Below are 126,424 nucleotides of genomic sequence, written 5' to 3' on the forward strand. Positions count from 1 at the left end.
AGAGAGAGAGAGAGAGAGAGAGAGAGAGAGAGAGAGAACTGAAACAAAAATAATTTTCAGAAAATTCCCCAAATAATAGCTTGGGTTTGCTACACACAGAATACTACTTAGAGTTCCCACGGGTAGATGGAGCTTCCATGGATAAAATGTAGCACGAACTTCTGTAGCTTTCTACAATGTCAAAGGTCCTAAGTGCCTTCCAGCAGTTGTACATGTAGTTATGTTACCAGACTTGGAGTTCACACAGTCTATATCCAAACAAGCTAGGCGTGGCTACCTTCTTTGATAGAAGAAAATTGAAATAGCAAATTAATAGTGAAAACCTGAACAAGGAGATATGACCACATTGGGAAAAGTGATTCCCTCAAGGCCATCTTTGGAGTCCTGAAGTGAAATTTAAAGTTTAAATCGAAGGACAGTTGTATGAGAATCTATTCTCCTCTAGCTAGCATGGGGCTTAGGCTTTCTCTTCTACCAGCATGAGATAATTCATGAGCGAATTCAGTTTCATGAGGTCCACTATTTCAACAGTCTGGTAATCAAAACAAGGGACACGAGTAAAATATTTTCATGCCTGACAGGCTGGATCCAGTTAGGCCCATTGGTAGCACTACTATTAACAGTGGTCAGATGCTAGCCACTGAACAATGTAGTATGGAGACAATTTGTATCATATTTACATTTTATCGGATACAACAAGCAATTGAGAAATGATTCAGAATATACATGAGGATGAGCTGGATACCTTTAATCTCAGCTCTTAGGAGACAGAGGCAGGTAGATCTCTCTAGGAGTTTGAGGCCAACCTGGTCTACAAAGTGAGTTCCAGGATAGCTAGGGCTGTTACACAGAGAAACCCTGTCTTGAAAAAACGTGTGTGTGTGTTATGTGCACAGATTTATTACATATTTATTACAAGTGAGGACTGATCTTCATCTTCAGCTCTGATACCCACAGGTTTCTGACAACAATCCCCTAATGGACAATAAAGAATAACTGTACATAAATTCAGTGTGTTACTGTCTTCATATCATCTATGACTTTTACTGGAGTTTAAACTATCCTTTATATAGCTAGAGAGATAGCTTAGTCAGTGTTTGCCACAGTAGGCCAAAGACAGGAATTTGATCCCCAGACCACACATTGAAAAGATAAGGCAAGCAGAGCATGGCACACATGCCTTTGATCCCAGCACTCCAGAGCCAGAGGCAGGTGGATCTCTGAGTTCCAGACCAGCCTGATCTACAGATGAAGTTGCAGGCAGCCAGTACTGACTACATAGAGAAACCTTGTATCAAAAAAAACAACAACAACAAAAAAAAAACAAAAAACAAAAACAAAGCAAAACAAAAGGCCAGGTAAGGTCATTGGCCAGGTCACTGGCCCACCAGTTTAACATAAAGCACTGGCTGCTCTTCTAGAGGATTCAGGCCACGTGGTGAATCACAACTGTCTTAAACTCCAGTTCTAGTAGATTCATTGTCCTCTTCCAGTCTCCACAGGTTGTCAGGCACACCCATGGTAAATAGACCCACACACAGCAAAACACCCATACATATAATATTTTTAAAATAAGTTAACTAGTTAAAATTTAAGTTTTTAAAAAATGACATTATGCCTACAGGAGATGGGCTGTGTGGCCCCATTAAGTTTTGTTTAAAGTTAGATTGAGGCAAAGGTGTTTTCTAGATTCTTTGTTTAAAGTGTTGGGGTTCAAAGTCCTTTGTTTTAAATCTGTTTCTTGCCCCAGGACACCAAAATTGTCTTTCTTGGATTTTATCTCAAAGACCCTTGAAATAAGTCATAGGAAACACCAGGGCAGGGAGAGAAAGCAAAGAGAAATTGTTTCCCAGGAGTACCCACCACAAATTTATCATTCATCTCAAACTTCTGGGAATAGAGGTTATTCAGGTCCTGTGTCATCATGATTGACAGGCAGCAAGAGATGATGAGTAGGCAGAATCCCACAAATGACTAGACTTTGACTCCTGGCAGAGGCCCAAGTGACAGAACAGAATCTGTAACAGTGGTGTCCAGTCTAAAAACCTCAGTAGGGAGTTGCTAAGGCTTCTGGGCCCACCATGAGCTGTGATTTAAACCACCTTTCCGAGTAAAGGCATACGAAACACTGAAACAAAATTTCTTTACCTGTTACAAAGCATCAAAAAAATTCTGATGCTTATCAGGCCAAGCCTAAATGAAGGCAGAAATTGCTGGATTCTAAACCCTTCTGCCCTGGAGGTGTTAACAGAACTTGGCACATCTGAGCTTCGATTTTCACAACCTCCTGGAGCATCTAGGCAAAAGACAGTGATGGCTAGGGACCACCCAACGTGAGAAACTTAACACAGGTATCAGCCAGAGGCTGCCCCACCCTCCACTCAGGGAACTGAAGGGGGAAAAAAAGCTACAACCAAACATCCCTGGAGGTGTGGCTTCAGTTCAAAGCATTCCAGGTGGAGAGTGGCCTCAGATGGCAGAGGTAAGGTAAGTGTAGATGCTCTCCTAAGAATGCTGGCCAGTTCCAACCCTCAACCAATTCCCTTCTTATGAAAAAGCTTCTAACTATAACTAGTGATACAATTATTGCAAAATATAGTGCCTGGGGGCAGGGGACCCCGTGTGGGGGCCGGAGCACTTTCCACACTAGTGAGAGGACCAGAGTTTGGGTCCCCGGAACCCATATGATTCCAGAGGGTCTAAAAGAGTGCCTGTAATCCTAGCCTCAGAAAGCAGAGACAAGGGAGTCAGCTAAGTGGCTGACAATTAGCCTCTACATCAGTGAGTTCTGGGTTTGACTAAGAGACCCTACCTCAAAGACCAATCAAAGAAGATTCTCAGTATCAACCCTGGGCCCCTGCACACACACACTTGAACATGAATACATATATACCTGTTGAGATTTGGTCTATTGCTATGTATTGTAATACTAATTCTATACTGGAAGGTCTGGGCCATTGACAAGTGACTTCTCAAGTTTACAACCTTTTGTTGTATAAACTTTGTTTCTTGATTTAAAACTATTGGTTAAATAAAATTGGCTACAGCCAATTACTGGAGTGATTAGAGGTAGGTGGGTTTGGAGTGACTTGGTTGGACAAGGAGAGACAGCGGTGGAGGAGAAGAACGAGGGGGGAGAGAGGAAGCTGCCTTAAGGGGAGATGGATGATGGGTACATGGCCAGGAGAGACAGCAAGTATCTGGGGCACACCTCTGGGGAGGTAGCCAGGCCAGCAGTTAGAAGAGTAGATTAGCGGTTACTGCCTCCCCCACCCCCAGTAATTGTCAAAGCCAAATAAAATAACCATTTTCTGAGACTCGTTTATTTGTAAGCTAGTCAGGGATAAGCTTAAATTGGTTGTACTATACATACCACACACACATACACATGAAAAGAAAAAAGGGGGAGAAAAAAGTACCCAAGGAAAAAAGATGAGTGGGAAGTGTTGTGTTTTATAAAGAAGATAGGAAGAAGGACTATGTTTGGTGGAGGTGTGGTATGGTGTGGGGGAAGGGGGTGCCTCTGTGGGCCCAAGCTGAGGCATAAGGATAAGTGAGCAAGGGGTAAGTGAGTGAGGATAAGGAGCAAGGGCAAGAGGAGAGAGCAAAAGCATAAGAGAGTGAGGAGGGGCAAGCAGCCCCATTTATAGTGAGCCAGGCACACCGGGCTATTGCCAGGTAACTGTGGGGCGGAGCCTAGACTAAATGCCAACACGAAGCCCTGCAAAGGATGAGCCCCGCCTGCAAGGCAGGTAGGCACATGACATAGTCATTGACCAAGGCTTCTCAACCTTCTTAATGCTACGACCCTTTAATGCATCATGTTGTGATGACCCCAACCATAAAGTTATTCTGTTGCTACTTCATAACTGTAGCTTTGCTGCCGTTATGAATCATAATATAAATAACTCTATTTCCCAGTGGTTTTAGGCAACCCCTGTAAAGGGGGTCTTTTGACCCCCAGGTTGAGAACAGCTGCTAGCTGCTATGGTTGGGTCAGGAGTGAAGGCATGGACAAGCTAGACCAATCACGGCCAAGCAGCATAGCCCTGTCTGTCCTGTGTTAACACTTGAAGAAGAGAGAAGCACAGGCTGCCTGTAAGGGTTCCCAAATGGCAAATGAAGTCAGAGACATTTTGTCACTACATTAAAAAAATAACTTTCAAAAAAAACCCTCAAAAAACAAAAACAAAAAAAAGCTAAGCCCCCCCCCAAAAAAAAAGATAGAGTCAATAATTTGGTAGAATAGAATATGCTTAGCAAGTATGAAGCTCTGGGTCCAAACCCCAGCTCCCACAAACAATAACAACAGTTAGACATAAACAATGAACGAACTAGGTAGAACTGGTTGTGGTCCAGGAGTCAACACAGGACCCTGAATTTGAACATAAAATGTTTGTTTAGGCTCAGGAGGCAGCTCAGCTGGTAGACCGCTTGCCTAGTAACTCAGAGCCCCGGGTTGAACTCGGCATTATTTATAGCAGGTATGGTGGCACGAACCTGTAACTCTATTACTTAGAGCAGAGAGGCAGGAAGATAAAAAGTTCAAGGTCACCCTCTGCAGCATAAGATGACTTCAAGCCAACTTTGGAAAACAAAAATGTCTGGAGAAACAGCACATTCCTGACTCCTGCGTTTGATTTCTCAGATCTAGCCCCGGCTGCATGGTTTCCAGTCACCTCTGCTGCAAAAGCCAGGTGACCCTTGCTCTTCACTCCCTGGGGCAGGGTGAATAGGATCTTCGAAGTGGCCCACAATGCTGGCTCCAACTCCTTTGCCTATCTTCTTTCCTGAATCGCACGTCCTGTGGCCCTGCCTCCAGACAAGTGAAGACGCCTGAAAATGTTCTCCCAACGATCGGGACCCACAACAGCTTCAGGGTGACCGCGGCTGTAGTCAACCTCCCTACTGTCTTCGTTCACGGGTGGTTGTTTGGATATGAACTGTCCTCCATAGGGTCATGTGTGTGAGAATTTGGCCCTCCACTGGCAGTGCTGTGTTGGAAAGCTGTGTGACCTTGTGGAGGTCGAGCCTTGCTGGAGGAAGTGATTGTGAAGAGATCAGCATTGACTTGAGTTTTCTAGCCCCAGTACACCTCCCCACGCTGACGATGGTATTCTCTCTAGCTGCTGGTTAAAATAAACCCCTCCTCCTTTAAGTTGATTCTTGCCAGGCACGTGGTCACAGAGAATGAGAGAAACAAAAGGAGTTAGTGAATACCATGATCCTCCTCGTACAAATGGCTTTTGAACCCTGGGAATCTGACAACTGAGAACATTCACACTGATGTCTCTTCCATCACAGCTGATCAAGGAGTAGGAGGATTGGGAGTAAAGAAATTGGCCAATGTGAGAACAAGAGTTTTTCAGAAAATGATTGAAACTATGAAAGAAATGGAGCCAGCTGTGAGGTAGGTAGGGCGAACCCAGTGCCTCCTGGGATGCCCAGGAAAAAGTGTTTTTCTAGGGTCGCTATGCTGTGAGCTGAGACCTGAATGACAAGTAGGGGCTGCCATGTGAATTTGGTGCAGGAGTGTTCCAGGTAAAATAATAAGCAGATACAAAGGCCCTGAGGTAGAAATGAGCAGGTCCCAGAAGTACACCGGAGGCCAGCACTCTTAGAAAGGGAAGATGGACAGAAGGGTAGTGGTATTCAGCAGATCTATGTGGGAGAGTGTTGCTCAAGTGTTGATGTCCAGCATATTCTCGGTGTGATTGTAATTTGTCTCCTTTGTTCAGTGATGTCCACACACTCCCAAGCTTCTTGCATTGAAGTCATAGGGGAGTTATGTAAGTCAGAAAGTCCATTCAGGTCACACAGGGATGAGAAGACCAGGGTAAAGCAGAGAATCTCATCTAGAACCCATAGAAAAGCTAGTAGAGTGTTCTAGTCAAGGGTGACTAGCCTGAACCTTGTTTATTCTTATTGAACATCATATATACATGAGCATGTATATTTACTCACAGAAGGCAGAGAGGATGTGGAATCCTCTGGAACTGAAGCTACAGGTAGTTAGTTGTGAGCCTCCAGACATAGGTTCTGGGAACAGAACCTGGATCTTTTAGAAGAGCAACAAGCACTCTTAGCCAATGAGACATCTCTCCAGTCCTCCCAAGATTTCTTTTTTAGAAAGAAAATGTGGCTATAGCCACAGCCCTGTTAACAGTTCATGGAATATTTCTGCCATTGTGCAGGGCCTCCTACAGCGAGAGGTCGGGGGTGGGAACAAGGGAAAAAGCATAGCTGCTTGCCCTCTAAGCTGTCAGAGTCCCAGACACCATGCTCAGCATCTCTGGGATTTTGCTGAAAGATAAACACTGATAAGGCCTGTAGGTCATCCCCAGCAGCCAAGGCCCCCAAGCTCGCTGGGAGGGGCTGGTGCTCCCAGAGCTGAGTCGACAGAAGCCAGAACTGCATGTGTTTCCCTTCAGAGGAAAGCTGCAGCTGGCCACCCACCCTGGGTCTGAGCTGCCCCTGGATGGATTCCCCCCAGAGGGAAAGCATTGTTTGTGTCCTTCTCTGAGAGGCCAAGAGGTCAGGGACAAAAAGTCTCCTGCAAACTGACAGGTTTGGGGTTGCATCTATGCAGAACTGTGACAGAATCTCAATCTCTATTAGAAACAAACAAACAAACAAACAAACAAAACTATGCTATGAAAACTACTAGTGGCCATACCATGTCTGGGGCAGAGTAAATTTAGAAGTCTGTCTAAATTTGCCAGAACTGAGCGGTGCCTGCTGGGATGGGTAAGCCTTTGAAGTTAGTGTCTTATAGAGAAACAAAGAGAAATAAAACAACAAAAACCCACAGACTCTTTAAAACTAAATTATTAGAATGATATGGGCATTGCTCCAATCTGACCATAAACACCCTCCATATCTATGGACTCCACTCTTCAGGCCTAACTAGCCAAGGGCCAAAAATCCTATGTTTGGGACTGCAGATGAAACTCAGTTGGTGGGGTGTGTGCTTAGTGGGCACCAGGCCTTGGAGTTTGACCCCAGCACCACTTAGACAGGGCATGGAGTGCAAACCTGCAGTACCAACACTCAGGGGGAAGAGTTAGGAAGATCATAAGTTCAAGGTCATCCTTAGATATACAGCAAGGTTGAGTCCAGCCTGGTCTTCATTGTCTAAAAAACAAAAAAACCCCAAACCTCGGAAATGGCATGTGGGGATGGAGAGATGGCTCAGTGGTTAAGAGCACTGACTGCTCTGCCAGAGATCCTGAATTTAATTCCCAGCAACCACACGATGTCTCATAGCTATCTGTAATGGGATCCAATGCCCTCTTCTAGTGTGTCTAAAGACAGCTGCAGTGTACTCATATAAATAATAATAAATAAATAAATCTTTAAAAACTGGCATGTGTACTGAATATGTACACTTTAGTCTCTGAAAATACAATGTAACAACTCTTAAGCAACATTTGGCTACAATGTAACAACTCTTTAAGCAACATTTGGCTATTATATTCATTCTGCGTTACCTAGAGATGGTGGGGTACATACCACATTTTTTTTATGAGGGACTAAGTATCCTCAGATTTTCGTTTGGGGCATGAGGTGGACTGAGAGCCCCTGGATGACTCTCTTGCCAGCACTTGGGGATGATTATAATATATGCTGAAACTGTCCACACAGGGCCTGTAACACACCCATCTAAAATCAGAGGGTGAAGGTTAGGCATCTTTGTCTGACCCTAGAGAGACTGACCTAACAATGATGCCCATAATCAAACTCACAGCTCTCCCAACAGTTTTTTATCTTGAGACAGAGTCTCAAGTAGTCCAGGTGGGCCTCAAATATGATTTGTAGCCACGGATAAATTTGAATTTCTAATCTTCTAGCTTATCCTTAGTGCATGATAGGCAAACATACGCACACGCACACGCACACCTCTATCATTGAATCCTACTCCCCCAAGCCTTGCAATCACCAGTGAACTAGAAGCTGAAACCTTGCGCGCAGTCTAGCAGTCGCACAGAGCAACACTGCCCTCTGGTGGTGAGTGGAAGACTTAACTGACTGACACTGCGCATGGATAGGTTCTCACCAGGGATCCTCACTCTACCACCTCCACTCTTATAACAATGTGGATATTAAACTATAAACTCTGCCTTTCTAGAATGCAGGTGGGAGGTAGAGTCTAGGCATCTGGTGATCCAGGCAGGCGATGTTCTGGTTGAGGAGCTCTAGGGTGTTTACGTCTTGGTGTTTAGATTTGGCAAGTCTAGTCTGCGATGCTGGGAGATCCTGAAAGTCTGTTCTAGTAGCAAAGAAGGCAAAGCATTAAAACCTGAGGTGTGCGGCGCCTACCACCCCGACCAGCATGGAAGAAAGACTCGCACACCAGTTCCTTCCAGCAGCAGTTTACTCAGGAGTTGCTAGTTACATGAAGCTTGAAGGTGTGCCCCCGAGCCAGCCCAGGAGCGAAGCTTTATACCCTGTGTAGGACTGCCCATGAGCCCATACCACGTCTCGCACTGTGATTGGTCAAGGACCCATGACACAAGATCAGGCCACCAGGAAGTACCGCCCCAGGACCAAACAAAGCTTGTTTACTCCAAGTCTGCAAGGGCAAGCAGGCACCATCTTTAAGGCGTGGCAGCAGCTCTCCACACTGAGGTGCCTGTGAGACGGGACTTTTGCAAAGGTTGCACACATGGTATTAATAACTACAACGAGCAGGACTGGAAGCAAGAGTGACTGCCTGGTTTCAGTGAGATTTTCTGGGCCTGTGAGATGGTTTGGTGGGTAAAGGTGCTTACACCAAGTCTGACCACCTAAATTCAGTTCCCAGGACCCACCCTCATGGTATAAAAAAAAAAGAATCAACTCCCAAAAGTTGTTTTTTGGCCTTCACATGTGTGTGCTTTCATATACATGCATACTAAATAAACAAATGTTAAGAAAATGGAAGGGAGTGTCTCCAAAACCCCCATCTTTTCTTCTGCACTTCACTTCAGCCCAGTCTGTCTCTGGAATCTTACCACTGCATTTTGGGTGTGACAGAGACATCCTAGTCCTGTCTGGGTGTAGCTCGAGGCCTGGGGCTAGACTAGACTGCTCTCTGCAGTGAGGACTGGGAGAAATCAAACCAGACTGTCCTTCAGCTGAGCCTAGGCCTGGCCTCTAGAGAATCCTTTCTCCTGGGTTCTGACTTGTTACTGTCTCCCATGAGCCGCCCCTCTCCATCACAGTATGCTCCTCCTGACGAATCCTGGCTTTGCTATGCTCCCAGTTTGCAGAGGCTCTTTTCTATTCAGTGTTCATTCACACTCCCGAGTTCTCTGGTCTCTCCATATTCCATCCTCACATCCTGAATAACACATCTATTCACCCCTGCTGATCTTCTGGAACTTCAGAAGTGTTTCCAAAGTGCCAGAGTTCAGAAACCAGGCCAGGCTTCCCTCTGGATCAAAGGTTTCCTCTCATTTAGAACCAAATCATAGAAACATCAAAAAGCATCTTGGGAATGTCAGCCTTTCAGAAATGCCGCATTCCTCACTTTTAGCTACCCAATAAATACACAATTTCCCCAAAAGGCCCATTTTAAGTCTGCTGCCACCCAGATTCTAAGCCTTAAGGTCATTTTTCTTTTTCAAAAGCAAGCCATCTCTTGGTCAGTGAGTGACACCTCCTGCCACTGTCACCACTTGGCTTGAGCCCTCTTCCTCTGGGCTGCTGGTCACATTCCTTCAGTCCTGCACTGGCTGCCAGCAGGAGAACATGGCTGGATCTTACAGGCTGTCCCAGATAGAGAAAATGACCCTTCTCCCCCATATTTCAATCCCCACACTGAATGCTTCTTGACTTGCCCCTACCTCTTAGGGCAAAATGGAGCAATCATGTTAATCTCACAGACTCCCGCTGACTCTCTATCGGATATTAGCATGTTTAGCTGGCTGCCTAAAGCACCTTTGCTTTGTCATAGCAAGACCCTCAGCCAGGTCTTCTACCTTCACACTCTCAATGTCAACTGCCATCTTTGAAGATCTCTTACCGGTTTCGTCTTATGGCTGTGGGAGGAGTCAGAAGCTGTGGGAGGAGTCAGAAGCTGTGGGAAGAGTCAGAAGCTGGAGAGCAGTCTAGGCAAGCCAAGCCTCGCCCAGATGCTAGCACCCTGTAAAGCACCAGATTTATAGTGAGTTCCGCATCACACTTGCTGTGCGGAGAGACAGACTTGACTGGGTATATTAGTTCAGACTTTTGTAACAAAATACCACAGATCAAGTGGCTTAAACAGTAACAATGTACACAGGTCATTTATAAAAATAACAGAAGAGGAAGTGGTCTGCGGGAAGAAATCTAGAGCAGAGAAAGTGGCGATTGTGAAGTAGTGGAGGGCAGACTGAAATGACAAGAGAGTCTAACAATACATATGTGTGAAAGTCCCATCTGACATCATCATACCGAATGCTAAAAAATTAATTTTAAAGATTTAATCTATTCTATGTATGTGTTTGCCTATCTGTATGTATGTGTACCGTGTCTATGTCTTGTGCCTGAAGAGGCCATTGAATCCCCTGGAATTTGAGTTAGGAAAGGTTGTGAGCCACTATGTGAGTTCTGGTAACTGAATGCAGGTCCTCTGCAAGAGCAGCAGATGTTCGGAAGTGCTGGGCTGTCTCCCCAGCCCTTTTTAAAAGGAAGTTTTATAAGAAATTAATTATTTTATAAGAAAGTTTCAGCACTCGTGGAACCTTTGGAGTATCCTTGGAGTCCTTGCTTCCTGACTGAGGTCAGTGGGGCAGGGTTAGTTCTTATCCTGGAACGCTCTTTGGGGATGGAGAGTTGGCTTGGAGGGTAAAGACACTTGTCACATAAGCCGGAAAACCTGAGTTTCATTCCTAGAACCCACCTACAGGTGGGAGGAGGGAACTGACTCCATAAAGTTGTTCTCCAGCTTCTACAAGTGGGCTGTGGTACATGTCAACACACACATTATGCTCGCTCTCTCTCTCTCTCTCTCTCTCTCTCTCTCTCTCTCTCTCGGAAAAAAAGTCCCTCACTACTAAAATGCATGGTGCTCATGCAAAGTAGGGCACCAGTGTCTTAATCATTTGTATTCAGCTGTGACCCCACTACAGTGACCAAGAGTAACAGCAATACTGTCTGTTAAGTATATAACGTGCACCGTCAAGAGACATGAACAGATTTTTTACAATCATTTTTCCATTTATGCTTATTCTTATTGAAATGTACTTCTCTATCTTTGTGTCTCTCTCTGTCTCTCTTCCTACCTGCCTACTCTCTGCCTCTCTCAATTTTATTGACAGAGTCTCATGTGCCCAGACTGGCTTGAAACTAGCTATGTAGTCATGATCCTTCTGCCTCTACCTCCCAAGTCCTGGGATAACCTGAAATAGAATTTTATCTATCAAATCTTAAACAAAAATTTCATCTAAAAACAAACAAGCAAGTACAGCTTTGTATTGTCTTGTGCTCTGGGGGCTGCAAGGCTGACTTCCGGGAGCCCCTCCTTTGGTTTGCAGCAGCACTTCTGTTCTCTCTGTGTGTGCATGGGGCCCTGGTGTCTCAGTGTAACAAGATACCCTCTTCTCATAAGGATGCAGCCAGACTGAGCCACATCTCCCCCAGTGCCTTCTTTCTTCACCTTTCTGAAGATGTTCATTCTGTTTGGCTCTTCTGAAGCACTGGAGGTCTGGAGGTTAGAGCTTCAATTTAGGATGACATAACGCTGCCCACAGTACTGTAGAAACCCAACCGGAAAGATCTGCAGGAGAGAGGCCTCCAGGAAGAAAAACTGGAGTCTATTTGCAGCCTAAGGGACTATCTCACGGAAAGCATCACAGAAGCCAGTTTACCTCAGTGACCGACACATCACTTAGGACCACAGTGGATTTGGGTTTCTGAAGTAAATTTGACGGACTCCTCTGGAAAAGCCCTATACCTAGAGATCTTGAGAAGTAGTCGTTCTTCCAGTCAGTGATTGTAGAGAGACAAGCGGTTCCTGGGGAGACTGATTTTAACACAGCACTGCCTTCTGGGAAAGACAGGATCCCCCTGACAACCCCCTCCAGTAGCTCATCATCCAAGCAAAGCAGAGTGGAGTCTCGTGTTCGTTTCCACAATTCCACAATATGTGGCAAGTGGGGAAGCAACAGTGAAAGACTCTTCTATACCCGTGTTGGAGTTCCTGTGATTAGAAGGGGGGATCAGAATCCTACGAGACTTTATATTGTTTTCCAGTGGAGATGGTATAAAACTGATTACAAGTGTTTGAATAGCTGATAACTGCTAATGAACTGAGCCCATAAAGAGTTTAGGAAAGAAATGTAGTGCGTGTGGGTAAAAGAGATATTCTCTGTCCACAAACCAGTGATGCTTAATTTCCTGGGAGGCCCTGGAAGCCCCTTGTGGCATGGCTCACCTATGGAAGACCTTACCTTGCAGGAAATGTAGGCAAATGGCAGACAGAGCAAGCAAGAAAATCTTTACAGGCAGCCGCCAGTGTTACTGTCTGAGCTGTGCTGTTGGCAACCGTGGCAAAGCAGTTCCCTGTTATTCCAGGAGGCTACGGAAGACTGGAGCCTCACCTCCACTAACTGCCCTAGGAAATCGTCACAATAAACAGGCCTTCAGAGACATCCTGAAAAATTCTTTCTCAAGTGCCTCCCAAACAATCGCCCTGCTTTCCCCGGAACTTTGAAAGTTCAGCATCTGTGGTTTGAATCATGATCCTGGGCTCATAGGCACGTTCCTGCGCACTTGTATATTTTAAAAGAAGGAAATTTCATTTGTACGTTATTTATACAAACACACTCGCAGCCTTGATGTTTTTAAAACTTGAGTCTTGGATTCTGGGTGAAAGTCCTTGGTGACAGAGGGAAGTTTTATTGCTGAAAAGGGAACCTGCTCATTTCCTCTAATCCCTCAGCCTGGGTGGGAGGAACAGAGTTACAAACATTGCCATTCCCCGAGCAGAACATCATTCTCCAGACTCACTGAAATATAAATTATAATGAGAAGGGTAGGGCCTGATAAATGTAAACAGCAGCCAAGCCAGGACTCCAGGCTTTACGTCACTGCCCAACAAGCAAGAACTCGGCAAAACAAAAAAGTGTCCAGTTAGTAAAAAACAAAAATCTGGATTTAAAAGCTGAATAAAACCATGACATTAGCCAAGTGCTGGCTCAGAAGCACACACTGACCACAGCCACTACAGAAACAAGCTCTTTCAAACCCCTAAGGAATACAAAATGTTTTTGCTTTAGGATTTTTTTGTTTGTTTGTTTCTCTTTTGAGATAAGATCTCAGGTAGCCCAGGCTGACCTCAAACTCTCCAAATAGCCAAGGATAACTTTTGGACTTCTGATGTTCTGCTTTATCCTCAGTGACGGCATTAGAGGTATGCATCACCATGCCTAGATTTACACAATGGTGAGAAGCTAACTCAGAGCTTTGTGTTTGGTAAGTAGCACTTTACTCACTGAACTGTAATCCTGCTGCCCTGTCTTTTGCTATTTAAACTATACTTAGGAGGTAGAACAAAATGGAAAATGCCTAAATTCATGGTATGACATGTCAGAGGCAAGGCTAGTGGCAAGAAATGAGCAGATATATTTCTTAGAAACCCAGAATGTGGTGTCCTGAAATCACAAGAAGAAATTGTTCCATCATAGTCAATAAGTAATAACTAAGATATGAACCAGAAAGTGGCCTCACATGATTCCTCTAACCTTGTCAGTCTTCATGGAGAAGTGAGACTTACTGGGGCTGAAAAAAGACCAGTGAAGTAAAGAAATGCAGAGTGACACAGGAAAACTCTAGAAGCTTCATGAAGGGCAAGAGAGGGGAGATATTGTGTAACCTCCAAGGAGAGTGGAGGCTCCAAGACTCAGGAAGTTAACAGCTTACAAGTTTCAGGAAGTTTCTAAAAGTAACAAGATTTGCGAGGCCCATCCCAATCTCCACCCCCACCCCCACCCTTATGAAAGCAGCAACAATTGATGGGGCAGACACTCTGGCCAGCCCTGCAGTCTTAAAAAGAGACTCTCTCGTATCTGTCAAGTTTACCTGCAGGTTGTGCAGAGAGTTCCAGGGCTGCAGCTCTCATGAGGTATCATTGACACTGAGATGGGCTTTGTTGTTGTTGCTGCTGCTGCTGTTGTTGTTGTTATTGTTGTTTTCTTTGTGTGATGTATCAGCCTTTGAGTTATCATTGCTCCTGTATGTAACCCCAACAGACTCATTTGTTCCCCAGCATGGGCTTTGGTTGACTCATTCATTTCTCTTGTCTGTTATTGGGCCTATGTTGGGTGAGTAGATATTTACTTATATCTCCCCAAGAAAAGACACATAACAGATTACAATAGAGATGGGGGATGGTGTAGAGATGTGTGGATGGAATCTCTTTACTAATGGCACATAGAGAGGGTAGTTAGATACTGACAAGAATGATCCAAAACAGCTGAGGATTGCCATGTGCATAGAGGGTTTGCTGCAAGGATGTCACTAAATCACTGTTTGTAATGACAAAAAATAGAAAGCAACTTGTGTCTGATGGGGGAATTTACTAAATATACTAGAAATATGTGTCCTTTAAGAGTGATATCACATACCAATGTCTATATCTACTTTCATAATTTATTATTTTTTTTTATTTTTACTTACATGTATGTTTGTATATATGTGTGTATGCCACACATATGTATGTGTCTGTGGAGGCCAGGAAAGGACATGAGGTCCCCTAGAGCTGGAGTTACAGGTGGTTGTGACCTGCTCAGTATGGGTGCTTGGAACAGAACTTGGGTCTTCTGCAATAGCAGCAAGGACTCTCAACTGTTGAGCCATCTCTTCAGCCCCAGATATAGATACTTAAAGACTGAATGTTTCCCCTAAGATGAGGCTGTGAAATGATTCATTATCACTACTCAACAAACTCGAAATCTAAAAAAGCCTAATAGGGAAGAGGAAGGAAGGAAGGAAAGAAGGAAGGAAAAAAGGAAGGAAGGAAGGAAGGAAGGAAAAAGGAAGAAGGAAAGAGAGAGAGAGAGAGAAAGAGAAGAAAGAAAGGATAAGCAGACCCTACCATGCGATCCATTGCATCCACAGACACCAAACCCCAATGCTATTGCTGATGCCAAGATGTGCTTGCAGACAGGAGCCTGGTATGGCTATCCTCTGAGAGGCTCTACCAGCACCTGACTAAGACAGATGCAGATACTTAACAGCCATCCATTGGACTGAACCCAGGGAAGAGTTAGGGGAAGGGCTGAAGGAGCTGAAGGGGTTTGCAACCCCATAGGAAGAACAACAATATCAACCAACCAGATCCCTCAGAGCACCCAGGGACTAAACCACCAACCAAAGAGTGTACATGGGCCAGTCCATGGCCCCAGCTACATATGTAGCAGCAGAGAACTGCCTCATCTGGTGTCAGTGGGAGGGGAGAAACTTGATCCTGCTTACTGAGACAAGCAATGATGCATTTGAAATCATACCTGGGCTTTATCCAGAACACTCTAGACTATGCAATAAGAAAACAGAATATCCTGCTGGAGAGATGGCTCACCCATTAAAGGCTAGGCTCACAACCCAAAATATAAGAAAACAGAATATCCAATTTAAAAATAGATTTAAAAGTTGACAAGGTATTTTATCAAAGATGTATGAATAGCAACAACAATAACAACAAAATCCCTTGAAAGGTTAATTATCTATTTATAATCAATAGAAGTCTCTATGCTAGGTCTAAAAAAAAAAAAAAAGGACAGTAGAATTACTACAAATTCACTCACAGTTACTATAGGTTCACTCTCTTTGGAGCTCACTATTGAAGCCCTGACTAGCCATGGAAGATCTCTATGCTGTGATGAGGCTCAGGCCCCTTGGAGAGACTTCACTGGCACCTCTGGTCTCAGCAGCTGCAGGATATGTGGACAGAGAAACCACCAGAGGATCCTAATTCCTGCTCAGGGTCACCCTTGTCCCTCACAGGCCTCTAGAGGAGGCAAATAGGAAACTTCCTCACCACTCCTTGTCTAAATTTATCACCTACAGAATCCACAAGTACAAGTACGATTTAAAAAAAAAAAAACAACAACTTTGCTTTCAGTTACTATGTTGGGAAATAATGTATCACCCAGCATGAGCAAACAAAAACAATTGGTATTCTTTGTTCTCTCTGAACCAAACTGAAAGTAGGTTGGTGAGTGTGGCGGTTGGAATATGTTTGGGCCAGGGAGTGGCACTATTTGGAGTAGGTGTGTCACTGAGGGTGTAGGCTTTAAGACCCTTTTCCTAGCTGCCTGGAAGCTAGTCTTTTTCTGTTAGCCTTCAGATGAAGATGTAGAACTCTCAGCTCCTCCTGCACCATGCTTGTCTGGATGCTGCCGTGCTCCCACCATGATGATAATGGACTGAACCTGTAAGTCAGCCCCAATTAAATGCTGTCCTTGTAAGAGTTGTCTTGGTCATGGTGTCTGTTCATAGCAGTAAAACCCAAACTAAGACAGTGAGCATGCTCAGCCCTCTGCTATGTGCCTTTACATTTCTTCCTGCTGACTGAGCTATGTATTTCTGAAGAGGCACTGTGTCCCCAGACCTGTCAATGTCAGTACTATTATATAATTATGATAATTATATAATTATATTATATAATTATACAATTTAATTAAAGTACCTAAAATAATGATGTCTGGGTATAAGAAAAAAGTAATTTTGGAAACTAGAGTTAATACCAAGAAGGAGTCGACAACGGTATTGTTGCTGCTGCTGTTGTCATTGCTGTTCTTCTTTTCTGTAGCTATAACGAATTCTCTGAGAAAAGGCATATATGGAGGATAGATGGTTATTGATTGCTGGCCTGAAGCATGGTGCCCACATCAGCTGGGCATCAGGTAAGAGCATTCACTTTTAGTGAGGCTATTCCCTTACTGATCCCTGAGTGGGTTCCAATGACCGTGAGAACAGAGTTCAGTTCTCATGTCCCAGTCACTGCTCAAAGGCCTCATTTCCAAATGTCAGTGTTGCTTCAGGGACTAATTTTTCAATAGATCAACTCAAAGATCACATCCAAGCCACAGCAAGGGCAACTAAATGGATGTTAGCATTATAAATGTTCAAATGAACATGACAACTGTAAGAAATTGCTGAAGGGATTTTTGAAAACTCAGAAGGATTCTGCATTTTGATGACTTTTAAACATCACTGGTTTCTCATTCTAACTTAAAGAATTCAAAGCTGTATGTTGCAGCTGACATAGTCTATGGGTGTGATTTAGGTAAGAAATCCAGGCAGTGGACCCAGAAGGAAAGGAAAGGATTTGGCCTTACATCAAAAGATTGGCAGAAGAATGTAATTTTGTATGTTTTAAGTTAAAATAAAATGTTTAATGTACCAACCCCTTGACCTAGTAAATCCACTTCCAAAGATAAACCTAAAAGAAATAGAAACATATGTCCATCAAATTCTTAGGCAAGTGTGTTCATAGCAGCTTGGGTACTGTTGCCCCACGCTGGGGAGCCAAACACTCATCAAAAGGAGAAAAAGAAAATGAATTAGAATATAGTATTGTATGAAATAGATTCAACAAGAAGGAAGAATGAACACAAATATATGGACAAATCTCACAGACATGGTACCAAGTAAGAGAAACCTTAAAAAAAAAAAAGAGCCCAGACTGCCTAATTTCAACTACTCTAGGGGAGACAGATCCAGGACATTCTTGGATAATAGTAGTGTCTGGTGTTTATATAGGCTTGGGGATGGCATACCTGTTTAGACATTCCCATCTAAGAAATCCTTATTCTAGGTGAAGAATGGGAAACAATGTTTAAATGTTCACCCGAGGATTTACCTAAAGCCTCTCTGATACAAGCTAACAACTGAATTGAACCTGATACAACACCTAATTTTCTCCAAGGCACCTCTATCTATAGCACTCACCAGCTGTGAACTAAAGCAATTGCTGGCTAGCTGGAGCTCTGTAACTTCCTTTGGGTCTAGGGTTATGCAAGACTGAAGTAAGTTCTGCAAAAATCAGAGAAGCAAATGGGATCTGTCATAGCTTCTAATGATAGAAGACAAGCAGCCTGCTGGGACAGACTTCTCAGTGCACAAGACTTGCTATACAAGTACAGGGGCCTGAATACAGATCCTAGTATATATGTATGTATACATATATATGTATACATACATATGTATGTATATATATATGGCATGGCCACATGTGTCTGTGACCCAATGATGTGGAGAATAGAAACAGGACAGGAAGATTTCTGGAGTTTGCAGTCTGTCAGTCTATCTCCAGGTTCAGTGAGCAACCCTGTCTCCAAGAAATAAGGTCAGAATAGCTAACATCTTCCTCTGACTACCTGCGTACTCCCCTTCTCCATCTGTTCTCTTGTTAAAGAGAGATAATAGGTGTTTGGTAAGAGATTGAAGAACTGACCCTTCATCTCCACATAGAAATGAACCCAGATCAGCCCATTTGGACAATGGTCTAGCAATGGTTTAAATATGGTGCTGTCATATGGCCCTAAAGTTCACAGATAGGAATATACCCAATAGGGTGAAAACCATACCTGTTAGTGTTCTGAGCAGCCTCATCCAGAGCACTGAAAGCACAAGCAGGCTGGATGTCTGTCAACTTACTAGCTAATAAGTAAAACAGGCTACATTTCAGCAGCAGAATATTCGACAGAAAATAGAAAGAGGTCTGGTGTGTGGTTCATTGTGGATGAGCCTTTATTTATTTATTTATTTATTTATTTATTTATTTTTCTAAATCAAATCATAATTTTTACTTATTCACACAGGGGTTATAACACAAAAAGGCAGGAGGTGGGGAAGGGGATGACACGGGAGCATGAGTGTTCAGGGGGAGTACAGATATCTTTCAGAACAGAGTATTGGCTGGGTAAAGGTTCAGGGGACAGGTCACTATGACTCTGCCTATGATTCACTTGTCCTTATCTAAGTTTGTATTATCTGCCAAGGCTACCTATTTACAAGCTCTATGACTACTCAGGCTGGTAAATTTCCACAAAAGCTGCCTGTTTACAATAGCTTATAGCCATCTATTTCAATGTTTTTCCACAGAGACCCAAGACTTGGTGTTAGTATACATGTATGACAGGCCTATTGCTGATTTTAGGCCTATGGCTGATTTTAGGCCTACAGTGTGTAAGCAGGGCTGCCCCTGACATCTCCTCCCTTCTCTAAAGATAGAAGGGCTGTGGCGATTCTAATCTTGCGAAGGCAGGGATAGAGGCCTGACCTCCAGTAATTGAAGGGGACTTTGTAATGGCTCCGGTCCCCCTGCCGTTGTCCAGTGAGACATGAGGGCCATACCCAGTGGATGAGCCTTTAAAACACTATGCTGGAATGTATGTATTAATAGAAGCCAGTTATATTAACTTTTCAGAAAAGCCATAGCACTCGGAAAGCTGAGGCAGAAGATGGAAAGTTTGGAGCCATTCTGGAATATAGAGCTTGACCCTGTATTTTTTTTAAAAGTGTGCTTAAATACATAAAGAAATGAAACACATTAGTGATTGTTTTGGTCAGGGTGTGTCAGACTGATACAGGGTAAAGAGTGACTGGTAATTGACGTGGTACTTCAGTGGGGGGGTCATGAAAAATGTTCTAGAACTAGCTGTGACAATGGTTAGACTCTGGAGGTACTATAAATACTGAATTGTATACTCTGTGTGTCTGCGTGTGTGTCTGTGCCTGTGTGCATCTGTGTGTATCTGTATGTGTGTGTGGCTTATGAATGTATACGTACCACTAGGTGTGTTCTTGGAGAAGTCAGTAGTCAACAGACATGTCTTCCTCAACCCCTCTCTATGAGCTCCAGGGACTCATCCCTCCCTGCCCCTCTGTACTATGGTTACTAATGCACATGACCAAGGCTTTACATGGACACTGGGGACCTGAACTTGGGTCTGTATGCCTTCACAGCTAGCAGTTGACCCCCAGAGCCAACTTCCCAGCGCATGAATCACACATTTTAGATAGTTAAAAAATGTAGCACATGAGGTTTTGTTTTGTTTTTTGTTGTTTTTGTTTTGGTTTGGTTTTTTGTTTTTTTCAAGACAGGGTTTCTCTGTGTAGCCCTGGCTGCCCTGGAACTCACTCTGTAAACCAGGCTGGCCTCGAACTCAGAAATCTGCCTGTCTCTGCCTCCCAAGTGCTGGGAGTTTTTAAAGTATAAACAACAACAAAGTAGAATGCATACAAGGACAGTTAATGTTATGTTATCTATAAAATTTCAAAGATAAAAATCCATCCATGTGCAAAACAAAAGAATAAATTGTGTTTAGTCACAAGAGCAGGTTTTTGATCATTGCAAAGCACCTCTTGCTTAGCTGTTTGTAATTAATTATCTGAGTCTACTGCAAACACATAAAGAAAAAGCAACCTACAGGCTGATGAGCTGGCTCAGCAGATAAAGATGCCTGCCGCTAACCTGATAACCCAAGCTCAAGCCCCATGACCCACGTGGTTAAAGGAAAGAATTGAATTCTGCAAGCCATTCTCTAATCTCCACATTGGGAGGGGGGGTAGGGACAGAGGGAGGGGAGGGAGAATAAATAAATGTAATAAGAAACTCAAAGAAAGAAAAAAAAGAAAAGAAAAAAGCCGGGCAGTGGTGGTGCACGCCTTTAATCCCAGCACTTGGGAGGCAGAGGCAGTCGGATTTCTGAGTTCGAGGCCAGCCTGGTCTACAGAGTGAGTTCCAGGACAGCCAGGGCTACACAGAGAAACCCTGTCTCGAAAAACCAAAAAAAAAAAAAAAAAGAAAAAAGAAAACAGAAAAAAGAAAAAGAAAGGCAACTTAGCATGAGTAAAGGATGACTGATTCTGAGAAGTGGCTCTTTTCCTCCTTTTGCCTTTTTCTATAGTTTCTGACCTAATCTACTTGTTTGTAACTAGGAAATTTTCCTTTTAAATACGGTTATAAAATCAGTTTATTTTTAAAACCTATTTGCAATCTAACCAGAAAAGGAAGATAATGAAACCAGCCTTCTTCTGAGTGATGTAGTAGGCTCCATCCAGAGAGACAAAGAGGCCATCCACTCTTACTGCTGTTGGGCTTCTTGTCAGAATCTATGCCACCCAAATAGGTCCTTTCATCTTCTCCCTGTCCTTTCTTGTAATGAATGCATAAACTTACACACACACACACACACACACACACACACACACACACACCTCACCTACTTTAAAATCTTGAGAAAGAAATTGAAGAACATGCTTTTTTTCTAGTTAGACCCCACAGTGAAATTTCTAAAGTAGGTAGGAGCAACCCCACAGTTTTTCTCTAAGACCATTAGAGGGCAGTATGGAGCTCAGAGAATTCAAAGTCTAGTGGCCAACTACAGAGAGGCCTGCCTTTGGCCTCAGAGAAAGCACAATCTGATTAAGTCTGTCTGGCCTCAGGATGGCAGTCAGCTTTCTCTGGCCAGAACTGGCTACTTGTCTTTGAAATAGTGTCCTCTGCTTCCCAAGCAGGTAAGTCTAACCTACAGCCTCAGAAACATATGTTCCAGCAACCCTATGTGACCTAATATATCTTGTAGACCACAATGTCATGTTGTGGTGTTAGCTCTCTGTCAGTGTGACAACACCTGAGATGACCCGCTAAGAAGGGTGCATACTTCCATTCCATGATCAATTGGCCTCCTTGTTTTCAGGCCTGTGGCCAGGAAGAACACCAGGGCTTTACATGGGGACCTGAACTTGGGTCTCGATGCTACGTATGCATGGCCAGAGAAGGAACTGAGCACTTCCACAGCCAGTGGGAAGCAAAGAGAAAGGTATAAAGAGACTTCTGCTACTAAAGTCCCATCTCTTAAATGCCCTATTACTTCCCAATAGCACCACAGGCTGGGAACCAAACTTTTAACATGTGAGTCTTTGAGGACATTTACCCAAGCCATAATAAGTGTGCTTTTCTATTGCTGTGATAAAACATTGACCAAAACTCAGGGGAGCAAAGGGTTTATTTCATCTGACAAACCCCAGGTCACACTCTATCACTGAAGGAAGTCAGGACAGGAATTCAAGGCAGGAACTGAAGTAAAGACCGTGGAGGGAAGCTGCTGACTGGCTTATTCTCTGTGCCTTGCTCAGTGTGTTTTCTGACCGCCTGTCAAGGGTAACATTAACCACAGGAGTCTCTCCCTCATCAATGATTAATCAAGAAAATGCTTTACAGGAATGTACACAGGCCTGTATGACTAAGGCAATTGTTCAACTGAAGTTCCGTCTTCTCAAGTGATTCCAGCTTGTGTCAAGCTGACAAAAATACATACATACATACATACATACATACATACATACAATACAATTAATCCCTTTTCAATTTGACACACAAATGTATCACTATTAAGCCATAGCCTTTCCTTCCTTGTTTATCCCAGGATTGTGTTACTATCACAACACAAAAACGGTATAACTTTAAAAGTCCCAGTCTTTAAAAAATTCAAGTTGTCAGCAGGGCATGCTGGAGGGAAGCAGAGGCAGGCAGATCTCTGAATTTGAGGACATCCCAGTCCATAAAGCAAGTTCTAGGACAGCCAGGGCTGCAGAGAAACTCTGTCTTGAAAAACAAAAACAAACAAACAAAAAAGCCAAACAAACAAAAATATCAAGTTATCTTTAAAAATCTAAAGTCACTTAACTGTGGACTCTTTTGCTGGGTCTGGCAAGGCCTTGGAAGAGACAGTGTGACAAGGTTCCTTACCCACCCCCTCTGGAGCAGAGCCAACAAGACATGGATCTCCTCAAGAGCTGAAGGTTGCTCTAAGTATGAAGTTTGTTTGCATAATAATGTACGTATTTTACTTCATGTTCCTCCTTCAGGGAATATTCTCCCTGCCGAGGTCAATGACCCAAGGATAACCAGAAACAGCATGATTCCAGGAAGTGAGAATAAGTCTGGTGATCCCTACCAGAATGGTCATGCTATGACCTTCAGAAAAACCCTTAAGGCTGTGAGAAAGAACTCTGAAAACTTGAATACATAAATCAGTGTAAGAACTGTTCTTTATAGGGTTTCTCAACTATGCAAAATAAAAAGGATGAAATATATTTTGTACGAAAGGCTCCATGGATCCAAAAGAACAGAGGCAGCTGCACAAATGAGTCAGCTTATTCAGAAAGATATTAAAGGAGACATGATTTGGTTAATAGAGGGGAAAAAAAACCTTGATCACAAAAGAGAAAGGAATCATAAAAAAAAAATCAAGGCTCAGATAGATGGTTATATAATAATAGTGGTAAAATAGTGGTCTCCACAGAAGCCATCAACAACTAACTTTGATCCAGATATTCTACTCCGTAAATGAGGTAGTTATATATGCGATCAAATTAGAGTTTGGGGACAGACAAAAGGTCTGGTATCAAGAAAAAAGATGATAGCTTAATGATATTCATACTTTCTGGGATTGCTTAATACTTTCCAATAATAAGCCCTGGAGTTGCTGAGATTAAAAAAAAGAGAAAAAAATCCAAAGATTAAAAGAATATATTGAAGTAGCTAAGAATTATAAAAATGCTTCAGTGCTGCTTACATCGGCACAAACAAGAGCTCGCTAAATTGAAAAAAAAAATATAACAAGTATTATACTTAAAGCTAACTTTCTCACATAAAAATAAGCTGTCTCTAGACTTGGCAACCACAAGTGCTGTGCCTATCAAAATGCATAGGACTTATTTTTTTTTTTTTTAAAGTGCTTGCTGTCTGGTTCGTTTGCCTTGAATACGCTCTGTATTTCTAAGAGTCAAGGGGTTAAGGTCATAAAATGCTGATTCATGGAATGGTCAAAGGGAAGCCTGTGATGAAAGATTAAACTGATATTCAATCTCTAAAGAAGTAGCTTATGCAAATAAAAGACTGGGCTTTGGTCTGCAAAAGAGAGCTATCTCAAGCAGATCACAGAGCTGTGAGCTTGCATCCATCCCTGACTCCAAATTGTTCTTCCGCCGCTTCTTCACCTCAGGACCCTATATCAAGCTGAGGCTGGAACTTGGCATTCTTTTAAAATAAAAAAAATAATAAATAATAATAGTAAAAACAAGTTTGATAGTTTCTTATACTAACAGAGAAGACCAAGGGCACAGTAACCGTAGTTAAAAGCAAATGGACAATTCAACAGTATAAAAAGCTCAGTGTTCTACATCTGGAACTCATGCACAATCTTCTGACTTCAAGTGGCTTTCGCAGTTTCACATTTCTGGCTCGGGCATCCAGAACACACACTGCTTGCTCACTCTGTCCTTGGTGGTCATCTAACAGTCCTGTCATCTCTAATATGCTAGGATATCCACCACAACTGAGTCTGCACCGACACCAACGTCTACCTTGCCTCTCCTCAGGGACTACTACATGGTGCCAGACTAAAGTGGAAATTTCTGGTTTCTTTGGAAAGTCAGTTGTGTCAAATGATTTTTTGCTGGGGCATACAAGTAAAAGGATATTTTGCTGAAGCAGACAGGTGAAAGAATGTTTTGCTGAAGCAGACACAGATGAAAGTGTAAGACCCCAACCTTCCATCAGTGGTACTTACTTTGAGATGCCCCCGAGGGAGACACTGAGATGCAGATCAATGTAAAAGCAAGAGGTTTATTTTCTGGCACATCAGGGTCAACCCTCAATCAGTCTCTCTAGGTGAGGGACAAGAAGGTGTCACTGAATGTGTATTACAAGCAGTTTTTACACTTTTTAGGGACACAGGTTACATCAGCAAGACTACAATGCAAACTTTTTAGCTAAGCATATTGACCTTTAAATCTATTGGCTAGCAAGCATGACACACATTTGAACTCTACCTGGGACTTTGTAGAGGGTCAGGTGACCATCAGTCAGAACATTCTGAGAATTTTTTACTCAATAATGTTTCTGTTGGTGGAAAATGGAACTTGGCCTAGCCTTGACCCCAGGCAGGAGGGTGAAGCTGTAGGAGGGTGTGGGACTGGGAAAAGCCCTTAGGGTCCCTCAAAAGAATGTTTTGCCACAGCAGACATGTGAAAGGACATGTGGTGAAGGAATATAAATATGACCCCACAAACAGTGGGAGCTCCAGCATTAACGGTTTGCTTTGCTTTGTCTCTCGATATTCTTCACTAAAAACACACATGTATTGGTTCTTACATTGTTTTGCTGAGCTCCACTGATTCTAACACCGTTGAAAGAATCTTGCCAAAGAACTTCTGGTGAGGTTCCTCCAACTTTTTGCAGCTTCCGCAGCCTAGGGCCAATTGGCAAGCCTTGTGCTTTTTTTCTGAATTGAACTGCCCTTGCTGGTTCATGTGTGGTGACTGTCAACTGGACTGGACTGCAGCCGCTGATTTATAGTTGGTGTTGCTACTGGTCTGAACTGATATCCTGACAACAAAGATTGAACTCACCCTCAAAGAACTATTTCTAAACAGGTCTACTTCCCCCATGTCCTAATAACTTTTCTCTTCCACTACCTCAAGTGAGGGGTGGGCCAAAGGAGAGTTTGAACTCTTATTGAAATAGGTTGAGAAAATTTTATACTTACACCAACCCTTAGCTTCTCTCCATGACCTCCTTCAAGCTTGTAGCTTCAAAACCAGTACCCCGTAGGGAAACTCTTGCACAGTCCAAACTCAGCTGCCAGGATGGAATGCAGCCTTGGGTCCTCTGGACCACAGTTTATTTTGTGCTGACCCTGAGGAAATAGTTCCTGGAAGGTGCTTCAATTATGCTGGTCTCTTATTCATCTTAGCTGATCCTTCAGCTCCAGCTAACCAGCATCAACCGTCAAGTAAACCAAAGGTTTCACTTCAGTGGTTCACTTCTTTTGTTAATAATAGCTGATTCTTCAGCCTCACCTGACCAGAAGCCACGGATTCTTAGTTCAAGTATCTTACATAAATGGCCCCGATAGAATCTTTGCTTCCCCTTAAAACTTTATAAGCCAGGTCCCCATTGTTTGCATTTCTCTCAGTATTCTCTTCCAAGTTCCCACAAAACAGTTCTCTAAGACCCAGGCACTCAAGGGTTTCCCTAGCCCAGAGTTCAAGCGCTTCCACAATCCCCATAAAAAAGACATGGCCAGGTCTGTCGCAGCAGTACCCCATGTTCCTGGTACCAATTTCTGTCCCAATTTGCTTTTCTATTTTCATGCTAAAACTTGGGGAGTAAAGAGTTTATTTCATCTTATACCTCATAGGCCACAGTCCAGCACTGAGGGCAGCCAGAGGAAGAACTAAAGCAGAGACCATGGAGGAGTGCTCCCTAATGGTTTGTGTTCTATGGTTTGATACGTCTGTTTTTTTATACAACCCCGGACTACATGCTAGAGATGGCACCACCCACAGTGGGCTGTGCCCTCTCGTATCCATCTCAATTTTAAAAAATGCTTCACAGGCTCATGCAGGGGATTGGTGTATGTTAGGACAAACGCTTGAATCTACGATTAATTAATGTGACACATTGTATCTTCCAAAGGTGATCCAAGATAATATCTCCTATTACATTTTTATACCATCCCCACAAAATTGAAAGGTATCATGTATGCTTGCTTGCAGTGCTGGGATGCAACCCATGATCCCATTCATGCCAGGTAAGAGCTCAACATCTAGCTACATTCCCAGCTGGAAAAGTAGGCTTTGTGTGCTCTCATATAGGGGGTGGGTGGGTTTAGACAAGGTGTATTGTGACTATTGTAAGCTAACCTATGCAAGACAGTAAACCTTGAGGTCTTTTTTGGAATGGGTATGCTTAGAGGCCAGCCACTATGGTGTGAGGAAGATCAAGAATCCATCAGAGGCCACATGAAGGCTCTAGCTAGCAGCCTCAACTGGGTCCCAGCCATTAACCCCTTCAGCCACAGGACACATAAGAACATAATCATTCAGAAGACTCTAGCTCTAGGGCAGAACATATCACCTCCGTGTCCTCAGCACCTCAAGAGTTGGAGACACAGAAACTCATTTCTACCATTCCCATTGTCTGCATTAGAGAATTTATTTTTGTTTATTTCGTGGGTTGACTTCCTTTGTTGTATTATTGTCAATTTTGAGACAGGGTCTTATTATATGTTGGGACATTGTCCAAGGATGAAGCTATGTGAAATTTCTGAGAGCTTGTGAGAAAACTTCAAGAAAACAAGAGTCCTTTTTGGGGGGAGGAAGGGGGCTGAGATAGTGTGAGGACAAGATGTAGCTACTAGTGTCTCCAGGTTTCAATGTTGGATCCGTCAGTATTCCCCACTGGAGGATTTAGATTTTATATGGCTTACAAGATTAGGATTCTAGTTGTTGCACCCAGCAATTGAGTTACCATTGTTTCTGAAAGGGGGGGGGAGAAAAGAAGAGTCTTATGACTTTTGTGCCTTCTAAACAAGGATTTATTCTCAGAATGTGCTTTCTTGTCCCTCCCAGGTATAATAAATAGAAGCGGGTTTGTTATGGGGCACCCATTGCTGCTACTTTTGTTGTTCAAAAATGTTTCCAAGCCAAAGTTGTCCTTGTGACCGTACACAGTTTGAACTCACGTGAACTTTGCTCATATGACCTTGATAACCCTCAGAATATAAATTGCCTGATGTTCTGAATAAAGTTGGCTACTGCATGAGACTTTAATCCACCTAATTTTTTTGGTTCTATTCTCCCAGATGTATCTGCCACCTAGAGCAGTAACACTAGCTGTTCTGGAACTTGCTATGTAGAGCAGTCTAGCCACAGACTTGTGGAGATGCTTCCATCACTGCCTTCTGAGTACTGAGATGACGCTGTACACCATCGTGCCCAGATGTGTGTTTGTTTGTTTTTTCCATGTGTATGGTGAGTGTATATACATGTATGAGTGTTCACATGTGCATGTGGATACATGCAAGCAATTCTGTGAATGTGCATGCAGGTGTCCATAATCAACATCAGCATCTTCCTGAATCACACTCCACTTTATTTATTGCAGTAGGGTCTCTTACTGAACTCAGGAATCACCAGTTCTGGCTAGTCTAACTGTCCAGCTTCCCCAGGGATTCCCTATCTCAGCTTCCTGGGTTTTGAAGACACAGGTAAGCTACCAGGTCTACCTGGCTTTTGTGTGGATTGTGAGCATTCAAACCCCAGGTTTTGTGCTTGCTCATCAAGTGCTTCATCCACATATCCATCTCTTAGCCTCAAAGCAATGTCTTAAAACTTCTTTCTGCACTTTTATCTTTTATCAGCACAATCTTACATAGACTGTAAAATGAATAAAATAGATACACCTGGTGTTCTTGTTGTTGAAATGAAGAGGGTTGGGGAAGACAAGAAACTGGCCTGAACCAGTTGTTGCCCCAACACTTGCCCCCACCCAGTTTCCTGAACCTGTGAGAAACCATATTTGAGAAACGGTGTGCTCTGGGCTCAGAGAGGTCCTGGTGAAGTTTATCAGCATCAGGTATTGTTTGAGTTTTAAGTTCTACATACATCTGTAAAGCAACCCTCTAGGTAAGGTCCTCAATGTTCTGAGACTCAGCAGTTTCTTTTTAGCATATTTATTATCTTTATGGGGGTTCTTTCAGCATTTCCCTTGATGCTAGCCTCCCTTTTGTAGAAAATATACCCTTTACACCCCAGCTTTTCTTGAGATCTCCAAACTCAGACCACTGCAAGCTGTGACTGTGGCATGGCAGGCTTCCTTTCAGGAGGTAAAGGGTCATCACCCTCTGGCCACTACTACCAATGAAGAGCTCTGGGTCTCCTTCTCAACTCTCCTTCCAGCACCACCTCACCCCACCCACACCCAACCCTAACTAAACCCCACCCCCATACAAACACACACTACCTTCCCCCCACTATCTGTTGCTGATGTTTCGCTTCAGGTAATCTGAATATCGTGTCAGGAGAAATCTTTGAGCGGTGCTGCTATAGAAGATTCTGGAAGGGATCAGGTTCAGAATTACTGCCTGGAACAGAAAAATGTGTGTCTGAGACAAGAGCAAAGCAAAGAAATTATATCAGATAGTCTGGAGTCAGTCATTTAAGGATTATTTTTCCTGACTACTATGGGCAGTTCAAGTATAGTTCTAATGTTTAAGGTCTTGTGACACTTTTACAAAGATGAACTTCTCAGAGGCCCAAGTCTTTAAATGCCCTTTGGCCATCCTGATCCTTCTGAAGTACATGTTAAATCAAGAGAATGTGCTCTGTGCCAACCACCTTACTACACCTCTTTTTTGCCCTATGGAGCATTTGCTATTCCTTCCTGAAGCCCCATTTCCAAGGTGCCTTTTTACTTTTCCTACCACACTTTCTTCCCTGTTTATTCAAAGGGAAGAAAAAAGTTATTAACATTTCTTTAGCGGCACAACTTTACTGAAACACAGAGCCTAGGAAAGCAAAAACTACTACAAGAAAGATCCAGCTGTTTGTCTTTCCTACCAAAGAATTTCCAGTAGCCACTAAGTGGAACCTTTCTAAGTGGAGAAGTCGAGCCTTGGGGTTACTTATAGGCTGAGCACATAGGCCTCAACTCTTACTACTTTTCCCTAGCTGTACTGCAGCATGCTGGTCCTGTGAGCGTGCTGTGAAAGAAAATGACTGACTACCCCACTAGCAAGGAAGAGCCAGCCCCACCCTGACAAGGATGCCAGCATACAGCCCTCTTCCCTTGCTTCAAAAGAGGTCACTGATTACCATGATTTCATAAGCAAGACAGCCACAGGTTTCAGCTCCAATCGTGACATATTTCAAAGATTCTTTAACAAACTCATCGGCGGTCTTGGTCATCCTGGTATTTAGGTACTTCGTCATTGGGGTTGAAACAGAATAAGGGGTCAGCACCTGCAGAGAAAAGTAGAGTATGACACAGAATCGTCTATTGTAGCAGAGGCTGAAGCATGGACACGCATTTCACCAGGCATGTCTAACTCCTTTCTGCCTGTGAAATGTTCTAAGCTCCTGAATGAAAGACCCAAAGCTGGCACAAAACTGGAGAAGAGGGGATTTGATTGTTCAAGATGAGGCCTTAACTGTTCATCTCAGGGTGTTCAAATGCCCTCCAGAGCATGCAGAGCAATTGCCAGACTCAGAAAATAAAAGTGCAGGACAAGAGTTATATCGGAAGCTCAGGGAGGGCTCAGGGTAAGCTCAGTAGTAGGGTGTGTGCAGGAGTTTCTGGTTCAACTCCCAGAACTGCATGCACAAATAAGAGGAACTCAAAACTGAAGTTCAGACAAGCATGACTCATTTGGCATAATATCAACCCGAGTATTTCACTGAATGGATTTATGCTAGAAAGTCAATTGGCTAGGAGCAGTAGCACATATCTATCATCCTAGGGCTGAGGCAGGAGAATCAAAAGTTAAAGGCCAACTGGGCTACTAGTAAAACTCTGACTCCACAGACAAGTGTGTTCACATTCCTTTGAAATCAAATTTAATTGTGTACTCTATATTAAGTCTGTCAAAGCTAATTGAGTGAAGTACTATGTATGTTGTTCTAATACACATAACCAAAGGTAGAGCGACCTCAGGTACTCTGGACTCCCTCTCTGATCCCCAGGTTGGGTCATACACATAATCTTTTCTATGGTAGTAAGAAACATCAATCACACTGATGGCACTCTGGGGATCCAGGGCTGTGCTTTGACCCATATCCAAACATGTTGCAACCTGATGGAGGATTTGAAACCGTTATTCTGATGCTACTACAGATGCTGAGACTTTCACATCTTTAGCGAGAGAAACAAAACAAAAACAAACAAAAACCAAAAAAAAACCAGAGCTGTCAAAGGTGCTCTCCTGGGACCCACATAGTACAAAAAGAAATTCTCTCTCTCTCTCTCTCTCTCTCTCTCTCTCTCTCTCTCTCTCTCTCTCTCTCTCTCATATAATAAAATTCTTTATCCCCCTTCCCTTCTCCCTCTCGCTCCTACCCCACTAGCTTCATTCATTTATTATATGTAAGTACACTCTAGCTGTCTTCAGACCCCATAAGAGTGCATCACATCTCATTATGGATGGTTGTGAGCCACCATATGGTTGCTGGGAATTGAACTCATGACCTCCGGAAAAGCAGTCAGTGCTCTTAGCCGCTGAGCCACCTCACCAGCCCAGTAAAACTCTTTGGGAAGAACAGTCCATTCTAGCTCTCCTGGTTCCATCTCATTTGTAATTACATTGCTTTATAACTAAATCCAGTCACTTGCCAGATGATCTTGACCTGGTTCTTATGTAAATGAATACTGTGATTCAAATGCCTAACCCTCTCCCTGCCTCCAGGATCTCAAAGGGTTACTCTCTGAAAAAAAATTCCCAACCCTAGTTTTTAGAGAAGAAGATAATAATAATAATGTTTTCATTTTTATAGTTAACTTTGGTGGAGAAAACACTTTTGTGACCAAAATAGGGACTCAGTAAATATTTTTATTATTAGATATTTTATGGTACCCTAAAAAGTAAGGTGATGAAGTAAAGTCCCATTTCATGGACAGAAAAACTGAGGCTCTCAATTTAAGCAAGCTACTCAGTATTGCTTGGGTGATGCAACAGAACTGGGATGAAATTCAGAGCCAAGGGAACAAGAGTACTTGACATGCTAATGAGAGACCCTATTGAAAGAACAACTAAGGTTGTCCTCAGACTCTCCACACACACGGACACACATACATACCTGGTCACACATATACATACCTGCTCATACATGGACCTACACATGCACACACACGCGTGCACACACACACATAATTTCAAGTATACCCATTCATCTGTAATAGTATGTCCTAAAACTCCTTCCCAGACTGTACTATGTCAATCATTGACACTCAGAGGGTTTCATTACTCAGCCCAGAGACGGCAGTAACAACCTGTTTCAGTTAGTGAAAGCAGTCTCCACTCTGTTCCTCCTTCCACAGCCAAAGATCAGAGTGTTGGGGTGCCTATATCCCCTTACAGGTCAACACCCCTCTGGGGGGGAATCCCGTTCCCTCCCCTAGTCCCAGCACAGGTCAAGTGCTTCCTTTTGCTCCTTCTCCACATACCAGAGAGGAAACAATAGTTAGGCCAACTCTTGTTGTCGTTGTAACACCATGCAGCAAAGAGTCCACAGCATTTTCCCCCAGATAGCTCATGTAGCTCAGGCTAACCTTAAGCTTGCTATGTAGTAAGGATCACCATGAACTCTTGATCTTTCTGCCTCCACCTATCAAGTTCTGAGATCACAGGCATGTACCACCACATGCATTTTTGTTTTTAGAATTACTTATGTATTTTATGTATATAAGTACATTACAGCTGTCTTCAGTCAAACCAGAAGAGGGCATCGGATCCCATTACTTCACCATGTGGATGCTGGGAATTTAACTTAGTACCTCTGGAAGAGCAGTCAGTGCTCTTAACCACTGAGCCATCTCTGCAGCCCTCTAGCCACATTCATTTTTGTGCAGTGCTGTGGATGAAACTCAGGGTTTGTCTGTGCTAGGCAAACACTCTACCAGTTGAGCTGGATGATCAGCCCTCTATGCATCTTCGAGCAACCACATCCATACTCATTTCCCTTCTCCACATAATATTCAGTATGGAGGGAGGCCAGCAGAAATCACAGCAGCAGGAGGGATTGTGGAGGTAACAGCTGGCCCGGTCTTGGTCAGGGGATCGCAATAGCACAATCCAGTTCATATTCACATGCACAGCCTGTTTTTCAAGTGATGATGAACTACCACCCACCTAACCAAGGTTCTCACTTGAGAGGGCTCATGCTTGTCTACCTCACCTGGATAATGATCCCTTTATCTCTGTATTCTGCATTCAGAGCCTTGGAAAATGTGCACACAAAAGCCTGCAGTGAGAGAGAAAACACTTCAGGTCCTGGATTTTGCTTTTTCCTGCCTTACAGACAGGCCCCTTGGATTCCCAAGGGGAATCACAGGTACTACTTTCCCGGAGGAAGAAGGGAGAGACTTGGGTAACTTGTCACTCACCTTGGAAGCTGAGTACAGGCTGTACAGAGGCCAGGGACGAAGGGCTACTCCGGAAGAAATATTCAAGATGAGGCCTCTCCGCCTGAAAGACAGAGGCACAAAGGCTGCACTCCATCACACAGCAAAGACACCTGTCGGGGCTGAAGCTGTCAGAACCCACCCTCTGCATTTCTGTGGCTCATGAACTGCAAAGGAAAACATTCCCCAAAGTCTAAAGGAGGACACTGTGTAGTGATGTCATTCTGCAGTCATGTGGCATAAAGGTCTTGGTACTCCAAACAGGGGCTCTGCCAGGACAATGGTCTCCCTGCCATGTTACAAAAAGGCAAATTGGCTCAGACAAGAGAAAAGGAGGAAGAAACTCTTGGTCTTAATGGAGCCACATGCCCTGGGTCCTTCTGGACTCACAGGGATAACGTGTCACACCAGGGACATGTGTCACATGGTACAATACATTCTAGATGCAATGTCTTCATTCTGACACCCCTATACTCTTCAGGGCTCTTATATCTTTTGAAATTCAATTTTTTTGTTCATTTCATTTTTTGAAACATAGCTATGTTGCTATATGGACAAAGCTAGCCTCAGCCTTACTATGGAACCCAGACTGGTCTTGAATTTGTGGTGATCCTTCTGCCTCAGCCTCTCGGTTATTGGGAGAAATTATCTTTAATCTTCCCAGTTAAATGCCCAGAGTTGGGTAGCAAGAAACTGCAAATCAGAATACAAATACCCCTTAGAAAAATTAAACTATCAACTATTTGCTCTTAATGAGTGACAGGTGATGAAACCTAGTCCCTAACAGCTGTTGTAATAGGGTGACCCAAATGTGGATATTGGAAAAACTGAGAGGGGCAGTTACCAGGGAAACAGAGTACTCATTCTGACAGAAGATGGAATTCACAATCAAAAAAGGACATGGTCTTGGTCTGAGGCCAATTTGCTTCTTTTATATTCAACATGAATTAATTTTCTTTTAAAGTCAATGTGTTCTGAAATGGCTGCTCTCAATCTCCCTTTAAAACACGTTATGTTGACCTTCACATATGCACATGGGAAGAGCTGGCTCTGCCCAAAATGAACTCGTCTCTCCCAATAATCTCAATGTTCTGTCTTCACAGGTTTTAACCATCAACTAAAGCAGCAACTTAATAAACCCTCCACCGCTAAGTCCCCAAGCAAGGTGGCTGCTAAGGCAGGATGGCCACCTTGCTCCACACTGCTTCTGGGAAAGGCCTTACCTTGATTCCATGTGTTTGAGAACAAGCTGTGTCATCTATAAGAGAAAGCCAAGGTTAAAACCTTGACAAAGCAACTAAGTAGCAATGAACAGGGTCCTTGGAGGAAGTTGGAGAAGCTTAATCTTCCTAGGTGACCTTGAAAATTGCTGGCGAACCTTAGAGGCTGTTCTGGCAACCTGAGAATCTGGCTAGAAGCCACAGCAAGCAACCTAGACAGATGGCAAATTGTCCAGCAGCCTCTGGCTTCTTCCCTGTGAAGTCTTCCTGGAACACAAGGGCACTGAAACTGGGGGCCTTGGCTTAAGGTGGCAGGATCTAATACAGAGATGAAGGACGAGTATGCCAGCCATTGCATACTTCACCCATGAGGTGGAACTGGGAACTAGCAGAACATTGAATGAGAATATAGCATCTCCTATACATCTCCTCAGTTCAGCCTACTGGGGTAGGTCTGGAAAAGGAGGCAAGAGAAAGCAAGGAGACCAACAGCTATAGATACAATGTGCCCTGTTTCTGTGTTGCCCAGGATCCCTGCAGCAGCTTCTAGAGAGACTCTCCTGCCACTGAACCATCATATGCACCAGGCCTCTATGTCAGTCCCACAGAGCCTCCAGATGGTCTTCCTATGGCTGGGGGTTGGGACTGCAGTGAGTAAGACTCCCAACTCTGTGAAAACTGCCTCTGCCTCCAAGGGAAAAGAGAGACAGTTGAGAGGTTAGATTGCATCATGCACATGCCAGGGCACCGCCATCTTGCTGGACACACTAGAGCATCCTCGGTGTCTCCCACAGGAGCTCTCTAGCCTCACTGGGCAAATTATCTCAGTTACACAGACAGCACTGGAGGGCATCAGTCCCTGCCCCATAGTTCCCAGTGTTTAGTCTCTGTGGTGGTTAATCTTCATCCTCAGTTCAACAGGCTCGAAAGTCACCTAGAGATACACATCTGGGTGCATCTATGAGAGTGTTTCCAGAAATGTGTAACTGAGGAAGGCAGACTCTGAGAATGGTGGCACCATCTCACAGGCTGGAGTCCTAGACTGAATAAAAAGGAGAGAGGGAACTAGGCACCAGCACTCCTCTCTTTCTGCCTCTGACTTTGGACACAGCGTGACCAGCTGTGTCATGCTCCCTCCATGCTGCTTTCCTGGGACTGATGCACTGTGCCCTCCTTCACCATCATAATGGACGACAGCCAGAGGAATCCCTTCCTCTGTCAAGTTGCTTCTATCAGGGGTGTGTGTGTGTGTGTGTGTGTGTGTGTGTGTGTGTGTGTGTTTGTATGTGTGTCCACATGTGTGTATGGGTGTGTATATATGTATGTATATGTGTGTATGGGTATATACATGTGTGTATGGGTATGTGAGCATGTGTGTGTGTGTCTCTGTGTGTATATGTGTGAGTGTGTTTGCTCATATACACAGAGACCAGAGAAGGACACCAGGAGTCTTCCGTATCTCTCTTCACCTTATTCCCTTAAGACAAGGCCTCTCCCTGAACCTAGAGCCCACTTGTTTTTGCTGGGCTGGAAGCCAGAAGGCTTCAGAAACCCTGTCCTTGCTTCTAGGCACTGCAGTTACAACCACACTCAACCTTTTTATGTGGGTGCTAGGGATCCAAGCATGGGTCTTACCTGCTAAGCCATCTTCCCAGCCTCATCTGCACAGTAACAACTAAATTAACTATAAAGTCCACTCTCCCACCTAGTCCCTCAAACTTTCTCTCCTACTTCTGCCTTTGACCAGCAAGAACATATACTTGCTTGTACACACTGCTGCCAGACAGCGCCTTTGAAATCATTAAGAGATGTGGATCATGCTTCCAGCTAGCCAGGCTAATGAGTGCATGGTATATTTAGAAGCTGACTTTTAATTTATTTTCTTTGTTGCTTAGGGAGTTTAGTGTCTATAATAAATAAAACTTTAAAAATTCAAATCAAAGCATTTCTTTAATAAAGGAATCAGAAGGTTTTCAAATCCCTTTAGGGAAATCTAGATGATCAAACAGCCCAAGATCAATGTTTAAAATAATATAAAAAGATTTTAGTGATAAGCTTCAACAACAGTTGACCACATAAACCTTAAAGCCACATCAGCTGGGAGCTTTTAAAAGCCACAGATTGCTTAGCATGCGAACCCCGTGAGCCTCGGTAATAACCAAGCAGGAAGCTGTAACATTCCAGTGTGCTGACAGAAAAACAACCAGTGGTGAAGGAACTATTGCCATTGAGCTTATCCACCTGAAATAACTATCTGTGGAGAAGGGTGCTGACCAGCTTCCCTTCCTGATGTTTGAAACCTAGTCCTCATCAGCCATCTTGTGTTCCAGCCCCTGAAACTGGACACACGCGCACACACACACACACATGACAGCAACCTGAAATGAGAGTTTCCACCTTGCTCCTCCCCACAGGTCTATTGACTGCCAAGAGAGATCAACAAGGCTGCTACGTACAGCTGTGAACTTCATGGATGAGCTGGATGCCTAGCTGTGGGGAAAGCATAGGCAGAAAACTCAGAGCTCACTCATTAGCTGTGTAGTGCAGTGGAGGCTCTATGAGCTCAGGGGAAGGGGAATCATTTTGTTCACACTAAAGCATTAGCTCCTCACTGTGTCATGTGGAACCTGGCTGTGTCCATTCTTAAGCGGCACCTGTTTCTAAACTCTCTTTCCAGGAGGGAGGCCCTCTTCTTCTTTACACAGAGGCATAAATGGACAAGCTTTGAGGGAATCATAGCACAAATGACTCTGCAACTGACCCAAAACAAAGGACCCAAGAGCTCAATATACTTGAGACATTGCTTGATCTAATACTATTTACCAGTCTCTGTGTAAAGGAAGGAGCATGGGTGGTCATGCAGGGCATGTATGTGAAGTCAGAGGACAACTTCAGGGTCTTTGGGCACCTTCCATTTTTTGTTTGAGACAGGCTCAGTTCTCATTGGCTGGGATTTCACCATGTATTCAATACTAGCTGACTCACAACCTTCAGGAGATCTTCCTGTCTCACCATCACTGGAATTATAGGCACATATCATCATACCTGGGGTTTGAGTTCAAGTCCTCATGCCTGCAAGTTAACTAACGGAGCCATCTCCCCAGCTGCTCCATCTAACACTCTTGTAACAGATGCAATCTTGGAAATTCAGGTTGGTTGGATAACTTGTCCTGTGCTGTCCCACTAATCAGCTGCTGAGCTGAGCTTAGAACACACCCTTAACACCGATATGTTTAGGGTACATTCTAAAACCCTGAGTTTAAAGCCTGAAACCAACACAACCTACGATAAGTTTAACTTACAAATTAGACATAATAAGAGATTAATGACTAATAATAAAATGTAACAGTCATAATACAGTATAAAGAAGAGTCATGCAAATGTGGTCTCTAGTCTCTTTCTTGAGGAGACTGAGACTCTTCCTTCTAATGTTCTGAGACCATGGCTGACCACAGATAACTAAATCACAAATAAGAAGAAATTACTGGGTGGAAGACATGGCTCAGAGGTTAAGAGAGCGCACTACTCTTCCAGAGGACCATTCCCAGAACCTGGGTCAGGAAGTTCACAACCACTGGTAACTCCAGCTTCAGGGTTTCTGGCACATCTGGTATTCACAGGCACCTACCTACTTGCAGATATACATAATCTATATAATTTTAAAATAATAAAATAATCAATTAAAGTTTTAAAGAAGAAGAGCCTACTATACAGATGACCTTGAGCTCAATTCAACAAATACTCAGCAACAGGCCCCTTGTCATATTTCCTGACATAGTGAATGTCTTTCTCTTTATAGAGACAACTAAACACTTTTCAAAATATTAAATTTTAAGAGAATTGCTTTGAAATCCTGAGGAAGTGTTGGTATCTTCAGGCCTGGTGTATCCCAAATGAAAAGAAAAAAAAACCAAACAGGGTTCCGATGCTAAAGAGAATGAACCCAGCTGTGTGTTCTCCTCATGAGAGCAGAGTAAAATAGGGAAAGACCCAGCCTGTGCTCAAGAGCAGTTTAATTTCAAGGAATGTTCCAGCCTCTGTATTTTAATGTGTTTAGCACACATGTTCATCACGTACCTTGACTACGGAGGTAATGTTGCAGTGGATGAGATTCTGCAATAAATAATTAGACACAGTTAGCCCCGTCCTCAGAGAATTATTTTCCCAGTAAGAAGTTGGTGCTAAGAAAGAATCAAGTGAGTCAAAGCTGAGTGCCAGTGGTTCCATCACACACTCCTGAACGTTCTGACTCCTAGTTGAGGCTCAGTAACATCTTTCTATGGCCCTACATACATGTGAGCCTCAGCTGGAGAACTGCCTTGAAAATTCAGGAAATAATAGAACCATAGGTGCCAAAGGAAGATAGATGGTTCCTGATTTATGATAGTTGGACTGACTTCTGATAAAGCAAAAGCCATGTACATATAATAGAAATCACAGTTCAGATGTTGAATGTGTAGTTTGTCCAGGGCTGGTGGCATGGGGTATAACGTCCTTCTGCCATGCTGGACCTTGATTGCATCCCAGTCAGCCTCTCTTCCCTGAGACAAACCCATCCTTCCCTAGTGCACCATGTCTGGAGCTGGGTTGGCCAGGAGGTAAGATGTATTGAGCAATTTTTTTTACTTAGGCTATTTTTAACTACATATAGGTTTATTGGGAGGAATCTCTTCATCATGGAGGATAGTGTTGAATTTCCAGCTGGAAGAAGAAGGGTCAGCACAGGGGATTAAAAAGGATACAAAAGTGAACAATCAGATAATACAAGATAGAGGTTCTGGGCTACAGAAGACAGGAAAATAAAATGCTAGTAGAGCAGAAAAACATAGGGATGACTTAGCAACCTGGAACCATGGCTTGGGTTATATACACAACTCTCTCCTAGAGGTGCACTTATCAACCTGGGACTCCCACCTGAATTGGACTGCAAACACACCCTGGTCCACATGATAGAATATAGTACTATTTAACAAGCTCTTTCGGACTCAGTTTCCATGCAGGTATGTTCCAAGATATAATTAGGATGCAGAAGTTGGTTATGGATGCATGCACAGTAAAGGAATCCATCCTCTGAGTGAAGTTTTGGAGAAAAGTCACCATTTGCCATTTTCTATCTATGTATAATCGAGCATGCATATGACTAAAATCAGATGCATCATGAGAAAGTATATCCAGTGAGCAAAGGTTTGACATTATCCAAGCCTGTTGATCAAAACAGAGAACTGTCCAGATGATGCCCCTTAGAAACCACCTCCTCCTCTCCCTAACCCATAAATAAAGTCCCCAAACATGACCGGTCTTGAGTACTCCAACTCAAGATGCTGGCTGTATTCATATAGCATACCAGATCTGCACTGTCATCTTCTCAAGAAGGTCTTGCCAGTTTACAATCTGTTAGCACTTCTTCAATTGGTGCGTGTGCGTGTGCGTGTGCGTGTGCGTGTGCGTGTGCGTGTGCGTGTGCGTGTGCGTGTGCATGTGTGTGTCTTTAAACAAGAAACCAAGAACCTGGAAACATCTGGTCCAGACAGAAACTCCTTTGGGAATACAAGAATCATCTTCCTCAAGGCATGGAAAGAGGGAAAGAGGAAGGCACAGACAGAAGCCCAAACACAGACACAAAGAGAAGCGTGACAATGGAGGCTGCTGGAGAGAAGGATAGTCTTGATATAGAGAATGTGAAACAGCTCACACTTGGAGAGGCTTGTGGTGGGGCTAAGCATCAGTGACCTGGTGTTCTTGTGAGCTTTAACAATCAACCTGATACAGCCTAGAGTCACCTGAGAAAGGAGTCTCAATGGAAGACTGAACAGGTTGGATGGGCCTGTGGGCATATGTATTGCCTTGATCATGGTGGATATAAGAGAGTTCAGCACACTACAGGCAGAACTATCTCTAGGCAGGTTGTCCTGGGCTATGGAAGAAAGTTAGCCAAACATGAGCCTGTGAGCAAGCCAGCAGGCAGATTCCTCCAAGATTTCAAGGTCCTACCCTGACTTCCCTTGATGATTGGACTTGGAAGTATAAGCCAAATAAACTCATTTCACACATACAAGTTGCTTTTGGTCAGAGTGTTTTACTACAGCAACAGAAAGGAAACTAGGCCAGCTGGCATCATAGGCCAAGCAGCAGATATAGGGCTTAAATGGACCAGAGAGACACCTGCTCATGGAAGACATGGAAGCATGAAGCCTGCTCAGACTGAGGCAACTCCCTCCCCCAACACACACACATACCTCAAAGATCAGGGCTGTGGAAAGAGTCATCCCTTGAGGGATGTTCAATACATTAAAAAAAAATTCTTCACCTTCCCTAAATGTCAGTTGTGAGTCTGAGCTCTCTGAACTTCTAGAGCCTCTAGCCACAGAGTCTAGGCCATGAGCAGTGAGCCCTGGGCATTCACAGGCTCCACATTCTTGGATTCAACAAACTATGGATTAAAAACCTTTGAAAACATACCTCCCTGTGGTGCTACTGGCTGCTGTTTGGGGGCTGTGTGTGTGTGTGTGTGTCATTTTTTTCTTCAATAGTGTAGCCACTGACAAATTACCCATGCTCATGCAAGCAATCCCAATAAAACTCAGTAGTTCATTTAAAAGAGAAGAATAAGATATGACAATGTCTCTGGATATAACATGGCCATCGAACTTAGGAATGCACAGCAGTGGTTGCCTGCACAAGATGAAGTCAGTCAAGATTCCTACATGGACTGTTGAGGGCTAATGGGTCCTCAGTGCAAGCTGAGGGGGTATTGACAGCTGATGGCTTCTGGTAGAGAGAGAGTTGGCTTTCTTTAAGGGTGTAACCCTGTTAGGTCAATCACATTCCAATGGTGGTCTATGGGCAGCACAAATTGGATTATGAATTATTTTAAAAAGATGAAAAGAAAGAAGAAAAAGAAGAGGAAGAGGAAAAAGAAGAAGACACAAAGTTGGAAAAGTATAGGAGGGGGTGAGATGGATCTAGGAGAAATTAAGGAGAGAGTGAATATTTCCCAAGAAATAATAAAAATATTAAATAATTTAAAGACATAAAAGTAGGAGGGGGATTTACTGGGAAAAAAAGGCTCCAGACAGAGTAAGAGGGAATAAGAGAGGAACAGAGATACATAGATACATCTAAGAAATTGTAAAAAGACAAACTTTAAAGTTAGAGTAAAACTTAAAATTTTCAAAGAAAAAATATTTACTGAAATATATTTATTTAATTTAACTTTTTTTCAAAAATAATCACAACTGAACTGAACTAGTACTGACTTGCTTTGTCTTTATTCTGTAAACACTGTAGCTTAACAACTGTTCTCACACATTTACATCATATTAGAGATGAGTCACCTAGAGAAAAATATATACAGCCTTGTAGCAGGATACTTATTCTGCTACATTGTATTCACAGTGGAACTCAGTGATTATGCAGTAGAAGATGAGGTGGAGCTGGGAGAAGAAGAGAGGAAGGGGAGGTGAGAGAAAGAGGAAGGGGAGGAGACCACTGGAGAAGGGGGTGAAAGAGGACCTGAGGAGAGGGAGGTGGAAGGACAATGGAGGAGAAGGACATGGCCTGGAAAAACCCCAAGTTATGAGGGATCTCATAGACATGGAATAAAATAGGGTAGTGGTAAATCTGCCCAATCAGATGTGCAGTTTGTATTCATAGTTATTGAGTTGTGTTTTCTTTGATCAGTCCTATTTGGGTTGGAGATTTACAACCAGCGAACATGATGTCATTTTATCAGGAACTTGAAAGCTCATGGGCTTTAGTATCTAAGGAGAGTTAATCCATCAGATACTGAGAGATGTGTAGATTTCCCTCTCAATGAAAGTTGGCTACATCTTATCACCTAGGAAGACAGAAATGGCCAAGAGCTGGCTTCTCTCATGATACTAGAGCCATAAATTTGTTGAACAGAACACAGACTCCTAGAAGAAAGGTATCATGGTTAGGAAGTTTTTGATGGGCAGAGAAGAGCAGAGATAAAGAGGTACACACTTGATTGTGTGCTAAGCTCTGAGGTGAGAAGAAAGATATCCAGACAGTCACCATGCAGCAAAGTCTGGCTTGACCCAATCCCCATTTCCCCTCCCTCCCCCCAGTCCTGGCAATCAAGCCAGAGTCCATATCTGGCTGAGAGAAAAGCAGATAGAAAGGACAGAGGCTCACCTGACTCTCACCGGGCGTGCTCAAGAAATAGCTTGGGAGCAGGCTGGGGAGCATTCCAACATTGTTGACTGGCAGAAAGAGTCAAAACAAAGAGTGTGAGAACAGGTAGGAAATCTTCCTACAGAAACATGTACATATTGATACACGAGTGCTCGTTGTAATATGACTCAATAACAAGGAAAATGGCTGCAAGCTAGGGAGAAGATCCAGTCAATACAATGACTATTGCACAAAATAGAAACCTAAGTTTGATCGCTAGCACCTACATTAAAACAGAAAAGAAGCCAGGGAGGAAGGGAGGGACAGAGGCAAGCAAGCCGGGGGCTGCTGAGCTGGCTCATTGATTAGGAGCGCTTGCTGCTCTTTCAGAAGACCAGAGTTCAGTTCCCAGCACCCACTCTGAAGTGACTCACAAACACATGGCAATGCACACCTACAATCCTAGCACTGCTGGAACTCACTGGACAGTGAGCCTAGCAGAATCAGTGAGCTCCAGTTTCAGTGAAAAACCGTGGCTCAAAATATAACATGGAGAGTAACAGAAGATACCTGACATTGGCTACTGGGTTCCACATGTGTACACACACACAGGGACGGACACACACACGCACACACACACATATTGGCTATTTAGAACTTAAAGACATTAGGAAACCACATTTATGATATAAGGACTTTTAACTATGAACCTGAGGATAACCAACCCTAAACTTCCGATCCTCCTTCCTTCACCTCCTGAGTGCTTAGATTACAGTGCATACCAACATGGCTCATTTGTAAGGTGCTGAGGATGGAATAAGCCAAGCTGCACTCTAGCTTTATGTTTCTGGTTTAATGCTATAAAACAGTACGCAGATGCAATCCCAGTTTTGAAAAATCCCCATTTGTAAGGAGATACACCAAAATGCTGTCACAAGTTTGGGAGACTTTAAAAATTTGTCCTTCGTGTGTTTATCCATCCTTTCCAAATTTCCCAAAAACGATGGGGTTTTTTTTTGTATTTTTACTTGTGAAAAATGTAATTAATTATGGCTTAAATTTATGGGAACTTTAAAATTGAAATCTTACTTTCTTCTGTGTAATGCTGACAGTGTAACCTGCATGTGATTGCAAGATGTCTTGTCTATAAATACAGAAAAACATCTTGATTTCTGAGTAAGAAGTGGGTCCTTTTTTTTTTTTCTGTCTGTGAGTATGTATGAGTACATGTAAGTGTCGGGTTCAGAGAACAACTTGAAACATTCAGTTCTTGCTTTCTACCATATGGATCCCAGGGACCAAACTCAGGTCATCAGACTTGGTGACAAGTATCTTCATGCACCAGCCCACTCCCAAAAGGGCCATCAATATTCACTTTAATACTACAATATAGTTTCAGGTTTTGTATAAACTGTCACAAAATAAAGTGTCACTGGTGATTATCATTCTTACATGCAACACCAATATTTGAACTTTTAATTTACTCACCTAAAACTCCTATTTCTAAGCCTTTAAGTTGTTCTTCAATATGGTCATAGATGTCTTCTCTGGTAAAATCTGCTTGAATAATCTTCACACGGCTTCCAGTGGTCCTCTCTGAATGAGCAATCACAGACATTTCTAGCAAGCAGGAGTACAATCAGCCCTCTTTACCCTGAAGTTCCTAATATTAAAAGTAAATTTTGTGAGACTGGAGAGGTGGGTCATCTTTCCAGAATGTGTACACATGTACACATTCCCACACAGTTGTATACACACACACACACACACACACAAAATTAAAAATAACAAAATATTTTTAGTTGGGACTGTGCTTCTCAAAGTCATATCAAAATCATTGGGAATCTTGTTAGACACATAGATTTCTGTCTCTACCCTAGACCTGATGGTTTAGACACACTGGGATGAGCCAGATTGGTCTCCACAAGCTACCAGGTGATTGACACATACTCAAGTGTGAGCCCCTGGAAGAAGGCCCAGTATAGCCTGTTATGGCTTTAAAATTCTTCATAATTAAAGACTCATGCTTTTGCATTGATAAGCTGGCTAGTTATTAACTTAATAATTACTAAAAGTTGAATACCTAAAAATAAGCATGATAGTCATTTTTACTAAAATAATCTAAACAATATAAACTAATAAAACATTATCTATAAAAAGATGCTTTTTAGGGTTGTACTATGTATAACCTTTGTGACTGTACATGGCAGCCCTGAGTCATGTCTTTTTCTTTAATAAGTTATTTACTTCTAATTTCACGTGCATTGGTATTCTACCTGAATGTATGTCTGTGTATTCAACACTAGTCTGATGCACTGACACCTCAGGACACTCAGATCCCTTCAGCATAGACACAAGAATTCTTTGTAGGTATCCTCTACAAGCTACCTATGTGACAGCTTTCCCCTCTACAACCCTGAGGGAGCAGACATTCTCATATTTCCATAGCAGCAAATTGAGGATTGAAGCAGCTGATTAACTTGTCCTAGGGACCTATTCTTCACTCCTAACAAATTTACCAGCCTTACCAGCTGTTTTGTGCTGACTTGCCTAGTGAAGGCATTTGTAGGCGGTAGTAACAGCTACAGGTAGGGCATTCTGGTCTCCCTGAGAAGTGCCTTAACTTTGTATCTAGACTCAGTTTCTCTGGATCAAGCAGTCATGACACACAGCATGACAGTGGGGGATCCTTTAATGTAAAAGACATGACTTACTTTCCTATAACCTGATTTTAAAAAAAAAGTACATTTAACATTATGAGGGAAACGCTCAAGAATGTCTGGTCCTAATCAGAGGGACTTCTACTATCCAGCTGCAGAACAAAAGCCAAATTCATCAGTTCAAGGGCATCGTACCTCCACAGTTTGGCTGCATAACCCCCACCCCTACAACCATTTTCTATTCTGAACCTCCCCCAAAGAAATAAGGCTGGCCCAGTACAACCTGTTATGACTTTAGAGGTCTTCATAATTAAAGATTCGTGCCTTTGCATTGATAAGCTGGCTAGTTATTAACTTAATAATTACTAAAAGTTGAATACCTAAAAATAAGGATTATGGTCATTTTTACTAAAATAATCTAATCAATATAAACTAACAAAACATTATCTATAAAAAGATGTCTTTTAAGGTTGTACTATGTATAACCTTTGTGACTGTACATGGCAGCCCTGAGTCATGTCTATTTCTTTTTATTTAATAATTTACCTTTGATTTTATGTGTATTGGTGTTCTACCTGCATGTATGTCTGTACAAGGGTGTTGGATTCTCTGGAACCGGAGTTACATATAGCTGTAAACTGCCATGTAGTTTACATAGCAGAGGTGCTGGGAATTGAACCCAGATCCTTTAGAAGAGCAACCAGAGCTCTTGATCTCTGAGAGCCATCTCTCCACCCCCATCTTTTTCTTTTTTTAACCTGATGGCCATCAGTTAGCATTCTCTAACCCTTCTACATGGAGCAGAAAGAGCATGCACATAAAGAAGTGACCTGGTTCCTGGCTTTGAAGGAAGAGACAGAAGCTAAGGGCTCTGGCTGAGTGGGGCTAATTCTGAGGGTGAGGGCCCACAGAAAATGGCTCTCCCGTGCCTAAGCCTCTTCCAGCTTCACTCAGGCTACAGAACTCAGGGTAAGTGACAGCTTATGCCTCACACTTTGGCCTTGCCTTTGTACCCTGGGTCCAACAATATACGGAGGAGAGATGACAGACAACCCAGGCTCCAGGAAGCAGATGAGGCATGAACAGGAAGAGCAGTGCCATGCTTGGCTAGCTCTGTACACATATCTCCCTTACTCACCAATCTCTTCTGCAATGGCCTGTAGCTTTTCCAGTGTCCGGCTGATAAGTACAACATTGAGTCCATGTCTGGCCAGCTGCAGGCAGGAATGGAAAGACCAGAAAGATGCTAAGTGGATGGGAGGCCTTAGAGTGACATATCTGTTTGCAGTACGAGTCATCTCCCCTGAGCTAATATGTGATGGAAGTTCCTGGGCTATGAGTAAAACAGCCATTGTGGGTGAAGCTGGAGCCAACAGTGTAACAGTCATTCTGTGTACACATTATGTGGCCAGAGCCACTATAAGAAGTCTTCTTATGTGGGCCTGCTGTCTCAGAGCTCCTATCTGAAACTGGTGGAAGTCACTGAAGGCAACTACAGAGTCTGGGGGTCATACCTCAGTAGCTGTAACCCTTACTTTTTGAGATGGAGACTAACTGATTGAGACTTATCAACTAGATTCAACTTGCTGGCCAACAAGCCCCAAGGGTCTGCCTACCCCCACCTCTCTAGTGCTGGGATCGCAAGTATGCATAGCATTGTCCAGCATTTTCATGTGTGTTCTGTGATCAAATTCAGGTCCCTATGCTTGCAAGGACTGAGCTATCCCTCCACCACTGCTAGGAGACCATCAGGGTAGAGGGGTTTACCTGCAATGCCTGGCTACTGGGCACTGTGAGCTCTGGTTATCTTCTGACAAAGAATCTCAAAGAGCTACATACCCAGAGATTCAAGATGCATCTCAGAGACTACCAGACTCCTGTTTGTGGATGTTCTCACTAATAATACACATGCATTTTTTTTTTTAATCTTCCTTGGGTTCTGTGGCCCCTGCACCTGTTTGCAATTCCACAGAGATGAATTTTACTCCCTGGCAATCAGGGATTCTTCAGTCATTCAAAATGAGTTAACTATTCTCCTTCCTTCTTTTTTGAACATTTATCTGCACACACACACATACAGACATTACATTTTAATTTTATTTTAATTAAGAAAATAAACACACCAGTTGGAACGATGGCAGGTAGTTGTGGCACTGCTTTGGTAGAAGCAGAAAAACGGACAGAGAAAGGGAGGCTTCACAACCTGAGTGTTAGCTCTAGAGACAACATCATCAAATGTCCTCACCACAAGAGTCCCAGGAAGCAACTAGGGGACAGTTGAGGGCTGTAGAAACATCTGACTACACTGCCCTTAGGGCCTGGATGAGCCCAGCTATCTTGTCTCTCTAGGTTTCTTCTCTGAATTTCTTTTCAATTTCTTTCTGAAATGGAGGTGGAGCCTTCCTAGTGAGTCCTATAAACTAGAGGACAGCCTTATAATAAACACAATTCCTGCTAAAGTTCTTTAAAAACGAGTAAGAGGCTATTCCAGGGACTGAAGGGATGGCTCAGCAGTTACGATCACTTGCTGCTCTTGCAGAAGACACAGGTCCAGTTCCCAGAACCCACATCAGGTGACTCATAAGCACATCAGTTCCTGGGGATCCAGCATCCTCTTCTAACCTCTGTGTCTAACAGGTAAGCATGCAATACACCTAAACACATGCAGGCAAACCACTCATACACATAAAATAAAAGTTATCTTTTTTAAAATGCGAAGAATTCTAAATATAATTTAGAATTTAGGAATATAAATACCTAAACTTGAAGAATTTTATAACCACTTAAAAACAAAAACACAAAAGTGTTGCCAGGCATGATGGCACATGCCTGGTGTCCCAGCATTCAGGGATAGATGGATCTCTGTAAGTCCAAGGCCAGCCCAGTCAACATAGTGTCAGGACTATGAAAGAGGCCCTTTCTCAAAAAACAAAAAGAAGCCAGGCATGGTGGTGCATACCTTTAACCCTAGGGATGCAGAGAGGCAGGCAGATCTCGGTGAATTTGAGGCCAACCTGGTCTACAGAGTGAGTTCCAGGAGAGCCAGGGATCTGTTACACAGAGGAACTCTGTTTGGAAAACAATGAGAAAGAGAGAGAGAGAAAGAGAGCGAGGGAAAGAGAGACTGAGAGAGAGAGGGGGGGGAGAGAGGGGGGAGGCAGAGAGAACAAACAAACAAAAATATCATAAGGATAAAAACATGTATTTTAAATTGTCCCACAAAGAGAATTCAATCACAGATTATCCTCTGGGTAAATTCTATCCAACATTCCAAAAAATTCAATCATTCCAAAATTGCATAATAAAGAATAAATGGAGGTCAAGTTCTCTCTTTTTATGGGGAGCCTATAACCTTGACACTTCAAACTCTCTAGAGAACAAACACCATCACTTAGTAATAATGCTGGCCATCAGGAAACAGCCAGTGACTCGGCAGTTCTGTTCTTACAGATGCTGTCCACTTACATGCCTGTCTTCTCGGAGACAGGGACAGACATAAGGGAAACATGACTGTCTGCTGACAGGGAAAGTCATAACCAAACTGGGACATACTGGAATGCTATAGTAGAGGGGTAACAGTGAGCTCTTACCACACTGAAAAATCAGTGGGCCACTCTCAGCAAGAGTGAATATTTCAAAACAAGGATAGATGGAAAAGGTCAACTGGAGACTGAGGTAACTGGCATCATACAGACTAGATATTAAGGAGAACTTCCCTGCTGGGATAAGACAGACCTATACAGAGCAAGGGAAAGAGAGCGTGATCTCAGGCTGTTTTCTGCAGCCACCAGGCACACTGCCTTCAGAATGGTGTCTGGTCTCGTCTGTAAGATGGTAGGTGGGGAGTCTTCCTAGATTCAGGGGAGTAGCCCCCAAACTGCCAGATAAAGAGGAATGAAAATAATGACCTTGAATGGTGTTTTTTGCTTCTGGAATTCTCTGGCCATCAACAACCAAGAATTCACATCAGTGTGACAAGAAGCTGACTCTACTATATTTTGGGCTATAGTTTGGTGAATAAGAGACCTCAGCTTCTCTTGGATGATGTCAGACCATATCAGACTCATAAAGAACAAGCTGGCAGTGCAGTCCAATATTGAAAGTCAATACTAGCCTTGCTACCAGGCTTCCTGATGAGGCAGTACTTTTAACTGGTACTGTAACACAGATATACACACACACACCACATCACAAGAACAACTCAAGCCAACTTTAGTGGCCATCTCTGAAGGCTGGCAACAGACATAAGGCTTCATACCCTGAGACCGTTTGTGAAGAGCAGAGCTGTCCACATGTCTATGCTAGGATCACAGCTCCCCAGAGAGAGAAATGTCGAATATCTCACACTAAATATACTGTGGCATATTTTGAGTTGGTTACTAAGAGAAACTGCAGACTTTTGAAAACAAACATTTCTTAAAGGCCATCCTTTTGTAAAAATAGACAAGCTAATTAAGTCATTAATTAAGAACAAAACAAACCAAGGGGTTGAGGAGATGGTTCAGTGGTCAAGTGGTCTTGCAGCGAACCAGAGTTCGGTTCCCGATACCTACATTGGATGGCTCCAACCACCTGTAACTCCAGCTCCAATTCAGGGGACATTCATGAGTACTTTAATGTACACAAACATAACGCACATATAAATATCCATAAGGAGAACATAAGATGCAGGTAGAGAGGCTTCTCTTGGCACACTCCGATAAATAAGTTGCAGTGTGACGCTTGCCCATCAGGGACCACAGTGGCTGATTCCTGGGAGATCCTCTTCTGTATCACTGATTTTCTGCATCCCCTCCCTTCTCCCTCTCTCCTTATGCCTTACATAAAGTTAGCCATTTTGCACCCCTGTGAGTCTCATATGTGCATGGCTTAGGATGGTTTGAAATCTATGTTCTTTTGCTTGCTATCCATTGTCAGTCTGTCTTGTTTATTGAAATACCCAGCCTTCTGAAGGAAAATAATCTCTTTAGGATACTCCCCCCCATCCCTCCACCCTCCACCCCCCCACCCTCCACCCTCCACCCCACCCCCCATCCCACCAACACACCAAAGGCTACCAAAGGCATGAATTGACCCAAGTAGTGGTAGCGTAGGCCTTTAATCCCAGCTCTCAGGAGACAGAGGCAGGTGGAGCTTTAAGTCTGAGGCCAGCCTGATCTACAGAGTAAGTTCCAGGACAGCCAGGGCTATACAGAGAAACCCTGTCTGGGAAGGAGGAGAGAGCAAAGCCAAGAGCGAGCAGGGTATGGGATCACAGGCCCTCATTGTTGCTCAATGGGCCGAGGCTAAACCTACAAAGTAAACTCAGATACTAGATGTCCTGATGATGGTCGTCCTCTTCTGAGCATGTGGTTACCCAGGATGCCACAACCTTTAAGGGACCTGGTTCTCTGTCCAAGAGAAGGATAGCCACCCACCCTGGACGACCTGGTATGCATGGTGGTTTCTCTCCTTATCTCTTTATGCAGAGTTGTCTGCTTGTGTCTGGTAAGGAGCTGCGGTGCAAGGCTGCAGAGCACACCAGAGGGAAGGACACACAACAGAGCTCCAGTCAGGAAAGCACCCAACATCTGAGAACCCTCTGAATGTTACCAAGGTCCCTTAATACTGCCAGTCACATTCTTAGCATCTGTATCTACATATAATTAAGAGTTTTCCTTGCTTTTTCTTTTTTAAAAAAAGAAAGACTTTTTTATTTCATGTATAAGAGTTTTTCTGTTGTTTCCTTTATAACTTTTCCAATCTTAAACATACACAGAACGGTCATCACTCTTCTGGAAAATGCACATTAAAATAGGATTTCACCAAGAAGTTTTAAAAATAAGATACATCGACAAAAAAAAAATAAAATATCAATTAGGAGGAAAAACCATAAACCCAGAGCTGTGGTAATTCTGAGCTGACGGAGTCCCGACCCCCACCACTTCTGAGAGTTGGAATCTGTCACAAAGGTGACTTAAGAATGAAGGACTTTTGTCTCCCAGTTTACTTCATCGGTTTCCCAAAGGGGAAGTTGTCCATTAAATGAAAAACAATTTGCATTTTCAGCACAAAGGGTGCTCTTTGCCTGTGGGCTCCAGCCTCTCCTTGGTGGCGCCTTTTCCTGGAGAGAGTTTCCATGCGGCATGTGAAGTGGTCTGGGCCAAAAGGGGGCTCAGACAGCACTGTGCTGTCTGGGCAGCATTGTCCCCTTTGTCTGTTCAAGCAGGACTCAATCTTATTCTGAGAAAGTCGGGGCTGACAGGCCCCATATGCGGGTCTTCAGCCCCTTTTCAGAGAGTTAAGCCCCCAGAAGCAAGGCCTTTCCCAGAATGCACTGCCCACGGGTCCGGGATCTCTGCAGCTTGAATGGGGGCCTGGGTCAGGGAAGGTGCTTGTGGCTGCTAATCTACACCCTGTAGTGGAAGCAAGACAGGGCTTCCTCTGTGTGGCAGAGAATAGAAGACAGGGCTGGAATTCAGGTGCAGATAGAGGAGACAAGGGCCTCAGAGGTGGAAGCCCACCCTGTGCCTCCCAGCCCAGCTCTTCGAAAAGTGTCCCCCCGCCCCCCACCTGCTTTGCTTGATGCTTGAAATTCCTTTAACAGGAGGGAAAGCCTCTCCGACCACTTTGAAGATGAATGTGGATTAAACTAAAATGTGCACAGAAGAGGCTTCCGGAAAGCCAGAGATGCACATCCCCCGATTCCTGCCATTAAGCTCTACTTTGAAATTTCCAGTTATTTAATTATGCTGGAGCAGCGGATAAATCAGAATGTGAATCAAATCCCAGGGAAGCTCACTTTCTCTAATCAAAGGATCAGAAAAAGGGAAGCCTAGCAAAAGTATAGTGCGAGTATTCAGGCAGGGACTGGGAGAAGGCTGAGTGGGTAAGGTGCCTTGCTGACTGAATTTCCAGGCCCACATGGCAGTTCACAGCTGGGGAGGCAGAAATAGGTGGATCTGCAGCACGAACTACCTAGATCCAGGTTCAAAGAGAGACCTTATAGAAATTATAAGAGAGAGACAGAGAAACAGAGGGAGAGAGAGACAGGGAGAAAGACAGAGACAGAGAGACAGAGAGATAGACAAAGAGAGACACAGACAGGGACACAGACAGGGACTGAGACAGACAGAGAGATATTTCTATAAGACAGACAGGTATTTCAGGAACTCCACTAGAAGACACACAATTGTCAAGGTCAGAAAGACCACTAGAAGAAAAAGAATGAACACAGGGAGCTGTCCACAGGCATCTCTGAGGTTGCCCCCCTCCCCTGCTCCAACGTATTTTTTGTCTGTTGCTTAGATTAAGAGAATTTCTCCAAGTTCACAGGTTCTTTATATGGTTCGTTTCATTCTTCTATTAAGCTCATCCACTGAGTAAAATTTCTTAGGCAGAAATAGTGGTGCACATTTATAATCCTACTACCCTGGAAGTGGAGGCAAGACGGTAGGAGTTCAAGACCATCACATTGAGTTTGAGTGAAGAAAAGCCATGGGAAGGCTTTGCCTACAGACCTGGAACATACACATACACATACACACACACACACACACACACACACACACCAACAAACAAACAAACAAACCACAAAACAAAACAGAAGACTCTCTCTAAGCAGAGAGGAAGTAGAAAAAGCTTTGTGAGACATGGTGAGAAAGAAATAACAGAAAGAAAAACATGAGTCCCAGGCATCCCTCCTCCAGGACAGCTTGTTCCATGTGTCAACCTGAGTAGATCATAGTATCCAGGGATGTGGCAAACATTAATTACTCTGTGTGTTTCTGTGAAGTGTGTATATGTTTCCTTTATTATTGCCTTTTTATTTTTATTTGCTGGTCTTTTGAAAGAGGCCCACATGTAGCCCAGGATGACCTCAAAGTTGCTATGGAACTGAAGGCAACTTCTGCATCTCTTCCTGAGTGTGGGTGGGGATTACAGGTGTGTTTGGCCACACTTGTCATGTAATGTGTATTTTAAGTTAGGAGTAGCATATTCAGAAGATTTTAACTTAAGTATTTTCCCTACATAATGTGGGGGAACCTCACTCCCCAGATCTGCAGCCTTTCATTCTACCCTGCAGATCTTGAATACACCGCTTCCAGAATAATGTGAACCAATTTCTTTTTAAAAGATCTCTCCCCAAATATACATATTCTGTTCTTGCTTTTGAATCTACTCTCTTTCCCTCCTCCCTCCTTCCTTCTCCATAATTAGTTTAGTTTCTCTAGAGAACCCTAACAAAATCTCCAATGCATGCTCAGGGGGAGGAGGGACGTTTGGAGGGAGGGAAGGAGGGAGGGAAGGAGGGAGGGAAGGAGGGAGGGAGGGAGGGGGAGAGAGAGAAGGAGAGGGAGAGGGAGACAGACAGACAGAGAGACAGAGATGGAGACAGAGAGACAGAGAGACAGAGAGTGTATGTGAAACCAAATGTCTGGAAAGGAAACACAATTCTAAATTTTATTTCTTTTATGTGCATGGGTATTTGGCCTGTGTGAGTTTCTGTGCATCATGTGCACACAATACCCTTGGAAGCCAGAAGGGGTATGCCCGATCCTCTTGAACATGCGCCACCATGTGGGTGCTGGGAACTAAACTCAGGCCATTGGCAAGAGCATCATGCACTCATAATAAGTGAACCATCTTTCCAGCCCTGGGAAGCACAATTTAAACATTCAATGCAAATAGAAGATAAACTTGCAAAGTCTTCTCTACACAGCATTCTGCCCTCCTTGCACTGTTTAACCCGTGCAGAAGCCCAGGTGAGAATGCTATCATCTCCCATTGGTTGATATGGATTCAGCCAATCATGATCAGAGGTCAGAATATCTGGTCGGTTCTCAGCTGTGGAGTCCAGATCACCCCATACTGAACCCCTTTCTCTGAAGTAGCAGTTAGCTGCTGAGAGAAGAATGGGCTCTCTGGAAGGGAGAAAGAAAGGCCTGAATGGGCTCAGAAAAAAAAAATATTTAGTTAACTTTTAAATAAGACACGAGGAAATGTGAAAAGGTTTGTAGAGAAGAAGAAAGCAAGAATTAGTCAAGGACAGAACAGAGCATCAGGACACGAGGCTCACAGAGCTCCCTAATGCTGGCAGTGACTCAGAAGCCCAGGGAGGATTATCACTTCACATGCCAGATGATGTCAGCAGATGTGGTCAGGGTGAACACTGACCTCCGAATCTAGCCCCCAGCCCCTGACTCCTGACTCTTGCTTCATAAGATGGTAAAAGAATGAACGGCTCAGGCAGCATTGACTTGGGATCTCTGAGTCAGTCGGGTTAGCAAGGATTTGAGGGAAGAATGAGGAATCTCACATAGCTCAGCAACACACAGAGCCCAGAGATTGAGGCTACAGATGGTGGATGTACAATAGGAAATCAATGTACAAAATGTGACATAGTACATCCGTTTTCTGTCAGTGTGACAGAATACCTGAGGTAAACGACTTAAAAAGCATCAAGGTTCACTTTGGCCCAAGGTTACAGGAGTGCCTAGCGGTGGCCAAGGACCCCTTTGTTATGGATCTGTGGTGAGCAAATGAGCAAACATTGAACTTTCTGGCAAGTGAGTAGTGTCACTTGCTAGAAAGTTCAATGACCTGAGTTCAATCTGCAGAACCCACTTGATGGAGGAGAAAGTGGACTCCACAGTTGTCCTCTGACCTCTACATGCATCCGTGGCATGCACATATAGACAGACAGACAGACAGACATACACACACACACAAATAAATATATGTGAAAAGACATAAATAAAATTAAAGACAATATTTTTGATATGAGGAAATGCTATCAACTAAATATAACCTTCAAAAGGCAATGATATACATGACATGGGATTTGAAAGAAATTTGGGAGAAACTGGCAAGTTTTGAATATCTGTCTGTCTCCCTTGTTTAGGAGACTGGCTCCTCTCACTGAAGTTTTACAGTATTCTTTATCAAGACTTACACACTGTTTTCTGTGTACACATGCAGTGTGTGTGAGAGTGTTTAAATGCATATGGGTTAGCATGTGTGTGCAGGCTAGCCTAGCATGCATGTGGCTGTGTGTGCATGTGGAGACCAGAAGTTTCTTTGTCAATCATTCTCCAATTTATTGACTGGAACAACGACTCTTGCTGAACCCAGACCTCATTGATTGTCTAGTCTAGTTAGTCAGTTTGCCTAGGGGAGTACCTTGTCTCTGCCTACACAGTGTCTTTGAAACAAAAGCTATACTTGATACATCTAATCTACATAAATAATTTTTGAATTAGTATGTTTCCTATTAGTGTAGGATAAATAAAAGGTATTTATTTACTTACTTATTTTGAGACAAGGTCTCACTAGGCAGCCCTGGCTTTTCTGGAACTCACTATATAGACCAGACTGGCCTTGAACTCACAGAGATCCTCCTGCCTCTGCCTCCCAAGTGCTGGGATTAAGGTGTGCACCACCTTGTCAGGCTGGGTTTACATTTTTAAAGGTACATTTAAATATCTAAACACTAGGGTACAATTACAACCAGAAAACACCAAATGCCCCATGAATCCCTAAAGCCTAAATGGAGGCATTGACAGCTTTGTGTGTCATTAGTTTGCTGGCTGGATTGTTTCAGACAGCATCCAGAGGCTAGAGAGATGGCTCAGTGGTTATAAGCACTTGCTGCCTTTTCCAGAAGACCAGACTTTGGTCCCTAACACCACATTGGTGGCTCACAACCACCTGCAACACCAGTTCAAAGGGATCTGATGCCCTCTTCTGGTACGTAAGTGGCATACACACATAAATACACATAAAATCTTTTCTTTAAGTGTCTACGGGATAAGATTATGATTTTTTTTTAGTCTACTCTCATATTAATGTATTTTACTTCTTAAATGAATGTCTATAACTTTTGTACACAGGAAAGTGGTGGGTGGGGTGGATGCTTATGACAAAGAAGGGATCATTGCCTAGAGGGTAGCTTCAAAGCTAGGCTGGGGGAACTTACCTGTAGTCTCAGCTACTTAGAAAGAAAGCTAAGGCAGGAGACCCATTTGAGGTCAGCCCGTGAGACACGGCAAGACCTGGTCTCCAAAATCCACACGACAAAAAGCAGCCACCTCACCTCAAATGAATAGGCTTTCCCGATGCCATCGCCTGCTCCGGTGATCACTGAAAGAAACAGTGACAGCCTTGAAGCAATAGGACACATCCTCAAGCTTCTCTCTCACAAGCTTCTCTTGTACACCTCCACCTAGAACTCTCAATACAAAGTCACGTTACTCCATTCCAAGGTTTTGGTAACCTGAACAGAACACTAGAAGTGAAGGGTTTTCCTGTTTTGTCTTTGGCCTATGCGCATGTGTGTGTGTGTGTGGTTTTGGAGGGATCTGTGAGTCTATAAAACATACTATGAAATGCAGTCAAACACTAAGCCAACAAGTATTTTATCCAGGCTTCTTAAAGCTTGGGGCAGTGCAACCTTAGCACCTCAAGGGCAAGCATGTACCCTGTTCTTGTTTCATTCCTGCCCAGTGCTCATCCTAAGAACACGTCAGTGTTCCTTCTGAGAAGTGAAGTCTTGTCCCTCCCCTCCTCCACCCCATAGGTCAGCAGCCCTCAATGCCTGTGGAAGATAGGGAACCTGGCAAAGAGAGCACAGGAATGTGGGGGTGGGGTGGCGGGGGGTTCGTGGACCTGAGGACTTTGGATAGTTAACTCCCAATACCACTATCTATTAGTGCCCAACAATCTCACGGGCCTTCAAGCCCTTTGTTTTGAAAATTGGAGACAGATGACTACAATTACAAGTTTCACAAGTCGCCACAAATATACCTACCTGCAGCTGACCTTGGCATCAAGCATTAAAGGGCATACTTTTTTTTAGGTCACATTTTTAAAAATGTTCATTAAAACCCCATTTTTTTAACAAAAAAAATTAACAAAAGATTCAAGTTTATTGAGCATGGATATTAGTATACTTTCTCTGGGTATTTTCCAGCCGTGTTCCTGGAGTTTCTTGTTCCCTATTTGAAATCAGTTCCCTCCCTGGTTTGTCTGTGCCTGAAGACATCACATATTTGCTCATGATAATGTTATTCATTCTTCACTCTCAAACAAGCTAAGATTATTCTTTTCACTTTGAAGTCACAGAATTTCTGGCTCTTTGGGGAGTGTTCTTACGAAGGCTAAGGGCAGCAACTGTGCAGAGTTCTAGTTGCTCAGACACACGGGCATTTGATTGTGCCCAGTAGGGTGTTCAGATCCAGAACACACAAGCTCAGTGACTCAGTAAGTTTAATAAAGGCAGCAAACACATGTGTGTACATACCATATACTCATGTACACATATGTACATGTGTTCACACACAGTGGAAGTGTAAGAAGTATCCATTAGAAATCCATGGATTCAACCTAACCAATTCTCATATGGTCATTAAAAAAAAAAAAATCCATGAGAAAATTTACAAAGTTGCCAAGTTTAGTGGCTAGAAGCACAAAATGCATTTTTAAAAATTAATTAATTAATTAATTAATTAACATTTGGATTTCAAAATTTTTGAAACTCCCTTTAATAAAATGTAAGCATACTAGCCAAAGGTTCAGAAATCTGGAAATCTGTAGATGAGAACTCAGTATTTCTGCCTGGTTTATTATTGGTATTATCAGAAAGACTCCAAAAAGAAGTAAATCTAGTAAAGTAACAGACACATGAGTGAAACCTGAGGGGCAGTCCCTCCTCCCCATCTCCTGATCCTTGATTTTTTCAGACAGTTCTAACTCCACACATGCTGTCTAGCCACACCATTACATGTTGTGTGAAGTCACAGAGGCATTCTGAGACATAAGAATAAGAAAATAAGACTCAGAGAATCCTCTTACCTGCCCATTGTCCCATTGAGCGCAGGAAAGAGCTTGGTGAAGTCTTGCAAAAGCTCAGAAAAAGGTACTGGGAGAGCCTCATGCACTTCACCAGGCAAACCAGGCACACGAATAACCCCACAGAAACGAAGAGCTTCTCCATGGCCTCCTCTGTAGCTGTCTTGCTGGAGATGCTGCTAGGACCTGGCCCTTGCCCCCTGAGTGACTCCCAGGTCAGCCGGCCTGGGAGCCCGCCAGATCTCCTTTCTGGAGGCTCTGGGTGTGTTCCATGTATCCGGGAGCATTTAGATTAGAGTAACTTCTTTATATAACCTTGTGATTCACAGGCATTTGAATCAAGTATTTTTGATAATATCTTTACAGCACGGTTAAGCTTTTGTGGCTGTGGAGGTGCTGGGTAAAGGAGACAATAGACTTGAAGAAAAATGAAGACCAGAGAGAGGAAACATGTCACTCTAGGATACTCCGGTCTGGAGTCTCCAAAGATGTTGGAAGCCAAACCCAGGAAATTACCTGCTGTTCTAAGAGACCCTCGGGAAATTACCTGCTGTTCTGGAAAGATTAGTCAGTACAAGGTTAAGAAAGGACGGTCATGAGTCTCAGGTCCCAGGAACTTAAAGAACGTCTGGCATTTCCTGGGAGCCTGCTACGACAATGGAATGGTCTGGGTCAATAAGGATATGACAGTGGGATAGTCTGGGTCAATGAGGATATGACAGTGGGATGGTCTTAGACAATGAGGATTAATAGTGGGATAGCCCTAAGCAATGACCCTCGCCTAAACTTCCCACTTTGCTGTGTCTTTGTAATCTGCTCCCAAAATTAAAGACTCAAAGCTCGATCAGAACCCAGACTTGCTCTAGTTCTTTGTGTTTCTTGTCCCTTCATTCTTTCACCCCATTCCCTAGGGTCTCATAGAATCCCCGTGGGCCGGGACACAAAGAGACTTGGTCTTATGACTCGATCTCCAAAGGAGGTCTCTACATTAAAAGCCTGATCCCCAGAGTGGTGGGGATGTGGGAGGCTATGGAGCCTGTGGGAAGTCCTGCAGTCCCATGGCAAGGCAGTGTTCAGAGGAAAACACTGGCTGCTTGGAAAGAGTCTTTCCTTACTAATGTCAAAAGCTACACCGGAAGGTCTCACTGGTAACTGACCAAACAAGGACAACACCAGCAGGCATTGCCAAAGTAAACATGGGATAGTCCACTAGGCCTTAACCCTACACAACAACTACAAGCAACTAACAAGAACTCTTTTCCGGGGAAGAGTACAAATGATTATCTAATGCCAAATGGTCATCCCTGAAAACATACAAACAGACTAAGCAGGTTATATTTAGGAATATAAACCATATATATATATGGTTGCTGAGTCAGATTTTTGAGATTAAAGTCACCACTGCATATACCTGAGCTAATCATTCTTAGTAAATTGATTATCAGCTGTTAAGTATTAAACTGCATGTGATACTCCTGAACAAGAAGTAGAAAAGACACTGGAGAAAACCAATACAGAAGGTATCGACTCTATATATGGTCATATTTAAATTTAATAAACTTAATTTAAATTTTAGCTCCTGAACTGCACCAGCTATTCCTGGTACTATTCCTGACTTACATACATGTCCACACAGGAAGCTCTACTAGAAACTCAAAGTTTCCAAATCATTTGGGCTTCAAGGAACTTACCGTTGCCAAAACGATGACCCAAGAACTCATTACCACCAAAAGTAAAGCAAAAAGGATAAACACACTTTTAGATCATACTTTCCGGGGTTAGACACATAGCTCTGTTGGTGGAATATTTGCCTAGCATGCACAAAAACCTATGTTTGATCCTCTGCACTGTATAAGCCAGGCATGAGGCACACAGCTGCAATCACAGCATTCAGGAAGTGGAAGCAGGAAGACCAGAAGTTCAAGGTTATCACTGGCTCCGTTGTAAATTCAAGGACATCCTGGGCTACTTGAGACTATCTGGGGGAAAAAAAAGAAAAGAAAGAAGGAACAAGAAACTAGAACATAGCTCAGGATCTTATTGAGATCACTAAATTAGTAGCCCGAGTGGACATCCTTTCTTGTCTCTGGTTTAGAAGAAATCCTTTCTGCTTTTCTCCATTTGGTATAATATTCACTGCTGGTTTTTCACAGACAGGTGTCATCGTGGGGAGGTCTGATCCTGCTCCTCCTAATTATAGTTTTTAGCCATGGAGGATGTTGAATTTTGTCAAAAGCATCTCTATATCTGTTGAGATGATTATATAATTTGTCTTCATTCCACTACTATGATGTATTACATTAATTCATTTGTCCCTGCTGAACTATCTCAACACCCCCGGAGTGAAATCCCCTTGTTCTTGGGGTTTTATCATCTTAATCTGTCGTTTACTTAAGATTTTTGCATCTGTGTTCATCAGGGAAATTGTCTATAGCGTGCTCTTGTGTGGCATCACTACCCAGTTTGGGCATCAGAGTGGAGATAGCCTCTTGCCATGAGTTCAGAAGCATTCCTTCCCTTCCAGTTTTGTGGGACAGTGTGCATTTGGAGACCTGGTATAATTCAGCACAAAATCCACCTAGTACTTTAATGTTCTTTGTCAGGGAATCTATTACTCCTCTAGTCTTATTGCTCACTATTGTTTTTTGGTTGCTTATATTGGTTCAACTCTGTAGGTGATATAGCATGTGTCTAAAACTTTGTCCATTTTTTCCTAGGTTTAATAATTCATCAGAATATAGAATTTCAATAATCCTCTGGGCTTAAGTGATACCTATTTAACATCCCCTTTTCAACTAATTTTAAATTGTGGGAGTCTTTTCTCTTTTGCTTAATTTGTCTTAGGGTTTGCCAATTTTATCTTTTCAAAGAAATGTTTCACTGATGCTCTGTATTGTTCTTTTAGCCTCTGGAACAGCTGAGATTAGAGGTATGGACACCACATATAGCTTCTGCTTTTTGCTGCAAGCTTTTTGTGTCTTTTGGTATAAAATACCTCCTCCAGCACTAGTTTCCAGGTGACTGGCCTACTTTATAATTGTGCTATGCTTATTGGTTTGAATCATTAAATTTCTGACTGAGACCAATTTGCTCAAACATCAAGAGACCTCTTCTTAGCTGTATTTTCTCTGGTTCTTCCTGCAAAGCTAAAGGCTCTGTGGTTAAGCTTATTGTTCTACATAAACAACTTTCAAGAGTGTCCCTGAGTATTTCTTCCAAATTGTTTCAAGCAGTGTTGGTTCTTTTGAAGAGCTCTTTGGGATTTGTCCTGGATAGTCTTAAGTCAACTTGACATAAGCTAAAGTCATTTGAGAGGAGGGAGCCTCAATTAAGAAAATGCCTCCATAAGACCAGGCTGCAGGTAAGCCTGTAAGGCATTTTCTTAATTAGTTATTGATGGGGAAGGACCTAGCCCATTGTAGTTAGGGCCACCTAAGAAGGTGGTCTTGGGTTCTACAAGAAAGTGGGATGAGCAAGCCTTGAGGAGCAAGCCAGTAAGCAGCCTATGCATCAGCTCCTGCCTCCAGGTTCCTGCTCTTTTTGTGTTCTTGTTCTCCCTTCCTTGGTGATGAACAGTGATGTGGAAGTGTAAGCTAAATAAACCCTTTCCTCCCCAAATGTCTTCGGTCATGGTGTTTCATCACAACAACAGAAACTGTAACTAAGACAGGATTCTTTTCTTTTTATGGACATTATGTTTCTTTTGGGCATCTGAAATGTTTGAAATCACACAACTCACATGAAGCCTGTATTAGCTAAGTCTTTGGTACTGTGATAAAATTCCCTGACAAAAGGAAATCAAGAGTAGAAAGGGTCTGTTCTGGCTTACAGTTCCAGAGGGGATACAGTTCATCATGGCAGGGAAAACGTTAAGAGCAGGAATGGGAGATTAGCCTTGCAGTCAGGAAGCAAACTGATCATTTTATTCACACACTGGGTGAGAACTGGAGAGAGACAGAGAACAGGAAGCAGGGCCAGGCTAGGAATCCTCAAAGCCGCTCCATTCCCAGAGTGTTCACAGGCTGACTTCAGTTCCAGCATGTTTACTCTTAAATAGAGAGCAAGGGTTACACATAAGTAAGAAGTCCTGGTTAAGTAGTGGTCCTGCCCATTCTTGACATATCATTGTCTGGGTTCTAGTCTATCCTTCAAGGTAGCCTAACTAGTGTGTGAGGCCACCACTCTGCCCAGTGCTCAGAATAATGTCTCTGAGAGTTTGCCCAGGGCAAGTTGGTCCTCATCTTATATATGCTTAAAATCTCTTCCTGGGAGACAAATTTCTCTGTAGCTGTGATTCCCAGGGAAATTCCAATTTGCTGGAGACCACTCTTTTAATGGTCTGATAGCCAAATGAAGGGGTCCAAGTGTCTCTGGATCTAATGTCAAGGTCAGAGGGGAGCTTTCAGGATCCAGTTTGCTCCTTCCACCACAGGTTCTGAGGATCAAACTCAGTTCATCCAACTTGTAGAGCAAGTATCTTTACCCAAAGCTAAGAATGTGCTTCCCAGAAGTGTCCATAGGCCAGTTTAATAGAGGAAATTTCTCAACTGAAGTTCCCCTTAGTTACTACCACCTCATGCACCCAACACTCCCCCTCCCTAAAGTAATTCAGAACCCTGATTGGAGATTCCATTTGCCATGCATCTTTCTAGAGTGAAAAGGGCTAATTTTCACCCAGATACAAATGCTGCTCTTAGGGTGCCCTCTGCTGGCCAAATGTGGAAGAGGAGGAAAAGTCTTAAAAGCATTTCTGAAAGAATTCCAAGAATAAAACTTAGAGATAAGGAAAACAACTTTGAAAGACAGAAAAAACTGTTTTTCACTTCTCTGAGTGAGTGATTTCTGGTCTCAGGGTTTCAGAAGAGATACTAAAGGATGTTCTAACAATAGTTTGGAAACCCCCAATGTCATGTTCTAGAAGTCTTAAAAAGTAAAGAGTGCTGTTCAGTTGGAAGAGTGCCAGACTAACAGATATGAGACCTACATCTGATAACCACATAAACCAGGCATAGTAGCACATAACTAATCACAGCTCGTGTGTGATGGAAGAGGAGATCATGAATGCAATCATCCTTGACAGGAGAACTTATCTCAAAAACAAACAAACAAAACGCTCTAGAACACAGTAGTAATAAAAGAAGCAACAGAATTAGGAAATGTAGAGTCAGGCCTGATGATGCATGGCTTTAATCTCAGCACTAGGAAGTCTGAGGCAAACAGATCTGTGTGAGTTTGAGGCCATCCAGGTCTACATAGGGAGTTTCAAGCCAGCCAGGACTAGATAGAGAGACTCTCGAAATAAAGAAAGAGGGGGGGGGGGGAGGGAGGGAAGAAGAGAGGGAGGAAGAGAAGGAGGGAGGGAGGGAGGAAGAGAGAGAGAGAGAGGTTGAGATTGGAGAGATGGCTTGGTGATTAAGAGTACATACTGCTCTTTTAGAGGACCCAAGTTTGGTTCTCAGCACCGGTGTCAGGTCAAGTGGTTCACACTGCTTATAAGAAACTGACACTTCTCACCTCCCAGGCAGCTGTGCTCATGTGCACATAAACACACACACACACACACACACACACACCTGAAGAAGAGGAGGAGAAAGAAGAAGAGGAGGAAGAAGGAGAGGGAGAGAGGGGAGGGGGAAGAGGGGGGAGAGAAGGAGGAGAATAAATAAATAAATAAATAAATAAATAAATAAATAAATGCTTTTACTAGGTATTCTCTAAAGCATATGACTGCCAGTCATGGTGCCATGGTGCATTCTCTCTCTCTCTGTTGGCGACCCTGGACCACCATTACAGCTAACAAAGTTGCTTAATGAATTGCCTGAATGAGAAACTGTCTCTTTTGGGAGAATCTGACCTTCAGCTAAGAAAGAATTTCCTGTTCTTAGAGAACTGTTGCCCCGGGACATTCCAGGAAAAACTGGAGAATGCTCTGCCAGATGACTAACCTTATCTATCGATTGTTGATAGAGTCCCCATCCTGTTCTTTGTTTCCCTTCCTCCTTTGCCTAGAGAATATCTTGTAAACCATTTCCACATTAAAGCAGACCTTGACAAGTAGCCATTTGCTTGGTCTCTCTCGCCCAAGTTCCTTTCAGGTGAGGTCCCCCTCGACCCCCACGAATAACTGGACCCGCGGGTCGGGTCATATCTCTCTCTCTCCCCCCCCTCACACACACACACACACACTTGTATTAAGTAGTTGGAAACGTGTTCCTTCTGTTGCTGCTACCTCTGGCTCTACTTCTACAAACCCAGCTGTTGCTGGCAGGGCTGCGGAGTTAACTCTGTAAAGTGCTTGTCACAGGCATCTAACTTTCAAAATCCCTTGAACAAACCTGGAGGGGGCTGGGCAGAACAAGACAGATGAGCCACTGGTATTAGTCATGTCTCTGTTGCTGTGACAAACAAAACCATGACCAAGGCAACTTATTTGGGCCTACAGTCCCAGAGAGGTCAGTGTGGCAGGAATCATGGAAGCAGGCAGCAGAGCAAACCTGAAATGAATGGAGACTTTGGAACCTCAAAGCCTACTCCAGTGACCTATTTCCTCAAGCAAGGCCTCCCAACCGGGGACCACTCATTCAAATATCTAAGACTATGGACATGCACTGATGACTTTTGTTTTTTGCCAAGTTTTTTTTTCCAACACTTGTCCTTAAAAGGGTATCTTATTGTTCCTTCAAGGTGGAGTAATGTATGCACACATGTATGTATATATGTATGGGCATGTGTGTGCACATGTGTGTATGTGTGTGTGTGGAGGCCAGAGGCTAATGATGAGTGTCTTCCTCAGTCACACTCTCCATCCTATTTTTTGAGATAGTGAACACAATACTTACCATTTAAGACCAGAGTCTCAGGATATGTCTGTCTCTGCTACCCAGGGCTGAGGTGACTGACATGCTCCATGCCTGGCTTTTTATATGAATGCAAGAGATAAAACTCATTTGCCTCCTGATTACAGCAAGCATTCTATCCTCCTCAGCCCCAGGAATATCCTCAGACACTGAATAACTGACTTTCTACCATACTGCAATATCACACTGTGTGGCATATATAGAAATGACTTTATTTCACTGAGATGACTTGGGGAAAAAAAACCCATACCAACGTAGCATAAATCAAAACTGAACGACTCTTACAAAGACATGTTTCAACAACAAAAAGTTTTCCCTCCTTTTCATTGGCTGAGACCTTTAGAATTAAGGTCACGGTGCTGATAAGCAAAGTCACCCTTGAAACATCTTACTCAGCACACAGTGAGGGCCCCGTGGCTGACTTTGAGCAAATTTGCTTAGTTGGGAAGGTTCTGTACTTTGAGTCCTGGGTTCCTCGTGGCTCGTTGTGCAGTAACATGTGAGGTAGCTTTCCTTGTATTTCAAAGACATTCCTTTTTGTGCTCTGACCAAATAGGTGACTCCACCATGGGTGGGACCTCTGTGCTGCCCACTCCTGCTGGGGCTGCTCTTTCCAGACTAGGCCTGCAACTCTGTCTTCAGCCTAGCTCTTCAGATCCAGAGGGATGCTTTCTTCATCCACAGGTTGTTTAGGTTTCAACTGGCTGCTTAGTGTTAAAAAGGAGTATCTTAAACCACCCGCCATGCTGAAGAGAGAAGAGAAAGGGGGGGGGGGGAATCCCATGGGCACTGTTAATGTAATATAATATAATTGCAGTCAACTTGATTTGAACACAACTATTAAGATCTCTGGGTTTTGGGTTTTTTTTTTTTTCCTCACAGGTTGGTGATTGAGAATTTTCTTCTCTGCAAATGTTTTGGAGACAGGAAGAGAAACTGACTGCTCAATTTTTATTGGCTACAGTAATTTTTAATGATTTTACAAATAACACCCATGCCTAGAACCCAAAAATGTGTTCAAAAGCATCCGAGTGCCAACAGCATCCTCAGGCCACAGGCTTTCAAAAGGCCACACAGGTAATGAGACCCACATGGAGGGAGGAAGATGTGTGAACTGAATTCAGACTTAGCCCTGAGATCCTTATGACACACATCCCCAGAGACTTGCCTGGCACCCACATGGCCCTGGTTCCGTCCTGAGCGTGGCAAACAGTAAGACCTTTCTCCTTGCTTTTCTGCTTCTTATATACCTAGTGATCGTGTTAAATCCCTTAGTAACTGTGAGTTCATTTAAAAGTCTCACTTACCAAATATTTAACCCTATAAAGTTTAAGAGGGAGAAAATGTAGTCTCCACCAACCAACATCCCAATGTAGGCAACCGATACATTCTGCAAAGAGAGGGGGCTCATCACTGAAAAGTAAGGAACTTCGGGGGAAATGCAACTCTCGGGACACCTGAAGCTGGACGTTGGGTTACTTTGCATAGAGGCTTGCATGGAATACCTTAATGACATATGGCTTTATAAAGTCAACTAAAATGTAGTTACCAAAAACTGCACTGCTCGCCCTCCCCGTATTGCAGGCAAGAGGTTGGGAGAGTACAGCTGTAATTTATTTGCTAGCTGCTCCCATATTCATACCATCACTGGCACAGGAAATTTTAACCTTATCACACCCAACCTGAACAGGGCAGGCAGCTAAGTTCTAAGTAGAACTCAAGCCATTTGAGGAAGCCACTGAGGGGCTAAGGTTTGCTCACTCCCTTTAGGAGAGCTTATGCGAAGAGGAAAGAGTTGTGACCTCAAATGCACACAGGCACACGCAGACACCTTTGCACTGCTTTATCATAGAGTATAAGTACTAAAAACATTCCTTCAGATGGATTTTTCTTCTTAGTTGGGCAGGTTCTCACAGCAAAACAAATTCCAGACAATGAAGTGATCACGGATATTTGGATTATTTTTCTTTCCAGCTGTTACTTGTTTCTCCCAAATTATGCCCTCACCTGCCTCCAATTTTAAAGTAATAATCACTATAGGGGGTGGGGGAAAAGAGGTTTAGCAACCTCACTCTACATTAGATCAGCAGCGGGGATCACACAGCGACCCCTAGTGTCACAAGCCACCACACTCACTGCATCTCTGTCCGCAGCAAAAAGCAGCTTTCAACACGCGGTTTTCATGTGGCTCCCACCCAGATGTTTAGCGCAAGGCTCCATCACTTACCTTGATCGCTCCAACCACCGCCGTGGTCAGAGCTGAGTTGTAATAACTGCAAAGAGCTGTGGAGTACATCAGCAGAAACCTGAGGGCAGGAGACAAACAATGTGAGCGCCGGCCTGCTCTGGGTGTCATGAAGGTTCTAGAACCCGGATCTAGACATTCGTCACTGGGCTTTTTACAAGGCGGAGGAAAAAGGTTCAGCTGTACATAAGCCAAGCTTCCTCCATTTTTTATGGTGCATCCACAAAGTGAGGGAAAGAAAAGGATTTTATCAGCAGATATTAACCCCACATCTTCACACATGTATGCAGTGTGATTTGGTCACATCCGGTTCCCGCTGCTCCCCTTTCAGTTACTCCCTTTCTATTCTCCCGAGGCTTCTGTTTTGTTGGGGAGTCTTTTGTCTTTGTTTTTGGTAACCTACTGCATTTTTTGTTTTACTTTGAGGTCTGTTTGTTTTGAGATGTGTTTGAGGGTGGATCTTTCTATGTAGCCTTAGCTGGCCTGGAACTCATGTGTAGACAAGACTGGCCTTGAACTCAGAGAGAAACACTTGCCTGTGCTCTCCAAGTGCTTGGATTAAAGACATTCACGCACCGCTATGCCTGCCAAGTGTCCTCATTTTTATAGAAATGTTACTAGTTTTGTGAATGAGGTACTAGTATTTAGGCGCTGAACTTGGGCACTTCGGGAAAAATCTGTTTCTAGGACCCCACATGGTGCTGTATGCCCGTCACCATCTCAGTACTGGAGACAGGAGGCTAGAGAGTTAAAGGGTAGCCTTGGCTGCATCAAAGCCAGCCTAGGTCACATGAGACCACCCATGCCCCAAATATATAATGTGTGCATGTATGTCTTCAATTGTTATAATTTTAACAAACTTGGGCTAGAGAGATGGCTCAGTGGTTAAGAGCACCCTCTACTCTTGCAGAGGTCCTGAGTTCAATTCCCAGCAACCACGTGGTGGCTCACAACCATCTGTAATGGGATCTGATGCACTCTTCTGGTATGTCTGAAGACAGCGACAGTGTACTCACATACATTAAATAAACAAATCTTTTTTAAAAATTCAATTAATAATATTATCCAGGTATAAGTTTTTAAAACTTGGCCCTGTGTTTCTATCACCAAGTGCAGCTCTGCCTGACCTTGGTGATCTGAGGAGATGACACTACCTAACAGGGAGGAGCTCAGAGTACCCAGCATACACCTGTGAAGCCACACCCACAACCCAGGCTGTATCCTGTGGCTTCCAAACTTGAGCTCAGCCTTCCACAAGGACAAGCATGGATATTCTTTTTTATTTCTGTTGAAAAATTCCAACCCCAGGTTCTAGTCAGGCACTCTGAAAAACACTTTGGCCTGCCTGCAGATATAGTAACTAGAACCCCAAGATCTCAGTACCCTCTACCAGGAGTATTGAAAGTCAGCTGTGCTAAGCTAGGGGAGGGGATCCTGGCTAACAAACTGGAGTTGCTGGGAATGAACCCCAATCCTGTCTAACACAGGGTTTGGAGATAGAGAAGCTGCACTTCTCAATATGACCACTAGATGTCCTCAGAGAGGGAGAGTAGAAAAATTATTTTTAAATGGGGCTCAGCCTGTAAAGTGTTTGCAAGGATGAGGACTAGTGTTTAGATCTCGAGCACACACACACACACATATATATATATATATATATAAAAAGCCAGGTTGGATGGTGCACACATGTAATCCCAGGACTGGGAGTTAGAAAGATGACAGAGGGTCTTTGGGTTTGCTAACTGTCCAGTCTAGCCAAATCAGAGAGCTCTTGGTTCAGTGGGAGACCGTATGTCAAAAAGCAAGGTGGAGATTGATAGGGGAGATACCTGATGGCGACCTATGGCCATCACACACATGTACAAACATGTGCATACTCTACACACATGGACACACACATGCTAAGTTATTCTGAAAGAAATATTTCTACATGCAGATAATTATTTATAAAGGACATTGGATAAGACTAAGACATTGATCTAAAAGAGCCTTCGTGAATTCCATACATGGTGTCTTAGGGTTATTTCCGTGACGAAACACCTTGACCAAAGAAACTTGGGGAGGAAAGGTCTATTCAGCTTATACCTTCATGACACTCACTTGTTCGTCATGGAAGGAAGTCAGGACAGGAACCGGAATAGGGCAAGAACCTAGAGGCAGGAGCTGATGCAGAAGCCATGGAGGGGTGCTGTTTACTGGCTTGCTCCCCATAGTTTACTCAGCCTGCTTTCTTATAGAACGCCAGCCCAGGGATGGCCTCACCTACAATGGGCTGGGCCCTCCCACATCAATCACTAATTAAGAAAATGCCCTACAGCCGGAGGTTATGGGAGCATTTTCTCAGTTGAGGTACCCTCCAATCAGATAACTTTAGCTTGTGTCGAGTTGACACAAAACTATCCCACACACGGGAAATCCCATTGATTGGTTTCTGTTTGTATTTATTTATTTACTTATTTTTGAGTTCCGTACAACACACGCCAGCACTTACAGGAGTGTAGTACCCACCTTTAGAGAATTAAATTGTCTAAAGACAATAAACCAATTTACACATCTGCTACTGAATGTAATGGTACCCCGGCAGTCAGTCTTGTCAGCATGACTAAACTTAAGATCACCATGGAAAAATACTACTGGGCATTGCTGGGAGGGAGTTTCCAGAAATTTTTAGCTGAAGAGGGAAGACCTACCCAAATGGAGGCGGCACAATCCCATGGGCTTTGGTCCCAGACTGAATAAAAGGGAACAATGAGCTGGGTATCCAGATTCACCTCTCTCTGCTTCACTACTGATACAAAGTGTCGGCTGCCTCTCTCCCGACACCTTCCCTGCCAAATGGACCTTACTCTCAGTGAGCCAAAGTGAATCCTTAAGTTGCTTTGTCACAGCCAGGAAAAAAGTAACTAAAGATACCACCCGTTTTGTCTTTGATTTCGGGCTCATACCCACAGTCACAGGTAAGTCACAGGAACCAGAATCTCCTCCTTGGACATATATCCGTTCATCTTTCTCCCCCTTCTGACTCGGAGCTGGCCATAAAGAAACTCTCTGACTTATCTCATCTTGTAAATGATCGTAAAAGCCCTGTTTCTGAAAGGTAGGATCCAACATCTTGAGGAAAGTAAGTTACAGAGAGGGATCAGGAAGCATCTGAACAAGAAGGCTTTCCAGGCTTCCCCATGCTGTCTACCAACATGAGAACACACTCTGTCCAGTTGCATCTCCACACCACAGTCCACACACCAATCACGTCTATGTCATGACAACTGAGCGCTTGGTTTACAAGAAGGGAAACAAGAATGAACTTTCTGTTCACCGGGTGAGCGAGCAGTGCACTCTACCTCCACTGATCACCTTCCCAAGACTCTGAATTATTTTCCTCTGGCTGCTCATCTGCGTCCTTAGAACTACCCTTTATTAACAAGCCTCTGGGTATCAAGTATTTATCTGCAAGTTTTGCAAGATGCTCTAGCAAATGGCTTGCCCCTGAGGAAGGGGTCTCAAGAACCCAATTTTAGCCAGTGCTTTGAAAGTCCTGGAGATACAACTGGTACAGTGCTCAGTGTGTTAAGAGCACCTGCTGCTCTTGTAGAGGACCTGGATTGGGTTCTCACCACCCACATGATGACTCGTACCACCTCTAACTTCCAGTTCCAGGGGATCCAGCACTCTCTCTGACCTCCATAAATAGCTGTGATACTGAAATGTCTGGACCAGCAAGGATATAAAGTCTGTACTTTTAGCACAGACAAAGCCTGCAAATGCAGAGCTGGTGGATGTGTTGGGAGTGCAGGAGGATGAGTGCCCTGTCCAGAGAAAGTCAAGAGAAACCCAGGAAAGAGGATTCTGACAGAGCAGACAGATGACAGACAAATTAGATCTGACATGTCAAGAAATACTATCAACCAACTTCACTTATATACAGTTTCTTACCCCAAAATACAGGATAGAAGAAACTGTAGGATAAATAAGACATTCTTCCAGTGGCTGAATTCAGTGGCCTGTGATGACAAAGAAAAAGATCCATCATGTGGTTAGTGACAGTTCGGTTTAAATCCAATTGGCACAACCTTACCTTTTGTGCCGTTGATGCATTAACAATAATTACACATTTCTATGAAAGAGACAAAGCATTAAATATCAGAAACTATTTAAACAAGGGCTTATTATGCTACTTTCCAAACTTTTATGTTTGAAAGTTTCCATCATAAAAAGATTTTATTGTTACTTATCGAATAGTCTTCTGATTACCTATGTGAACTATGTCATGAGTACATCTGTGATGGTTTGTATATGCTTGGCCCAGGGAGTGGTACTCTTTGGAGGTGTGGCCTTGTTGAAGTAGGTGTGGCCCTGTTAGAGTAGATGTGTCACTGTGGGTGTGGGTTAGAAGAACCTGATCCTAGCTGCCTGGAAGCCAGTATTCTGCTAGCAGCCTTCAGATGAAGATGTAGAACTCTCAGCTCCTCCTGTACCATACCTGCCTGGATGCTGCCATGTTCCTGCCTTGATGATAATGGACTGAACCTCTGAACCTGTAAGCCAACTCCAATTAAATGTTGTCCTTATAAGAGTTGTCTTGGTCATGGTATCTGTTCACAGCAGTAAAACCCTAACTAAGACAACATCCTTACACACACACACACACACACACACACAAATTAAATGAACAAATAAATTGTAATGCGATAAGAACCAAGAGCTAGAAGTATTTGTATAAACGATAAATGAAAATTATTTACTCTTGACACCATAAACCCAGGAAGGGTTACTTAGTAATATTTATTAAAATATATAGGTTCTTCAGCAGCCCACACTTTAATAAGTGCTAGTTTTCTATCTTTAGGAGTGAATCTATATTGGTAACATTTGAAGAAACAGAATCTACAAAGCATGCTGAATTATGAATCCTTTACACCTTGGAGGGGCTTTCAATCAGGAAAAAAAAAATCAATATTTTAAAAATCTTCTCCCTCAGTTGCAACACACTACATGTATTTTGGCCCTACTGTAGGGAAAGTCAAATGAGTATCTCCCAAGGACCTGGGGTTTATTCACAGAAGGAGTTTTATCTCTGACTTCATTTCCCAGAGGCAGAACCAAAGCACAGTTAATAATCCACTGACTATGTTGTAAGTCCAAAGTCCAAAGTCCGTTCCATCTCTCCCCGTTGGTCGACTCATTCACTCTTCCTCCAATGACAGAGAGAGAATATTTCCTCTGTGTCATCCATCAACTCAAACTTCATACAGATGTACAGGCACTCCCTTCTTTATCATACTTAGTTCATGGTCTAAAATGGACCCAGTCATGGCCCCAAGCAACCAGCTAAAAGACCTTGGAATAATTCAGTGAATGTTTCAAATAGTAATAGAGTGAAAACGTATCAATTTTTCCTGTTGGGGTCTCTCTCATTTTCATTACTAATTACAGTGTACATCTTACATTTCTGGTCACCTCTTGTCATACAATACTTTAAAAGTGTACTCTTTTTAATTTTTAGGTTTTCTATTACGTGTGTGTGTGTGTGTGTGTGTGTGTGTGTGTAGGTGTGTGGCTTAGACACAGCACACACACGACACTCAGAAGGCAATATTTTCAGAGTCAGCTCTCTCCATCTGTAATATGGGTCCTGGAGATGGAACTCTGGTCATCGAGCTTGGCAGCAGGTGCTTTCTCTCCAACCCAAATAAGTTGCATTTTAAACATTATAGCTTTTGTATTTTATCATTTTAAAGAAAAAAATGTATCTCCATCCCCCTCTTCCCTTTGTGACACCAAGGATCAAACCCACAGTCCTGTGCAAGCCCGTCAGTATTCTACCACTTAGTGACGTCCCCAGCCCTAGATATTGCTCTTAGATCTTTAGATGTATTTTTCTAGTCATATTTTTTTTTCTTAATAATAATTCTACAAAGCTTTCTGGTCTATCTGCAATTTCAGTGCCTGGCACTCAATTCAGAGAGCTCTGCCTAAATCTCCAGAGTCTGAAAGAGGTCAGAGAGGGCAAACAGTAGGTGATCCGACACCACATCAGGAGGCAAAATTCTCCTAGAATATGAGAACTTAATAAATTACCCCTCTGCTAACAACGAAGCTAACTCTTGATCTACCCACAGAGTAAAAATACAATGCAGTCAACGATGCATTCAACAAACTCATCCTAGAACATCACAGCTCAGCCTCACTTACCTTAACCATGTTCATAACACAGACCATATTTACCTGCTGAAAGTCTCCAGTAGAGACGCTAATAATGACAGTTGGGATGAGCATGAAGCAGGCATTGTAGAAAAGGACTCCGTATTTCCCCAGTTCCTGTGTGAATAAGAAGATTGCATTCAACTTTAGAACTCTAAAGTATTCATGTCTCCTGGGCCAATGTGTCTATTTATGCATAATTAAAATATGTAAAATGCTGGCAATGTACTGTAAGACTTTTCGCCCATGTCTGTTGTAAAATGGACCATTGCACTGTGTTGTAACTTCAGAATAAATATTCGTTCTACATCAACAAGCACATGTACAATGGATGAAAATAGAGGGCTTGAGGCCCTACCCAGCTCTAACACTCCACTCTTAAACACGTTATTCAAAGTAGCGAATCTAGCCGGGCGGTGGTGGCACACGCCTTTAATCCCAGCATTTGGGAGGCAGAGGCAGGTGGATTTCTGAGTTTGAGGCCAGCTTGGTCTACAGAGTGAGTTCCACGACAGCCAGGGCTACACAGAGAAACCCTGTCTCGAAGAAAACCAAAAAAAAAAAAAAAAAAAAAACAAAGTAGCAAATCTGAAATGAGATAATGGAAATTTAAAATGTTAACCAATTCTTTTAAAACATCTGCTCCATCCATTAAAGAGTAACAGCCTACCGTGTTTGCTTTCACTAAAGTGGCCACCCACTTTTCCTAAAAAAAAAAAAAAGGGTGTGTGTGTGTGACATATTGTATTTTCAGGAAGGCAATGAACCTGTTTTTGTAAAACCGTCACCATTCAAAGAGACAAATGGGCATACAGATTTTAAAAATAGCTCACAAAAAAGCACCCATCAGTCAGGGAGAACTCCCTTACAAAGCACAAAGAGCCCAGAACAAAGACCCATATGCTGGCTCACCCCAGACAGCTTCCGGTCACAGCTGGGGCTGGGTGAGGGCTGGGGCAGCCCCAGCAGCTTGCAATCTGAAGAGCCGGTTACTATTGGAGGACATGACAAATGATCACCAGCCATCTCACTTTATGAGGAAACAGGTTTAAAGAAATGAAGGCGTAATGGCCTCTGAGTTACCGAAGCTTACAACTGGAAACCCACAGCACAGACTAATGCTCTCAGTGTTAATATCATGACACTGTCCCACTTCCTTCTGAATCTGTCATGGTCACTAATGATACTGCTTTAAAAAAATGAATTTGATTTCCAAAATGTATATAAATATACATATTTATATACATATTTATATACATATATACTCAGGAATACATATGTCCATATATATTCATGTACATCTTGAAAAGCAAATATATGTATATATACATACATACATATATATGTATGTATACACACACACACATACACACACACACGCACACATAACAGTGACATCTCTTCCTCTCTAATTTTCAACCAAACTCTTGCAATATCAAGAATAACAAGGTCTTATACAGATAAGATAATTAAGAAGAAATCAGTAGTTTCTAGATCACAGGGCGTGCATCAAGTTACATGCCAACTGAACATGCTCGTAGTCATTTTTCATGTCATTCCAAGAGCCAGATGGCATGAGCGTCAAGCTGCAGGAAGGAAGGTCCGGTACCTTTGGGTCCATTTTCTGTTTGGTATAAACTCCATTTGCTGCTGTGAAGATATCGTTCAAGAATACAAAAATGTAGCCTTCCAAGTTGAATGTGAGGTCAGAGCTGGCAGGGAGAACAGGAAGGGGAGGTGTTATAAAGACACTCTCAAGCTGGCCTGAGAGCATGCTTGCTTGTCTTGGCCTGGTCAGATCTGTGTGCAGTGCTAGTACCATCTTTTCTGAGGCAAATTATTCCCCCACCAGCAGTGAGTCATTAACTCCTCTGGTTCCTCCCAGATGAGAACAAGACAGCTGGTCAAGCGACCTCCGTTTAATTACACTTAGCTTAAGACCCAGGGACCTGAACCATCTAGTTTTAACTGCAAACCCTTTGTTTGTTAACTGATAGATTGGCACAATAATTAGCAAGCTGTGGCTGTCCTGAGGGCACTGTTTGCCCACCCACCAGTAGCCCTGCTTATTATAAGCAGGGCCATTCTCAGGGGATAGCCTGGGAGTGACACCTCCATCTGGTGCCCAGACAGTTCCTCATCTGTCAAAGGGTGAAGCACACCCTATGTGCCTATGCAAGCCTTCCAAGTCTCCTTCCTTCCAGGATTCTGAGCACCTCAGCAATTTCCCTACAAAATAAGTAGTACTAACATAAAAATGTCGAAGGGACATGACATGTGGATGAGGCAGACAACCATATCATGTGATGTGATTTGCCCACCCACACTTCCTGCTTAACCCATAATATAAATTGTCAGAAGACAAACCTTTCATACACCTTCTTAGGATGAATACCTGGAGCTTGTGAATTTAGCTAGCTAGCTAAATAGCTGGTTACTTGGTTGTTACTGAGACAGGATTTTACTACTTTTGCCCAGGAGGGTCTGCAACTCAGACAATACCCCTTTGTGGTACATAATACCACAAGCAAGTAACATTGCTTCTGGCTGGTTGGGGACTGCTAACTTCACAGACAAAAAGGAATTACGTTAGTATTTTTCATGCACAGTAATCCACAGAAAAATGAAACTCACTGTTTCCAAACAGTTGGATATAGAGATTTATGTAATATTTTAGCAAAGGTTTCAGTGCCAAAGACAAACTGGGACCTAGCAGGAAACACACGAGGAAACAGTGGCAGGGAAAGGTTATTTTAGAATTGAATTAAGCAGACTCATCTGAGTGCCAGCTACCTGTGTTCAGCAGTAGATATGGCAGCTCTGGTTAGTCCACTTCCACAAAAGGAGGCTAAACCTCAGGCACAAAGGGTCTCCTTGTGTCTCTTGGTTCTCAATTATCTTTGAGTTCAGAACAACCCTGATACCAAAGCAGCATGTTTTGGTTAACCAGTCTACCTAATTTTCCTTCTTGTTCATAAATGCTGCCTGCAGGAATTGCTGGAGGGAACTTCTAGATTTGCAAATTATTCCTTTGAGCAACAGAAGTGTTAAATTCAACTTGTCTATAGCTTTTCTTTAGGGGCTAGACAGGTAGTTCAGTTGGTAAAGTGTTTTCACACAAACACAAGCACCTGAGTTCAATCCTCAGAATCTACATTAGAAACTCAGACATGGTGACATTCGATTGTTAAGCCTAGAACTGAGAAAGGGAGACAGGTGGATCCCTGGGGCTCCGTGGCCAGTCAGCTTAGCTGAATCAGCAAACTCTAAGTCAGTAAAAATCCCTGACTCAAGAAACAAATGGGCAAGTCGTTTGGACAAAAGGGTATATACTGTGTGATATACCATGACACACCGCATCTTCCATGGCATGGTGTCTTTTTTTTTTTTCTTTTCTCAGGGTAGGTTATAAGGATGGAGGGCAGAGATGGAAGGACTGGGAAATGGGTGGGACTGGAGTGCATAATATGTAATTCACACACACAAAAAAATAAATTAAAAAATTAAAAAGAAAAAAATTTAAAGAAAACAAAATGGACAGCTCCTAAGGAATAACGTTGACCTCTGACCTCTGCAAACACAAGGGCATTTCCCCTGCCTTGCTTCTACATATTAGTAGCAAAGGGAAGAAGTCTGAACTAGTAGTTAGCCTTGGCCTGTTGTGGAACATACCAGCATATGTAATGGCCACACTCTACCAGTTATCATGGAACAATAAAACAATAACTGACCCTGCAGTGTTGGTGAATGTCTTTAATCCCAGGCCTTAGTTCAAGGCCAGCCTGGATCTGAATGAACCTGATGGATTTGAATAGACTTGAAGGAACAGAATGAGTTCCAGGATAGCCAGGGTTACACAGAAAAACTTGTCTCGAAAGAAAATAAAAAATAAAAACAAAACAAAAACAAAAAACAAACAAACAAACAAACAAACAAACCAAACAGGTTTATAAACCTGTTGGCTTGTTTTAGGTGGAGTGTGTGTGTTGGGTGCTATGGAATGAACATGGACCCTAGTGCATGCTAAGTACACATTGTATCACTGATACCCTAATTACTGTAACCTTAATCTTTTATTTTAAACCAAATGCCAAGAACACCTCAAATAGAACTTTTTTTTTTTTTTTTTTTTTTTTTTTTTTGTCTTTCGAGACAGGGTTTCTCTGTGTAGCCCTGGCTGTCCTGGAACTCGCTCTGTAGACCAGGCCGGTCTCGAACTCAGAAATCCGCCTGCCTCTGCCTCCCAAGTGCTGGGATTAAAGGCGTGCGCCACCACAGCCCGGCCAAATAGAACTTTTAAACTAAGGCCACTCAATGGCAAAAGTAAACTGGTCACTGCCTTTTGTAGAGGGTAGTTATGTTAATATCCTGTGGTGCTTACAACAGAACACTGTCATCTACAGAATTTATACTCAAGACCCACACAATTGAATTAAAAAAAAAATCACCAAAAAAATGTCTTGTAATATTTTAAGCTGTGTTGGGCCACTTTTGACAACTACCCTTACTGCCCATGACATTTTTTTTTTCTTTATGCTCACAGGAACACACGAGAGTGCCACCAACTCAACAGATTTGTCTCCTAGCTGCTCAATCAATCCAGCTGCAGAAAGATGGAGGAAGAAAATCCATAGGACAGGGTTGCAAGAAGCTACTGAACAGCAGGGCAGGGTCAAATCTCACCCAGCTGCTATGAAAGCCCCAAGAACGATGGCCAAGACGCTGAGGATGATGTTCAATGAATACTGTTTCCTGTAGTCAAGAAAAAAGAAAGGGAACAGGTGGAGAGAAAAAAATATTATTATGTTGATTTTTAAAAAAATAACCCTGAAAACAGACATCAGTGGCTCCATAGCTAAAATCCGACATCTAACATGCTCATGTAGAGAAGGCCCTGGAAATGTAAATCAGGCCAAATTTCTTAAGCTGTTTCCTTAATCTACTTATAAAGTGATTTTTCTCCTCCCCTTGGAAAGATGGTGGGACAAAATACAGAAGAAGACTCGATGCACAGGCTAAGGACTAAGACATTGTACCTTTAACTAAAAGTCTTTATGGCAAAATCAAAATTTGCATTTTCAGGGGTCAGCCTGAGCATCCTCATAGGACAAATGTATATCAACATTTATGAGATTTAATTTATTCTGACATCATGCCATGGCACATGAGAACTGTGCCCCCTGCTCTTCTGCCTGCCTCCCCTGTCTGTGGGCAGCTCTTTGTCACTACTCATTCCATTCAGCTCAGCACACAGATTCCTATCTGTTTAAGGATGGTTGTTATTTCTTTTATAATCTCCTACTACAATGCCATTTGTCTGCTATAAAATAAACATTTAAATAACCCTCATTAAGATACTAAGGGATCGTGGAACAACAGTTGACTTTTCTTTAAATGAACAGATAATATTTCATCAGTTGCTGCAAGCAGCAACTCGAATCAATTACTCAAAAAGAGGACCCCATGGTGAGAATATGTGGAATAACAAAAAAACAGAGAGAGACTGGGGAGGTGGCTCAGTCGATAAAGTCTTGTTCAGCAAGCGTCAAGCATGAGGATCTGAGGTCAGATACCCAAAACCCAAGTGAAAATCTAGGCCACAGCACAAGTCTAGGAGGCAGATCCAGAGGGTTTGCTGGCCAGCCAATCTAGCCAATCAGTGAGCTCCAGGTTCAGTAGGAGACCCTGTCTCAAACAACAGTGGAGGGCAATAGAGAAAAATATAGGATAGCAACCCATGTCTTCTACATGCATATACATAGTCTCACACACCCACGTGTAACATATATAGATATAGATATAGATATAGGTATAGGTATAGGTATAGATATAGATATAGATATATGAATATACAAACATGCCCAGCCATACAAACACAGTACTTGGGAAACAATGAAGAAATGAAAACAAACAAACAAAAATAAAAACAAAACTTACCCAAGTATGATGGCCTCCAGGAATAAAGTAAGTGGAATCGTAAATTTCCTGAGCACGGTGAACATCGGCAAGCTGTCAGAAAAGATTCAACCCTAACATCAGACACAGAGTGTCAGTTGCTATTTTTGTTCTTAAACACAGTAAACATTTTTTTTTACAGTAAACATTTTTAATTAAGGTCATTTTCCAAATTAAATAGAATGAGTTAGCCGGGCGGTGGTAGCACACGCCTTTAATCCCAGCACTTGGGAGGCAGAGGCAGGCGGATTTCTGAGCTCAAGAGTTCAAGGCTAGCCTGGTCTACAGAGTGAGTTCCAGGACAGCCAGGGCTACACAGAGAAACCCTGTCTCGAAAACAAAACAAACAAAAAACAAAACAAAACAAAACAAAAAAATAGAATGAGTTAACATTCATTGTAATATCTCCCACTAACAAATCATGTTAAGTCATAAAATAGAGATTAAATAACTTTTTCCCAAACTCATTTGTGGTAGCATGCATAGGTATGGCCCCACCCCCATAGATTCATTCATGTGTTTGAATTCCTGGGACTATTAGGGATGGAGCCTGGCTGGCATAGGTGTGGCCTTGCTGGAGGAAGTGTGTTACTGTGGGGCTAGACTTTGAGGTCTCATGTGCTCAAACTATGCCCAGTGTAGCTCAAAGTCACTTCTGTTGCCTGTGGATAAAGATGTAGAACTCTGGACTTCCGGTCTGGGCCCGAGCATAGAGCAGATCTCAGGCGGCAGCTCTGTACCCAACCTCAGAAAACCCAGAGGAAGAGGGCCTCCCAGGAGCTTTAACTCGGGCAGCATCTCAGGTAAGGAGACAGCAACACCCACCCCAAACAGGGGTAACTGGGACCCAATGGGACCCAGGAATTCACTCCTGGCCCAGAGCGCGGGCTCCTTCCGGTCTGGGCCCCAGCGCTCACCAGATCCCGGGAAACAGCTCTGCACCCAATTTCTCAGAACCCAGAGGAAGCAGGGCTCCCAGGAGCTCTAACCTAAGCAGTATCCTAGGCAAGAAGGCGGCAACACCTGCCCCAAACAGGGAGTAACTGGGACCCACTGGGACCCAGGAATTCACTCCTGGACCGGAGCACTGAGCAGATCCTGGGCCTCAGCTCTAACCCCAGCAGCAAAACCCATCCCAAACAGTTCTGACACAACCTAAATAATAGGAAAGACATGCTCCAGTCAGAGACAGTGCAGATAGCACAAAGGAGATCCAGATGGCGAAAGGCAAGCACAAGAACATAAGCATCAGCAACCCAAGGTACTTGCCATCATCAAAACCTAGTTCTCCCACGTTAGAAAGTCCTGAACGCCCCATATCACCAGGAAAGCAAAAACCAGATCTAAAATCACTTCTAATGATAATGATAGAGGACTTTAAGAAGGATATAAATAACACTATCAAAGAACTTGGGGAGAACACAGGTAAACAGTTAGAAGCCCTTAAAGAGGAAACACAAAAATCCCTTAAAGAATTGCAAGAAAACACAAACAAACATGTGAAGGAATTGAACAAAACCATCCAGGACATAAAAGTGGAAGTAGAAACAATAAAGAAATCACAAAGGGAGACTACCCTGGAGATAGAAAACCTAAGAAAGAAATCAGAAGTCATAGACACAAGCATCACCGACAGAATACAGGGGATAGAAGAGAGAATCTCAGGTGCAGAAGATACCATAGAAAATACTGACACAATTGTCAAAGAAAATGCAAAATGCAAAAAGTTCTTAACACAAAACATCCAGGAAATCCAGGACACAATGAGAAGACCAAACCTAAGGATAATAGATATAGATGAGAGTGAAGATTCCCAATTTAAAGGGCCAGTAAATATCTTCAACATAATTACAGAAGAAAACTTCCCTAACCTAAGGAATGAGATACCCATAATCATACAAGAAGCCGTCAGAACGCCAAATAGACTAGATCAAAAAAGAAATATCTCCCGTCACATAATAATCAAAACACAAAAAGCACAAAACAAAGAAAGAATTTTAAAAGCAGTAAGGGAAAAAGGCCAAGTAACATATAAAGGCAAACCTATCAGAATTACACCTGACTTCTCACCAGATACTATAAAAACCAGAAGATCCTGGACAAATGTCATACAGACCCTAAGAGAACATAAATGCCAGCCCAGGATATTATACCCAACAAATCTCTCAATTACCATAGATGGAGAAACCAAGATATTCCACGACAAAACCAAATTTACACAGTATCTTTCCACAAATCCAGCACTACAAAGGATAATAGCAGGAAAGCGCCAATACCAGGAGGGCAATCATACCCTAGAAAGAGCAAGAAAGTAATCCCCTTCCAACAAACCAAAAGAAGATAACTACACAAACAATGCCTTCACTATTAGCAAAAATGACAGGAAGCAACAACACCCTCTCCTTAATATCCCTTAATATCAATGGACTCAATTCCCCAATAAAAAGGCATAGGCTAACGGGCTGGATACACAAACAGGATCCAGCTTTTTGCTGCGGACAGGAAACCCACCTCAGAGACAAAGACAGACACTATCTTAGAGTAAAAGGTTGGAAACAATTTTTCAAGCAAATGGCCCTAAGAAACAAGCTGGAGTAGCCATTCTAATATCGAATAAAATCGACTTTCAACTAAAAGCTATCAAAAAGGACAAGGAAGGACATTTCATACTTGTCAAAGGAAAAGTCAACCAACATGAACTCTCAATTCTGAATATCTATGCACCAAATGCAAGAGCACCCACTTTCATAAAAGAAACCTTACTACAATGTTTACATACCTCACCTGAAGAACCTTTGAGAGTATATATATGAAATTTTAGAATATATTAAGTTGCTTTAAAACAGTATGTATAGCTATAAAAGTTGGAGTTATTTTAACTTTGAGTATGTACCAAGTCTCTTAAATATTGAAATCTCATAGACTTTCTGGCTTCTGTGTTTTGCTTTTCCTGTTGGACCACATAGATAACTTTGTTTTTATTATTGATAAAGGGGGCCCACACCGAAGTCCAGGCTTGGAAGGATTTTCTGGTTTGGTTTTGAGGGAATGGGGTGTGGAGCTAGAGGGTGTCGGGGGAGGGATTTTTCTAACATTGACATCTGTTCTGTGAGCTTTCTCAAGGCGCTTATTTTATTACAGCATATTAAAGTTCTTTGATATAAAAAAAAAAGATGTAGAACTCTCAGCTCCTTCTCCAGCACCATGTCTACCTGTACACTGCCATGTTTCCTGCCACGTTGATAATGAACCTCTGAACTGTAAGCCAGCCCCAATTAAATGTTTTCCTTTATAAGAGTTGTCGTGGTCTTGGTGTCTCTTCACAACAACGAAAACCCTAACTAAGACGCTGATTCAACACAAAATCTATCAGATCTCAACTGGCTTTCTCTTTGCAGAAACTGGCAAGTTGATTCCAAACATTAATAGAGAAATTCAAGGGACCAAGAAAGCCAAAACCATGTTGAAGAGTAATAAAGTCAAGGGCCTGGAGAAAGGGTTCAGTGGTTAGGAGCACTTGCTGTTCTTCCAGATGAACCAACTGCAGCTCCTAGCATGCACATGGAAGCTCACAACCATCTCTAACTCTAGTTCCACAGGATCTGACATCCTTTTCTGACCTTCTTGGGTACCTGCACTCACATGCACATACGCACACATATACACGTAATTAAAAATAAAATAAATTGGTTGGGGATTTAGCTCAGTGGTAGAGCACTTGCCTAGCAAGCACAAGGCCCTGGGTTCAGTCCTCAGCTCTGGGAAAAAATAAATTATTTTAAAATATATTTTTTAAAATAACAAAGTTGGGTACTGAAGAGACAGCTTGGCTGGTAAAACTGCTAAGCCCAGATACTGAGTGTAATCCCATGACACAAAAGTGGAATGAGAGAACTGATTCTGGGTATTTTGTGTTTTTTTAAAATTTATTTCTTATGTATATGAATGCTCTATCTGCATGTATACCTGCATGCCAGAAGAGGGTATCAGATCCTAGTATAGATGGTTGTGAGCCACCATGAAGTTTCTGGGAATTGAACTCAGAACCTCTGGAAGAGTAGACAATGTTCTTAACCTCTGTGCCATCTCTGCAGACCGAAGGACTCATGCACATGGGGAGACAGACACACATACATGCACACATATGTACAAGTGCAGACAGACACACACGAGCACACGCGTGCACACACATTTTTTTTTCAAAAAGTCAGTACACTTCAAATTTATTACAAAGCTGCAGAAACCCAAGGCTATCTATTACTGATTTAATAATAGACATGTAATTAATGGAATAGAAATGAAGGACAGAAAACAAAGGCTTGCAATTACAATTTTTCTTTTACTTTGTTTCCTTTTATTTTATGTGCTGCATACCCCTCACTATAATTTATTACAGGAATGTCATTCTCCCTAGTGGGACTTTGAATGTGCTCAACAGAAATTCTCTATCCCTTAACACCTAGCTACTTGTTCTCTATCCTTGAAAACTTGCCTAGACACAGAAAGCAGATGAATGCAGCCCAGGCTGGCATAGAACTTGTGGTCCTCCCGCCTGTCTCCTAAACAGTGAAATGAAAGACAGGCATCACCTCTCCCAGATCATTAGATTGATTTTTGCCAAGGCTCAAGAGATAGCACAATGGAAGAAAGAATATCTTTTCAATGGATGGTGCCAGGACATCTATAACTCCCATGAATAGAATGAGACTGAATTCCTATATACATCATACACACACACACACACACACATACACACACACAGAATGGTTCATATATGTTTGGCCCAGGGAATGGCACTGTTGGGAGGTGTGGCCTTGTTGGAATAAGTGTGGCCTTGTAGGTGTGGGCTTTAATACCCTTGTCCTAGCTACTTGGGAGCAAGTATTCTGCTAGTAGCCTTCAGATGAAGATGTAGAACTCTCAGCTCTGCCTGCACCATGCCTGCCTGGACTCCCACCTTGATGATAATGGACTGAACCTCTGAACCTGTAAGCCAGACCCAATTAAATGTTGTCCTTTATAAGACTTGCCTTGGTCATGGTGTCTGTTCACAGCAGTAAAACCCTAACTAAGACACACACGCATACATACAGAACATCAACTGCATATATATGTGAGTATGTATGTATGTACATACATACATACATGATCTGACATAAAATATAGCAAGGACCAAAATGCGGGAACTAAATCTGTATGAGAGAGAATACTCATGATGCCAGATCAAACAATGTCTTAGCTACAATACTAACAACACAGTCAGGAAAAGAAGAGATGAGCTAGGGATGTAGCTCGGTGGTAGAGCACTTCCATAACATACATCAGGGTATGAGTTCAATCTCTAGAACTGCAAAAAGAAACAATATCTAAATTAGAAATAATTAAAATGTAAAACTCTGATGTTTTAGGTTGTTAAATGATAAACAGGGTACACATGTAAAATGGAGTATTATTCAGCCTTTAAAAGAAAGACAGACACATTCTACAACATGGCTGAACTCCTAAAACATCATAATATAGAAATAACCCAGATCCCTCCCATCTGAAAAAAGAAAAAGAAAAAAGAAACGAGGTCTATCGTATGAGTAGGCTAGAGAAGGCAAAGCTACAGGTGCAGAACATAAAAGAGAGATCACCTGTAGTTGGAGGCAAAAGAGATGGCTCAGTGGGTAAGGATGCTTGCTATGCTAGCATGAGGACCTGAATTCAAATCCCTAGCACCAATATATAAAGTTAGGCGTGGCTGCCTAGCACCAATATATAAAGTTAGGCGTGGCTGATGGCTTTATGTGCCTAGAAGCTCGCTAGCCAATCAACCTCACCAACAAGGTAAGCTTCCAATTCAGTGAGAGACCCTCCCTCAAGAGAATAAGATGGGGAGTTTCAGAGGAAACCCACCATCCCCTCTGGCCTCCTCATGGGCAACACACCACACGCAAAATCACATGCGTGCAACACATTATGAGTGGCAGAGAAAGAGAAGGAGGGAGGGAGGAAGAGAAAAGGAGGGAGAGAGAGAAGCTGAGAAACTGCAAGTACCAGTAACTAAACTAAGGGAATTACTGTTTAAGTAATTGGGAGTTTCTGTTTAAGATGATGAAAAAGTTTCTGAAATTAAGATTGGTGATGGCTATGCTGTAAATGGAGATGGGCCTCTCCAAGGCTACCCTTGAACTCATTATGTAGCAAAGCCTAGCCTTGAACTCTCAGCAATCCTCCTGCTTCAGACTCCCAAACGCTAGGTTTGTATGTGGGTGTGAATGTTCTTAATGCACCTGAATTGTACACCTGAAACAGATACAGTGATCAATTTTATATTATATATACTTTACTTAAATATGTAAGACTTTTAAATTTTGGTGCTTCAAAGGGCATTATTAAGAAAATAAAAAAACAGTGGCTGGAAGTCGGCTCAATAGGTAGAGTATCTGTCACAAAATCATGAGATACTAAGCTTGGTTCTCTAACACCCAAATTAGGAGCCAGGTACCCTGGGAAGAGGGAACCTTAAGTGAGGAGTCACCTCTATCACAATGGCCCGTGGGCATGTCTGTGCAGCATTTTCTAGATTGATAATTGGAGTAGGACCCAGGCCAGTATGGTCAGGAAGAAAAGTAGCTGATCAAGCCAGAGGAAGCACGCCAGTAAGCAGCATAACCAGTATAACTGGCACCTCTTCAGTCCCTGCCTTGCTTTCCCTCAAGAACTGATAACCTGAAAGCTAAAATAGACCCTTTCCTGCCTAAGCTGTTTGGGGGCCATGTTGTTTATCAAAGCAACAGAAAGCAAATTAGGACGACACCCAAGCAAAACCTTGGAAAACCAAACTTGGGTATTTGAACCCTTGAACTGTACCTTAATTTACTTGTGCTTGATAAGCCACTTATGTGGTTTCCAACATAGAGAAGAGGCAGAGGGAACACCTTCAATAAAAGGAAAAGATGCAGTTAGAACTTCATTCTCATATTCTCCCTGTGTATGTATATTGGGTGTATACGGTGTGTGAGTGTATTCTGAGATGGAAGAGACAGATGGGTGACCATCTCTTACCTGCACAAACCAGTCCCCTAACTAAAACAGTTTTTCTTATGTTCCCCAGGGAAGGAGAGCCTTAAGCCAGCACTGCCAAAACCCTTTCATCACGATGAGTGACTATAAAAAGGTTACTGTTTTGAGCCACTGCATTATACAGCAAAAAGTAAATAGTACACCCACCCAAAACCCACAGACCCCTGCTTCATGATGAAATACTTAAGTCCTTACATTGAGACCAAAGATGTCATGTCTATCAATATGCACCCATAGCAAAGAAGGTAAAAGACAAGATAGTTAGAATGTTGACAAGCAATTTTGGTTGGATCACTTGAACTTGCATTTTAAAAAAGCAAGACTAATAAAGTACCTTACTTTAAATCCACACTGTTGAACTTAAGTTCCCAAAGAAGGGAGTGGAGACAGGGAAGACGTTGGAAGAGAAAGAGAGAAGAAGCTGTCCCTGTGTTGAAGATTCTAGAAGACCAAATAGGGAAACTTCAAGGTTATGGAGAATTAAAACATGGCAGACAAAAGAAATTATCTTGGGCTATTTTTAGTCTCCTTGAAAGTCATCCACTCCCAGCCTTGTATCTGACCTAGCATCCTAAAATTATCAACTATAAATATATATATGAGAAGAAGCCATTCAAGGGCCTCACCCTTAAGAAATACCAATTAAACCTGTTAATCCAAAGACTAGCATCAGCTATCTCATATCACCTGTCAAAGGATTACTCTAAGAATTTAATGTCTGCCTCATGCCAGGTTCCCTGCTACTATCCAATAAAAAAAAAAATGCTTACACTCCATATTCCCAGGAGGAAGTCAGATCTTTTAATGCTGCTTCCATGTATATTTCTGCTTATATATCTAATATATCAAATTGTATATTCAATTCTTTACTCATAGCTTATATCGGTTTAAACTAAAATGAAATCTGAAAGCATACACAGTAAACTAGGAACCAGGGTCAATCCGACCTGTGCCTTGTTTATATAAATAAAGTTTCATTGTAACATAACTGCACTGGTTCATTTACATATCTCACAGGGCTGCTTTTATGGTACAATAATAGAGAGAGCCTGGCCCTGAGCCAAAGAGTTTGCAAACCCTGGCTCTGAAAACTCAGAGTATCTGGGTTGTTAAGCACATGTATTCACTTTTTCCTCTGTCTTCTACTTCAATGCTGGCATGAGGCAGGGCTTACATAGGCATAGGGTATCCAAATTCAGGCCTACACTTGCTCACTGACTGACCTCCAAACCCAACCCAACCATATTTTTTTTATCTTCACTGAATTACATAAATAGTTATTTATAAAATATTTACTTAAGAACTTTCTCTTCCAGCACTGAAGAGGCTGAAGCAGAAGGATTTTTAATTCAAAGCCAATCTAAGATACATAAAAAAGGCCAATCTCAAAGAAAGGAAAAAAAAAAAAAAGAAAGAAAACTCAGTTTTCTACTGAGTGTAAGCAGGAAGTGTAATCCAAAGTGTATAGAACAGGCCCCTGCTTGCAGGTCAGTTTTTAAATCCTATTCCACTTTTGTTTTTATGTCTTTGTTTGCTTACATTTTTTTTTGGTTTGTTGTGTTTTGTTTTATTTTATTCATTAGTGTTTCAACACATACCTTTCCAGGAATTTTCTTGTCAAAATCAGGGAAGTGGATTATTTTATTTAGCTTAGACACATACAGTATGATTATGGTGGTGGCCATCTAAAAGGAGAAGAAAACTTAGCAAAATATCATCTGGAAAGACACAGTCCGAAGTACCCTGGCAGAACCAGAAGCAAATGTTTATCAAAAGGTAATCTAAAAACTCCACTTTCCAGGCTGGAGGGAGGAATGTCGTGGGAGCTAAAATTTACACCGCTGGATGGGTCCCATCAGAAGAACAGGCAAGATGTATAATCAGTTACCTCAGGGGTTCTAGAAATGCTGATGAAGAAAAGGAAGGGTGCTTCAGATAGTGGCCACACTTCCCACAAACTGACTGTGGTCTGTCAGCTTCTCCTCTTAAAGGCCAGGAAGGAAGAAAACAAGTTTCACAAAGGAAACACTCCTAGGCAGGAATGGTGACACACACTTTCAATCCGAGGAGAGGCAGGTGGATCTCTGTGAGTTTGAAGCTAGTTTGGTCTATATAGCGAGTTCAAGGATAACAAGGGACCACATAGAGAGACCCAGTCTCAAAGTGGGTGGGAAGGTACAGACTCCCCACACATGCACTTATCTAAAGATGTGAAAACAGATAGGGACTTTTTGAAAGAGGAAGGGGAGAGGGAGGGTTGGGGGTGAAATGATTAAAGTGTATTATACATACTAAAAATATAAGACTCGTGGCTTTGTACAGTTAATACAGGCTAATAAAAATGCCCTAAGGAAAGTCAAAGGGCATTTTTCTGAGAGGACCAGCATTAAGATTTTTCTTCTCAGGGCCTGGAGATGGTTCAGCAGTCAAGAGGATCTACAACTCTTCTGAAAGACCTGAGTTTAGGTCACTTATGGTCCAAAACTCCCTGGAACAGTAGCTCCAGGAAATCTATGACTTCTGGCCTTTGGGTACTTGCACTCGCACCTATAAACTCACACATAAACACACACAAACATAGGCAATTAAAAATAAAACAAGTCTTAGCCATGTGTAATGGCTTTAATCCCAACACTCTGGAGGCAGAGGCAAGCCGATCTCTGAGAGTTCAAGGACAACCAGGTCTACACAGTGTATTCCAGACCAGCCAGAGTTACAGTGTAAGACCTTGTCTTGAAAAACAAAAATAAATAAAATACATCTTTGAAAAGATTTGTCTTTTCAATTTAGCCAGCACAACCAGATTGTTTTATCTAAACCCTATTAGTTGTGAGCCTGAGAACTGGCTAAGCAGTTAAGAGCACGCAGAGAACTCAAACCTGGTTCATCACCCATAGGGTGTGGCTAAAAATCACAGGTAGTCAGTTATAAAGAATCTAATTCCCTCTTCTGGACTCCACTGGGTAACTGTGTTCATGTGGACACACGCACAATTGTAAAATCATGACAATAAGTCTTGACAATCTTATAATTCTAGAACACAATTAGGTAAGTCAGAAATACCCTGTCCATCTTATTATTTTTGAAATAAAGTCTTGTGCAAATTTTAAATAATCTCCTGTGCAAATTTTAGAACTTATTCAATTATCCTCATATGAGAATGCAAAAGTTTAAGAACTGCTTCAATGCAGTTACCTTAAACTTTGGTTCTTGTTTACCTGTGAGGGGGATTGGTGTACCACAGCATGCGTGTGTAGGTTAAGACAATTTGTGCCAACCACAGCCTTAAACAAAAGCACTTAAAATACCTTATATACCAAAGGCTAGTTCGGACTTTAGTATTTTTCAACTCACCTGTCCAATTCCAAGAACAATTGGTGAGGGAAAACTGAAAGAAATACAGAACAGCAAATCAGTTTAGCAACATTTAAAAACCCGAAGAAAATAAGTAAAACAAGAACTGTGACAGAGATCAGACAACAGAAATTTCCATTTTTTTTTTCTTTTGTCCATTTCCTTTTCGTTTTAAAAAAACAACAACTGGGGGTTGCTTAACTTGGCTGTTTTCTTTTGTTCTGTGAAGGTAAAAATATAAGAAAGAAGCAGAGCAATACAATAAAGTTAATAAAAATAAAAAATGTATAATACCATATACAAGAAGATCTCTTGCGGTAGTTTGAATAAGATTGGCTCAGTCACCAGGGAGTGGCACTATTTAAAGGAATTAGAAGCATTAGGATCTGTGGTCTTGATGGAAGAAATGTGTCACTTTGAGGTTTCGAAAGCCCTCACCAGGCCTTGTCTGTCTCTCTCTGCCTATGAATCAGGATATAGATCTCTCAGCTACTTTTCTAGCACCATGTCTGCCTGAATGCTGCCTTGTTCCTCCCTATGATGATAATGGATGAAACCTCTGAAACTGTAAGCCAGCCCCAACTGCTGCCGTCGCCATCATGGTGTCTCTTCACAACAATGGAACACTAAGACACCTCTACATTGGAAATTGTAAACTGAAATTAAAAATTAAAGAAGGATAAACTCTGTTGGTGAAAGCAGGCCCATTGTTTCAGTTAACTGCAAGGTTAGGCAGAAGGATCCCAACTTCAAGGGCAGCCTGAGCAAGTTAGTGATACCCTGTCTCCAAATAGACATGGGTCAGTGGTTAACAGCCCTTACTGCTCTTATAGGGGATTTGAGTTCAGTTCCCAGGACCCACGTGGGGCAGGCACCAATAACTCCATTTCCAGAGTCACAGCACTCATGTACACAGACATATATACATATTTAAAATAAGAAAAACAAATCTTTAGAAAAGGTAGGCAGGTAGAAACACAGGTTACTCTCAAAAAGTTAAATAACATGCCCTCCTATTTCTTTCTGGATTAAAGAACACATAGAAGTACATGAGCAAAGGGGTAATGCTTATAAGAAGCATTTTTGCAAAAATGTAATTTAACCTATGTATCATCTGTCTCCATCTATACATTCATATCTGTGTATTCATCTCTCCACCCAAATCTGAACCTATTCTAATAATTACGGTATTTATAAAGCAGTTTCCGTCTAAGGGTTCTCTTTCACTTGCATTCTTTTCAATGATAATGACAGAATGCCTTTCCAAAAAGCCAAAATGATAAAAAACAGACATTTAAGGACAGTGCTCCAAGTTGCCTGTCGATGGATCATTCTTTGTTCATTTCACGGGGGTGGGGGAGTGTTGTTTCAGAGTTCTTTTTTGTTGCTGAAACAGCTTCCCTGTGTTATCTAAGCTACCCTTGAACCCTCAGACTTGAGAAAGTACTGAGAACAAGAGGTAAGTGCCACCCATTCGTCAATTTGTGAATTGAATTCTGTGGGAGCAGAGGTAAGGAAGGGCATGCACCCAAGAGTGTGACTGAGCTGGTGAGGTTATCTGTGGGTGAGGCACCCGCTGTGCAAACGTGAAGACCTGAGTTTGAATTGCCTGCACTAAAAGATCACACACACACACAAACACACACACACACACACACACACACACACACACAGAGGTCTCTGGTGAATAACAAAGCAAATATGCATAGCAAGTTCTGAGCAAATATTTGTTAAACTGAATAAAATTAGTTTGATTTTTTTTTTTTTTTGATATAGGGTTTTCTGTGTAGCCCTACCTGTCCTGGAGCTCAATCTGTAGACCTGGCTGGCCTTGAACTCAGAGATCTACTTGCATCTGTCTAAGTTCTGGGATTAAAGGTGTGAGCCGCTGTGCTTGACATTTATTTATGTATTTATTTATTTATTTATTTATTTATTTACTTATTTTATTTAAAGACAAGGGCACCCTACATAGTTCATGAGGACCTCAAACTTAGCAATCTGCTTGCCTCACTTCCTGAGTATTGATATTACAGGTGTGCCCAACTTTTATATTCAATGCTTTTAAAATTAAATGTCATTAGTAAATGTTCATGTCATAGAGAAGAATATTCATGGGCAGTCCATCTGTACAGCACTTAGGATAACAACAAAGCAAATGTTTTGCACTAGGGTTTGTGGTCTCTTGTTATCCATAGCTGATTCTTCAGTTCTAGCTGACCAAGAAAAAAACCAGATTCTTAATTAAAAATTTAAAAAAAAAATCACATAAGAAGCCCTGATAGAATCTTTGCTTCTCTCTGAAACTTGACAAGCTAGACATCTATGGCCTGCATGATTTTCAACATTCCTATCTCCCAAGCTTCCACAAAACAGTCACTGAGTTGTGAGCACTCAATGGCTTTTCCAATCCAAAGTTCAAATGTTACCATCATCCTCCCTAAAACACCTGGTCAAACATGGTCAGGACTATGACCCAATACCAATTCCTGTCTTAGTTAAGATTTTCATTGCTGTGATAAACCACCATGGCCAAAAGCAATTTGGGGAAGAGCGAGTTTATTTCACTTACTCTTCCAGGTAACAATCTATCACTGAGGGAAATCAGGACAGGAAGTAAAGCAGAAGCCATGGAGGAAGTTGCTTACTGGCCTGCTTTGCCTGTTTTGTCATACACCGTAGGACCACCCGCCCAGGAGTGGCACCTTCCACTATTCTCTTCTCGGATAACTCTTCTAAGTTGTGTCAAGTTGACAATAAACTAGCAAGGGCAAGCATGAACTTAAATTCACAGAGAAGCTAAGACCACACACAAGGTTTATACCCCAACCAGAAATAACCTGTTCAAACTGGAACTGAAGAAGCCCCTGAGCTCCATCCAAGCGCACAGTCTTGTCAGATAACTGTCAAAAACTTCTTCCTTCCAGCCTCTAGCACACACTCTTGCTCAAACAGCTATTGCTGGGCTCAAGTTGCTATGGTTCATGGTAACTAAATCACCTCCAACTAAATCATCTCAACAATGTGTGCCTCAAGAATCTTGAAATGAGAGAATGTTCTTTCAACAGAGCTGGAATGTATAACATTACACTACAGAAAGGAAGGAGGGGGTAAGGAATTTGTATTTATAACGAGTATAAACTTTCCTGAAGTAAAAACTTCACTCATAATTATCTTCCTCCTTCCCCCTCTCAGTGCTAGATAGATATGAAACTCCAGATTTATATGCTAGGTGACCACTTTACCACTGGACTACATACACCCCTAGTCTGAAACTCAAAGCTTTAAAGATGAAAGGACTAGTGTATTAGATACCCACTGTCTTCAGAGCAGTGGCCATCATTCACTGGCTCCTGCTGAAAGAAAAAAAAATGTATTTCTAGAGGCATTAATGTTACAGCCAGTCAGCAGCCCACGAGCTCTAGTGCCTTTGGCTGACAGACCCACAAGTTTCTCTCAAACATGCCCATGACAACCTTATGTTTATATTGTAGATTTTGAATTTATTTTATTGTGTTTAGGCATTTTGCATGCATATGTGTATGTGCACCATGTGCATGCCTGGTATCTAAGAAGACCAGAATAGAGTACTAGATTCCCTAGAACTGGAGTTATGGATGGTTGTGAGCTAACTTACAGGTGCTGGGAACCAAACTGAGTCCATTGCAAGAGCAGTCAATGTTCTTAACTGCAGAGCCATTTCTCTGGTCCCTTTATATTTTCTTTATTTTGCTTTGAAACAAGGTCTCTTATGACTCAAGATGGCCTTGAACGTGATAGATCTTGCTGCTTCTACATCCCAAGTGACAGCGTCCCAAGTGACAGGTGTCCACTATTGTGTAGTGCTAGAGATTGAATCCAGTTTTTTGCAGGCTAGGCAAGCATCACCAACAGCCTCACCCCCACCCTGACATTTTCTTTTTCCTTTATGACCTTACCCCCTATGTATCAATTGGCTTCAGTATCTACTCATTTTAATTTAACATACTGTTTGTGGGTTTTTAAAATAAATATTTTTATTCATATGTTTGTGAGAGGGTGTTACATCCCCCAGAGTTGAAGTTATAGGTTGCTGTGAGCCAACCTATGTGAATACTAGGCTGGGAAGATGGTTTGGTGGGTAAAGGAGCCTGCTGCCAGGCCTAACAAACTGAGTTCCATCCCTGGGACCCACACAGTGGAAGGAGAAAACTGACTCCTGAAAATTGTCATCTGACCTACACACATACACACACACACACACACACACTTTCAATGATACTAGTTTATTGCTGGTACACTAGGATGTGAGATTAAGGAGTTTTACCTGTTCTGCTCCCTTGATAGCATGGCTATCACATCCTGGGCACACAGTATCACTGAATGAATGAAGGCTCTGTCCCTGCCCTCCCTGTATAGTTCTACTGGGGTCTCCTTGGTACATGGCCACTCCCTTCCGGTCTTCTAGCCATGTCGACTTTCTCTCTGCTCTTCCAGGAGACCAAGTTCTTGCTGCTCTCTTCTGCCTGGTATTCTGGCACCAACCTCTGAGCTTCTTCTCTCAGGTGACATCTGAAATGCTTTATCAGTTCTTGAACGTGTTTGTTTACTCCCTACTGTTGAAGCAGAACTTCCATAGAAGAAGTTCTACATGGTCCATACCGTTTTGTCCAGCACCCGCCATGGGCTCAGCAGAGTAGGCACTCAACAGTATCCGTCCACTTACAACCTGTGGACCTGATGTGGGTCTGAGTTTTCCCAAATGTAAGACAAAAAAGCAGACCAGTGGAGTCTACAAAGAGCCCTGGGTTGTGGCAGCCCAGGCAAGGTCCTGGGAAGTCAGTATCATGCTTGTTGTCAGCAAGGTTCTGCGTCTAAGGAAAGTGCTGAGTATGGACTAGTGCCAGGGAGCAGAGCAATCGCCTCTAGGGCCAGATCTAAACCATACTTCTCTCTGGATTCTATCACACAGTAGAATTAAACAGGATATTATTATAGTCTTTACAAATAAGTTCAAAGAAGCACAGAGTTGCTGGTGCACTCCACTCTGATCCAAAAAAAAAACTTATCTTGTAAACTTCAAATTGTTTGTTCTGGTTCTCCAGAAATATGATGGTTATTTGAGAATGGATGATTAACCTGTATAAATCACAAGTCCAGGTGAAAATCGGTGGAACATACATTTTTGTTTTGTTTGTTTTGCTTGGAGCTGGAGATGTAGCTCAGTAAGAGTGAAAATCCTTGGGTTGCTTCCCCAGCACTGTATAAGACAGGTGTGGTGTTACACACTAGAGGTGGAGACAGGAAAACGATTAGGTAGTTCAGAAGTTAGCCTAGGGTGCATGAAATCCTGTCTCAAAAACACCACAAAGGCTAAAAGGGAATAATTTGCTCAAAATACATTTGTGTTTATGATGTTGCAACCTGTAATATCAGCACTAGAGAGGCTCAATCACAAGGATTTGAGTTCGAGGCCAGTGTGAGCTAACCTGATGAATGCCTGTCTCAAAATAAGTAGCCCTTAAAGTCACTTTTTTCTCAGTTGGTGTACTTATTTGAGGCTTGCCAAGGTGGTGGCTTTCCAAGTTCAGCCGGTGTGTGCTATGCTCTTGACCCAAGTGGACTTTGTTGGGTAGTGACTTGGTAAAAAACAGAGCACACTCGGCTTTCCATGCCCCGGCCACCCTACATCCCGCATAACCAGCCTCACCCATATGTGGTCAGCAGCGCCTTGTTGACCAGCACGATGAGAAAGGAGCATGTTCCGTAGAAGAGCGCGGACAGCAGTCTGGCCAGGCGAGAGGGCAGCACCGTGTCGGGCTCCTCCATCTCTGCCCTCCGCCGCCCGGCCCTAACCCAGCCCGCGGTCCCGCCCCCAGCGGCCCGGGAAGAGGGTGCGGCAGGAACAGGAAGAGCTGGGACGCGAACTCCGATCACGGCCCGCCCCGCACCCCGCGCTCGTGCCTCTAGTGCACCTTCCTCAGAGGTATCCACTGCCTGAGAATGCCGAGAAACAGTCTTAGCCGGCACCCCCAGAAAGCTGAGGTTCGTTTCCGCTTTTTTGTTTTAAAAAAAAGTATGATTTACATCCTACAGGGCGCGCCTGAGTAGCGAGTTACAGATGCGTTCTTAACAAATGAACACAACCAAGCAAACACGCAAATCCGAGCTCAACGTCCCCACAAAGGGCAAGAGTTCCCCTGAGTACTCCCAGTTGGTACTTCGGATCTGTGTCAGCTGTGGTGCTAGGCTACACCTCCCTGCTTATGTTCCGGTGCTCAGAGCGCCCCCATCTACCGCGGTGGTTGGTGTGATAGTAATTCCCAATTTACAACTATTACTAAAAATGCTCCCAGGCATACTTCAAGACAAGCGCTTGTGCGGAATGCTTCTGCTTCTCGTTCATAAATGCCTAAGGCTGGCATCCACCATAAATGCCAAGTATTCGGCTTCTCTTCCTCTGGACACTTTTGGTAAATTCAGGCCTCCCTCACGCAAGGCCCACTTCTCCCTAGGACAGCAGCCCCAGGATCCCTGGTTCTTGTGAATAAAAGCTCAGAACTATAGAACATTAACATTAACATTATTTCCAATGAAGTATCCATATTTTTAATTCTAAATAATCATTTAAAAAATCTGAAAAGTTAGCCTTTTAGAAATGTTTAAGATGTCCTGTTAAAGTGGAAGCCCAGCTGTATAAAAAGGCTAGAACTGTCTGCCAACAGCTGGATTGGAAGCTGAGCAGAATTTTTGGGAAGTGGCCTAACACTGAAAATTTTGGTCAAATGAGCCCAAATTACCTCCAAGAAAGAAAACAAAGGGACATAAGATTTTAAAATCTGAATTACAGATTGGAGAGATGGAGCAAAGGTTAGGAGCTCTGGTTGTTCTTGTGGAAGATCAGGCTGTTCTAGTACACAAACCAGGCAGCTCACACCTACCGGCAACCCCAGTTCCATGCAGAGCCTCAGGCCTGGGCAGGCATAGGTACTCAGTGTATACAGGTACACACAAACACTAAGAATTCACAACAAATCCTTTTTAAATAAGATAAACCTTAAAAATCTGAATTTAGTCACTTTGGCTGATTTCCTCTAAAGATCTGTTGTTTCTGGCCACTCTACGCATAAACTTGGCAAAACAATATTTTAAAATCATGTTTATAGCCTAGCATGCATGGAACCCCAGGTACTAAAGCCAGCAGACAGAAGCCTGCACTTGGACACTCATAAAGATCTTAAAATTTGTTCTCATGTCCAGATGTATTGCACTTTTCACCAGTATTAACTTGCAATCCACAGCCTGACTAGCGTTTTTGAGTTCTGTCTGCACATACCAGTGTTAGGTCCAAAGGGTTCCCCATTCCCTAGTAAAAGAGCAGGCTCACTGACTTGGTTCAAAATTGAATATAGGCCCAGCTCAACCTGGACTATAGGAAGATTCCTGGCAGAAAAAAATTAATCCATACCTTAGGAGAATCAGCAGCTTGGTTTAGATAGGGGAGCATGGATGGGTCCCTTGGTCCATCTGTCTCTCTCCTGGGTGCTCCGAACTGGATGGATGTATCAGAGGGGCACAATAAAGAAACTGCGAACACGACTGCTCGTTCCATCATGAACCATCGAGGATTGTAGTAGTAGGTTAAAAAAAAGTATTCAGAGCAGAAAAAGACTGGACTTGGCCAGCAGACTAGAAAGGACAAGGGAAGCCGAAAGGGATAGTGGAGATTAGCAGGAGATAGAGAACAGACCTAAAGAGAGCTAGAAGATAGCAAGAGAACAGTAAGAATAACAGGTTATAGAGGGGGTGAGGAGCTGGAGGGGGCAAGGCAGGCAGACTAGGGTAGGGGCGCTGAAGAACTTATCAAGTACTTGTAATAGGGACTGAGGGAGCCTGGAGGCTTAGGCAGCCACAGGAACACATCAATGGAGCCACACATCCCTTCTGAGGAATGCTGGCTTTTAGCTAACTACCAAAATCCTCCTATAGTCTAGGTTAAGTTGGGCTTAGACTCAATTTTGGACTGAATCAGTTCATCTGCCCTTTTTAGAGAAATTGGGGTACCCTTTGGACCTGACAATCAGGGCAGGGTAACCTTGAAAGATCAACTGAAAATAACTCAAATGAGAAGAAACCTGGGGGCTATTTGAAGGATGATTCCACACCCTTAAGTAAAAGGAAATCTCCACCCATTACCCTAATTTAAGACCTGAGATAGGGCTGGCAATAGTTAATACTTAACTACATCAGAACCTCTAAGTTAGCAAACTAGATAAAAGACATTTGCGACCAAGCTTGAAGTCCTGAGTTTGATCCTTAGAATCTACATGTTGGAAGGAAAGACCAACTCCAAAAGCTATCTCTGGCTATCTCCACAGAAACCATAGCAAATGCACTCTCGTGCACACGCTTGCACACACACACACACACACACACACACACAAACACCGCATAACAATTTTTTTTTCTAATTAACTCCACTGATATAGCTGAATGACAAAGTAAAAAGGACAAGAGTGCTCTTAGGTAGGATGGTTTATTGTAGATAAAAGGAAGATATAGCCAGAGGCAGAGATATCTGGGAGGGTCAGAATGAACATGACCCTGAACCATGCCATGTGAGGAGAGTCAGGGAGAGGGAAAAGCCAGGAGACCAAGAAGCCAAAATGGCTGTATTATATAGGGAAAAGCAGCTGAGGTAGGGGCAACCAAGCTTCTGACAAGAGAGTTCAGGGTAAGGGACAGGGTATGCCAACCAGGAGGACCCTGCAACAGGCAGGAACTGAGGGATGCTGGGAGAACCTGGTGGCCTGTCTGCTTTGACGTTAATACGTAACCCAGTTAGCCATTTGTCCTGGTTTGAGATCTAACATTAGTAAGTGCATATGTGGACATATATGTATACAGATATACTCACTCATCCCAGCACAAATGGAGGCCAGAGGTTGACACTGGGATCTTTCCTCAGTCTCTCTCCTTCCCCTATTCTGACTGAACCTAGAGCTTGGCATCTCAGGTAGGCTGGCTGATAAGTCAGAGAAGTCCTGGGATCCACTTGTTTATGTCTCCCAGGACTGGGGTTAGAGGCCTACACCACCCTGCCCAGCTTTTATGTGGGTGCTGGGAATCAAGGCCTGGTGCTCATGGTTATGCAGTAAGCACTTGGCCCACTGGGCCATCTCCCCAGCCCCAGCATGTTAGCACTGTGATGAATGAAATAAGGAAATGAACATCCACAACCCAGCCCAGTGTTAATAGCGTGAGTCTTTAAAACTAGCATTCAGGAGGCAAAGGCAAGGAGATGTAGTTAGTGGATTCCAGGCCAGTCAGGGGTTGATGTAGCTCAGTGGCAGGATGCTTGCATAGTGTGGATACTCTGAAGTCAACCCACACAACCTCAAAAAAGCTGTCTGAGACAAGTGAGATAAAGGATGTCAGGTTGTGGGTTATCTCTATTTTTTTGATCTATCTAAACATCTATCTATCTATCTATCTATCTATCTATCTATCTATCTAACACCTATCTATCTATCTATCTTCTATCTATCTATCCATCTATCTATTATGGTTTCAATATTTTTGATAGAGAAACAAATTATAAAAACTGCAAGAATGACCCATGTACTTTACACTTTAAATTAAAATAAAATTTTATTCAAAGCATCTTTTAAAATTACAGCATGTTTATTAATATGCTGTTAACTCTGCCAAACTACAACTTAGCCATATGAAGCATAAAACACTTCAAAAATCTGAATGTAACCACATTTTTAAAACAAAAAGCAGTCATAACACACCTCAAATTTTAGATGCCAATGTATTTTGTCCAAGTACATAGCTTATATATATAAAAAAATAATCCTTTAAAACATGGCCAATGGTAAGTAGTTGGAATAATTTCTCAAACCGTCCAATCATACAAATAAAAAACTCTTGTGAATATTAACTACAATGGTTGACAAAAGTCAATTGGAGTAACAAAGCCCTTTTTGAAGGTCTTATATCTTATCTGTGAATTGACTAATTGCATTTTTCAATTATACTGCTGTCCTTAAGGTGAGTTGATCAGATTTAAAATTTCCCAAGACTGATGAGTGTTGCATTTTGGTTCATACATTCCCATTTATCTGAGAAAAAAATTCTAGAGAAAATGTCGAATCCCAAACCAAGAATATTTAGATGCTATGTATGCTCTCTTACCATACTTATAAGTGCTCCAAGTTAAAATTCTACATACCAGATTACAGATAACATTCTTAGACCATTACAGATATAAATTCTCTTATTACAAAAAGCCCCTAAAGATCTGAAATTGACTGTACAGAGGAATTTCATTTTTAAAGTATGTCCTCGCCATACACATTATTTTAACTACCACAACTTCAGCTTCACATTGGTGCTTCTGAAGATATTTCTTATCTCCACTCTCCAAGCCTACACAACTTAACTACCTGTGTACTGCAGCTGCCAAGATTTTAGCCTACATTTTCAGTAATATGTAATCTAAACTTATAGGATACTATCTCAAAAAAAAAAAAAAAAAAGGCACTGAGGAGCCCATCTTTCCTCCCATTACTTTGAAGTCTCCAATTAAGGAGTCTATAAATCACTATGCTCTGCATATAATTTCATTCACCTTGTAACAAAAGCTCAAGTGACAGATTCCTGACTCCATAAAGGAGGTGGCTGCCCGGCCCCTAGAATCCTATTCATGCCTTAGTACACAGCGTGTTCAATAACTTCATCTATTTGGAGAAAATGGTTTTGAACCACCAGACAAGACACTTGCAGCTAAAACTATCTCAGAAGCCAATATTTGAGTAGCCAATATTTACTCAAGTGTTTAACTGATAGCTAAATTTAGTGAACACAAAATAGCTTGGCATGTTATTCTGAAGTGAAGCAGAAAGGTGGCAATATGCACTGAAAATATAAATATGGAGGCTTCCATCCACTAATAAGGCTAAACAAGCAGAACAATTAAAATTTAGTGTTTACTATCAAAAGACCTAAAACATTTCACTACAAACAACCCTGCAGATGTCCCTTTTATTAATACAAACACAAGTGCCAATCTCATACAGGGTCCATAACAGATCTCACTGGTGTACACACATGCACCAGTTGCCAGGTTACATAGACTTTGCAAGATTAATCACTCAGGTCCAGCAGCTGAGCAATGTGCAAAAGTCCCCAGTCAACAAGCTGAGTGACGAGCGCTTTCTAAGCATCAGCATTACAGTGAGTTAAAAAGCCCAGAAAGATGGGATAAGACTCGTTTTATACCAATTTTAAAAACTAGTACCCATCTTACCAAGAGCCTCAGATACCTATTTTCTTCCAAGTCCATAACTTACATCATCTTTCCAAATAACTGGCCTCCCATTTCTCTAGACATCGGCCATGCTATTTTGCAATTTAAAAATATGTATTTTATACATATGTCTCACACTGCCCTGCTTCAGTGTTTACAGTACTGTCACACACACTAACATACACTGTTAAAAATGATCTTATAAATAATCTATTTCAACCTTTGGCTATTTGTACCAATCTGCTTTTTCATAAATGTCTTATTCACAAAGTGCTTCCTGTGAGAACTGCTTCCAATGAATGCATTAAACTTGCAAAACCTAGCTTCCCACAACTTGTAGCTTTACCCTGTAACTGCAGTCCATATTTACAAAATATTTTAAACTTTACATCAAATCTATTTCCATATAAAAAAAAAAGTGCAATTCTCTCTCACCCCATCTGAGGCAACAACATTCTTCATAAGTTTCTACAGAATAGCAGCCTATGATAAGCAAATAAGGTGCTTAGCTTATGCCCAAGGATCTACTTTGTAAGTATGCTGGGCAGTACTTTTGTACAGTGAAGAGTCAGTGTGGGGGCTACTGGCGGAGTGGTGCCCCTGTCAGATTGGCCAGCTCAATGAGTGCCAGGGCCCCATGCAGCCTCTCTCGTTGTTCCTGCAGCCGGCGCTGGGCGCCACTCTTTTCATCGTCCTCCTCATCAGACTGGAGGTACTCCAGAGGGTCTTGCTGCTCTTGATCAGCCTTCTGAACTAGCTTGCCTTTTAGGGTGGGGGTGCGTTGCTCTCTCATCTCCCAGTACCTGTACAAAAAGGCAAACATATTATGTATATGCCTCTATGGAAAACCATGTTTATGCTGTATGAGGCTTGCCCTTATGACTGTATACTTTACTCTTGTGACTACTCCTAACTCCCAGAGTATAAATTGTCGGATGCTCAGAATAAAGTTATGCTCAGAATAATGTCTATTGCATGAGACATTAGTTCACCTCATTGACTAGCTCCATTCTCCCAGGTCCCACCAAGTACACTGTAACAAGGACCTGGAGTCAGCTAAGAAATGAGAGTAGGAACTATGATTGGGCTTATGTATCATGTTTTAAAAGAAAGAACACAAGTTTTAAAATCACAACTATTAAATTGCTTGCAAGCTGTTTATAATCACTTGTTTTCAGAGTAAGGAATTTTAGATGAAGTATAGGACAGAGTCTGAAAGAAAAGGCATAAAAAGGGGAAAAGATCCCATTCAATTTTAGGTCACTTGGGCATTAATTTGGACTGTTATCAAAATTAAGGAGGATATTAATCATGAGGAAGAGACAGTTAATTCATTGCATGAATATAAACTGAATGATCAAACCTTAAAATGGGTAAAAGGGGCAAAAAGGATTTTCACCGTTGAGGCAAAATTGAAAGTACAAATGGCTCCACCAATAATAACTATGCCGGTGATGTATCACTCAGCCCCCTTACTAGAGCCTCCTTCAGATGCGTATCATCCATTGCCAGAAAATGACCCAGAAGCATGGAGTGAGAAATTTGATAATCTAATTTTGAATTCTCTCCATTTTTTGATGAGGATTTAGGACAGCCTATGAAAAAGCTAACTGAAATTCACTTAAACCAATTCCTCCCCAGGCCCCATGAGCTGTCTGGTATATTTCTAATGGACTAACCAATCTATTTAAAACCCTAGAAGGAAAGTCAGTCTTGGCTAGTTCCCATATATTAACTCAAGGGGCAAGAAAAGAACTAGCTACTTGAATTCAGACCAAGAGGTAATTATGTATTATGTGGATCCTTGACTGCCTTTAAACTATTTTCCCCACAAAATGGTCTCCTATAGGTACCATAGCACAAGAGGATGAACCTTTGGAATGGATTTATTTACACCATAAGAGCCATAAAATACTGACTGCTTACCTTCCTCTTCTTGTTCAATTAGTAAATCAGGGACGGCTCCAATGTCAACAATTATATTAATTTGATCCTTATATTACCCTCAACCAACTATCAGTTTTTAAAAGAATTACAGAAGACTACTGATTTTTTTCATTTTGTTGTTGATGTTTTCAAGACAGGGATTCTCTGTGTAGTCCTGGCTATCCTGGAACGAGCTCTGTAGACCAGACTGGCCACAAACTTGGTAGATCTGTCTGCCTCTGCCTTTTGAATACTGGGATTAAAGGCATGCACCACCCAAGCAGATTACTATGGGAGTACAGAAAATCATGGTCCAGTTGGCAATCTATGGGATGTTCTCATATGAACTGAAAATTGTGATTATAAAAAAAAAAAATTGTCCAATATTCTCCCATTCCATAGGTAGAAACTTATTTTATTGACAGTTCATCTAAAGGTATAGGAGACATTCATGGTCCAGATTGTCATTAATCTAGTAATACTTTCTTTTCTTTAGCCCAACAGGTAGGACTGGCTGTTTTAATTAACCTATTATGGTTAATTCATAAAATCTTTTTAAAATAACTTTTATTCTCCAGATGGTTGTCACCTCTGAGGCTTCCTGCCTCAGTCTGCTAACCTAGACCTAGTCCTGGAAACTTCTAGCCTCCGTACAATCTTATCTATGCCTAGAATGTTTTCAGCTTCTGAGACTTGTTGCTGAATAAGCTCATCCCTTTCTAGCTCTTTCTGAAACTCTGGCTGGTTCAACTCAGCTGGTCCTGGCTCCAACTCCTCTTCACACTGACTGATTCAATCCGGCTTCTTTCTCTCCGCCTCCCCTGAATTGCTCTGCTTAATCTCAAAGTAACTCTAGCAATCTGTTCTAATCTTTTAGCTCCTTCTCATTCTGTGGCTCATTCTGTCTTCACCTGTGTCTAGCTCGTTCTCTCTTCAACCTGTTTCTATAAAACTCTCCTAGTAAAAATTGCCTCCTTCCTCTCTGCACTGCTCCTGTAAGTAGCTTCCCTTTCCTCTCTCTTCTATTGAGAGTTGGGCATATCTTATTCTGTCAAATCTTTCTGATTTGCTACTCTGTCTGCCATTCAATTAGATATCACTTTTAAACTACCATCCTTCTACAAAGTAACTTTACTAACCTTCATTGTTTGGGATTAAAGGTGTGTGCTAAGGTTGAGACATACAATTAGAAACAGCTTTTTTTTTTTCTTCAGTAAATAATACAATCTCAGTGTTCATAGTGTATAGTGGTTTGAATATGCTTGGCCCATTGGAAGTGTTATTTTGAGACGTGGCCTTGTGAGAAGAAGTGTGTCACTGTGGGGGTATACTTTGAGATTCTATGCTCAAGCTCCACCCAGTATGAAGAAAGCCTCTTCCTAGCTGCCTGCTGAGGGAGTCTTCTTTTGATCTAGATGTAGAACTCTTGGCTCCTTCTCCAGCACCATGTCTGCATGGATGCTGCTATTGTTCCTGCCATGGTGATAATATACTGAACCTCTGAAACTATAAGGTAGCCTCCAGTTAAGTGTTGTCCTTTATAAATGAGAGTTGCCTTGGTCATGGTGTCTCTTCACAGCAAAGAAAACTCAAACTAAGACACAGATCAAATATCCTGTAACAACTCTTAAGTATCATTTCAGATTTATGTTGTAGGATTATTTCCAGCAAGACTCATTTTCGTGCACAGTCTAACCTCCCTGGTTTTACTGCAAAAATAAATAAGCAAGCTGATGTATTAACCTATTTTTACTTCCCCATAAGAAAATTGGGAAGAGGTTTGCATCTGTCATTGCAGATGGATCCATTGAAACATTAGAGATTCTTTGGCTCCTCCTGCCCCAGGGCATCAAGAATGGTGGAGGGCAAGGAGACAGAAGTCACTAGAAAGATAGCAAACCTCCAACTAAAGGGCAAAGAGATATAGACCATATCCAAAGTCATGTCTGCCAATCTGGGATAAGATAAGGTCCTATGCATCAAGGGAGAAGTAAACACACAGAGCCCTATGTCACCTGAGAATCTCTTTCTGGCAATGCTAGCTGCTTTGGCCTATGCAGCTTTGATGAGTGCTTCTGAGCTCATGTATTGGTCTTATGTTCCTCAGCCCCCTTGCCCTTCAACTTATTGATTGTATGGACCCTGTTTAAATGATATCCATGCATCAAATGACAATATATCTACAACATCTCAAATAGAAACTACTCTGGATATCGTTCCTTTAAAAAACTCAGAACACGGTCACAGAATGAAGTCATGTGAGATTTCTGAGTGCTTGTGAGAAAACTCAAAGAAACCAAAACAAGTCTTAATTTTTTTTTTTTTTGGTTTTTCAAGAAAAGTTTTTTTTTGTGTAACACTGGCTGTCTTAGAACTCTTTTTGTAGACCAGGATGGCCATGAACTCAGAGATTCACCTGCCTCTGGACAGTTGAAACACTTAATATGCATTAATCTCAAATGATGATGCTGAGTTAAAGCAGCCATTTGATAACATTTCTATAAAGCCCTAGAAAATACAAATTAGTTTATAGTCCCAGAAGATCAGTGCTAGTTGGAAGCATTGCAGGTAAGATGTGCTATAAAAGAGCATGAGGAAACTTGGATGACAGATACATCCATTACTTTTCTTTGACTATGGTGATTCCATGGTGTAGACAAAATGTCAGATGTATCAAATTGTACACTTTAATGCAACCTATCATACATCAATGATATTGAACAAAGCTTTTTAATCTTTGCTAAGGGACTAAAGGTACATGCCTTTAATCCCTTCACATCAGAGGCAGAGACAGATGAATCTCTGTGAGTTCCAGGGCAGTCTACTCTACATAGCAAGTTCCAGCCAAATAAAATACAACTATCATTTTAGGAAATCTATCTCACCACACTAGGAATTTTGGCAGTACATAAGAAGCATTAAAAGAACCACTAGAGCCGGGCGGTGGTGGCGCACGCCTTTAATCCCAGCACTTGGGAGGCAGAGGCAGGTGGATTTCTGAGTTCGAGAGTTCGAGGTTAGCCTGGTCTACAGAGTGAGTTCCAGGACAGCCAGGGCTACACAGAGAAACCCTGTCTCGAAAAACCAAAAAAAAAAAAAAAAGAACCACTAGTTCAGTACAACTTGAGGACTAGAACAAGAGAATCTTGATAAGTCACTGGGCCCTGAGTACTACCACAAAGATTTGGGTTCCACACTCAGGATGAGACTAGCCTCCATCTATGAAGTGGGTCCCAGACTGTTTGTTCTAGGAGCTCCTGGGTAGGTCAAGTAAGCCTTTTCTGAAATGATATTTAGGCCAAGTAAGAAAAAAAGATGAGCAGACTGGCTAAAGGAAAAAGTGAGGCCTCCAGCCAAGAGCAGAGAAGCCTTAAAAACAACAGTGACATGGTTATCAATAAACACCTGCCCACCGTGGCATAGCTATCGGGAAGAGCTGTAGCAGCACAATAAGGGACCCAACAGCATTACAGAGAAACTTCAGTGATGTTAACAACAAACAAGTTTAAGTCAAATATTCTCAGAGAAAGACTTTTATGCTGACCTCCTTGTTGCCATGACTTGCAAGCTCATGAGTGTTCCATATTTTTCAACAGTGAAACAAAGAAAATGAAATACACTGTGCTTGGGGCACACAAACTATTATTTCTGTCATACACACAGATCTCAAGCACTCATAACAACTTACAGGAAATTAAGGATTGTTCTGAACTATTTTATAAAACATACATAAGTATTTATTTAAAATGAGGAGTTCTCAGACTCTAACATAAATCCAAGCCCCCAAAACACCTGGGAGACCACATACACAGCCTTACTTTGCCAGCCACTCGGCAGCAGCCTTGTTGTCCGTAGAGTGGTGTTTGCTGAGTGTGTCCGTTGGCTCTTCTCTCTTCAGCCGGGCATAAGGGTGCTTTGGACAATGGCGGTTTGCATGGGTAAATCTGCTTAGGCAGCCTTTAAAACACAGAAGGAAATGCTCAACAGAATGTGAACATTCAGACATACGAAATATGTCCAGCTTCAGTATATACAAAGGAAGGCAGAGAGATGCAGAATTCTCTAACCATACAAGCTTCTAAAGTCACATCCATGGAATCCAATGCCCTCTCTAACCATGGTGCACATATATACATGCAGGTAAACACACACTCATAAGATAAATTTTAAATACTAACAAAACAAGGGTTTTCTAATCAGTCAGCATGATGTTACACACCTTTGATTCTAGCACTCAGGAGGCAGAGGCAAGTGGATTTCTTTGAGTTTGAAGTCAGCCTGGTTTATATAGGAGTTCCAGGCCATGCAATACTACACAGTGAGACCCTGTTTCAGAGAGAGAAACAAAAAAGTTTCCTCTCATATGTGGAAACTAAAAATAAATAGCCTGTAAACATTTATAAGATTTAAAAAAAAGAGGAGCAGGACTATACTGGTAAAAATATGTATGTGTGTGTGTGTTTTTATACTTTTTTGGAGACTGTGAGTAAACAAACAAACAAACAAACAAGCAAACCAATCATTTAAGAGGGCCAGCAAGATGGCTGAGTAAAAGTGTTGTCACCAAGCCTAATATAATAACCTAAGTTTGATCCCTAGAATGTAAGTAGTCCCCTTATTGCCACACACTCAAATAGATGGATATAAAAATAGATCCCTTTAAGAAAAGATACACTTATTCTAGTTAAATAGTGTATCAACCAAAATAAAAGCCTACATCAAAGGCTATGTTTGTTATGAATTTTTCTACTTCTTAAAGCTTGGGTTGGATATATATATAGCTCAATGAGTGTCTAGCATGTGAAAAGGCGTGGGCTCAATCCATAGCTTGGGGATGGGGAGCTTATCATGTTTTATAAAGGCTTATCAAAAATTTAAGTAAAAATATCAGCTGATTACTGAAGCTCTAAGTAAAACTTACTCTAACTACTAGCTGGTTCCTAAAATATCACTTTAACACCATACCATTTTCTGAACAGACAAAAGGCTTCTCTCCGGTGTGTAGACGTTGGTGGGTTTTGAGCTGTCCGCTTTGAACAAAGGCTTTTCCACAGTCTGGATAGTCACACAGATAAGGTCTCTCACCTAAGAAGATAGACATCATAATCAGACATGAGGGAGCAGGGGGCAGGAGGAAAATCATCTTCACATGCGTCAGAACTCCAGTGAGAAATGACACGCATCACAGTGCACACAGGCAGGGGGACAAAGGGTGGCACTAGAGCCCCTCTCTATAAAAGGACACTACTTCTCCTAGGTCTTGAACAGTTAGAAACCAGGTTCATCCCTTGTCATTAGTATCTTCAGCTAATCTATATTTTCTCCTCAACAGTCCAACTATGAGCTCTTTTCTGATTTATAAACTATCTCCAACTTCTGCTTTCTGTGGCTATTTCCTTGGTCTCACTCAAGCATAGGGGATACTCCAACAAGATGGAGGCACCAGCACAGAACTCTGAGTTATTCCTCAAACCATCCCAAACCCTCCTGAGCTCCTTGAACTGCTAAAAAGTTGCCTGATAATTCTTCTCAGCATGCAATGTCACCAAAGTCATTATCTATTTGGAGAAGGGAAAAGCGTCCTTAGTTTCCTCCAGAAGAGATATACCAGCCAGGAGGCAATGCCTCTTCATCTGGTTCTTATCCTTAAGAAAACATCTTCCTTGCCACTCAAGTCTTGAGTCTGCAGGCTTTCAGCTGCACTTGGTATCTCCTGTGAAGTGTCCTGTGGTGATCATGTGCTATAGGAGTCTCCTTCTGCAGAAATTTTACTTTGTTTCATTTACATTTCTACATACAGCATAGTGCTCATCTAGATATGGTGCTCAAAACTGTCAATCATAATTAATGTATTACTTATTGCTGACTTACTATAAGGTTCCTCCTCTGGGGTCAACATTATAGAAAGAACATGGGCTTTCTACAAAGTATTTTGCTTTCTATACAGATTGTACAGACTTCTATATACATATAAAAATGTCTGACATTAAGTGTTAGGGGAAACAAATAGAATTCAGGTAGGTGGAGGTGGAATTAACAACGTCACAACTGACAATGTTCAGTTTTAAAATCCTAAGCCCACCATTCCCCACCAAAAAGCAATTGAATAACAGTGGCTGATTTTTAAAACTTCAAAGTAATAGTGGCAATATAAGAAAATATAAGGCAGCCGGGCGGTGGTGGCGCACGCCTTTAATCCCAGCACTTGGGAGGCAGAGGCAGGCAGATTTCTGAGTTCGAGGCCAGCCTGGTCTACAGAGTGAGTTCCAGGACAGCCAGAACTACACAGAGAAACCCTGTTTCGAAAAACCAAAAAAAAAAAAAAAGAAAATATAAGGCAATTTATATGAACATTATTTAACCTAATTAAATAACATTAATTAACAACTTAAGAACCAAATCAAGTTTTAATTGAGTATCACTTCTAGCCACTTCTACAATGTTATCATCTTACCTGTATGAGTCCTTTTGTGGGCCTGGAGTGATTTCTCCCTTGGAAATACCCTGTTACAGATGTTACAGCGAATCCTGCTAGATGAATGCTCTCCTTCATTTATTAAATCCCGAACAGTGTCTGCTCTGGGCCTTCCACGTCGGATTCCATCCTGTTAACATTGTTTAAAGACTTTAATATAATTTTCTGGAATCATTAAAGCAGCATAAGATACAAACTGAGTAGCATCAGCAAGAACTTTAGAGTAACTGGCTCTTATAGCCCACCTCTCTACAGATAACAGAAAATCACCAAAATCAGCAGTCTCAGCAACTCCAAAAATACTAAATCAGCAAACACCCCCAAAGCACTTTCACTTGCCCATTCTTCTTTTAGCCAGTAGCAAACCTTCAAAAGGTCTTTGTTCTTAGTGTGTGACTTTGTTCCCACTTGCAGAGAGCAGACCAGAACCTATTCTGAAAAACTATTTGCTATGACCTGGATGGGCCACTTGGTGGACTGACACAAGGTACTTATCTACCTCATCTGATCTAGATATCTCTCAGGACATTAGACTAACTATTTAGAGGGCATTGTTCACAAACAACTTGCTGCTCTCTGGACCAAAAAATTGGGTTCTATTAAAGCAAGCAGATATAGGAAAGCTTGTAGGAAAGTCAGGGAGAAGATTTCACAGAAAATAGAGCATGTACTCAGTAAATCATGAACCCAGTCAGAAGCTCTACCCAAAGAAAGTGAAGGCTATAGCAGAAATGTAAACAGCTGGGTAAGGAAAACAAAATGTGTGCCCTGTCTATGGTCCCCACCCTAATAGGGCACTTGTTTATGCCAGTAGCCTTGAGCTTGATCTCAATATTCTGCACTAAACAGGGACATCAATAAGAGGAGATAGATGGATCTACACAGTAGTTTAATAGGCTTACCTACTGAAGCTAAGTTAATTCGAAATAAATTCTTATAAGTTTAAAAGACAAATTAAAAAGTTCAGGGTACACTTCAAAATATTAATTTAATGTTACGTACATTTAAAAAATGAGAATGCCACATGGTACAAGCCTTTGATCCCAGTACTTGGGAGCCAAAGGTAGGTGGATCTCTGTGAGTTCAGGGCCAGCCAAGACTTCATAGCAGAGACTTTATCTTTTTTTTAAAAAAAAAAAATAATAACAATAAAAAAAAAATCAAGAAGCTATTATGACATATACTTGTAAATTCCTGCACTGAGGAGCTGAGGCAGGATTATTACAAGTGAATTTGAGGCCTGCCTGGGTTATAGAGCCAATCTGAGGACAATCTAAGCTACTACCTCAAAAAACAAACACACAATAAACCCAAGACAATTTGAATAGTTTAGTATAACAACATGGTCACAAATGTATTACATTTATTTAACATGCAAGTAAATGAGTAAACTGAGCATTGCTCACAGGAAGTCTGCACTATCTCCTGTCATCTAAAACAAGCATGCTTTTTAAAAAATTCTTTTTATTTCCCAGGTAAGTTGTCACATCCATAGGTTACATGAAAAAAGAACAATGCTACAAGTGTCACACACAGCTAAGAAATGTCACTGTTCTCCATGTAAAAACCTAGAGGTTTCTAAAACTTAAATCTTAGCCTCATACCTAAAATGACAAGCTCTAACCACATTTCCTTCAGTCAAAAATTTGAAAGAAGTTCACACCAGGTATGGTGGCGCACAGCTTTAACTCCAGTGCTGTGGATTTAAAAGCCAGCCTGCTAAAGAGTAAGTTCCAGGACATACAGGGCTACACAAAGAAACCCTGTCTCTCAAAATAAATAAATAAATAAAAGGTGGGGGGAAGAAAAATTAAATTACCCACTATTTTCTTTGCTACCAGAGAAAAATAAAACATGCCCAGTAGTAATAACACATGCATAAATTGTACATAAATAAATTATATATATGTATATAAATCATGTGCATAAATACAACACACTTGCCACATATAGGTAATAATAGTTAAATAAATGCATTCTTTTAATTAAGGAAATAAGATTGGAAATAATCATCTAATGTTCCAAATAAATGAGCTGTATCTACATTATCTGTGTGCATGCCTGTTTGTATACATCTGAAATCCAAAAGTCAATGTCAGGTGTCTTCTCTCTCTCTCCACTGTATTTGAGACAAGGTCTCTCACTGAACCCAAAGCTCACCATTTTCTACGGTGCTGGCTGGCCAGAGGTCTTGAGATCTGCCTGTCTTTCTAGACCCTCACTCTATCACTGGGCTTATAGATGTGCTTCAGATGGCTTTTATGTAGATGCTGGATGCTAAGGCTCTAAACACAGGCCTTCATGCTTATGCAGCAAACATTTTGCACCCTGAGTCATCTCACCAGTCCCAACCATATATATTAAAATAACCAATATTACATAAATAGGCCATTTTCATTTTGGTCTTAACAATAAGAAAACTATGTTTCTAGGCATGTTTATCAGCAGTCAATTAATTGTATCTGTAGACTGAAGGACAAATCTTGTCAAGACTACTGACTCAAAGAAAAAAACAATGTCAACATGAAATTTTGGATGATTACACTCCTAAAAACATTTACATACAGAATCTCTCAAAAGTATTTATAATTATATGAAGACAGAAGACCTAAAAAGTCCTTGAATGTTTTTGACAAGTTCAAATAAAAGGCCTGACTTAGCATTTCTATTGTGTAATAAGACACCATAAGCCATAAAATCAAGCCAGTAAGCAGTACTCCTCACTGCCTCTGCATCAGCTCCTGCCCTCCATGTTCCTGTCCTGCCTTCCCTCAGTGATGGGAGTATGACCTTAGTAGTTCCTTCCAAGTTGCTTTTGGTCATAGTGTTTTATCACAGCAATAGAAACCTATCTAAGATAAAGCATAAGAAATCAGGAAGAAGAAGGAAGAGAAGGAAAAGAAGCAGCAGCAGCAGATGATGATGATGATGATCTTGAGAAATGTTTGTGAGCCTTGATGAGGGAATATGAGTCACATATCCCTCCTTACATTTGGGTCTGGATCCAAACTCCCTATGCTGCTCAGATCTGCTTACTTCCTACCTGATCTGTATTAACTTACCAAGTCTCTACTTCAACCCTCAATGTCAAGTTGTGTGCCCTTATATAAAGCACCTCAACTGATATGGATAAGCTATAAATAAGTTGATGCTTACATCAACTTAATATTTTAAAAATTAATCCCTAAAAGTCCATTTACATGTATGCACCTGGGAACAAAACAGAGTGAAAACAAGAGTTCTGCTACCTATCATATGACCTTTATCTTGGGGACGGTTTTTCTCATTCTCAGCAGGTAAATGACAGCCTAGTAGTCTACTCCTAACATTACAAAGTGCCCACTCCATACCAGGTGATAAATGGTAGCTAGTATGCTAACAGAAGAAATGTTTTTGTGATGATCAAAAATCACTATATACAAATCAATTATGTAAAAGGCTACATGCAATCTAGATGTTTGGATATTAAAAGTGGATACAAGTCAGGCAGGGGCAGGCTCGGTGCCCTAAACATCTATCATGAATGCAGTCTGAACAGGGAGTACAGGGGCATAGACTTGGATACAGTACCCTGTAAAACAAGGATGCTATAGCTGTTCCTGGTCTCCCCTAGAATTCAACCACAGAAGAAAATGTTATATACAGATAGTGCTAAGTGATCTTGAAATGAGGGTCCAAAACATGCTAGCAGGTGATAGATGTTCTTTACCCACTCAGAAGAGTCAGTGTAGGGTACGGACAAACAAAAGAACAACAGAAAGCTGACAGGATGTGTACAACTCAGATGTTAATGCCTCCCCTGGGAGTTATAGCAACAGGCAGAAATAAAAACTGCTCTCACTCACAGCTGTTAGTGCCTCGGAGTGACATAATGAAGGGTGATGGAAGCACTCCTGACACTGGCTACACTACATACTCATCTCCAGCTTCCTGGAAAGTGAGCAGACTCAGCAGCCAAGCATCATCACTCACTCAAAGCCTGGAGAAGTATATTATCACTGTAAGAACTTTAGACCCAAAACAATATAAGAAGGGGCTGGACTCCCTCTCTCTCTTTAAACCAACAGAATCTTGACCATAAATAAATAAGGTCATTTTCTCAAATAAAGGCATAGTCCAGTGTTTTCTCTCTTAAGTTTAGAATCCTAAATGAATTTCTGGAGCTGCACTTGAATCACTTCACTAATTAAAAAAAGAACTAGACTCTTATCCAATCAATTCTGAAAATTAAGTGTTCTGTGAGAAGGGGAAAATATATATAACATATAATATGTATATATATTATATACTATATATATCATATATATCAGCCCTTTCATTTCCACATTCCTTCTGGTATATTTCCCTCTGAAAGACGTGAAGATGTAGAAATAAAACTCAAGCTTATGAACTGTGAGAACATTTACACAGATCTATGTAAAGATTAGTCTGATTCGAGCCAAGAAGCACACACATATGATTTCATCTATTTATAACAGCTCTCATCAGCCTGGGACCCAGAGGCAGGAGGATCTCTGAGATCGAAGCCAGCTTGATCTACAGAGTGAGTTCCAGTACAGTCTAGGCTACACAGAGAAATCCTGTCTGGAAAAACAAATAAATACAAACAACAGCAGTTCTCAACCTATGGTGCTGAGGCCCCTTTGGGGTGGGGGTGGGGGAAGTCGAACAACTCTTTCAGAGGGATCACCTAAGATCATTGGGAAACACAGATATTTACATTATGATTCATAACTAGCAAATTTATAGCTATGAGGTAGCAACGAAAATAACTTTATGGTTGGGGTCACCACAGCTGGAGCTGTATTAAAGGGTTGCAGCATTAGGAAGGTTGAGAACCACTGATTTACAAGGCTTTTTTTTTGATAATCCAAAAATCAAACTGAGTTAAAACTAAGATTAAATCATGGGAGAAGGGGGCAGAGAGATGGCTCAGTGATTAAGAGCCCTCCAAAGGACTTGAGCTAGACTTCCAGCGCTCTCAAAGTGGTTCATAAAATTGACTTCAGTTTCAGGCATACACATGTGCACACAAATAAATTAACTACAACTTTAAAAAGTTACAAATACAAACACGTTCCACGGTATTTTTGCATGTAAAACTTTACACCACTTAACTATACAATGCATTTTCTAAGGACTAAAATATTAAATTAGTACAAAAGTTATAGATACCTAAAGTACCTAAGATGACATGTTAGGAGGGGCTACCTAAAGCCAGCAACAATAGCTGTTCCTTACACCAACACAGGTAATACTACTAACATCTCTATTGTTCTTTCAAATATGCACTGTGGTGCAAGTTTCACAACTTTACTGCTCTATAATACCAATAGTTATCTACTTCCTCACCCGAAACAGTTTCAACATTCTGGCTACTGCCCATACATAATGTTACCAAACTTACTTCAATTTGTAAACTAAGCATCCCTTAATCGGCTGGGCAATTTGCTTGCTACACGTGTAGCAAACTATGTTATTCAGACATTCAACCAACAGCAGGAAACTGCATATTTATCTTGCAATGACATTTATTCCACACACAGATTTACCGATACCTTCTTGAGCGCTGATGAATGTAAAGTATTAAAGTCTAGCCGCATAAACACAGTCCCGGGTCCTTCCGAGCAGAGTCACCGTGTACCAACAACTCCCACTAGCTAGCTATATATACGGTTTTCATGAAGACGCTTTAACAAACCCCCTAACCCTCAGCTGCTCCAGATGTAAAATGTATAGTAGGACGTGGTGTCGCTAGCCTTGAATTCCAGCACTCGGAAAAGTGGAACTCTGATAGTCCCAGGCCAGCCAGGGATACAGAGTGACAACTAGCCCCCCTCTAATCTGGGCTGGAGCCAAATGCTCACATCCTTCCTTTCCACATCTAAGACCGAGGCTGCGAAGTTAGAAGCACAGCAGTGCAAGGCATCTTGACACTGGGAGCCTCCCCCTCATCACCCCGCTGCACCTGCTGCCCCCAGACCAGCCTTCGCGCCGCCCCCGTCACGTGACCGCCTTGCCCCCAAAGGTCCGGTTTTGGCGCGCGGCAGTGACGTCAGCGTCCTGTCAGCCACCGCCCCCGCCACCCCACTTTTCCTCCCGGGCCCCGCCCCGCTAGCGAGCCGCGCCGTTAACGGGCCCTAGGCGGCCCCGCGCCTCGGCCGCCCGAGCCACTCACCTTGAGGTGGCCGCTGTCTGGGCTGCTCGCCTCCTCCTCGTCCTCCCCGCCCGACACGGCGGCCACCGAGGCAGAGGATGGCGGGGCACCCCGCAGCGTCGGGAGTTCAGCCGCCGCGGGCAGTCCGGTCGAAACGACGCCGCCCGCCGCCCCCGGGCTGAGCGTCACGTTATGCGCGTTCTCACCCCAGCGCCACGGGTACACCATGAAGTCGCTGAAGCCGGGGCTAGTGGGGACGAGCGGCGGCGGCGGCTCGGGCTCCCCCACGCTGCTGCACGGTGGCGTTGCCGGCGTGGTCCTGATGACCGATACCAGTACGCGCTTCGGGGAGTCGTGGCAGAAGATGACCGGCGGCGGCTCCGCCATGGGTGTCGGGGCGCCGCGGATCATGCTGGCTCGTCTGCAGCCCTCGCGCTCTCGGCCCGAGCTTGCCTTGCTCGCCCGCGCTGCTACGTCTCGGCGCCTCACAGCCGCCGGCTCATGGCAGGCGGCTCCGGACGATCAGGCTGCAGCAGCGTTGCTGACAGGAAAACGGGACGCGAGGCGCCGAGTCCCCGAGAATAACAACCTGCCGCCGCGGTCCCCGCTTCGGCTTTTCCCGCGTTACATTTCGCGCCTGGGCGGAACCAGTCACCGCGAGGACCCTGCGGCTGGCCACCGCGACGAGTGACAGGTCGCGAGGGCCAATAGCCGGGTCCAGGCTGTGTTCCGTCCGGAGGGGGGCGGAACCAATTCGAGCGCGGGTCCTTACTGCCACGTCATTGGCCGCCGCTCTCATACTTTTTTGTCTTGAGGGCCAACTGCGTTCGAAAGTCTGTAGGAGCGCGCATCGCCTCCTGACACACCCGTCGGGAGCCCCACCCTGGCCGGATGACTTCTGCAAAGGTGGGGGGAGGGAGGCTGTTGATTGGAGGAGCTGCGGGTAAGGGGGCGTGGTGGCTGGGTGGGCGGGACGGGCATCCTCGGTCCCGCCCCCACCAAGAGAAATGGGGGCGAAAAGAAGGCAGGAGTCTGCGGATTGGAGAAGTTACGGGAGGGTCGTGGTGGTCACTGTTGGGCAAGGGCGTCCTCCCCATCGCCCCACCCAGCTCGCCCCCTCCCGACGGTGGCTATGGGGCCGTTTCCGCGCGCCGCCAGTTTAAAGGGCTGAGGCCGCGCCCGTCCCTCCTCGCCCTCCGCTGAGCTAGGCGCCAGCAGGGCATCGGTTCTTTTGTTTTTGTTTGGAGACAGGGTCTCTACACAGCCCTGGCTGTCCTGGAACTCCCTATGTAGGGACCAGGATGGCCTCGAAGTCAGAGATTTCATGCTCCCCCCGCCCCCCCAGTACTGGGTTTAAAGACGTGCGTCACCACGCCTGCCTGAGGGCATGGGGTTCTTAATGGAGTCCTATGACCAGCCTTGCCGAGGATGAGTCTACAGCGTTCCCTGACTCCTGGCGCTCGCTGCCAGGCTCGGGACCGCGCTGGGCGCAAGAGCGACCGCGCGCATGCAAGGCAGCCCCCGGCCGGACTCGTTTGCACTGTTTTCCAGACAGTCTGATTGTGGTAGCGGTTCAAAGATTTTTGAATCTAATTATTAGCGGTAAAAGGATAGAACTGGTAACTGGGGCTCATTTGCTGTGTTTCCCAGGCAGCCTGTTCCTAGTAGCGGTTCAGTAAAGATTTTTATATCTGAAGGACTGTCAGGTGGTTAAGCGATAGAACTGGTAACTAAACTCCCATCAAAGTTATGCCTAAATTAATTTAACCACGAGATTTTTTTGTTTTGTTTTAGAGAAAACTGCCTAAGTTAACAAGTCAAAGCAGCCAATAGTGTGGGCCTTATTTTTAACTACATTTTTATTTTGAGTAAACTATACCTGGCAAAATACAAAAGCCAGATTATTTGACTTTATGGAGAGAAAGTAACTTGGGAACAGAAGTGAAAATATTTCAAAAAGATACTTTGAGTAATTTGTGTCTCTGAAGTGGGACAAGTGACAGTATCTTTTCAAAAACTAAAGAACAAAGCGGCCAGAGAAATGGCTCCACGGTTAAGAGGATTTGCTGCTCCTTCAGGAGACCGGGGCTCTGTTCCGCAGCTCCCGGTGGTCGCAGCATGTGACTCCAGTCCCAGGTGATCTGCTTCCTTCTTGTAGTTTCCACAGACAATGTATGCACATGATACACATACATTCAAGGAAGCCAAACACTCATACACAGTTAACATATTAAATTGTATTTCTTTCCTGGAAGTTGGCTGGGGTACCACAGCTTGTATCTACTGTATGTGTGTGGGGGGGGGGGGGAGAGAAAAATACAGTCTGATATTTTAATAGTCAATCTGGAAACTGAAAGTTCAGCTTTTGTTTCCCACAAAAGAATAAAATTGTAAACTGACAACAGAAACCTTACTACGTTGTTTCAAATCCACTGAAAGGGAACTATAAATGTTTGATAGCTGATAGTGAAAGTTAAAAAAAAAAGATATAGCCATCAGGAGCACTTGAATGAAGGGCTGGGCAAGATCCCACAGGTTAAACACTGGCCAATAGTTATTATTCAACACTCTCCTGCTGTAGTGCAAGATGAATCACCCAGAAAGCAGAACACTGACAATGCTTCTAAAAATTACTCTTGATGAAGGGTAACCTGGCAACTCCACTTGCTTCCAGCCACAAAAGAATGAAAAACATGCCAAGAATGTGGTGAGTTTGATTCTGGGAGAAACTGAAGTCACTCTCAGAGCTGCTTCTTGCTCCACTTTCATGCCACCAGGGGGCTATATGCAATGCGTGCTTATATTCCTGATGTCTATGTTCTCTCCTAGATATAATTAACAGCCGAAGGATGTACACTGACTCTGAAGACACTAAAACCCATCACAGGCAAGCAGCGGTCTCCTGCTGAGACTAAAGACAGGGTGGTGGTGCCTCCCAACAGGTGGCAGAGGCAGACAGATCTCTGAGTTTGAGGTCAGCTAGGGCTACATCTACACAGAGAAACACTGTATCCAAAAACTAAAACCAACCAAACAAAAGACAAGCTATACTGTTTCAGTATTCAAAATGTAGTCCCTTGGGGTGTGGCTTAGTGGTACACCTAGGTATCTGTTGTAAGGCTTTGGGCTCAATCCTCCTCAGCAACTCCTATGAAAAAAAAATCTTCCTGATAAAATGTCAAACCTTTTACAATGTATCTTAAAGTCTTAAAATGAAAGTAAAAAGGGGCTTTCAACTTGAACATAGTAATACATCAAGAAGCAAGACTCTATTGCCTTCAAAGCAATTTTTTTGTCCTGTGTGAGACACAAACATAATTAAAAAAATATATAGAGTGATTTAGTGTCACATCTAAAAATGTACATGAAGCAGCTTTGAAAATGGAAGCTGAAGGGCTAGAGAAATTGCTCAGCAACTCTTGCTGCTCTTGCAAAGGGCCTTGGTTTGATTCCCAGCATGCATGTCTGGTAGCTCACAACTGCCTGAAACTCCAGTTGCAGGGAATCTGATATCCTCTTCTGAACTCTGGGACACCAGAATATACACATAAATATATATGACTTACATTCTTTGAGTCCCCAGTCTACAAACATCCCTCTTGTTTTCATTAATTCTGAGCAATTTTATCTGATCCTTACCAGATTCTAATAAAATCCCTGGATTAAAGGACCTATTTAAAAGTAATTTTCTAGTTTGCAACAAATATTACCTTCTGCTTTGAAATACTACACAGTTCATGTTGGTGATATTTAGAGGCATCATTTAATAAAGACTAACAAAGTACCGCCATATCTGTGAGGTGTCTCATAAATAGAACATGGAGATTAAGTAAAATGAGGCACATGATATTTTACATACTTATACCTACAGGAATGAAATCACTATTTTATGACTAGACAGACTATCACCCACCTTAGCCAAGAGTCTATAAAGAACAACACACACGCCCTGACTTTATAGCCTGGTCCAATATACCTAAAGAAGCATCCAGTAAAAGAGTTACAGGGTAACTTTGTTACTTTGTTTTATGGGAAGATCGGAGAGGTTTCAAAGCAAAGGATAGAGAAAAGACAAGTGGGAGAAGGAAGAGAAAAGAACCAATGCTATATTTGTCTTAATTAGCTTTAACTATCAACTTGACACAGCCTAGAGGCACATGAGAAGGGAGTCTCAATTGAGAGAGTGTCCAGATCAGATTGCCTGAGGCAATTCTGTGGTAGATCTGCTAGGTTAATTTCTGTAAGAAAGCCCCAGGCCACTGTCAGAGCGCTGTTCCCTGGGGAGGAGTTCCTGGATAGTATAAGGTTAGCAAAACACCAGTCCATGAGTGAGGTACCAAGAAGCACCACCGTTCCTCCATTGATTCTTCTTTCAGGTTCTTGCTTTGAATTCATGCACCTCCCCCCCCCACACACAAACAGTTTATTTTTATTTCGTGTGCATTGGTTTCTTGCCTGCATGTATGTCTATATGAGGGTATTAGTACAGTTTTAAGCTGCTATGTGAGTACTGGGAATCGAACCTGGGTCCTCTAGAAGGACCTAGAAGAGGAGCCAGCACTCTTAACCACTGAGCCATCCCTCTCAACCCCCTTAGTTCTCTCAATGATAAACTATGACCTGGGAGTATAAGATGTAAGAAACCTTTTTCTCCCCTAAGTTGTTTTTTGATCAGTGTTTTAGCACAATAACAGGGAGGAATCTAGACCATTGTTCAAAATCCAACATTAATATAAAAGGCAAGTTCTTTTGATTAAAAAGCGGCTTTTTAAAAATTTATTTGTATGTACGTTGATGTTTTGCCTGCATGTATTTCTGTGTGAGGGCGCCAGATTCTCTGAAACTGAAGTTACAGACAGTTGTGAGCTATCATGTGGGTACTAGGAATAGAATCCAGGTCTTCTGGAAGAGCAGTCAGTGCTCTTAACTGCTGAGCCATCTCTCCAGCCCCAAGAAGCAGCTTTCTAAGTTATGATTCAGAAAACTTGTGTAGAATTTGTAGACAGTTCCCTAGCCCCAACCTACCATATGACAATAGACTAAACCTCTGAAACTGTAAGCAAGCCCTAATTAAATGCTTTTTTTGGGGGGGGGGTGAGACAGGGTTTCTCTGTGTAGTTCTGGCTGTCCTGGAACTCACTCTCTAGACCAGGCTGGCCTCGAACTCAGAAATCCACCTGCCTCTGCCTCCCAAGTGCTGGGACTAAAGGCATGTGCCACCACTGCCTGGCTAGATGCTTTCTTTTAGAAGAATTATTGTGGTCATGGTATCTCTTCACAACAATAGGACATTGACTAAGACAGACAATGTGAGGGCTCAAGAAAAGCAATAAAAATGTTTAACAAAGTCATACACTTATAAATCAATAGAACTAGAATACAAATTGGTGGTAAAAAGAGGACCAACTAGCCAGACGGAGGTATTTTCCAAAGTGGAGGAAAGGGGTCAAAAAGTAGATTTTGATGGTGTACAAAGTTTCAAGGTCGAAAAGTGGAATTCTACATTTACAACACGAGACTTGGAGGCTGAAGGGTTGACTTAGTGGTAAAGAGCAGGTGTCACCCTTGCAGAGGACCCAAGTTTGGTGCCCAGCACCCACATAATGACTCACAACTATTCATGACTCTAGTTCCAAGGGATCCTATACTCTCTTCTGACTCCATGGGTACCAAGCACTCACATGGTATACATACATGCATACATACACATATAAATATACATGCAGGCAAAAACTCATACAAAAAAATTTAAATCTAAAAAAATTAAACAGGAGACTTTTGTAATATATAAATTATACCACACCTCTTGGAAACCATTAATTAACTTTCTGTCTGAATGAACTTTATAATTGATATTTCCCATAAATGTACTCTTATTGCCTTTTGGCATATTGCGTCTGGCTCCTTTCATTTAGTATGATGTTATAGAAATGCAGTTGGATAAATAGCTCTATAATTAAGAGTGCTTACTGTTCTTGTAAAAAAAAACCCAGAGTTTTATTTCACATACCCACAAGCAGGTGGCTCACAATAGCTTGTAACTTCAGGTCCAAATGATCCAAAACCCTCTTCTGGCTTTTGCAAACAGACACAGAGACACACACACACACACACACACACACACACACACACACGCACCTTTAAAAGTTCTTCTACCCATCACTTGCTAAGCATTAGATAGCTTCCAAATTTGGGCTGTTATTAATAATGCCACTGTCATCTGTATATAGGTTTTATTTATGTTTTAATTATAGTTGCATATGTTTTCATTTTTGGCTCCCTTTCTCCCTGATTCTATTGAATTTGTAAATCTAAATTCAGCCTCCAACATGTCTACATGAAGCAGAAGGTCATATGGAAGCCATGAAGGTTAATTTGTGTGTGTGTGGGGGGGTGGAGTTGTACTGCTTTTTTTCTTAATCCTCACACTTTATATCCCATCAATGATCCATGCAGGTCACAGACTCTCTACATCCTTACTAATATGTGCTTTACTTTCCCTCAATAATGACAGTCATCCCAGAGATCCCCTAACCAAGCTGGCTAGGGAGACTAGCAATATTGGCAAGTTCTAGGTTTGCGTGAGATGCCCTATTTTAATAAATAAGGTGCAAGAGGAATTGAGAATAATTCCTGATATCAAACTTGGACCTCCCCAGGCACTTCTTCACAGGTGCACACACATCCATACACATGTGCCAAAACACATGTAGTCATGCAACACACACACACACACACACACACGAAAATGGGGAAAATACAATGGAAAAATAGGAAAATTATCCTAAAAAGTGTGCCAGATTGTCACACATGGCTTTCATTTCCATTTTCCTTACAGCTTATGCCACTGAACACCTTTTCATGAGTTTTTATCCATTTATAAGCCTGTGGGAAAATGTTTCTGAAACTTTTAGTTAGTTTTAGTTGGGCTTTTTACTTAATTTCATGTATTCCAAATAATAACCCTAGTATTAAAGATTTTCAAATATTTTCCTTCTACTCTATGAGTTGTCTTTAGATTTCTTCATAGTTTCCTTTGATGACTGGATACTATATTTGATGAAGTGTAACTTGCTTGTGCCTTTGATGTCATATTTACGAAGTTATCACCTTTCCACAGTTTTGGTCTCTAAAAATCAGTCATCAGTAATAAAAACCAAGTCTCTTTGGAGAAATGGGTGATGCCCAGACCAGTTCAAGAAATGTACAAGATCTGCCAGAAGTAAATAATTATCGTTACTTACACACACACACACATCATATGCATACACGGCCTTCATTATGTATCAGAGCAACATAGGAGCCAATGAAAAAGCTCCTGTGCCTGCAGTGACACGAGCAACAGAATAATGTAGTACTGGATTGCATTCACAGTATAAAGTAAATGCCTTGAATGTACACTGTATAACAAATCATTGGATACATTAGTATGAAAGAAGGAACTCTTTTTTTTTGTTTGTTTTTTGTTTTTTGAGACAGGGTTTCTCTGTATAGCCCAGGCTGTCCTGGAACTCACTCTGTAGACCAGGCTGGCCTCAAACTCAGAAATCCGCCTGCCTCTGCCTCCCAAGTGCTGGGACCACCACTGCCTGGTAAGAAGGAACTCTTAATTTGTTTTCTGTTTCAGATGTTACAGCTGGAAATTTGTTCCTCAGCTGGTAGTGCTGTCTGACGAGACTAGGGGTCTTTAGGAGAGGGCCTCAGTGTAGGATACGTTACCCCTGCCTAATTCCTGTTTTGCTCTCTGCTTCATGGTCCACCATGATGAGAACAGCCTCCACCCCAGGCTCCCAGTATGAACTGAGAGTCTCACCACGTCTTCCTTGCCAAGGTGGACTGAATACCTCTGATACTGGGCACCAAATCTTTGTCTCTTGTTTCTGTCTGGTATTGTGGGTGCAGCAATGCAAAGATAACTAAAACCTATGGATTTACCCATCCCTGACATCATCTAACCCTTCTTCACACAATGTTTCAAGGTTCATCTGTGCTGTAGTGTGTAGTAACACTTGTTCTTTTTCTGGCCCCCACCCCCAAGCCTAGCTGCTGCTGTACCACATTTTATTTATTCATCACCCAGGTAATGAGCATTTGGATTGTTTTTTCCTCCTGACTATAGTGACTAGCACCTCTGAGAATAATACAAAATTTCATCTAAGTACCTGTTTCCAATTTTGGCTAGAAAATACAGGCACTAATTTTTAATTCAGGGAAAGAAATGACCAGCCATCTTAAAATCTCTAGCCATCTGACCATTTACTGAGAACCTATGAGCTCCCTGAATGACAAGCCCAGAAAATTACAATTTGAGACAAAAATCACTTTTGATTTCTTTGCACATTGAAGTGGGATAACAGTAAAACTCAGACCTTTTTAAAAATTTTTGTTTGTTTGTTTTGTTTTTTTTCGAGACAGGGTTTCTCTGTGTAGCCCTGGCTGTCCTGGAACTCACTCTGTAGATCAGGCTGGCCACGAACTCAGAAATCCGTCTGCCTCTGCCTCCCAAGTGCTGGGATTAAAGGCGTGCGCCACCACTGCCTGGCTAAACTCAGACTTTTTAACACCTGTATTTGATTATTCCTTTCACATGAAGTGAAAACTGCTTGAGAGAGAGTAAGGGAACCAGCAGGCAAGGGTGGCGTTATGGAGGAGGGCAATGAGGGAGGGGGACAACTTAGAACAAAGTGTAATGACACATACGTGTATATATATACACACATAAACACACATAGGAACCATTACTTTGAATGCTAACTTACAAAATTAATTTTCAGGAGAGTGATGGCTCAGGGAGCATAGGCACTCGCCAGCAAGCCTGACATCTAGTTTGGAGTTTGATTTCCCCAGAAGCTAGGCCTTAACTGAATGTCTCAAAAGAAAAACAACCGCTATCTAAACCTCACCCAGTCCACTCCCGCACTCATCACAACATCACAGTGGGTCTGGGGTTGTTTCTTTGCGCTTGAATGGGCTGTTTTGGTCTCCCGTCCCTGTCACATCTCTTGAAGCTCAAGTCTCTCCAAGCTTCTTGACTGGGTCAGCTCCCAGCTGAGAACGCTTCCTCTCCTCTAGGCACTTAACCTTAGTCTACAGCTCTCCCCCCAGACACGCAAGCCGCTGAAAGGCCCGTGACTTAGGTCACTTTGGTGAAGTGTGGCTGTGCGCAACCCGGCTCCCCTCTGGCGCACAGGGGAGAGAGAACGCAGGCAGCCTCCTAAGAGTTTCTCGTGGTAGCTCCGCCCCAGCCCTGGACCGCCACGCCCACAGGACATAGAGTGGGGCGTGACGTCACAGACACCGGCCGCCCATTGGGTCTCCGTGCGCGCCGTGGCCGAAGGGCGTGTCCATCAGCGCTGATTGGCTGGGGCGCGCAGGCGGGGAGGAGCCGACCGCGGGGCAGGGAGTGCGGCGGCGGCGGTAGCGGCAGCATGGGTCCTCGCCCGCGGCTTCGCTGAACCTCACTGGCCTGGGCTGCCCGCGGCGCCCGCAGCGGCGGCGTCATGAAGGGGGCCCTGGGGAGCCCGGTAGCCGCCGCGGGCGCCGCGATGCAGGAGACGTTCGGCTGCGTCGTGGCAAACCGCTTCCATCAGCTGCTGGACGACGAGTCGGACCCGTTCGACATCCTGCGAGAGGCCGAGCACCGGCGTCAGCAGCAACTGCAGCGCAAGCGTCGCGATGAGGCGGCGGCGGCGGCGGCCAGCGGGGCCGGGCACCGTGGCGGCAGGAGCCCGGCCGTGGCCTCAGGACACAGGCCCGGCGCAGGCGGCCGCAGGGAGTCGCAGAAGGAGCGCAAGAGCCTCCCGGCGTCCGGCGCACAGCAGCCAGACAGCCCTGGGGGCCCGCAGCCGCCAGGTACGCCGTGAGCATCGAGGTCACCCCTCCAGGCGCTAGCTCGGGTCGCGGGGACCGGTCCTGCGTGGGCGAATCAGATTTGAGTGTCCTGATGGCCGCAGGACCCGGGGTCACCCTTCCAGGGGCCACCCTTCAAGATAAAAATCCTCTCGGGGTCACGTTTCCGGAGATTACTTTTGAAGGACCGTGACCCTCTAGGGCCGTCCTCGTGGGTGGTCACTTTCCCCGGTCACCCTGTCTCAGTGGAGGGAACAGGGTTTCACTCTCGGTGGGCTCATCCCAGATGGGTGACAGTGAGCAGAGCCGTGAATCTTGGTGGACAAGAGGGCCTTTGGTCACTCTCCTTTGGGTCCCTATCCACGAGGAGGAGTCGGGAATCACCCTCCTTCGAGGGGGAGAGAGTCGTCCCTATCCACCCATTCCGGGTGGGCCGAGCTGGAGGTTCTTGATGGCCAAAAAGGCATTGTGTGACTCTTCCGGGGTCACCCTTCTGACATTACTGGTTCTGTGGAGGGGCAGGGACTGACGCCTGAGGGTTGCGCAGCTGGGATCCCCACATCTGCAGCTGGCTGCATCCTTCATCCTCCCGGTCGGCCTCTGCGGGAATCAGCTCTGTAGGCGATGCACTGCTGAAACCTTCGGGAATCCCAGACTCTGGGCCTCGAAATTCAGGGAGGCCTGGACTTCCTCAGGTGTGGGAGCCCTGGGAAAGCAGACCTGAGCCCAGGGTGGGCTTGGGGTTCTGGCTCCTCTGTGCCTTAGCCCTTTTCTCCATTTTCATATTGTAGCCTCCTAGTGTTAGCTGACACATCAATTGTAGGTGAAACAAATAGTGTATGTGGGACGTGTGATTTGTGATTGATTGAATAATGTTTTTTCTAGAAGCAGTTTTAACCTTTGCAAGCGGAATGCTCAGAGTTACCCTTTCTGCTTAAACAGAAGGGTCAGCCCTCCGCTGGGTGTACTGTCTGCGTGGGAGGCTGCTTCAGACTTCGTGGCTGTCACCTGAGCTGCGTCAAGGCGTTTACAGCCAAGCTCTCGCCAAATGAATGCCCCGTTTTCCCGTATTAAGTTTACAGCCCTAAGGTTGGCAAGAAAAAGGGTATTGAGATTAGAATGTAGTTTGACCATGACAGATGTTCATGTGGGCATTATTGCCTAGTCCTTACTTGAGAAAAACTGTCCGTTCCACCTCTGGCTTCACAATTGAGGCTTTAGCTGGTACAGCTAAGTAATGTTTACCTTTATCTGTAAAGTTC

At 42.8% G+C, this 126,424-nt stretch overlaps 4 protein-coding genes across 9 annotated transcripts in view; 1 reads left to right on the plus strand and 3 right to left on the minus strand.

Annotated features, from left to right (window-relative positions):
* Window positions 1-28,480: 28,480 nt before the first annotated feature.
* Hsd17b3 (hydroxysteroid 17-beta dehydrogenase 3) lies at window positions 28,481-58,055 on the minus strand. The gene is made up of 11 exons (XM_028781238.1): window positions 57,786-58,055; window positions 56,029-56,075; window positions 46,093-46,168; window positions 43,783-43,890; window positions 42,316-42,383; window positions 38,236-38,271; window positions 34,162-34,196; window positions 32,921-33,002; window positions 32,713-32,778; window positions 29,638-29,784; window positions 28,481-28,907 (listed from the first exon to the last, which is right to left on the minus strand). The coding sequence occupies exons 1-11, from the start codon at window positions 57,925-57,927 to the stop codon at window positions 28,797-28,799; spliced, it is 918 nt and encodes a 305-aa protein (XP_028637071.1). The 5' UTR covers window positions 57,928-58,055; the 3' UTR covers window positions 28,481-28,796.
* Window positions 58,056-61,683: 3,628 nt separating this feature from the next.
* On the minus strand, window positions 61,684-95,318 carry Slc35d2 (solute carrier family 35 member D2). 5 transcript variants are annotated; one of them, XM_028781236.1, is made up of 12 exons: window positions 95,152-95,318; window positions 89,463-89,496; window positions 87,707-87,793; window positions 85,896-85,963; window positions 79,023-79,094; window positions 77,769-77,837; window positions 74,695-74,797; window positions 73,110-73,202; window positions 70,818-70,885; window positions 66,867-66,945; window positions 65,947-66,029; window positions 61,684-61,830 (listed from the first exon to the last, which is right to left on the minus strand). In XM_028781236.1, coding segments are annotated over exons 1-12 (876 nt in total). In that variant the 5' UTR covers window positions 95,271-95,318; the 3' UTR covers window positions 61,684-61,829. The 5 variants fall into 5 exon arrangements, with proteins under 5 accessions (XP_028637069.1, XP_028637066.1, XP_028637068.1 ...); XM_028781233.1 differs by lacking the exon at window positions 61,684-61,830 and adding an exon at window positions 64,831-65,385 and having other exon boundaries at window positions 95,152-95,317; XM_028781235.1 differs by lacking the exons at window positions 61,684-61,830; window positions 95,152-95,318 and adding exons at window positions 64,831-65,385; window positions 93,769-94,216.
* Window positions 95,319-99,073: 3,755 nt separating this feature from the next.
* Window positions 99,074-115,931, minus strand: Znf367 (zinc finger protein 367). 2 transcript variants are annotated; one of them, XM_028781249.1, is made up of 5 exons: window positions 115,335-115,931; window positions 109,136-109,286; window positions 107,647-107,766; window positions 106,500-106,638; window positions 99,074-101,558 (listed from the first exon to the last, which is right to left on the minus strand). In XM_028781249.1, exons 1-5 carry the CDS (start codon window positions 115,722-115,724, stop codon window positions 101,336-101,338), a joined length of 1,023 nt encoding a protein of 340 aa, XP_028637082.1. In that variant the 5' UTR covers window positions 115,725-115,931; the 3' UTR covers window positions 99,074-101,335. The 2 variants fall into 2 exon arrangements, with proteins under 2 accessions (XP_028637082.1, XP_028637083.1); XM_028781250.1 differs by lacking the exon at window positions 115,335-115,931 and adding an exon at window positions 114,715-115,111.
* An 8,802-nt stretch (window positions 115,932-124,733) lies between these two features.
* Habp4 (hyaluronan binding protein 4) overlaps window positions 124,734-126,424 on the plus strand; it is a 23,953-nt gene continuing 22,262 nt past the window's right edge. Inside the window, exon 1 of the mRNA XM_028781257.1 lies at window positions 124,734-125,165. Within this exon, the coding sequence (XP_028637090.1) occupies window positions 124,814-125,165 (352 nt within the window). The 5' untranslated portion in view covers window positions 124,734-124,813. The remainder of the gene's footprint in view (window positions 125,166-126,424) is intronic.

This window comes from Grammomys surdaster, unplaced genomic scaffold (genome assembly GCF_004785775.1).
Source record: "Grammomys surdaster isolate TR1022 unplaced genomic scaffold, NIH_TR_1.0 375, whole genome shotgun sequence".
NCBI classification, from domain to species: Eukaryota; Metazoa; Chordata; class Mammalia; order Rodentia; family Muridae; genus Grammomys; species Grammomys surdaster.

What these genes read in the sequence shown, in the direction of transcription:
- Slc35d2 (XM_028781233.1), bottom strand. Translation starts at nt 95,270, where the DNA reads ATGGAGGAGCCCGACACGGTGCTGCCCTCTCGCCTGGCCAGACTGCTG. An exon ending in ACAAGAAAATTCCTGGAAAG is followed by an intron (nt 85,964 to 87,706) that starts GTATGTGTTGAA and finishes CTTTTATTGAAG; the next exon opens with GTGTTCCCTCTGCCTCTTCT. An exon ending in CTGGAGGCCATCATACTTGG is followed by an intron (nt 77,838 to 79,022) that starts GTAAGTTTTGTT and finishes TCTTGACTACAG; the next exon opens with GAAACAGTATTCATTGAACA.
- Znf367 (XM_028781249.1), bottom strand. Translation starts at nt 115,724, where the DNA reads ATGATCCGCGGCGCCCCGACACCCATGGCGGAGCCGCCGCCGGTCATC. An exon ending in CAGACAGCGGCCACCTCAAG is followed by an intron (nt 109,287 to 115,334) that starts GTGAGTGGCTCG and finishes CAATGTTAACAG; the next exon opens with GATGGAATCCGACGTGGAAG. An exon ending in GCTGCCGAGTGGCTGGCAAA is followed by an intron (nt 101,559 to 106,499) that starts GTAAGGCTGTGT and finishes CTTTTTGTACAG; the next exon opens with GTACTGGGAGATGAGAGAGC.
- Hsd17b3 (XM_028781238.1), bottom strand. Translation starts at nt 57,927, where the DNA reads ATGGAGAAGCTCTTCGTTTCTGTGGGGTTATTCGTGTGCCTGGTTTGC. An exon ending in GGAAAGCCTATTCATTTGAG is followed by an intron (nt 46,169 to 56,028) that starts GTGAGGTGGCTG and finishes TCCTGCCTGCAG; the next exon opens with CTGGCCAGACATGGACTCAA. An exon ending in GCCTGTACTCAGCTTCCAAG is followed by an intron (nt 32,779 to 32,920) that starts GTGAGTGACAAG and finishes CTCTCACTGCAG; the next exon opens with GCTTTTGTGTGCACATTTTC.